This window comes from Saimiri boliviensis, chromosome 2 (assembly GCF_048565385.1).
Source record: "Saimiri boliviensis isolate mSaiBol1 chromosome 2, mSaiBol1.pri, whole genome shotgun sequence".
Lineage (NCBI taxonomy): Eukaryota > Metazoa > Chordata > Mammalia > Primates > Cebidae > Saimiri > Saimiri boliviensis.
The window spans coordinates 94821769-94965947 of NC_133450.1; the positions used below are offsets into that span (position 1 = coordinate 94821769).

The window sequence follows — 144179 nt, forward strand, 5'->3', positions numbered from 1 at the left end:
GCTCTTCTTGGTGTCTTCTGTTCCTAGGTGGGATCATAGAACTGGTTGAGCCAGATTACTCACTACAGGCTCAACCCTGTGGTACTTCAGAACACAGGGTCTGCAAAATAGCTCAAGCACTGATCTTACGTTTTACAACTGATATCCCTAGGAACAATTTGAGAGGTTCCGGAATCATGCAGCCTTGGCTGCGGTGACTCCTAAACCATAATTTCTAATCTTGTAGTGGCTAGTTTGTTAGTCCTACAAAGGCAAACTGGTCCCTAGGCAAGAAGGGAGGTTCGTTTCACGAAAGGGCTGTTACCATCTTTGTTTCAAAGTTAAACTATAAACTAAATTCTCCCCAAAGTTAGCCTATGCCCAGGAATAAACAAGGACAGCTTGGAGGTTAGAAGCAAGATGGAGTTGGTTAAATCAGACAGACCTCTTTCACTGTCATAATTTTCTCATTGTTAGAATTTTCAAAAGGCAGTTTCATTTGCATGAGGGTACACCCTGTGTGGATTGTATCCTTGCAGAGTGTAGTTTTAGCTGTGTTGGGGAGCCAGTTAGATTAAAGATGTCACTGCTGAGCACTAGGGAGTTTTCACAGATAATTCTCTTCTACTTGAGATCTGCTTCCAAGCTATGTGAAAGTTCTCTGCTGAGGTTGCTGCCGTCTTAATTATAGGGAAGAAAGAATGCCTTGGTGGCATCCAAATGCCACCATGCAAAGCATACAAAGTAGAAAAGGAGGGTGTATGTGTGACTTCCAAAGTCACTGTTACTTACAAAGTTAAATATAGATTCTCTTACTCTGGAATTTAAGGCGCTTCATATTTCTGCCCATTTCTTATCTGCACTGGACAGTTGTCTTAGTCCATTTTGTGCTGCTATAACAGGATACCTGACACCTAGTAACGTGTAAAGAACAGAAATGTATTTTTGACAGTTAGGGGGACTGGAAAGTCGAAGATCAAGGTACTGGCATCTGGCAAGGGCCTTCTGGGTGTATTCTCACAAGAAAGGGGCGAACCCCCTCTTGAAAGTCCTTTCTCTGGTGGTGTCAGTCCAGTCATGAGGGCTTTTCCCATAAGGCTCCATCTGCCAACACTGTTGCACGGGGGATTAACTTTCCAAACACATGAATTTTGGAGAATATCTTCAGACCGTAGCAACAGCTAAGGCTAAATGTGCCCACAACGCTTTGTTAGGTGGAAATGCCCCTTCACGTGGCTGTACTTTCCTGTTCTAAGCCCCCTCCCCATCCACAGTACACACAGGACTCTCGGTATTTTCAGCCCCAGCTAGCTGAACCCAAGGGCAGCCAACCTCTATGATGTTGCCAGACTGGAATCCAATAACAAGTTAGGCCAATCACTTTCTTGAGGGAGGCAGACAGCAGTGTGAGCTGACTGACCTTGAAAGAATGCCATTAGATGGAGAAGAGGGAAAGAAGATGCCAGCTGGGATAGTGTAGAATGAAGAAGGCCTGGCCGGATGTGGTGGCCTATAATCCCAGCACTTTGGGAAGCCCAAGCAGGAGGATTGCTTAAGCTCAGGAGTTCAAGACCAGCCTGGCCAATATGGCAAAACCCCGTCTCTACTAAAAATACAAAAAATTAGCCAGGCATGTGGCACATGCCTGTAATCCCAGCTACTTGGGTGGCTGAGGCAGGGGAGTCACTTAAACCTGGGAGGTAAAGGCTGCAGTAAGCCAAGACTGTACCATTGTACTCCAGCCTGGGTGACAGAGTAAGACCCTGTCAAAAAATATAATAAAAAAATAAGCAGCATGCAAAGAGTGGCTGGATTATGTTAAAGATGGAGCCCCAAATTGAGGAGCCCCACTCACGCCTTTTAGGTTTCTAGAGCCTCCCTTGATCCAAGGCCACTCTTCGTTGTCCCTTTTTCTGAGGCCTGGTTGGTCAGCTTCTTCTAGGTTCCTCTGCATGTCTGTCCCTACCAGAAACCCTCCGTTACTTGTTAACCTGGGGATGTCTGTTTACTTGCGTACAAAAGCAACTAACTTAGATGCTACGTCCGGTTTCATCTGCCACGGTTCCCTACATTTACACTAACTCCGGCCTAACCAAATGTGATGGTTAAGTTTAGATGGCGTCTGAGTGGAGCAGCAGAGGAAGATCCACCCTCGGTGAGGGCAGGCACCTTCCAATCTGCTGGTGGCCTGCAGAGAACAAAAACAGAAAAGGCGAATATGCCAATCTGTCCGGTAGAACTGGGATGCACTCTTCTCTCCCGTCCTTGGACAATAATTCCAAGTTCCCTGGACTTTGGACTCTTAAGACGTATATACCAGTGGCTCCCCGGGTTCTCAGGCCTTCATCCTCAGACTGAGAGTTACTCTCAGTTACACCATCGGCTTCCAAGGTTCTGAGGCCTTCAGACTTGGCTGGAGCCACACTATCAGCATCCCAGGGTCACCAAGTTGTAGAAAGTCTGTATTGGGACTTCTCAGCCTCCATAATTGTGTGAGCCAATTCACCTAATAAATGCTTCCTATCTATCTTATCTGTCTGTCTGTCTGTCTCTCTGTCTGTCTATCAATCATCTATCTATCCTGTTGGTTTTGTCTCTCTGGAGAACCCTAATACATCCTTTCATACAAACATGTCCTGAGCCTCATCTTCCTCCACCAAGAGAAACACTTTTCTCCCAAGCTGCTGCTGCTGCCTGCCAAAATCCCCAGCCTTCAAAAATCACCCCAAATGCCATTTAAACCATGAAGTCTGTCGTTGAACTAAATATAGTACCTTCTTTTAAAAAGCAACAACAAAAAGAAAACTTTTAAACAACAAATATCATTAGAGAAAAATTGGAAAATGCAAATAAGCAAAAATGAGACAATAATTGTATCAACCAGAGAACTCCATTGTGGTGAACCCCACCCCACATTTCCCTTCTGGGCTACCATAGCAGAGGTTCTCCCTGAGGGCTCCACCCCTGCAGCAAATGTCTGCCTGGACATCCAGCCATTTCCATATATCCTCTGAAATCTAGGCTGAGTTTCCCAAACCTCATATCTTGACTTCTGCACACCTGTAGGCTCAACACCACATGGAAGCTGCCAAGGCTTGGGGCTTACACCCTTTGAGGCAATATTCTGAGCTATACATTGACCCATTTTAGCCACAGCTAGGATTCAGGGCACCAAGTTCTGAGACTGCACAAAGCAGCAAGGCCCTGGGCCCAATCCACAAAACCATTTTTGCCTCCTAGGACTCTGGGCCTATGATGAGATGGATTGCCATGAAGACCTCTGACATGCCCTGAAGATTTTTCCCCATTGTCCTGGCAATTAACATTTGGCTCCTCATTACTTATGCAAATTTTTGTAGCTGGCTTGAATTTCTCCCCAGAAGATGAGATTTTTATTTTCTATCACATCTTCAGGCTGCAAATTTTCCAAACGTCTATGCTCTGCTTCCCTTTTAAACATAAATTCCAATTTCAGATCATTTCTCTGAAGTTCAAAGTTTCACAGATATCTAAGTCAGGGGCAAAATCCCACCAGTTTGTTTGCTAAAGCATAGCAAGATTGACCTTTGCTCCAGCTCCTAATGAATTCCTCATCTCCATCTGAGACCACCTCAGCCTGGACTTCATTGTCCATATTATCATCAGCATTTTGGTCAAAACCATTCAAGTCTCTAGGAAGTTCCAAGCTTTCCCCTATCTTCCTGTTTTCTCTGAGCCCTCCAAACTATTCCAACCTTTGCCTGTAATTCATTCCAAAATCACTTCCACATTTTCAGGTATCTGTATAGCAATATTCCACTCTCTGTGGTACCAATTTACTCATATTAGTCTGTTTTATTAAACTGCCCTAGACTGGGTAATTTATAGAGGAAAGAGGTTTAACTGACTCACAGTTCCATAAGGCTGGGGAGGCCTCAGGAAATTTACAATTACTGCAGAAGGCAAAGGGGAAGCAAAACACCTTCTTCACAGGCAGCAGGAGAGAGAAAAGCCAGTGAGGGAGGAAGCGTCACATTTTAATAAACCATCAGATCTTGCAAGAACTCCCCCTCTATTACGAAAACAGCATGAGGGAAACCACTCCCATGATCTGGTCACCTCTCACCAGGTCTCTCCCTCAATACCTGGGGATTATAATTTATGATGAGATTTGGGTGGGGACACAAAGCCTAAATATATTACCATTCAGAAAATTTGTTAAGAGTACTACTTAGATATTAACTTCATTGTATCATGTTTGGGTTACAGATGGGACAATAAAACCACATTTATTGAAAATTGAAAAGGAGAGGCAAGTCAAATTTTAGTTATTTGAGTTTGATTTATGAACATATTACAGAAAACGGTTGAAGTCTATAAATGATGCATTCTTTTGAATAAAATTAATGTTCAATTGTATAAAAACCTTGGACTTTCTTTGAACATTTGCTCCAGGGTAATAGCAATTTTATCACTTATTTAAACATTATTTGTGTACTTAAAAAATAAATACTTGATAACCTCAGAGTGCTCTCTAGATAAACTCTGGATTGAGATCAAATTATAGTCAAATATCGCTTAACAATAGGGATACATTCTGAGAAATGTGTTATTAGGCAATTCCATTGTGTTAACAACATAGATTGTTATTCAGCTTATTCAAACCTAGAAGATATAGCCTACTGCACACCTAGGTTATAGTGTATAGCTTATTGCTCCTAAGCTATTAACCTGGATGGCCTGTTACTGTCCTGAATACTGTAGGTAATGGTAATATTGTGGTGTTTTCATATTTAAACAAAACAGAAAAAGTACAGCAAAAATACAGTATAAAAGTAAAAAGATGGTACACTTGTACAGGGTACTCACCATGAATGGGGCTTGAAGGACTGGAAGTTGCTTTGGATGAGTCAGTGAGTGGGTGGTGAGTGACTATGAAGTCCTAGGACATATCTATACATTACTGTAGAGTTTATAAGTATTATATGCTTCAGCTACACTAAATTTATTAAGACTTTTTTCTTCAATAATAAATTAACCTTAGCTTATTGTAACTTTTTTACTTTACAGACTTTTAATTTTTTTTAAAAAGTTTTGACTCTTGTAATAACAGCTGAAAATACAAAAACACAAAACATTGTACAGCTATACAAAAATATTTCTTTTCTTTATATTCTTGGTCAATAAGCTAGCTTTCTTTCTTTCTTTCTTTCTTTCTTTCTTTCTTTCTTTCTTTCTTTCTTTCTTTCTTTCTCTTTTGCTCTTTCTTTCTCTCTCTGTGTCTCCCTCCCTCCCTCCTTCCTTTCTTTTCTTTTGAGACAGATTCTCACTCTGTTGCCAAGGCTAGAGTGCAATGGTGCAATCATGGCTCACTGCAGCATGATCCTTCTTCCTCAGCCTCCTGAGTAGCTGGGACCAGAGGTGTGGCCACCATGCCTAGCTAATTTTTAATGTTTTGTAGAGATGAGGTCTTGCCCTGTTGCTCAGGCTGGTCTCAAACTCCTAGGCTCAAGTGATCCTCCTGTCTCCATCTCCGAAAGTCCTGCGATTAGACTTGAGCCCCTGCACCAGTTTTTTTCATTTTTCTATTAAAAACATTTTTTTTAACCTTAAAAACTTTTTGTTAAAAATGAAGACACAAACACACACATTAACCTAGGCCTACACAGAGTCAGGATCATCAATATCAGTGTCTTCTAACTCCACATCTTCTCCAATAGAAGGTGTTCAGGAGCAATAACATGTACTGAACTGTCATCTCCTACGATAACACAACCTTCTTCTAGAATACACCCTGAAGGACCTGCCTGAGGCTTTTACAGTTAATTATTTTTATAAGTATAAGGAGTACATTCTAAAATAACAGTAAAACATATAGTATAGTAAATATATAAACCAGTAATACCGTCGTTTGTTATCAAGTCTTATGTACTGTACGTCATTGTGTGTGCTACACTTTTATACAACCGGCAGCACAGCAGATTTGTTTTCTTCAGCATCACCACAAACATATGAGTAATGGGTAGTGCTATGACACCTATGAGGTCATGAGCTGAAAGGAATATATCAGTCCCATTATAATCTTATGAGACCGCAACTATATATTTGGTCTGTCATTAACTGAAATGTCATTATGCAGTGCATAACTGTCTCTGCATACTTTCTTTCCTTACAAAAATTATTAAAAATATTTTTTGGAGCTGGGTACAAGTGGCTCACACCTGTAATCCGAGTGCTTTGGGAAGCTGAGCTGGGAGGGTGACGTGAGCACAGGAGTTCAAGTTCAAGGAGGCAGCCAGCTATGTTCATACCACTACACTCCAGCTTGGTTGACGGAGGGAGAGCAAACCCCTGTCTGTTATGAAAAAAAAAAGGATTAAAAAATGTTTTTAAATTATGAAACATATGGTAAATATAGAAACATAAAAATAGGGGAAACTTCTCATTGCACCCTTTAATCACTGTTATCAATTTAACATATATTAATTCCCTTTCTATCTTTTTCCATGTATTTAAAAAAGACATTATATATGGTATGTATCTAATTTCATATCATGAGTAATATAATATAAACATTCTGCATTAAAAATATATGTGTAGTTAGTCTCAGTATTTTTGAGTGTATGTATCATGATTTACTTAATAATTCCCTTATTTGATATTTTGATGGTTCAAACTATTGCTAGAGATATTTTGGTATGTTATTTTTTTAATATATAAAAAACATGTATTTTCTATGCTTAGGATTATTTTGAAGATGCTTTTTTTTTTTTTTTTTGAGACGGAGTTTCGCTCTTGTTACCCAGGCTGGAGTGCAATGGCGCGATCTCGGCTCACCGCAACCTCCGCCTCCTGGGTTCAAGCAATTCTCCTGCCTCAGCCTCCTGAGTAGCTGGGATTACAGGCAAGCGCCACCATGCCCAGCTAATTTTTTGTATTTTTAGTAGAAACGGGGTTTCACCATGTCGACCAGGATGGTCTCGATCTCTCGACCTCGTGATCCACCCGCCTCGGCCTCCCAAAGTGCTGGGATTACAGGCTTGAGCCACCACGCCCGGCCGAAGATGCTTATTATATTGAAGTAGACTCCCTGCTACTAGGGACAAGGGAGGCTTGCCAACATTAAATATTTTCATTTATTTAAAGTGTTGAGGTACTAGACTCCCAAAGTCAAGTTCTGTGATGTTTCAGGGTCTAAAGAGGTTGGTCTAAATTGACATGAACAGGAGATGTAAGTGGCAACCAGACAGTGACAACAAACTTATTTGCAACGGTCTGAATGTTTGTGTCCCTTCCCAAATTCTTATGTTGAAATCCCCTTAAGTGATGGTATTTGGAGGTGGCACCTTTGGAAAGTGATTAGGTCATCAGGTGGTGCCCTTGTGACTGGGGTTAGTGTTCTTATGAAATAGGTTCAAGGGAGTTCATTTGCCCCTTCTACCAGTGAGGACACAGCTAGAAGGCTTTATTTATAAATCAGAAATTGGGCTCTCACCATTGCTGAATCTGCCAGCTCCTTGATATTGGACCTCCCAGCCTCTAGAACTATGAAATATACAGCAGCTTGAACAGACTAAGGCAAGATTGAACCTTTGACTATTATTCTCAATGGCTTCCCACTTTTTTCTTTTTGAGACAGGTCTCACTCTGTCACCCAGACTGGAGTACAGTGGCACAATCTCTGCTCACTACAACTTCGACTTCTTGGGCTCAAGCTATCCTCCCACCTCAGCCTCCTGAATAGCTGGGACCACAGGCATGCATGCACCACTATGCCTGGGTAACTTCTGTATTTTTATTAGAGATGGGGTTTTCACCATGTTGCCCAGGCTGATCTTGAAGCCCTGGGCTCAAGCGATCCACTTGCCTTCGCCTTCCAAAGTGCAGGGACTATAGGTGTGAGCCACCATGGCTGGCCCCAGTCTTTTTTAGGAAGGCAAGCACGTGCCTGTTGGGGAAGTGGCTGCTTCTGCTTAAATGTTGTTTTGATCTACTCACAACTTCCATTATTTACGGTTTCAACTTAGTCTGGAACTGTGAGTACTCCTGGGCTCTGTTGGCTGATTTCTCTTTGAGTGTCTCTACACCTGTGGCCTTGCTCTCAGTTACAGAGTGTCCTTGTATGTCTCACATTCAAACTCCCTGAGAAACAAAGGATCTGCATGTTCTGCTCAGGGGTGTTGTATGGCAGATGTATCTGCTGAGGCAGAGCATCACGGAGGTGACCCCTACCACTGCTGCTGTGTCCTTGCTCTGGGCAGCTGATGGCTTGATTGGCAGGCCCTGATGCAGCCTGGGTCCAATCAGCTGTCACAGGATGGTTGCATGGTCAGTTTTCCTCATAAGACACTATGAGTTTTGCAAGCCTTCATAACTTAATGAACCCTTCAAGTTAGTGAATGTCTGAACATGACTTTGGATTTCTTTCTGGGTGTGGATAAATGTCTTTTTCCTAAATATACAGTTTTTCACTTCGGCTCTGAATCTCACCTCTTCCCCCTCCCCTCTTTTTTTTCTGAAATGGAGTTTCACTCTTGTTGCCCAGGCAGGAGTGCAATGGCATGATCTCAGCTCACTGCAAACTCCACCTCCTCGGTTCAAGCGATTCTCCTGCTTCAGCCTCCCAAGTAGCTGGGATTACAGGCTCTTGCCACCATGCCCAGCTAACTTTTTGCATTTTTAGTAGAGATGTGTTTCATGATGTTGGATAGGCTGGTCTCGAACTCCTGACCACAAGTGATCCACCCACTTTGGTCTCCCAAAGTGCTGGGATTACAGGTGTGAGCCATCGTGCCTGGCCAACCTTCTCTCTTTTCATCTTTGCTTTTGCAGTGAAGTTTTCTTTCATCAAACATATTGAGTCTGTTGTCTTCTTGGCAGGGATTACTGTCACTTTTGTTTATCTGAGCTGAACACCTTTACACCTCATTGAATCCTTAAAATAACTTTTATGAGGTAGGTGTTTTTATCTTCCACATTTTTCAGATAATGAAACAGACTTTGAGAGGCAGAGTTAGTTCTCAAGGTCACTCCAGAGTGAGCAGGAGTGGAGCAGTGATTCTTGACTCCAGTGCTGCCCTTTTCCCCCTTGGCGATACTTTCTCGCAGCTGGTTTCAATGTCGATGTTTAGTTCTTCTTCCGTAAGGAACTGGTGGTGATAACCTATGTGGCTAGGGGAACAGTTTAAGTGGTAACTTGATTCTCTATTTGCAGCTCCTGGGCATCTTCTAGAAGGTCCTACATGGTAGTCTCATTTCCCACTTACTAGGTTGGAATTCAGACGCCTTTATTATTCAGAGTTTTTAGGTTTTGATTATGTATGAGTTCAAAGTTAAAATTCAGAGTCTCTACGGATCAGTGTTTCCAAAACGCTTGGCATCGATCTTAGGTGCTCTGCAAGCTGCTGGCTGCCAGCTTAATTTAAGCCCATGCCATGGTTTGAATGTGTCCCCTCCAAAATTCATGTTGAAACTTAATCCCCATAGCGGTGGTATTAGGAGCTGGGGCCTTTGGGAAGTGATTAACTTCTAAGGGCTCTGCCTTTATGAATGGATTCACGTTTTATAAAAGGGCTGGAGGGAACTAGCTTGGGCTCTTTTTGCCCTTCCTTTGTTTCCGTCAGGTGAGGACACAGTGTTCCTTCTCTTCAGAGGATGCAGCATAAGGCGCCACCTTGGAAGCAGACAGCAGCCCTCACCAGGCACCAATCCTGCTGGTGCCTGGATCTTGGACTTACCAGCTTTGAGAATTGTGAGAAATACCTTTCTGTTGTTTATAAATTATTCAGTGTAGCGGCACAAATGGACTGAGACAGCCCAGAAATTGCTGCATGATGCTGTAAACTTGAGTTTGCTAAGGTGGGTCTAGGTTCCTATGTGGGTTCAACACTCTCTGAGTTCTATGGCCCCTGAAAGCTGCCCCTGGGCCTGAGATAATGTTGTTACCATAAAGATGTGCCTCTGGAATGAGGGACGACACATACTAGTCACTTAGAGGCTCTCAGGTTCTGGGTCATTGGCATACCAGAGTCTTTTAAAAGGCTGTTTGCAAAGGCTGTAATCCCTCCCTAGCTCCTCTACTTCTGGGTATATCCTTATGGTAAACCTCTGTAGAATGATGAAACCCGGGTATGACTCTGTTCCTTGCTACCCCAGTGAGCCTGATTAACCCACTCACAGATCAGATGGTAAAAATCTTCAATAAAGGAAATTAGAGAGCAGTATGTCCCATAGAATCATTCTGTTTCTTTCAAGGATTTCAAAACTTCTTTCATTCAACATAGGACATTCAGTTTGCAACTTCAGGAAATCAAATGTCCAAAACTACCAAAAATAAGATTGAGTACTCCCTGGTACTTAAAAGGTGGCTGAATCATTTCTTGAACTAATTATTGGTGTTTTCCTCTTGTGTTCCTCTCTCCCTCCACACTTTGACAGTGATCAATCCCTTCGGGCTTCCTTGCCTTGAGAATGTTTACAGGAAGTACTGAAAGAAAATGCCATCTGATCAACAGCTCTTCCTGCCCCTTGTGAAAGCCCTTGTTTCACTGAAGAGAATTTCCTAGGTGTCTCAGAGCAGGAGGGTGGTGAGCAAAGGCTTTTGGGGGTCCAGGAGAGAGGAGAGAGTAGCTAATTTCCTAAACTGGCAAGGGATCAGAGAGAGACATCTGTGAGTCCTGCAGGCAGTAGGGACCTGTGCCCTCTTCTGCAGGCTGCGGGGAGGCAGGGGCATCATAGGGAGGACAACCCTGCGGTGTCTGGAGGTACCAGAATTCCCAACCTTGGCACAGACTCTAATATTTGCCTGTTCTGCTACAGTGGTCACATACATTTCCAGGACTCTAGTATGACTTTCAGAAGGGAGGCTGCCAATAATGCCGGAGACAGATTTTTTTACTAATCCACTGGAAAGGGAATTGGAGTTGTAATAAAGTTACTTAAACATAACAAAGAATATAGGCCGGGCACAGTGGCTCACACCTGTAATCCCAGCACTTTGGGAGACTGAGGTGGATGGATCGCAAGGTCAGGAGATCAAGACCATCCTGGCTAACACAGTGAAACCCCGTCTCTACTAAAAATACAAAAAAAATTTAGCTGGGTGTGGTGGCACGCACCTGTAGTTCCAGCTACTTGGAGGCTGAGGCAGGAGAATTGCTGGAACCAGGAAGGCAGAGGTTGCAGTGAGCTGAGACTGCACCACTGCACTCCAGCCTGGGCAACAGAACAGGACTCCATCTCAAAAAAAAAAAAACAAAAAAAAAAAAACAAAAGGCCGGGCGTGGTGGCTCAAGCCTGAAATCCCAGCACTTTGGGAGGCTGAGGCGGGTGGATCACGAGGTCAAGAGATCGAGACCATCCTGGTCAACATGGTGAAACCCCATCTCTACTAAAAATACAAAAAAATTAGCTGGGCATGGTGGCACGTGCCTGTAATCCCAGCTACTCAGGAGGCTGAGGTAAGAGAATTGCCTGAACCCAGGAGGTGTAGGTTGCGGTGAGCCGAGATCATGCTATTGCACTCCAGCCTGGGTAACAAGAGCGAAACTCCGTCTCAAAGAAAAAAAAAGAAGAATATAGCACCTTCATGCCACAACCCCCAGCAGTTTCACTCCTTCGTATCTGCCCAAAAGAAAATATATATTCGGAAAAAATATATAAGAATGTATGTTATAGTTGTCCATAATAGCTCCAGATAAAAAATAGCCCAGATGTCTATAAATAGAATACAGAAACAAATTGTGATGTAATCATGCAGTGGAATGGTACAAAACAATGAAAAAAGAAACCTTATGAAAACATGAGTGAATCTCAGAAATGTGCTGAATGAAAGAAGCCAGACAAGAGTACCCACTATATAATGTCAATGATATGATGCTCTAGAAAAGGCCAATCTAGTTTATAATGCCAGAAAGCAGGTGAGTGTTTGCCTTGGGTTGCGGGTTAGGAAGCACCATGGTAGAAATTTTTTGGGTATTGTAAATGTTGAACATTTTGATTGTGGGTGGCTGAGTGTTTAATTTTCCATACACTTATTGACTGTGCTCTTAAAATGGGTAAATTTTATTTTCTGTAAATTATACATTAATAAAGTTGATTTTTTAAAAAAGTAAATGAACTGCTGATACATGCAGCAATATGGATGAGTATTGAAGAGAAAACCCCCAAAGATTTTGCTGAGCCAAAACAAGCCAGACACAAAGAATACATATTACATGATTTCATTTAGTGAAGCTGAAGGACCCATAAAACTCATCTATGGTGCTAGGAAGCAGAATGGTTATTGCCTAGGGGTGGGTAATGAGGGAACATTGTGGGGTGATGGAAATGTTCTCTCTCTTCAGGAGGAAGGTTACATAGGTGTATATGTGTATTGAAACTCCTTGAATTGTACACTTAAGATCTGTGCATTTCACCGTCTTTATGTGGCTTTAGGAAAGACACAAAAAATAAGAATAGGCCTGGCATGGCGGCTGACACCTGTAATCCCAGCACTTTGGGAGGCCGAGGCAGGCAGATCACCTGAGGTTAGGAGTTCGAGACCAGCCTGGCCAACAGGGGGAAACCCTTTCTCTACTAAAAATACAAAAAAAAAATTAGTTGGGCATGGTGGTACATGCTTGTAATCCCAGTTACTCAGGAGGCTGAAGCAGGAGAATCGCTTGAACCCAGGAGGCGGAAGTTGCAGTGAGCTGAGATCACAGCACTGACTCCAGCCTGGGGGACAGAGTGGGACTCAAAAAAAAAAAGAAAAAAAAAAAGAAAAAAAAAAAATCAGCCAGGCATGGTGGCGGGCACCTGTAATCCCAGCTACTCAGGAGGCTGAAGCAGGAAAATCACTTGAACCCGGGAAGTGGTGGTTGCAGTGAGCAGAGGTCATGCCACTGCACTCCAGCCTGGGGGACAGGGTGAGACTCTGTCTCAATAAATAAATTAATTAATTAAATAAAAATAAATAAACAAAAATGAAATTAGCTGGGAACAGTGGTGGGCACCCAGCTACTCAGGAGGTTGAGGCAGGAAAATTGCTCAAATCTGGGAGGCAGAGGTTGCAGGAAGCTGAGATCATGCCCCCGCACTCCAGCCTGGCCAGTGCCTCCAAAAAAAAAAAAAAAGAACAATGAGACTTTTTTTGCACATATGAGATTGTTGACTATGTCATTTCTGTACATGAATTCCCTTCATCATGGTTGTGTAACAGGCACTCCCAAGTGCAAAGGGCAGAGTGCATGACACAGCCACCAATATTGAGAAACCACATCCTGCTGGACAGCCTGAAGCTCTCTACTGAATGCTGCCTTAACCCAAGGTTTTGGAAATGTACATAGTGAGCAGAAAAAAACATGAGCACTTTGTCAGCTCTGCCACATACAGAAAACAACAGAATCACACATTGCTCTGGAGGGGCAGAGCTACTTTTTCTCAGAACTTGGACTTGGGAAAGGCTTGTCTTCTGAGGCCTTGAACAAACTCTGAGCTCTGCCAACAAGAAAGAAATGGGGGTGGGGTTTGGGGGCAACCAATACTTTCTGTTATGCATCCCACTTTCCCCAGCTTTGTAACTATTCTTTTCAAGTCTAACGTCTTGAGTCACATGCCTAGATCCATAGCCCACTCACGACCGCTGCTAATTACCAGGTGAAATTGCTTCTTCCCCAAATCAGCAAATCTTCCCCAAATCTTCTGGAAGATTGGGGACTGCTGGCCTACAGTCTTCTGGGCCCAGGGTTCTTTCCTCTTGGAAATGCCTCATTATTCAAGGCAAGGGCCCAGATCCCCCAAAAGCGTAGTGGATTGGATACGGCATTTGTAACCGGGATGAGATGTTCTCCTATTATTCTCCGTTTGTGGGAGTCTTCACGTTAGTTGGTTGAGGGTAAATTCACACCAGTGCAGAGCATTCCGTTTATATTACCACCATGTCTCTCATCCTACGCCCTCACTTGCTCTGCCCTCGGCGCTGGAGGAGTGCTGGGCAGAGTGCCAAGCCTCACTCCCACCTGGATGATCAGTGGTGAAGTATGGCCTGCTGTCAATTGGCAGAGAAGCTGAGCTGAACTGCCAAGCAACTCCCTGGAGTTTGGCATGGTGGTGCTTGTTCCCGTGGAGCCTTGCAAGTTTCCTGAGGTCACGTTCTTCTAGCTGCTCAGCGCCTCCCCTTCCCCCTTCCTCAGTACTGGCTTTACCTAGTTGGGGCTGGGAAATTTCTCAGGTGTGTGTCTGATTTTTGTCTGTGTTTTTCTTAGACTAGATGCTTTGTATTTACCAGCTTTGTTTTCCAGGGCTCCAAGCAGCTGACTTGCATCTAGCTCTCCAGGTTGGAGGCACGGTTAGTGGGGGCAGTGATGGTAAATTGATGGAAAGAATTTGAACAAAGGAATTTGAGGGAAGGAGCGGGAAAAAGAGAAAGATAGAGAACAAGCATATAAATCAATCCTTCTTTGAAATATTATCCAGCCCCATTCATACATACAAGTCAAAGCAGGAACCTAATTCAGTCTTTACTGCAAAAGTACTCCCAGGGGCTAAAAGAACTGATGCAAATTCCAAAGAATACGAGGAACTGTTTGAACACAGAGGATATAGATTTCTCACTGTTCATAATGGTTCTCCAAAATGTCAAGTAAACTCATTATTTTCCTCACTAACTACCTAGGGTTTGGTTGATCAAATTAGCCCTTTATCCTCATTAAAAAGGGTGTATTCTCTAACAGATTGTAGCTGCTTAATGCTGTCTAAAGTACTGCTGTTCAATACGACTTTCTGTGTTGGAAGTATCCTATATCTATGCTGTCTAATACAGTAGCCACATGAGGTTATTGAGTACTGGAAATATGAGCACTGCAAATATGGCTAGGGTAGCTGAGAAACTGAATTTTTAATTTTATTTAAGTTAATTTTTTATTTTTTAATTAAAAAATATTTTTGGAGACAAGGTCTCACTCTGCCACCCAGGATGGGGTGCAGTGGCGCAGTCATGGCTCACTGCAGCCTCCAACCCCAGAGCCTCAAGCGATCCTCCAGCCTTGGCTTCCTAAAGTGTTGGAATTGCAGACGTGAGCTACTCTGCCCAGCTTAACCTAATTTAAATCTAAATAGTCACATGACCAGTAGCTTCTGTATTAGATAGCACAAGTCTGAAGTTTACCTGTGTGCTCTTGTAATATGTGAAGGGGGGTTCATCCCACCGCAGCTTAAAGGACTGTGAATCAGTCAGGGCTTCACCTGGCATAGAAAAGGTGCTCAATAAACCTTTGATGAAATACCTAAAATGCTAACCTTGAAGAAAGTTGGTGGGGGAACCTGGTTTTTATGTAACTGCAGTAGTGAGGGTTGAGGCAAGCAAAATTCCTCTTACAAACTTCCTCTTCCTCCTCATGTGAAATAGGGGTAGCCCCTCCTAATTAAGGGTGGGTCCCCAGGAGACAGTTTCATTCTATGAGATAAGGTGCTAGCCTCGTCACCAGAGAAGGAAAATATACATTTTAAGTGAAGCTGGAGAAAAGGTTGTTGCCAAAATGTAGGATTTCTTGGTATCTGGTGATGAAACATCATTTCCCAAGTTGTAGATGGGATTCATTTAGAAAAAGGAGGCTGGTTCTCATGGTTTGGCTTGAGTAGTTCCCTGCAAACTGTCTTTTCTCTGAGCCCAGAAAGCCGCATCTGCCTTTCATTAGATTGTGAGTTCTCCTACGGGAATATTGCTCAGTGCCGTGTCCTGCCATGCCCCTGTGGCCTGAAGTAATGAATTAAATCATATTTGCTTCCTTCCTTTCTTTCACCAGGGTATCCAGTTAATCAAGTTTGGCTGAGCTTGTCCCCCCAAATACTATCAAACATGTTCACCCCTTTCCTTCCCAGTTTCCACTGCTCTAGTTCAGATCCATAGCAACTTTTGCTTGGATCATTGCTGTCGGCCCCGTTTCCAATCGAGCACTCCTCTAATCAGGGTCATTATGCACGGTTGGGCAGTTTGTGTACTGCACATAGGTGCCTGGGCAAGGAGGTTAGTGGGCTGAAGTGTAGTCTGTATTCCTATACTCTGGTGTGGGCCTCTGTCCATCTGGCGAAAGTAACTTTGCAAACAATTTTATTGGATTTTATTGATTTTATTTTATTTTTTAAAAAGAAATAGAGATGAGGTCTCATTACTTTGCCCAGGCTGGTCTCAAACTCCTAAGTTCAAGTGATCCTCCTGTCTTGGCCTCCAAAAGTGTTAGGATTACAGGCGTGAGCCACTGTGGCTGGCCAAAAGTAACTTTATAATTTGTACATAGGTGCAATCCTGGTGGCACAGGCCTGTATTGTCCAACACACTAGCCACATTTTACTTAATTAAAACGATGTGAAATGTAAAGTTTAGTTTTTCAGTCATGCTAGAAAATTTACAAGTGCTCAACAAGGCCAAATGTGCCTAGTGGCTACTGTACCAAGCAATATAGGTATAGAAAATTTTCACCATCACAGAAAGTTCTATTGCACAGCACTGGACAGACCCTGCTTCTAAACCATTCTACACAATTTGCTAGGTGAATGATCCTTGATGCAAATCTAAACATGGTCTTCTTTTGCTCAAAAGCCTTCAATGATTTTCACTTCCATCAGCAGCAATCAGTTAACAGTTTTTTTTTTCTTTCAAAAATGGTTGTAATGGAAAGTTAATAGATTTTGAATCAATTTTGTGGGTTACAACCAGCATTATAAACAAAAAAATTGCAAAAGAGAGTAGAAGGAAAAGTACTTACAGATCGTTAGTACAATTTTGTGAAATGTTTGTTTTGGTTATACATATATTTCTTTGTCTCTATATCTAGATTTCCACCTCTTCATAACTTGATGTCTGTATGATATTCCGCGGCGATGCAATGAAAAAAATCTTTCTAGCTTCGTGTGGTGAGCAAAAAAATGGGAAAAATTTGGGCTCATGGGTTTTGAAGTCTGAGCTCCGTAAAGCAGCATGTAAGGTCCCTTGTGATCGGATCCCTCGCTAATTCCTCTCTAACTCTTGCCACCGTCTTGCACTTACATTGCATTAATAAAGAACTGCTGCTGGTTTCGCCTGAGACACATAGCTTTATTTTTCCTTTCTTTTTTTCCATCTCTGTGCTTTTGCTCATTCTGAACCGTTTCCTTGGACTGCCAGTTCTATCTTCTTTTTGCCTGGAGAACTTCTGCTCATCATCTAAGGCCAACTTAGGAAACACAGCAGGAATTCTGCCTAAATGCTTCACAGCGGGCTGGCTGTCCTTCTTCGACCTTTCAGAACATCCCACGAACATCCGTTTACGGGGTTATAATACCGTAATTATTAATTTAGGTGTTCATTTCCGGCATTATACTAAGTTCTTTCAATGCAAGTACTATCTGTTCATATTTGTATCTGAAGCAAGAAGCGCGGTGCCTGGAACAAATTAGGCACTCATTCAATAAATATTTGTTGAAAGAATAAACGCGAGAAGGAAGGAAAAATAAATCAATCAACTGTGCGGATCATGTCAGTGCAACGCAGGCTCCGGTCATCAGAGGGCGCCAGCGCGGCTGGGCTGGTGCGCAGGCGCACTGGGGGGGAGGGGGCCGGGCGCCGCGGCGGCGGCGGCGGAGGCGGCGGTCGTGGCTGCGGCCGGGGGAAGTGAATGGTTTTACCCAGAGGGCCCTGCGCCGCCTTTCTCCGTTGGCACCGGCGCCGCTCCCCGCTCCTCCTCCCCGGCCATGGCGTTCACATTCGCGGCCTTCTGCTACATGCTGGCGCTGCTGCTCACCGCCGCGCTCATCTTCTTCGCCATTTGGCACGTGAGTAGCCGGGGCTAGGGGAAGGAGGGCGAGGCGGCGGCGCAGCCTCTTTTTGCCCCGGGCCTGCGGTTGAGTCGCCACGGTTCCCGGGGTCTGCGTGCCGGGGGTGCGGCCGGGGCGGTGCGGACAGCGCGGCAAGGGGTCTGCGCGCCCTCTGTCCGCGGCCTGGAGGCCGCGGGTGCTGGAGGAGCCGTGGCGCGCGGTCGCCGGGTGGATGCGCCCGTGGTGTCTCGGCGCAGGCCGCGCGCACCGCTACTCCTCCCCGGCTGGGTGGGGCGGTCGCGGTCCAGGCGGGCCCTTGCGGTTCCGCGCTGCGCTCGCACCGACCTCGGCCGACCCGCGGCCCCGCATCCTCAGGGAGGATGCCACTGGCGAGGTGGTACGGGCGTAGTGTAAATGAAGTTTTCAGAATTTTTATTAATACCGACTGCCTTTCTTTTAGGGTTTCCCCAGGACTCTGGCCAAAATGTAACCTACTTAGGGTGAATTTCCAACTCTACTTTCCAGCATTTGTTGTATGTGCTTCAAATAAAATCACTTGCTTTTCTTTTTCCAGATTGTTGTTTCCTGGTGAACTTTGATGCAAGTTGGATTGATTACTTTGGTGATTGCATGTTCGTGTTTCCCCCTCAAATCATACTTTGACCGCTGGAGTTTCAACCCGCAGCCTTCCAAGCCACCCCTATAGTCAGGATTGCTTGATTTAGTAGAGGGAGTTTTCATTTGATTTTGAGATGCTCAGAAACCTTAAGCTTTTCTAGAGCAGTATTTATTTCTGTTACATACATCATCACTATTGCAGGGTGGAAGCGCAGTCTTACTGGTTCCTGTAAGGAAAAAGTAGTAAGTTCCCTGAGACATAGTTCCACAGAGATTTTTCAGAATTTCTGTTGATCGAGCACAAAATTGAAAGCCTTGGGAGCCCTCTGGGAATCAACATTCATTAAAAATTTATCTCATACTTGCTTCTGTTTTCCCCATATTCCGGTACCTTCTGGAATGTTGCTTTTGATTTGAATGAGCCTGTTCACTCTGATGTAGATTTTAAGTTAGGTTTCATCATGTCCATAACAAGGATTTCTATGAAACGTACGGAGGGGCAGAATGATTAAATAGCAGCGTCTTGTGCAAACAGGTCTCTAGAGTGCAAGGGTATCACAAATCCATTTCTTTTTGCTAAGCAGTGTGATTGCAATTATTTTACGACTGGACTGCTTATTGTAGTCAGGAATGCTTATGTAGGCTATTAACTGTCAGAAATAACTGCTAACTCAGAATGCTTGTCAGTTGGAACCAATAATTTGAAGAGCATCTTCAGCTCTGCTTTGGTGAAAGAACAATACGTAACATAATTTGGGATACAGACTAGCTCAGCCTTAGTAAACCTCTGATGAAAATGTGTAATTCCGTTTCATCTGCAGACGTAGCTTTATGTCCCTCTCTGCTTCATGGGTGTTCCTTTTTTTCTGGGATGAGGGATTCTTAGAGCTGTGAGGTAGCCTTTTTCACATTTTTATGTTTTGAACCAGGTTGTGTTTGGCTTAAGGAATATCTGAACTGCACTTTCAAAAAATGGGCAATTTAATTTCAGCTTTGAAACGAATGCTTGTTGGGGCAAAGTAGATAATTTTAAGTCGTGTTATAGAATTAAAAAAAATTTATACCACAGATTTGTGGAGAGCTTTTAGGCTTAAGGATTTCTTCGTTCAGAGAATTAGTATCCTCTTGAAAACAATTCTAAATAGATAGTTTTGATTTTTCTATTATCCATAAAACCTTATGTTTATTTTCTTAGGTAGTATCCTAGTCCATTTGTGTTGCTATAAAGGAATATGGAAGGCTGAGCAATTTACAAAGAAAAGGGGTTTATTTGCCTCAGGATTCTGTTGGCATTTGGTGAAAGCCACAGGTTGCTTCCACTCATGGGCCAGGAGCAGTGTGTAGAGATCTCACAGTGAGAGGAAGCAAAGGAAAAAGAGTGGGAGGTGCCAGGTGCTGTTTAACAACTAGTTATCTTGGGTACTAATAGCAGGAGAGCTTACTTACTCCCTCTAAGATGACATCAAGTCATTCAGGAGGGATCTGCCCACTAGACCCAAACACCTCCCATTAGATCCCTCCTCCAACATTGGGGATCAGATTTCAACCTGAGATTTGGAGGAGTTAAAAACCGAAGTGTAGCAGGTAGTTGATGTATCTTTCAGAAGATTCATTTTACAGTTTTAAAATTACATTCCCAAAATCTTATTTACATTAATCACTGTATTAGAGAACGTTTTTTATGCTGATGATTATATTTGTCAGTTTAGTCCTAATTCACATCATTGATGCTCTGTGTAGAATAGAGTTGGGAACATAGATTGTTTGAAAAATTGTAAGTTCAGAAGTCATTCTTTAAAGATGTGCATTAAATTGGTAGCTTAAATTGTGTACTTGGCATCTTTAAGGACTTATATGTTTTATTGTTGTTACATTTCTGTGGGAAATTTTGTGGGTGTCTTTGCTCAGCCACATAGCTGCAAAAATATCTGAAAACCGTTAGTTTAGGAATCTGCTCAGAAGAGGTTCTCAAACCCTAGCCTTTAGCACTCAAACAGAAGCCCATTCAACAACATATTTAAAGATTTGTGGCCGAGCACGGTGGCTCATGCTTGTAATCTCAGCACTTTGGGAGGCCAAAGCAGGTGGATTGCCCGAGCTCAGGAGTTTAACAGCCTGGGCAACGTGGTAAAATCCTATCTCTGCAGGAAATACAAAAATTAGCCAGGCATTGTGGCATGCACCTGTAGTCCCAGCTACTCCGGAGGCTGAGGCAGGAGAATCACTTGAGCCGAGGAGGCGGAGGTTGCATTGAGCTGAGATTGTGCCACTGCATTTCAGCCTGGGTGACAATGAGATCCTGTCTCAAAAAAAAAAATCCCTTGAAGTCACCTGAAGAAAATGTCCAATTAAATGTCAGTATTAAAAATGTGTTTTGTATTCTATTAAGTTAGATCTTGTTACAGACAAGTACTTACGATTATGATCCTTATCTTGAACTTGATTACTAAAATGCATTGGGGATATACCGTGGCTGATGTCAGGTAGCTGACTAATAATGTCGATAAGTAATCAGAAATTAGTATTTTCTAATTACATATTTATATTTTTAACATTTGTCTTAAGTGTCATTAGCCAAGGAAAATCCCTCTTGGTGAGTTCTGCACGTTTTTAATCCCTAGTGCTGTTTTTTCACCCCCCCTTCCATGTAATAAATGTTTATTGAGCACTTAATGTGTGCCAAGCACTATTTTATATTTTAGGCCCTGGGACATAATAGTAAATACAACAGTCTTGGTTCTTTCAGATACTACATTTTAATGTTTAATTATTTTCCTTCTATTGCTCTTTGGTTGGAGTTTTTATTAAGGCAGGTTGGTGAATTTTATAAAACTCTAGAAATTAAAAGAAAACTTACCTTTTTTGAAACTAAGAATTTTAATAGGGAAATAAGCAGTCATGTTGAAAGATGGAAATGTGTAACTTTACTGATTACTGATAATATTGGTCAACACCATTTCACAAATAAGGATACTATTCCTAACTCATTAGGGGAAGGGTAGCTTAGGTTGTGTGTCCCTGGGGTGAGCAGTGTTAGCAACTAAAATGACTCCTCCGTCAACTTGCTCCCTTTGTCTTTCTTTGGCACCTGAATTGATGCCACAAAGTGGTGCATAGTCCCTATTTTGACTCGGCACGTACATTCTAGTGACCCTTGAGGTTGAAGTCACATTCTCCCAGAGTGTGGACAAAAGCATCCTTAGAAACCTATGTGTTTGGGCACAAATGGGAACAAATTGAAGAGTTTGAGTCCATCTCTAGTGTCCCACTGAACACTGTGCCAAGGGAGGAGGAGCATGCACAAAGAAATAAAAATGGTCCTTCTCCCTGAGAGTGTAGAGGGGCAGACAGACCTGTATTTAAATACCACACTCCAGTATGAGAAGAGCCATATCGATGGCATTCTAGAGTCCTGTGCTATGTGGAGATGCAGACAAGGATGCAATTCTTCTGCCCAAAGGAGTTAGGAAAACCTACAGAAAGCAGTTGGCGTAGGAAGGCTTTTTTTTTTTTTTTTTTTTTTTTTTTTTTTAAGGGTAAAGAGGAATTTGGATAAACAGTTGAAATGATTTTTCTACTTGGAAGATTTTATCAAGCAGAAATAAGTTAAAATAACTTGAGCAGAGGCATTGAAGATGTTGGAAATTGAAAGTATTTATTCCAGTGATACCAGATCATTTTAGTGATACTGAGATAGGAGTGTTTTTATTTCTTTAAGTCGGATTCTGGCTCTTCTTTTTGTCATATATGAGTTTGCTATGAATTGGTACTTGTGATGTTGGTGTACTTTTGTTCTTGTTTTATTAACTTTAATAATTATTTGAAGATAGGGCAGGTTTGCTTCTCCTTTTTATTAAAGTGAGTGGTCCTAACTGTTTTAATTTTGTTTTAGATTATAGCATTTGATGAGCTGAAGACTGATTACAAGAATCCTATAGACCAGTGTAATACCCTGAATCCCGTAAGTTATAATATAGGATTTATCTTTAGATTTAAAAAGTATATTTGTTTTTAACTTGATGTAATTTGAAAATGGCCAATATTCTCAGTAGCATGATGTATTTGAAGTAGCATGATACTTTTTGAAGTGGGTAGAGTTTAAAAAATCTTCTTTTTCCTGTCGTGCTTGACTATTCTGACTATTATTAATCTGCTGGTGATCTTGTCAGCTGTCATACTAACATTCTTCCAATCTGCTTTTTACATTGTCGGCCAAAGACAGTTGAAAAGGTCAAAAAGATTAAAAGAGTCAAAATTGCGTTAAAGGTGTGTACTGCTTTTTAGTTTAATGTTTTAACGCTCTATTCATTTCATGGGGAGGGTTAGGCATTTGTATTTGTAATGTTTTGTTCAGTGTGCTCGTTCATATGCCTGTTGAGGTTTATGATTTCACGAAATGTCATATTTTATGCAAATATATGCTTGCTGGCCCAGTCAAGTAGGGAAAGCTGTTAAATGCGTATGCATTTTTTTTATGTTATAGCCATAGGCACTTCTCTATGAAATTATTTGGTGTAGTACTTGAAAGTTGGTTAACATAAAATGACCAGTGGATGATGAGACTATTCTCGAGTTGTGACTTATTGTGAGGTAGTATGTGAGTGAAATCATTAGTATGGACTTATCTGCCATATCTAGTTTTATCTTTGGTGTGTATATTCTGGAATACATAAGTCATGCTTTCAGCTGATGTTTATTCAGAGCCGGTTAGGTGGATAGTTCTGTTCTCGGTGCTCTGGGATTTTGCAGTAATGCCATTCTTTGGACTTAGGATCCCATAATTTTGTAGATAAGAATTTGTTTACAAATGTCTATGTAGTTATTTCTAGTGTGTATCTGTTTTATATTTCTAAAACAGGCCTGAACTACACTAAGTTCTGAGCCATCATGAATTTAGTGATAATGTGGCTCCATTGTGCTTAGGGGTTTTGAAAAAACATAGTGTATGTATTTTTAAGTTTTGAGGTGGAGGTCTTGCTATATTGCCTAGGCTCGTATCAAACTCCTGGGTCAAATGATCCTCCTGCATCAACCTGCTGGGTGGCTGGGATTACAGGTGTACACCAGGGTACCCAGCTTGTTTTTTATATTTTTGACTACATTTAGGAAGATTCTCCTTTATCCCATGTATTTGATTTTGCCTGATTGGTCGGGAACTGAAACGTTGTTTATAAGAAAGCAGTGGGTATGTCTTCAAGAAATAAACTACAGTAATTCAGCTTTAAAAACTACTTAATGAAGGGGAGAGTTTCTGTAGATTTTAGTTGTCTAGCATACTAGTGTACTAGCACTAGTGTGCTAGAGGGATTTTATTTGGAAAAGCATCTACAAAGTTAGTTTGCTACTTTATTATTGTTTCCCAGATAAACATGGATGGTGGAAGAGATTTCTAGTTGGAACTCTTAGAGTAAGAGTTGATGTAGGTTCAGTTAAAAGTATTAACTTATTAGTTGTTTCTTTGCTCTTATGAAACAAGACATGAGATGAATTTGCCTTCTGTTGGAAAGGAGTGTTAATTGTAAAACATCTTAACCTAAGTAGTTGAAGTTGTTACCAAAAAATGAAGAAACTGAAATTTCCCCTTTTGATAGCTGTTTATTAATAGTATTCTATGCTGTTTGTATTTTCATCACTTCAAATAACCAAATGATAATGAAGGTAAAAATATCTGAAATCAGATGAGGATTTTCCTGGGTGCTAGGCTCTGTGCTAAGCACTTTGCCTAAATTTTTTCGTTTAATTCTCATGAGAATCCTGAGGTAGGTATATTTTATCTTATGAATAGGAGAGTAAACTAAAGCTTTGCCTGGTTAAAGCACTTTGCCGAAGGTCATACAGCTAAGATAGAGTCAGAATTTGAACTCAAGACAGCTTAATTTTTGAAGCTCAAGCTCTCGTATTTCCCTAATGTATGGCAAATTTAAGAGGGACTGGTTTCATTTTAACATGGAATGTGTGATTTCTGGCTTTCCTTAATGGAAGGATATTCTCACTGAGAAAAGACATGTGCTTGGACATCCTAATGCTGCAGTAGGTTGAAGGACGTTTTTATAGCAGCACAGGTTGCGTTTGGATAGGGTGCCGATAATTGGCTGAAGAGCAGTGCATCTGACAGTTTTCCCTATTTAAATTTGTTTTGACAGTTCTGCCAAAGTATGGGGGAAGACAAATAACACTATTTTTTAAATTGTGATCTTTAACAAGAGAATATTATGTTTTGCATGTTTAAATACTATCATTTCAGTCATATTTGCATGAGGTATTTTTTTCTGGATACTAGTTTCTATTTGAACTTTGGTTCCTAAGTGCAATAATGTTTGTGTCACTTAAAGTTTCATCATTAAAGAATGCTTGGAGAGGGTTGGTTTTTAAAGAGAGATTCGTAGTAAATGTTTCTGGACTCCTTTTGAGGAGAAGGGAGGGAATGACATGACAGTTGTTTCATATTAGAACTGGTAGAGTTGTAGATTATCTTTATTAACACTTTTGTTAAAGTATATTAAGAGCGGGGTGGGGGGTTATGCTTTCAAAATTATTCTTTCCATATTTCAGTCTGTAAGTGTAGAATGAAACTTTGTTAGGTTATCAGTTGGCTTTATAGGGCCGAAATAGGCTTGTTATATTTTAAAGACACTTCTGTAATTTAAGTTACTGTTATAAAAGCAACTCTAGTGGAACTCTTAAAACGTGTGTTTTTCTTGGTTGGTTCTGTTTATAGTCATTGAGTTTCAGAGTCCTATGACCATTTTCTTGTTTAGAGAACTTTGATCTTAAATAGATGCCAGCTTAAATGTTAGTTACAAGTTTGTATACATGTGCACAGTTTATCTTTTGTTATTACATTGCTTAAGTTGTAGAAAATATTTGATTAGTGGTACAGATCAATTGTTTACCTAGATTTCATTTAAAATACTATTCATTAAAAAGTCCCCTCTACAGCTTTAAATTGGAAAGAGTAGTTTGGGAGTATGAGAAAATGGGCTTCAGTAGGTAGTATGATTATATTTTATCTACAGCCATAGTTTCCCCTCAGGAGTGATCTGATGATAATAATTACTCATATGATTTCCATTTGGTATGAAGTAAACATTTGAGAAACTGGCTTTGTAGCTGTGACTTAATAGGAAACTCTTTGGCTGAAACTTGCAATGAGAGGTTTTGGTATTTTTATTTAACAGAGTCATCAGGCTGAAATCTGTAGGATGAGAAAGATAAATTAAAATAAAGCATTGACTCCTGTTCATTTTATTAAAAACATGTTACATGAATTAATTTTTCTTCACTTAATATTACCTGCTACCTACTTTGTTTTTGGGTTCTGAGTTTCTACTGGTCTTCTGTTGTGTCTGTAGCATTTTGTTGGCAGGCAGGCTTAAAGAAACGGAAAGGCCATCTAAGAATGAGAACTTGGGAACCTGGAAAATCCTAATTTCATGGTTAAGAACTCGGTCTTTTCCCTCCTACATTGCAGAAAGCAAATCTTTTACATTCGTGCACATCAGTGTTCTTCCCCCACTGTGCTGAGATTATTGGCTGATTGGCTTTCCATAAAAAATGACTTCTGTGGGAATGTGATGTGGTTTGCTAAATATTGTGTATGAAGCATTTCTGGTTTCTTAAAAACACTAATGTGTAAAATTCTAAAGGGGAGTTTTGTTTCTGTGAAATTTTTAATATGTTGCATGTGATCAGATAACTCATTTTTGTGCTTCTATCATTGTTAAATGGTGAAAAGAAAAAGTATTCTAGTTGGCTGGCAAATTGTTTAACAATCTGGTTAGTAACTTTGTGTAATTTGATCTATTACTCTTAAGAATTTGAGCTTTAAATTTTAAGTCATAATACCTTACTGTGTTAGTGCAAGCCATATGCTCTGGTCAGTTTGCTTGTAATCCTACTTTTGGTAAAAAATTAAACATGGAAATAAAACTCAGTAGCATCTTTTATTTTGGAGTCCAAGAAAATAGTGATTTTTCATTATGGAAGCTTGGTTGCCACCTGCTTTCCAGATTAGCGGTTGACTCAATGACAACGCATTTTGATAACTGGCTTGTGTTTTCCTTCCAGCTTGTACTCCCAGAGTACCTCATCCATGCCTTCTTCTGTGTCATGTTTCTTTGTGCAGCAGAGTGGCTTACACTGGGTCTCAATATGCCCCTCTTGGCATATCATATTTGGAGGTAATATTTAGATATACTTTTAATATTTTTTTAAATTAAAACTTAAATATACTGTGGTTGATATGGTTATCTTACATGCTAGTCACCTACATAAAAATTGAAGATTAAATTGGGCACTGTGGCTCTCGCCTGTGATCCCAGCACTTTGGGAGGCCGAGGCGGGCAGATCACGAGGTCAGAAGATCGAGATCATCCTGGCCAACATGGTGAAACCCTGTCTCTACTAAAAATACAAAAATTAGATGGGTATGGTAGTGCATGCCTGTATTCTCAGCTACTCGAGAGGCTGAGGCAGGAGAATCACTTGAACTAGGGAGTTGGAGGTTGCCGTGAGCCAAGATCGCACCACTGCACTCCATTCTGGTGACAGAGCGAGACTCTGTCTCAAAAAAAAAAAAAAAAGAAAAAGAAAAAAAATTGAAGATTAGCTGACATTTATTTTTTAAATAATCAAGTAGATGAACAAAAACTGTTTAATAGCTCTTACAGAACTTTATTTATTTGTTTTTTTGGGACGGAGTTTCGCCCTGTCACCCAAGCTGAAGTAGTGGCGTGTTCTTGGCTCACTGCAACCTCGCCTCCTGGGTTCAAGCGATTCTCCTCCCTCGGGTGCTGAGTGGCTGGGATTACAGATGTGCGCCACCCCACCTGGCTAATTCTTGTATTTTTCATAGAGACGGGGTTTCACTGTGTTGGTCAGGCTGGTCTCAGGCTCCTGACCTCATGATCCGCCTGTCTTGGCCTCCCAAAATGCTGGGATTACAGGTGTGAGTCACTGCACCCAGCCAAGCTTACTTTATTTTATTTTATTTTATTTTTTTTGAGACGGTGTTTCGCTGTTGTTACCCAGGCTGGAGTGCAATGGCACAATCTCGGCTCACCGCAACCTCTGCCTCCTAGGTTCAAGCAATTCTCCTGCCTCAGCCTCCCAAGTAGCTGGGACTACAGGCGTGCACCACTCATGCCCGGCTAATTTTTGTATTTTTAGTAGAGGCGGGGTTTCACCTTGCCGACCAAGATGGTCTCGATCTTTTGACCTCGTGATCCACCCGCCTCGGCCTCCCAGAGTGCTGGGATTATAGGCGTGAGCCACCGCGCCCGGCCGCTTACTTTATTTTTAAAGGATTTTTTAAAAAAAGTGAGGTGTAACTTAAGGTGTTGTGCACAAGTCTGAAGTATATAGCTCAGTGAATTTCTACGCATATATACGCACCTGTTAAACCACCACCCAGATCAAGATACACAACTGTTGTAGCCTCTAGAGCATTCACTTGTGCCCCATCCAGTGAGTTACCCTCCACACTTCCCAAGGCCACTGACCTCTATCAACTTAGATTAGCTTTGCTTGTCCTTGAACTTCAGATAAGTCAAAATGTACGATGTGTGTCTAATTTATTTGTGTTGATAACTAAATAAATTTGGTTACTTGTAAAAGATAATCACATTTCATAACTTCCATAGTTAAATCTGCCGTATATAGAGTTAGAAGTTTTTGTTTTAAATAGGCATGTCAAAACCTTCTTGCCCTTGATTTTAGAAGATACATACTGAATAAATATTTACGAATAAAGTGGTATCATGTCTACAATGGCCTCTGAAATGATTCAGAAAAAAATGTACTTGGCTGGGTGCAGTAGCTCATGCCTGTAATCCCAGCACTTTGGGAGGCTGAGGTGGGTGGATCATGAGGTCAGGAGTTCAAGACTAGTCTGGCCAAGATGGTGAAACCCTGTCTCTACTAAAGATATAAAAATTAGCTGGGCGTGGTGGCGGGTGCCTGTAATCCTAGCCACTCAGGAGGCTGAGGCAGAGAATTGCTTGAATCCTGGAAGCAGAGGTTGCGGTGAGCCGAGATCGCGCCACTGCACTCCAGCTTGGGTGACAGAGCGAGACTCCATTTCAAAAAAAAAAAAAAAAAGTACCGAGGGCCAGGTGCAATGGGTCATGCCTGTAATCCCAGCACTTTGAGCGGCTGAGGCAGGTGAATCACTTGAGCCCAGTAGTTGGAGAACAGACAGGGCAACATGGCAAAACTCCCCTGTCTACCAAAAATACAGAAAAATTAGCCAGGCATGGTGGCATGTGCCTGTAGTCCCCGCTAGTTGGGAGGCTGAGGCAGAAGGATTGCTTGAGCCCAGGAGCCTGAGGTTGTGGTGAGCTGAGACTGTGCCACTATATTCCAGCCTGGGTGACAGGATAAGACCCTGTCTCAAAAAAAAAAAAAAAAAGTACTCAGAATGAGAAACAGAAGGTTAAAGCAAATGTAGTAAAAATGGATATTTGGAATATCTGGGTGAAAGGTTCTTACATCTTTTCTGTGTCTAAAATTATGTCAAGATAAGTAAAAACAAAACATCTATTTTTACAGTTCTTCCTGTTTTTCTTGGATTTCTCAAAAGGCAGAGACTAGATGAAACCTGTTTGGCTGTCTCATTCTGCTCATTTAGGGGCTCTACTTTTAACATTAAGATGATAAAAGGAAAGCATTTTGCCCATAAGTAAAATAATGCTTCCTTGTATGGACCACTTCTAGTGATAGATGTTTCAGAAGAAGGACCCTCTGTCTCATCTGAATGTTTGCTGCCCTTTCTGAATGCCTAATAGACTGTGTTTATTCCAGGTATATGAGTAGACCAGTGATGAGTGGACCAGGACTCTATGATCCTACAACCATCATGAATGCAGATATTCTAGCATATTGTCAGAAGGAAGGATGGTGTAAATTAGCTTTTTATCTTCTAGCATTTTTTTACTACCTATACGGGTAAGTTTAAAAGGTAAAATGAAATATGATTTCACTTTGCTTTTTTAAAAGTTTGCAGGCATTATGGTTTGAACACCTTAAAATCTACTCAGAGAATAACTTAGTGTCTTAAGTGTGCATGGTGCACACCAGCAAATTCACACACATTGAATGTGGCCCACACTGGTGCTTGTCAAGGCAGTAAGCCAGCTTGCCATCAGAGGCAGAAGGTTTGGTCAGGGATGCTGCTTCCTAAGTTTTCAGACACGTTGACTCTGTAAAGGATGGTTCTCATTCTGCATGGAAGAGTGATGGCATTGAAGGATAGGGCTGTGTGAGTTGTAGAATTTTCTGCTTGTCTTCAGTATCTCTCCAGAGATTGTTTCTTTTTGTCCTTATCATTCTTCGTAAGTGGTGTGCTCTGCCCTTTATTTTCTGATTTGCTTAATGTGAGTCAGATGAATGAAAGTAATAGCTCTACCTTACAGGGTGGTGCATTTTCTGATTTTTTTCCTTTTTGTTCCTTTTCTTTTTTGAGATGGAGTCTCACTCTGTCGCCCGGGCCAGAGTTCAGGGGCGCGATCTTAGCTCACTGCAACCTCTGCCCCCCGGGTTCAAGTGATTCTCCTGCCTCAGCCTCCTGAGTAGCTGGGACTACAGGCATGTACCACCACGCCTGGCTAATATTTGTATGTTTAGTAGAGATAGGGTTTTACCATGTTGGCCAGGCTGATCTTGATCTCCCGACCTCAGGTGATCTGTCTGCCCTAGCCTCCCAAAGTACTGGGATTACAGGCATGAGCCACTGCGCCTGTCCTGATTTTTTTTTCCTTTCATACTCTGATGGACTCATCGTCGTTTCTCTAGGTTGGGTTTTCTCAACTTCGGCACTGTTGACAATTCTGGACTGTGTGGGAATTTCCTTGGGAAGCTGTCCTGTATATCATAGGATGTTTGGCAGCGTCCCTGGCCTTTACCCACTGATGCCATTAGTACCCTTCTGCCCTCCTCATGACAATTAAAAATGTCTCTCGACATTGCTAGATGTCCTGAGAGGCAAGATTGCCCTGGTTGAGAATCACTGCCTATAGGTGTGTTGTAGGTGCAGTGAAATGACTGCTTATTAAAACTAGAAAAGGACGCTGTTAAGTGTGGAATTACAGATTTCTTTAAGCTATATGAATATACTTTTACCCATTATTTACATATTCTAGAAAATACCTTCTCATTTTTATTGATACATACTCAACTACAGAGGGCTTTCCTCCCTGATTTCAAAATATTTCAAAAAAACCTGTAAACTTTAAAAAAACAGCAGCTTCCATTCCCTCTCTTTTTCATGACTTGAAAACTTGCTAGCCTAGGCTTTTATTCATATTCATATTTCTCTTTATACATAAGTTTCCATCATAGAAAAGGATGAATGGTTAGACGGAAATTTAGGAAAAAGCTACTTTTATGCTTTTAGAGGCTATTACTGTGAAAATGAGTATCCTTTAGAGCAGGCGTCCCCAAACTTTTTACACAGGGGGCCAGTTCACTGTCCCTCAGACCGTTGGAGGGCCGCCACATACTGTGCTCCTCTCACTGACCACCAATGAAAGAGGTGCCCCTTCCTGAAGTGCGGCGGGGGGCCCCGGATAAATGGCCTCAGGGGGCCGCATGCGGCCCGCGGGCCGTAGTTTGGGGTCGCCTGCTTTAGAGCATATGCAGATATTACTCATCTATGAAACAAAGAAATGCTCTGAAAAGTGAAATTCCATGTGTCATTTTAATTTCCTGTTAATTTTCATTTTGTAAGTCCATAGTAAATGTCTGGAACAGGGCTGGCATATTAATAGGCATGTCAAATGTATTTGTTGAATGAAAGAAATGAAATGAATGATTGAATAAATGATAAAATTGGAGATGTGCAGTTGTGGGAAGATGTTCACTAGGATATGGTAGCACCAAGACATTTGTTCTGTTTTAAAGTTGTCTATCAAGTTTGTTCAACTCCTTGCTTTGTATTTCTGTTTAGAGATTCATCCTTTTTGAACCATGCCCCAGTACCTTTCCCATATCATATCATTCTGTGTAGAATGGCCCTTGGCAGTTCTTAAGCCTAAATCAAATGGTTACTGCTTTTTATTTTGCTGTTCCCTGCCCCCTTCCTTTTTTAACCGCTTCCTAAAAGTTAAGCTCTAAGCTCTTGCTTAGAGCCTATGTCTAATGGGAAAAATCCTGGATTGATCATTCCCTTCTATATAATGGGGTTACATGTGGCACCCACCTTCTAGGACTGCATGGAGGATTAAGCAAGGTAATGTGGATAAAAGACCTAACAGGACCTGTTGTGAAGTGAGCCCTGCAGAGATGCTCACTCCTATTATTAGACGCGACTCCAGAGCAGTGTGGTGTTTGGATAGCTTCTCTAAGCTCTGATCCCCCATTAAGCTTTCGGCTGTGCTGTTCTACTTGCTAAAATTGGAAAGGAAGTAGGGGACAACTACAGCACATGCACTGAGCCAAGTCCTGTGTTAGGCAAAAGTCCATAAATGCAAATGAAAATCACTGTGAACTTGTCATTAGTCTTTTCATTTTCTGTGATACTAGTTCGCTATAGAAAGCATATTTTCTCATGCTCTGAGTTTCTTTTATAATTAGGAATATTAAAATTAACAGCTTTTTCCTTCTTTTCAGCATGATCTATGTTTTGGTGAGCTCTTAGAACAACACACAGAAGAATTGGTCCAGTTAAGTGCATGCAAAAAGCCACCACATGAAGGGATTCTATCCAGCAAGATCCTGTTTCCAAGAGTAGCCTGTGGAATCTGATCAGTTACTTTAAAAATGACTCCTTATTTTTTAAATGTTTCCACATTTTTTGCTTGTGGAAAGACTGTTTTCATATGTTATACTTGGATAAAGAATTTAAATGGAATTACATATAAATTAATATAAAATGATTACCTCTGGTATTGACAGGTTTGAACTTGCACTTCTTAAGGAACAGCCATAATCCTCAGAATGATGCGTTAATTACTGACTGTCCTAGTACATTGGAAGTTTTTGTTTATAGGAACTCGTAGGGCTCATTTTGGTTTCATTGAAACAGTATCTAATTGTAAATTAGTTGTAGATACCAGGTGCTTCTGATGAACTGAAAATGTATATCTGACTAGTGGGAAAATTCTTGGGTTTTCTCATCTGTCATGTAGATGATTATATACGGATACATTTACAAAAATAAAAAGCGGGGTTTTTCCCTTTGACTTGATACTATCCCTGTATATTGCATGAATGAGAGATTTCCCATATTTCCATCACAGTAATAAATATACTTGCTTTAATTCTTAAGCATAAGTAAACATGATATAAAATATATATGCTGAATTACTTGTGAAGAATGCATTTAAAGCTATTTTAAATGTGTTTTTATTTGTAAGACATTACTTATTAAGAAATTGGTTATTATGCTTACTGTTCTAATCTGGTGGTAAAGGTATTCTTAAGAATTTGCAGGTACTTTAGATTTTCAAAACTGAATGAGAGAGAAAATTGTATAACCATCCTGCTGTTCCTTTAGTGCAATACAATAAAACTCTGAAATTAAGACTCACTTTCAGTGCATTGTTTGAGATTACAAATAGTATTTCTTAAACTTGCTTAATTCATAATAAGCTGTCATTTTTTAAAAAAGTGGAGACAATTTTTAAATGCCGAGCCCATTAACGTCTTTTGTCATTTGACAAGATTCATAAATGTGGATGGCATAGCGTCATCATTTTTCTTACCAATTAAGAAAAATTACGGTGGCACTTAAAATATTTTACTTTTATTATTCCTTTTTGGAACAGTCGGTTTTAAGGTAAAATGGCTTGTAAATTTGAGTTTTTGCTGCTGCTTGTAAGGCAGGGAAATTATGGCTTGCATGTTTTCTTAAGCATAAATAAATCTTGTGCTTTATTTGGGATGAGGAACTTAAGGCAGCTGAAAATAGTGTAAGTGGTTCAGAAGTTTCTTGAGAGGAGGCGAAAGAAAGAGAACCAGTATATAGAAATTTCACATAATGATCAAGGAAGTTTATGGATGTGTTTGTGGAAATCTTACTCTAATAACTTGTTGGATTAGATGCTGTTTTATTCTCAACTAGTGAAAAAAATGCCTTATTTCAGTACTTTCCTGTGGTTGGGAAAGAGAGAGAGTAGCTGTTAACTTCTTGTTAATGGGGATGAGTATGTTGAGGAAGAGATGTAGAACCAGAAGAGTGAGGAGACTCGAACCGTTCCATAATAAGGAAATCTTTAAAGACTTGTGTTTTACACTCTGGCGAACTCCTAGAGGGATCTGGCTCCTCATCAGTTCATGCAAAAAAATTATTTATTGAGCAATTGCTGGGCTCTGAAGATTCATGCTTTGAGCACAAGCAGTCATTCAGTTTCCAGTCAACCTAATTACGTCAGCATCCATTTATTTTTCTTTCTTGTTCACAAGGACTTTTAATCATGAGAGACCTGGCCAAATCTTCTATAATCCCTGTTACTCAAGTAACAGCTCCAGGAAACCCTGAGGCTGTTACTTGAGTATTCCTGTCAAAATATTTTCATGAACCTGCCTCTCTTAACAAACACTACTTTCCTTCATAAGTGTTAACAAATATCCTTTTAATAATCTATTCCAGAATAGTCTCCAGGAGTAAGTTTGCTGGTTGGAATTTGTGGAAGCCACTTTGTCAAGTTTCCCAAATTAGGTATGTAGTCCTCAGCTGATTGCTTGAAGATGATTGACAGTGAAGTTCACCCATCTCTGTGGTAGGCTGTTAGGCACGTAAGTGATTAGAAGACTGAGTACCTGCTCTCCTAATATCTACCCACTTGTACCATGTCAGTGTTTTATGAATTAGATCGCTTACCAAGAGAAAGCAGAAACAAAATACTTGAATCCGACAATATTGGACAGGCTCTTTTTATTGCTCTAGATTTATTTTCCACATTAATCTCTTCGGGGTGGCCCTAGCCTATTATTCCTGCAGGTTCAGCTGAGGCATAGTTAGCCAGCTTGGGTTTATAATCCAGTTTGTGTTAAACATTCCCTGTGCATCAACAGCTGTTCATTTAGGTACTCCTTTTTTTTTTTTTTTTTTTATTTTTCCTCTTACAGTTACTTTTGGTATTATGTGCTTATCTTTAAAAGCTTTCCAAAAAATTAGCCAGACATGGTGGTAGGTCCTTATAGTCCCAGCTATTTGGGAGGCTGAGGCAGGAGAATCGCTTGAACCCGGGAGCCAGAGGTTCCAGTGAGCTGAGATTGCACCACTGCACTCCATCCTGGGTGATAGAGCGAGACCCTGTCTCCAAAGAAAAAAAAAAAAAAAAAAAAAAAAAAAGCTTTCTATCTCTCGGAAACTGTTGTTTTCCCCATTTATGTCTATTTTATTGTATCTAGTGAAACACTGTGGATACATCTATACCAACAACTTTTTGTTGCTATGGATACTACAAATTCTCCTGAATTAAAACTCTAATATAATAAATGAACTCTGTTCAGCATTTACTGAGTAATACTACTATATCATGGCAATATGGCCCTTTAATGCTAAGGAGGTATATGGTAGAAACTATTTGAACACTCATCTAAATGTTATTAATGATACTTGGCAGTTTTCTCGATGCTTAATGATATTCCTCACTTCCCATTCCAGGGGAGGGGAGCGTTTGGTCCCAGGCTGTGGACAAACTGCTAATTTGTTTGAAATGTGAATTATTTTTCATGGGAAAGGGAAGTGATAGGAAATGACCAAGACCATCTACTTTTTACTTGTATATGGATTGAATATTAATAGTAGTTTCCAAGCCTCATTGATTGTACCATGAATCGACAAGACTTGCCAGTCAAGTTCATGTACCCAGATAATGGTCCTTGACATGGAAACAAAGTATACAGCAGTTTACAGCATATGTCTCTCTTCAAGCCAGTTCAGTGTTTTCACCTTGATGATCACTCCTGCTAGCAGTTCTTATAAATTTCTTCTCTTCTCCCCAAATCATTGTATTTTGAAAATATGTCAAATATTTACATAGAAAGGAAATAAAGTTGTGCTTTGAAACCAGCAAAGTACTTTCCTTTGTGCAACACCTCTCTTTTCCTTCAGTGTTTATGAATGGAGAGTTCATGGAATATTATTGCCATGGTGCAAATAATGACTTCTGTTTGTCACTTGTACCTTGTGGGGGTGAGTTTACACTTTAGGTGTGGTTATATCCTAGCAGTATATCAAGCCCACTCAAATAATGACCTATATTTAAAAGAATATGTCTAGTTTACTTACTTATGTCATTTAACATCCGTAAGTGTGCATCTCCCAATCAGTTGTATGATTGTAAATCAGAAATTTTGATGGCAAAAGTATTCTAAAACATTCTGTAGGTCAAAGAAAAATATTGATACTTCGTCTAGCATTGCTCATAAAAGTACTCATGTTCATCATTTTTGGAAACTATTAATCATGCTAGCCTTAAAATCATGTTACGCTCCTTTGCTCAAACCAGTCATTGATCTGCAGTATGACCAGCAGCTAGTAAGCCTGTGGTACCACCAGTATAGCTTAGAGGATGGTTCTGAATTAATGCCTAAGAATGATGTGAAAAGTAAAACAGTGGTTCTGTTGCTAAATATGTCAACTAGCTGACTTTTAACAACTTACTTTGAACTTCAGAGTTCTAAAGCTAAATGTCTAAAAAAAGTAACTGCAGCTTGTTCTGCTGATTTTGAAAATAGTATTAACCATGTAAGATACTTGGGTTGGAGTGAGGGTCTTATCCTGCATTAATTTTGTTAATGCACATTGTAGAAGATGTAGAGAACATCCTGACATTCATAAGAACTGCATCTCATAATTTTATTGTGTAGTGCTTTTTCTAAATATTTACATTTCTTTGGTTACCATGTTCATATATTCTGGAGAAGTAAAATTTCTTGAGTGATTACTAGGCAGACCCTAAAACTACTAAGAGAAACATTAAATGTAGTTAGCTCATGGTTTATTAAAATCTAAGCTAAGTGCTGTACCCACTGTCCACAGAAAATGCCCTTAAGTAGCCCTACCTTACTTCTTAGAGCTTATTTTGCTTTTATATTTAATAAAAACTGTCTTAAATGTTTCCTTGTGTAGTTTATGCATAATGGTTGAGTCTGTGTTAATTCAATTTCAAATGCCACTAGTTTGTGTATGACCTGGACTCTAGATTCTCTCTTTGTTCCCTTCCCTCATTGTTTTGTGGATATCACACAGGTTAGGTAGGTAAACTTCTTCTCCCTGGAATGTTGGAATGATTTTTTTTTTTTTTTGAGATGGAGTTTCGCTCTTCCTACCCAGTCTGGAGTGCAATGGCGCGATCTCGGCTCACCACAACCTCCGCCTCCTGGGTTCAGGCAATTCTCCTGCCTCAGCCTCCTGAGTAGCTGGGATTACAGGCACGTGCCACCACGCCCAGCTAATTTTTTTGTATTTTTTAGTAGAGATGGGGTTTCACCGTGTTGACCAGGATGGTCTCGATCTCCCGACCTCGCGATCCACCCGCCTCAGCCTCCCAAAGTGCTGGGATTACAGGCTTGAGCCACCGCGCCCGGCTTGGAATGATTTTTTAACTTAACTTTTAACTTAACTGGACAATTATATTTTAGTAGTGACATCTCATGTTTCTTTGTTATGGAATAATTGATGTTTTCCCTTAGCATTAAAGTAGTTTAGTCAAGCATTTAAAAAATTAAAAAAATTTTTTTTTTGAGACGGTCTCACTGTCGTCCAGGCTGGAGTGCAGTGGTGGTATCATCGTCCACTGAAGCCTTTGCCTCCTTAGGCTCAGGCGATCCTCCCACCTCAGCCTTCCAAGTAGCTGGGACCACAGACGCAAACCAACACACCCGGGTTAATTTTTGCATTTTTAGTAGAAGCAGGGTTTTGTTACATTGCCCAGGCTGGTCTCGAACTCCTTGAAGTCAAGCAATTTACCTGCCTCAGCCTCCCATAATGCTGGGATTACAGGTTTGAGCCACTGCACCTGGCCTACTCAAGCATTTTCAATGTAGAGGCTTAAATAGCACTTGCTGTGAAAATTGAGAGATGCATATACTTTGAAAATTCAGTTGATTATTAAAGTATTTGATTAATCCATGCCACTATTTTCTCTCCATTTTCCTAAGTATTCAGGAATAAGCTATGTATTTAAGTTGAGAGAAGGATAATATGTATGCTTCTCAACTTACAATGGAGTCGTCTCCGGGTAAACCCATTTTAAGTTGAAAATGTAAGTCACAAATGCATTTAATGCACCTAACCTACCAAGCATCATAGCTTAGCCAACCTTAGACGTACTCATAACATTTATATCACAGTAATCTAACATAAAGCCTATTTTGTAATAAAGTGTTGAATATCTCAAGAAACATTGAATACTATATTGAAAGTGAAAAACAGAATGGTCGTATGAATACTTGGAACTACAGTTTCTATCAAATACATACTTCGTCCATACCATGGTAAAGCTGAAGAATCCTAAGTTGAACCATTGTAGGTTGGGGGCTATCTGTAAAAGATTTGCTAATGTAAATTTTAATGACTGTCTAAAGTTTAATAGAAATTGTGATTTTAAAGTTGTATATGGTTATAATACCAAAATCACAAAGAAGGCCAATCTATTATTTGTGTGTACTTTAAAAAAATGCCTTTCTTGCTATAACGTTTGGCATTTATTATATGAGAAAAGAAATCCCTAGGTTACTTGTGGGATATGTGATCCTCCTACCTTCCTTAATATTCTCATAAAATGTTAAGTTCTAGAAGCAGTGTATGTAGAAAAGTACAGTCAGCCCTCTGTATCTGTGGGTTCCAAATCCACTGACTCAACTGCAGATTAAAAATATTTGAAAAATAAAAAATACAAATAAAATCGATACAGTGTAATAACTACACTTCATTTACATTGCATTAGATATTATAAGTAGAGATGATTTAAAGTATACAAATACTACACCATTTTATATCAGAGACATGAGCATCCATGGATTTTGCTGTCGGGGTGGGGTAGGGGCTCCTGTAATGAATCCTGAGGATACCGAGGGATGACGGTATTAACATTGATCTTATATTACAGTCCATACTAGTGCTCTGAAGTTCCCGAACAGTGCTGGTAATTGTTTTGCAGTATTTTGTGTTGAAATTCAAGCAGTTCGTCAGCAGCATGAAGAGTACTGTGAGACAAAGTAAGACTTTTAGTCATTATATGATTTATTTTATTTTATTTTTTTTAGAGAAAGAAAAAAAGAATAAGAAGAAAAATAATAAGAGGAAGAAAGAGAAAGAGGAAGAGGGAGAGAGAATGGGGGTATTGCTTTATTGCCCGGGCTAGAATGCAGTCTAAATATGGGTATGCCTATAATTGTCCTTAATAATGGAGACATGAAAGAAAATGAGGGAAGAGAATAACAAATAAGGAGCCAACCAAGATTTTGTTTAAACTTCTAAGTTGATATGATGTGGTACTGATAAGAGTGTATATTTTGTGTATTTAAAGTGGAGAGTTCTATAAATGTTAATTACATTTACTTGTTCCAGATCTGAGTTCAAGTCCTGGATATCCTTGTTAAGTTTCTGTCTCATTGATCTGTCTAATATTAATGTTGAAGTCTCCCACTACTATTGTGTGGGAGTCTAAGTCTCTTTATTAGTCTTGTATGTCTGGGTATTCCTGTATTGGGTGCGTATATATTTAGGATCTTTAGCTCTTCTTGTTGCATTGATCCTTTTATCATTATATAATGTCCTTCTTTGCTTCTTTTGATCTTTGTTGCTTTAATGACTGTTTTATCAGAGGCAAAAATTGTAACTTCTGCTTTTTATTTATTTATTTTAGCTCTCTGGTTGGTTGGTAAATCTTTCTCCATCCCTTGTTTTGAGTCTTTGTGTATCCTTGAATATGAGATGGGTCTGGATGCAGCATACTGATGGGTTTTAGTTTTTTATCCAAATTGCCTGTCTGTCTTTGGATTGGGGGATTTAGTCAATTTAAATTTAGAATTAATAATGATATATGTGAGTTTAATACTGCCGTTTAATTTTAGCTGGCTATTTTGCCCATTAGTTGATGTGAATTCTTCATTATATTGATGCTCTTTACTTTTTGGTATTTTTTAGAAAGGCTGATACTGTTTGTTCCTTTCTATGTGTAGTGGTTCTTTCAGAAGCTCTTGTAAAGCAGGCCTGGTGGTGATGAAATCTCTTGAGTGCTTGCTTGTTCACAAAAAACTTTATTTTTCCTTCACTTATGAAGCTTAGTTTGGCTGGATGTGAAATTCTTGGTTGAAAGTTCTTTAAGGATGTTGAATATTGGTCCCCACTCTCTTCTGGCTTATAGGGTTTCTGCTGAGAGATCTGCTGTAAGTCTGATAGGCTTCCCTTTGTGAGTAACCTGACCTTTCTCTCTGGCTGCCCTTAGTATTTTCTCCTTCATTTCAACCCTGGTGAATCTTGACGATTATATGCCTTGGAGTTGCTCTTCTTGAGGAATATCTTTGTGGTGTTCTTTATATTACCTGGAGTTGAATATTATCCTGCCTTACTAGGTTAGGAAAATTTTCCTGAATAATATCCTGAAGCATATTTTCCAGCTTGGATTCATTCTCTTCGTCACATTCAGGTACACCTATCAAGCGTAGATGAGGTCTTTTCACATAGTCCCATATTTCTTGGAGACTTTGCTCGTTCCTTTTTATCCTTTTTTCTCTAAATTTGTCTTCTTGTTTTATTTCATTGAGTTGGTCTTCGACCTCTGATATCCTTTCTTCTGCTTGATCAATTCGGCTGTTAAAACTTGTGCATACTTCACGTAGTTGTATTGTTTTTCAGCTCCATCAGTTCACTTATATTCCTCTCTAAATTGTGTATTCTTGTTAACATTTCGTCAAACCTTTTTTCAAAGTTCTTAGTTTCTTTGCATTGGGTTAGAACAAGTTCTTTTAATTCACAGAAGTTTCTTATTATCCACATTTTGAAGCCTGCTTCTGTAATTGGAACACACTCGTTCTCCATCAAGCCTTGTTTTGTTGCTGATGAGAAACTGTGATCTCCTGCTGAGGGAGAGGCATTCTGATCTTGGGTATTCTCAGCCTTTTTTGGCTGTTTTCTTCCCTTCGTTGTAGATTTATCCATCTGTGGTCTTTATAATTACTGTCTTTGTAATTGGGTTTCTGAGTGGACGTCCAACTTACTGATTCTCAGCGCCGAAATCTGAGCCACCCACTGCGCGGACTAAATCAGCAGCGATAAGATTGATGGTGCTTTTCTGACTCTGCACCAAGAACCCACGCTCTGAGGCGCCGGCAAAACCATGGGAATCTCTTGGTGCGTGAGCAACAAGAATTCACGTGGAGGTGTGGCGTCCTCTCGTTCCTTGCGCTTTCCCTGGGAGCTACAATCCCGAGCTGCTCGTGATCAGCCATCTTGGATCTCTCTCCCTTTTTTTTTTTTTTTTTTTTTTTTAAGACCAGTCTCTGTTGCCCAGGCTGGAGTGCAGTGGTGTGATCTCTGCTCACTGCGACCTCTGCCTTTGCCTCCTGGGTTCAAGCGATTTTCCTGCTTCAGCTTCCCAAGTATCTGGGATTACAGGTGTGCACTACCATGCTCAACTAATTTTTGTATATTTAGTAGAGATGGGGTTTCATCATGTTGGCCAGGCTGGTCTCAAACTCCTGACCTCAAGCGATTCTCTGACCTTGGTCTCCCAGAATGCTGGGATTACAGGTGTGAGCCACCACACCCGGCCAGTCATTAAATAATTATTTAAAAATGAAATTTTGATGTGGCAAAACTGTCTTTTGAAGTGCCTATGAGTCTGCAACCTGGTGGTCATAGCCAAATGCCCATTGGTTCACACTTGTAATTACCAGTAGCCAAAAGTGCCATGGGACTACTGTAAGCCCTACTGAAACCACTGATTGATTGACTGTTAAAACAAGTGTGTCTGTTTGACACATTGTGTGATCCTTGTCTACAGCCCAAATGACTGTTTTGGGTAACTCAAAGTTGAATTTAAAGATGAAAAAAATTAGGTTTGATAGCATAGGGGAAAGTGAAGGAGTAAGAGAGTTGGAAATTGTTAATCTGTAGCTAAGTACTTTATGAAATAAATGTGAAAGGATTAAGCTCATTCCGTGTAGTTCTAGGGTGGAAAAAAAAAGCGGAGCAGCTGTCTGAACCAGTGAATTCCTCATCTCTGAAAATGTTCCAGCAGATAGTGGATACACACCCTTGGGGCTGATCCAGCACTGGGAGGGGTGATTAGAAGACACAGGATCCTTTTCAGTTCTGCAGATCTATGAAGTAAAAAGCGGAAGCAGTTTTGGGAGGAATAGACGGGGAGGGGGACATTATTTAAAAGTAAGTTTGGGCACTCATACCAATTGTCATACTTACTCCTTTGTCATATGCTACCCAGTAGTTACAAACAGTAAAAGGAAGTACAAGTGCAGTACTAAATATTAAAAAGATGTAGTCAAATATTTTTCCATATGCTTGTTTTCAGCATTACCTCCAGGTAAAATATCCCAGAGCAACCAGTTCAAAAAGGCAAATTTCATACCAATTTTCCTATCGTTCTGCTATAAGAAATGAAAGAGACACAATGAGTTTTTGTCAATAAAAGCTTTAGGAATATCTGCACATGTACATTTACATTCAAGTTGATGACACTAGCAGTTTCATTTCAATACAAATTATGCTAGAGAACTGACATTTCAGACATGGTCATATATGTGCTATTTGGAAATTCTTCATCTTGATACCGATCTTGATCGTGAATCTCTTGATGATAGATATGCAGCTAATTTGTCCCGAAACTCATGAAGATAATTGTATTGCTGAAAAAAGTAAAGATACATTGGAATACACTGTAGAAAACTAGTTATCAGTGTGGGCACAACACTAGCAGGTATCAGGAATAAAAAAAATACTTGCTAAGCACAATTCTACATCTTTTTGGGTAAGGAAGCATTTGCAGCATGGGGGAGTTTTATCTTTTAGTAAAGTCATATAGTAGTGTGAAAAACTGTTGCTCTAAAAGTCTCGAAAAATCAGAAGGTGAAATAAAATACAGATGGATGTGTTGTAAGTCTAAAATCCTTTCTCTCTTTACTTACAGGACCAAATAAAATTTAAAAAGCACATAATGGCATTATATTTGCTGATGGTTTTCCCCCCTGCTAAGTAAGAAGGACAGAGCACTTTCTGTAGCAAGTAACTGGTATATTTAAGAGAATCCATTACTTCATTTATAGAAGCCCTAGTCATCTGCTTTTTGTGATGACATAATCCACTAGGAATACTTTTCATAGACAGTATTTTTTTTTAAAACAAACTGTATCACTAATCTCAGCAGATAAGTAAAATAAAAGCCTTGAATAATTTATCTGGAGTTTTAATCGCTTCCCAGAAGATAGTCTTACTCTGTCAGTCATTTCATTTCATACTTTTATTAAGAAGTGGAAACTGCATTGGTAACATTAGCAAGCCTGTTTGCCACAGAATGCTGACGTGATAAACTGATAGTCTGTAGTAATGTGGGCTTAATTATCTGCAATATTAAAGATATGAAACATGCATATTCATATTTACATCTGACCATGGCCATGCATTTTGTTTTCAAGAGAAGAGAGATGAACATTTTGGATTTGAAGCTTTATTTATTTATTGAAACAGGTTCTTGCTCTGTTGCCCAGGCTGGAGTGCAGTGGTATGATCTTGACTCATTGCAACCTCTGCCTTTCGGGTTCACGTGATTCTTGTGCCTCAGCCTCCCAAGTAGCTGGGACTACTACAGGCGCATGCAACTACCCCTGGCTAATTTTTTAATTTGTAGCAGGGATGAGGTTTCGCTATGTTGGCCAGGGTTGTCTTGAACTCCTGCCCTTCAGCGATCCACCCAGCTCAGCCTTCCAAAGTGCTGGGATACAGGCATGATCCACCGTGCCTGGCCGCATCATTTGATTTTAACTCTAGGGGAGTTCTCTGTTTCAGACCTGTACAGTGGAGTGGATCCTGCATGGATTGTCTTGTGAATGATCTTATTTAAGCCCCAAGAATCAGGTTGCTTGGTGAATTTATCAGTAATTATAGTAATTCACTGTTAATAACACTGGATTAGACCTCTAACCCTGGGAAGATGGGCTCTCAATTCTAGGGAGCTGCCTGATAGCCAGGATTCTTCAGTGCCCACTCCTCTGATAAGTGGACTAATGCTGAGAGGGCATTCTTCCAAAAGGAAGGTGCATTAGCTTTACAGACCTACAAAATAAAGTGGAATCTGCAAAATCTTTTCAGTAACATGATTAATGCTGTATCCTTGGCATTGCTAGTGGAGTGTTTTGAAGTGTTAGGGGAACGTACACGTGGAAGATGTCCCCAGTTATCCAAGCAAAGGATAATTAGCATTGCTTTCCTTTATTTGTATTATAGTCATTCATCTATCTTTAGTAAATGTTTTGGTGACATAATAGGATCTTCCTTAGATTTTTTTTTTTTTTTTTTTTTTTTTTTAGCCAAGAATCTACTCAAGACCTATCAAGTTTATATTAATAATAACTGTCTCATTGTTCTAGGTGAGAGGATCCATTCCCAAAACTGACTGGTGCAAAAACTGAGCAGTAAGTAGATCCTGGAAAAGTAAACCAGGAAGTTCAGTGTATTCATTATCTTGTTTGAAATCCTGCGTGCCATTTTAGACTACCTGGATTATATTTACATTTAAATTTTTAAAAACTAAAAGCATAAGCAAGTGGTATTCGCATAACAGAGTGCTTTGGATTTTCATTTCACTGCCCTTTTGGTTACATATGAATCCATATTTGTAACAGCTACCCCAACCACAACCAAGCAAGCACTGCCCACCTCCTCACCTTGATGGTCTGTATCGCCCCAGATCCTCTTAGGTCGCGCAGGCTGTCTATGGCTTGCTCCGGTGATACTGTGTCAGACAGGTACAGTAGGAGACAAGCGGCCACTAATGGAACATGACAGAAAAATAATGTCATTAAATAATTATTGACAGGGTAGAGCATTTTCTATTTAATAAGACTTCTGTTGACACAGAGACTGGTGTAATTTTTCCAAATGAATTAAAAGCCTGAGACTTTTAATGTGTGTTTTTGACAGTTAAATTATGATCTTAAATGACCGTATGGTTGAATGAAAGTTTAACACTGGCTTCATTCTTTCATCCATTTTAAGTGTTCATCCATTCAGTGATTTTTAGTATATTCACAGATACGTGCAACCATCACCACAGTCAGTTTTAAAGTATTTCCTCACCTCAGAAAAAAGTGTACCCTTTTACTATCATCCTCTGCTCCCATCAGCCCCTACCCTGGGCAACCACTATCTACTTGTCTCTGTAGGTCTGCCTATTGTGAGCAATCACATCAATGGAAACATACAATATATTTGTGTGTGTGTCTGATTTCTCTTAGCATAATGTGTTCAGGTTCATACATACTGTAGCATATGTCTGTATTTAATTCCTTTTTATGATCAAATGATATTCCATTGTGTGGATATGCCACATTGTGTATATCCATTTGCCAACTGATGGACATTTAGGCTCTTTCCGTTGTTTGGCTATTATGATTAATGCTGCTATAAACATTTGTATACAAGTTTTTGGGTATATACTTTGGAGTGAAATTGCTGGGTTATATGTTAATGTTTACCTGTTTGAGGAACTACTGCTAGACTATTTTCCAAAGCAGCTGCACCATTTTACATTCCCACCAACAGTGTATGAGGGTTCGAATTTCTCTACATCATTGCCAATACTTGTTATTTTTCATTTTTTAAAATAATACCCTTCCTAATGGGTATCAAGTGGTATGCATTGTGGTTCTGATGTGTGAGCATCTTTTCATGTGCTTATTGACTGTGTGTGTATCTTGCCTGGAGAAAGGTTTATTTGGATCCTTTGCCATTTTTAAAATTATGTTGTTTGTCTTTGTTTATTATTATTATATTGAGAGAGAGGATCTCACTTTGTCATTTAGGCTGAAGTGTAGTGGCGTAAACTCGGTTCACTGGTGCCTTGACTTCTTGGGCCCAAGTAGTCCTCCAGCCTCAAACCCCCAGGGAGCTGGGGCTACAGGCATGCACCACTATACCTGGCTAATTTTTGTATTTCTTGTAGATTCGGGGTTTCACCATGTTTCACCATGTTACCCACGCTGGTCTCAAACTCCTGAGCTCAGTTGATCTGCTGCCTTGGCCTCCCAAAGTACTGAGATTACATGCATGAGTCACCACGCCCAGCCTATCTTTTTATTACTGAGTTGTAAGAGTTCTTTTTATATTCTGGATACAAAGCCTTTATCAAATATTTAGAGATTGCAAATTTTTTTCCCATTCTATGGCTTGTCTTGTCATTTTGATAGTATTCTTTGAAACACAAAAGCTTTCTATTTTGATGCCATCCATTACTAAAAAAAACAACTATTACTCCAGTATGGCATTTCATAAGCTTTTTTTTTTGTTTTTCCTAGTATGTTTTTAAAAAATTTTAAATTAACATATAGTAACTAACTTTTGTATTCATAAGTAGTTACCCATGGAAACTATTTGGAGGTACTGTATTATAACACCGACACAGGAGGAACATCAGAAAATGTTAAAAAATAAGAAAGCAGGTGTTAAGACTTGTAAATGATGTTTTGCCAGAATCCTCCAGAACAATGCTGAAAATAGCTCCCACTCCCACTCAAGCTTTCCAGGGAACACCATGCTTAGGGCCTTAAGTAATCCTTTGAGTCTTAGCAAACTTATATTGTGGTTGGTTCCATTTTAAAACAAAATGATCATACGGTCCAGAAACAGAAGTTTGCTGATTTTGAAGTTAAAAAATAATAGAAATAGATTTCTTACCAAGACAAGATCTCCCAAGTCCTCCATAACAGCTGAAAGGGAAATACAGTTTTGAAGTTTGTACATTTGATTCCATCCCCAGTTACAACTAAAGACTCACTCTTTCTGCCTTCTATTTATAACTCTAATGCCTAGCACAGTGCCTTGTGCACACAGCTTAATAAATCTTCTATTTGATGAATTCCTACTCATCTTTTAAAACCTCAAATTTCATTTCCTAAAATGCCTTTGCGCTCCTACAGAAAGGATCATTCTTCTGTGTGCTGCCTTTCCTGTCTTACTGCACTTAAATGGTAGTGTTACTTAGTTAGAAGCTCCTCGAAAGTGGGAGCTATGCCTCCTTCGGTAGTTGCAGTGTGTGGCACACAGTAGATGTAATTGGTTGAATTATGTTCCCCCAAAAGACATGCTGAAGTCCTTATCCTATAGCTGTGAGTGGGACCTTATTCAGAATTAGAGTCTTTGCAGGCATATTCAAGTTCAGAAGAATTAGAGTGGGCCCTCATCCCAGATGACTAGTGTCCTTACAAGAGGAGAACACCATGCAAAGACACAGACACGCAAGGAATGGTGTGATGACAGAAGCATAGTAGAGGGATTTGGTTGCAAGCCAAGGCCTGCCAAAGATTGATGGCCACCACCCGAACTAGGAAGAGGAATGGAAGGACTCTACTCAGGCTCAGAGGCGTGGCTCTGCTCTCACCTTAATTTCAGACTTACACGCTCTAAAAATGGAAAATAAGAAATTTCTGTTGTTTTCAGCTACCCAGTTTGTGGTACTTTTTGTTAAAATAGCCCAAGGAAACTACAAAATACAGTAGGCAAGCAGTGATCACTGATTTTATAAGGGGCGGAAAATGCCCAGGCAGAACCAGTGAGACGGCACTGGCATACAACAGGACAGTGAAAAAGTATACCCTGTGCTGAAGGATCAGCTCTATAGCTGTCTCGCAATGTGGGTCTCAAAGATGGCAGGACGGAGAGAAAGTAAACTAGTCGCTGTAGGACACCTTTAAAAGCTTTGGGACAATGAAAAATTCCAGTTGTCAGATGCTTTATTTTATGGGAGACTGAAACATTCAGCATATGCAAAGTTACCCATCCACTGTCTATCCTGTTTGTACTCCGCACAAGCATCAGAGCATTTGGGTTGCTAGAACCTGCTAGAGTCGAATTTGTTGAGTTTCACTTCACTAAACTGAGCTAGTTTGATTTCTGGAAACTTTTCAGCAGAGGCTGCTTTCATAAATTTATTTGGAAAAAAAAATCTCGAAAAGGTTCGAAAAATAGGGCCCTATACTGGAAAATATTTTTCCCGAGCTACATCTAACTATCTAATACTATTTTACCTATAGGTAAAAATAGAAACTTTGGCATCAACAACTGGATCTATTTGAAATTTAGCTTTTATAAGTAGTACCGGATGAGCGACTATGCTTTTCCATAGAGGAAGATGGGAAACAATAGCATGTAGAATGACTCAAGTTTTTTACTGCATATTCTGCAAACTATATTTCTCTGTATGTTAAAATTCAGTTTGACCACAAACAGGTATGTGTCCCCAAAGACCCTCGTACTAGTTGGTTTGCCTTCAAAACTGGCACTGTTGGCATGAGGCCTCTGGGCTATAAGTTTAAGGAGAGAAGTTGGCTGGGCTTGTCTTGTCACTAGGTGCCCTGAGACTTCATGGCTACTTGATACGATTTCTATACTTCTGACTCAAACAATGCCCTTAGGGACCTTGGGGCTTTTGAGGTCGCAAACTATTTAATACCCTACCTTGTTCCAGAAAGGATTAAGCAGGTTATTAGAATATGAAATGTACATTACGCACAGCAAAGGCCAGTTTCCTCACCATGGCTGGCTCTCTGTCGCTTTGCGTGTTTTACTCTGGTGGAGCATCTATTGTTTATTATCCACATTCGCCCCTTTGAACCTTTGCCATGCTGCTATCTGCTGCCCACAGCCACTCTCGCTGGCCTTCCTTCAAGCTGCTTTTCTTTCCTCCTCATTTTTTCCCTCTTCCTTAACCCATTTTATTTTGTTGTAAACTTCCACACCAGCAACTTGTGTTTTTATAGCCACTGACACACAATGAGAGGCCCTCTTTCAATTTGGTAGCAGAGTCATCAGATGTGATTTTCAAGTCACATTTTTAAGATTGTTCATTGCTTAGAGATAAGTTTTTTGGTAGCTAATTTGGAAAAAATGGACTTTATTCTTTTTTTTTTTTTTTTTTTTTTTTTTTTTGAGATGGGGTCTCACTGTCACCCAGGCTGGAGTGCAGTATTGTCATCTTGGCTCACTGCTACCTCTGCTTCCCAGGCTCAAGCAATTCCACCTCAGCCTCCTGTGTAGCTGGGACTACAGGTGTGTACCACCACACCTGATGTGTTCTTTTTTTTTTTTTTTTTTTTTGTTTTTTTTGCAGAGATGGGGTTTTGCCATGTTGCCCAGGCTGGTCTCAAACTCTTGAGCTCAAGAGATCCTCCCGCCACAGCCTCCCAAAGAGCTGGGATTACAGGCGCGAGCCACTGCACCTGGCCAAAAAATTGATTTTCTTGCTCTTGAAAACAACTAAGCAATTGAAAAGCTAATAAGTGAGGTGGTGGTGGTGAGGAGGGGAAAGGAGGGTCCCAAAATTGCAACTAAAGGTCTAAGACAAAAGGAAAGGAAAAGAAAAGCTTGCAACCTTGTTCTAATAATTTCCAAATCTACTCATTCATTGTCCCTCCTCTGGAAAAGTAGTAACAGCACATATTTGATGATTTACTCAGATATTGTGCTAGTGCTTTTCTAGTGCATCATTACCTTTTAATCCTTACAACAAACTATGAAGCAGGTAATAACTGAATAGGGCTACAATAATTCCAGAAATCATTTTGACTGAGACATTTCTCATGTAGTGTATGGAGAAAAGGAGAACGTACTGTATTAAGGTTTTTCGGTTATTTTTAAGGCAGATTGCAAGCTCCTCCATTATTTCACAGCAGCAGGCTATGTCAGGAGTCCCTCCATCTGCGATTGGATGATGATGGGTGATAATTCCACACTGCTGGTAGAGATCCAGAAGGTTTGGAACTCTATATTTTGACAGTTCCCCTCTGGTGCAGAAAACAAATATGTCTTGTATACCACAGCTCTTTAGTTCTTCTGCCAATAGACCAGGATACACAGAGACACACACATAGAAAACATCACACATTTAAATACCAGCAAGAGGGAGAATACGAAGTTAAGTTTCTTAAGCCAAAGTAGTACCAAATGACAATCTATAAATCTGAAGTGCTTATTGATACATCTGAATCAAAAGGCGACTAGAATTAAGCCTGATTTTACAAGTCAAAATGCCTCTTACTGAATTTCAAGATAAGTCAATTGCTGTTCTTGCAAAAATTTTTTTTGCAATAAATACTGGTTTAAAATCACTCTTAAAACACTTAATATTGAGTAGCAAACATGGTTGACTTTGTGAGAAAAAGAAAAAAAGTGCCATTAATTAAGGAATGATAGATCTATGTTCAGTTAAGGAATGACAGCACTTTTTTTTTTTTTTCCCACAAAATCAACCATGTCTGCTACTTTATCACTTAACTGTTCGCTTGACTCTGAGTATTGTACATAAAATCTCCAGCAGGGCCCTGGCACTAGAGTGCTAGCATCTCCCTCATATCTGCACTGTAACACATCCTTGTGTATTTAATTTTATTGACTAGGTCTCCAGAAAATAAAACATTAACTGTATTAAACTTATGTGAACTAGCTATTTTCATTATAATGATATGAATACTGTAGGCATTCTATACACTGGAACTTATTTATGGCAATATTCACTATAGAGCATTTGGTTTAAAATAAATAATTCTGGCTGATCTAAGTGCCCCCAACCCCAGCCCTCTCCCTGCCCCTTAAATCCAAGGACATTTAGCCATTTAAGTACAAAGTATTTTCTCATGAACTAGTCCCTGAGATATGCACTACTGTACATCTATTTGCCTCTTGTACACATTTGGTAATTTTTATTATCCAGCAATTTTCCAACTTTCTGAAAAATGGCTGAAGAGGTATCTCAGGAACTGCTGCAGGGAGATTCTAGGTCTCCCATCAAATATTTTGACCTGTTTTATGTACTAGATTCCGTTTCAGATTTCATTGCAGAAAAAAAAGTTTTTAGAAAAAAACTGGAAACCACTTTTATAGAAAATGCTAAATGAATATGGCAGTCAAAATGTACAAGACTGACTGAGCTAATGATTTAAATTACACATATTTTGCTTATGACCTAAATGTTCTCCAAATGTAAATTTCCTAGCATGGTGGGTGTATCTAAAGCAAAAAGTTTTTATAAATACTACAAGGGTTAACTATCTATTAGGGTCTTTCTTTGGTAGGTAAGGAATATAAATATTTTTTGAGACAGTGTCTTGCTCGGCCACCCAGGTTGGAGTGCAGGAATGCAATCTCATCTCAGCTCATTGCACTCCAGCCTGGGCGACAGAGCACGACTTGTGATCCAGGCACCATCTCAGCTCACTGCAGCTTTGATTTCCTGGGCTCAAGTGATGTTCCCACCTCAGCCTCCCATGTTGCTGGGACTGTAGACGCATGCCATAATGCCCGGCTAATTTTTGTATTTTTTGCAGAGACAGGGTTTTGCCTTATTGCCCAGGCTGGTCTTGAACTGAGCTCAAGCAATCTACCCGCCTCGACCTACCAAAATGCTGGGATTACAGGTGTGAGCCACCGCACCTGGCCAGGAATAAAGTTTTAATTAGCAAACTGATGTTCTAGAATAACCAGGAAAAGGTTTTAAGGTTCAAAAATTCTATACTGGTCAGAATCAAGCAATATATGCATTTTAATTTGCTGTACTTTAAGGACATTGGTAGAACTAGTAGATTTTAGACATTCCAGGCCAATCAAAATAAAATCTTTTGAAAAATCCACATTTGTGGGCTGAGCGTGGTAGCTCATGCCTGTAATCTAACACTTTGGGAGGCCGAGGTTGGGAGGTCTGGAGTTCAAGACCAGTCTGACCAACATGGAGAAACCCCATTTCTACTAAAAATACAAAATCCCAGCTACTGTAATCCCAGCTACTTGGGAGTTTGAGGCAGGACAATTGCTTGAACCTGGGAGGCAAAGATTGTGGTGAGCTGAGATGGTGCCATTGCACTCCATCCTGGGCAACAAGATCAAAACTCTGTCTCAAAAAAAAAAAAAAGAAAAGAAAATCCACATGTGTTAGTATCATGCAATATGTAAATTCTAAATTGGAGCAGATTATGAGGATTATTAGACTTGTGGCTATACTGGTATGAACATCCTTGAGCATGCAACAACCAGTTCCCACTCTGTCTTTTCCATCTAGATGCTGGCTCTCAACATTTTCCATCTAGGATTCACAATTTCACTGTTTGCTTGGATTTCCCAGCTCACACTTAATTTCTACTACCACAGTCAAGTCTGCAAGGAACAGCAAAGACCTGGGCAGAGCAATATGTCAGTTTTCTATTTATATACTTTTCCCCCACCAACTTCTACCTCAAATGCAGTTTATATGTGTAATATAACTACAACAATCAGTGAAAAGCAACTCCATGTGTAGGTAAATGCTGAGTCCTCTGTGCCCTTTCACAAATACCTCTTTACATATTAGAATAAGTCTACAGTTTGAAACTTCACAAAATATTAAAAATTTATTCTTTTTTTTTTTTTTTTTTTTTTTGAGGCGGAGTTTCGCTCTTGTTACCCAGGCTGGAGTGCAATGGCACGATCTTGGCTCACCGCAACCTCCGCCTCCTGGGCTCAGGCAATTCTCCTGCCTCAGCCTCCTGAGTAGCTGGGATTACAGGCACGTGCCACCATGCCCAGCTAATTTTTTGTATTTTTAGTAGAGACGGGGTTTCACCATGTTGACCAGGATGGTCTCGATCTCTTGACCTCGTGATCCACCCGCCTCGGCCTCCCAAAGTGCTGGGATTACAGGCTTGAGCCACCGCGCCCGGCTTTAAAAATTTATTCTTATATTAAAAATAAACTATAGTTTGTTCCTTTTGACAGAGAGATTTTCAATGTTATTTAAAAATACCCATTAGGCCTGGAATCCTAGAACTTTGGGAGGCTGAGGTGGGCAGATCACGAGGTCAGGAGTTCGAAACCAGCCTGACCAACATGGGGAAACCCTGTCTCTACTGAAAATACAAGAATTAGCTGGTGTGATGGCATGTGCCTGTAATCCCAGCTAGGAGGCTGAAGCAGGAGAATCATTTGAACCCGGTAGGCGGAGGTTGCAGTGAGCTGAGATTGCGCCATTACACTCCAGCCTGGGCAACAGAGTTAGATTCTGTATCAAACAACAACAACAACAACAAAAACCCAAAAAATCCTATTAGTGTGGTTGTGTGATATTACACCTACCTGTGTCTTTTTCAACATTTCTTCTAACATCTTTAAATTTACAACCTATAAGTAATAATAAAGCAAGAAAACAGGTCAGCTTTTGGTCATATATAACAGGTATGTTTAAACACTTACATAGATAGCTACTTTATAAAGTCATTCCACATGATCATTGGTATGTTTCAGTTCTATTTTGAATGTGAATGTCAATTTCTTCTATTTCTAGGAATATAATTACAGGGTTCGTCCTCATCAAGGATTCTGTGTTCTGTGTCTCTTCTGTAACAAGTACCTAGTTATAGTCCTCAGCCTCATTTGTACCCCAGGCCTTAAGCTTTATTAAGATGGGAAAAGCAGAACTGAAGAACTGTGACTGCAGATCTGGAAGGGATGAAAGGTAGATCTATGTTTCTTTATCTAGAGTCCACCATGAGGGCTTCCCAAAGTGTGTTCCTCAGTGCTGACCGTCTGTGAAATTTCCTTATTGCTCACTACAGAGAATGATATATAGGTGGTAAGATGCTTGTTCTAAATACATTGTTGGCATGGATATGATGAAAAGGGAACACTTTTACACTGCCGGTGGGAATGTAAACTAGTACAACCACTATGGAAAACAATGTGGAGATGCCTTAAAGAACTAAAAGCAGATCTACATTTGACCAACAATCCTGCTACTTAGGTATAAACCCAGAGGAAAAGAAATCATTATATGAAAAAATACTTGCATACACTTATATCTAGCAGCATAATTTGCAATTGCCATAATATGGAACCAGCCCAAATGCTCATCAGTCAATAGCAGATAAAGAAAATGTGAGATTCCCAGGCAAGATGGCCAAATAGGAATAGCTCTGGTCTGCAGTTCCCAGCGAGACCAGTGCAGAAGATGAGTGAGTGGCACCTGGAACACCAGCAAGACAGAACCTTTCACTCCCCTGGAAAGGGGGCTGAAGTCAGGGAGCCAAGTGGTCTTGCTCAGTGGATCCCACCGTCAATGGAGCCCAACAAGCTAAGATCCACTGGCTTGAAATTCTCTCTGCCAGCAGAGCAGTCTGAAGTCAACCTGGGACACTCAAGCTTGGTGCGGGGAGGGGTGTCTGCCATTACTAAGGCTTGAGTAAGCGGTTTTCCCCTCACAGAGTGTAAACAAAGCCACCCGGAAGTTCGAACCGGCTGCGGAACCCATCACAGCACTGCAAAGCCGCTGAAGCCAGCCTGCCTCTCTAAATTCTTCCTCTCTGGGCAGTGCAACTCTGAAAGAAAGGCAGCAGCTCCAGCCAAGGGCTTATATATAAAACTCCCACCTCGCTGGGACAGAGCTTATGGGGGAAGGGGTGGCTGTGGGCGCAGCTTCCACAGACTTAAACATTCCTGCCTGCCAGCTCTGAGAACAATAGATCACGCAGCACAGTGTTCAAGCACTCCTAAAGGACAGACTGCCTTCTCGGGTGGGTCCCTGATGCCCATGCCTCCTGACAGTGAGACACCTCCAGCAGGGGTCAACAGACACCTCATACGGGAGAGCTCTGGCTAGCATCTGGCAGGTGCCCCTCTGGGATGAAGCTTCCAGAGGAAGGAGCAGGCAGCAATCATTGCTGTTCTGCAGCCTTCGCTGGTGATACCAGGCAAACAATGTCTGCAGTGGACTTCCAGCAAACTCCAACAGACCTGAAGAAGAGGGGCCTAACTGTTAGAAGGAAAACTAACAAACAGAAAGCAACAAGCATCAACATCAACAAAAAGGACACCTACACAAAAACCCCACTGAAAGTCACCAACATCAAAGACCAAAGGTAGATAAATCCACGAAGATGAGGAAAAACCAGCACGAAAAGGCTTAAAATTCCAAAAGCCAGAATGTTTCTTCTCCTCCAAAGGATCACAAGCCCTCACCAGCATGGGAACAAAACTGGACAGAGAATGAGTCTGACAAATTGGCAGAAGTAGGCTTAAGAAGGTGGTGGTGGGGGGTAATAATAAACTCCTCTGAACTAAAGGTGCATGTTCTAACTCAATGCAAGGATGCTAAGAACCTTGATAAAAGGTTACAGAAAGTGCTAACTAGAATAACCAGTTTAGAGAAGAATATAAATGACCTGATGGAGCTGAAAAACACAGCACAAGAACTTTGTGAAGCATATACAAGTATCAATAGCAGAATCAATTCAAGTAGGAGAAAGGACATTAGAGATTGAAGAACAGCTTAATAAAATAAAGTGTGAAGATGAGATTAGAGAATAAAGAATGAGAAAGAATAAACAAAGCCTCCAAGAAATATGGGACTATGTGAAAAGACCAAACCTACGTTTGATTGGTATACCTGAAAGTGACAGGGAGAATGGACGCAAGTTGAAAAACATTCTTTAAGATATTATCCAGCGGAACTTCCCCAAACTAGCAAGACAGGCCAACATTCAAATTCAGGATATATAGAGAACATCACAAAGTTTCTCCTTGAGAAGAACAACCCCAAGACACATAATTGTCAGATTCATCAGGGTGGACATGAAAGAAAAAATATTAAGGGCAGCCAGAGAGAAAGGTTGGGTTACCCACAAAGGGAAGCCCATCAGACAAACAGTGAATCTCTCTGCAGAAACCCTACAAGCCAGAAGAGAGTGGGAGCCAATATTCAACATCCTTAAAGAAAAGAATTTTCAACCCAGAATTTCATATCCAGTCAAACTAGACTTCATAAGCAAAGGAGAAATAAAATCCTTTACAGACAAGCAAATACTGAGGGATTTTGTCACCACTAGGCCTGCCTTACAAGAGCTCCTGAAGGAAGTACTAAATATGGAAAGGAAAAACCAGTACCAGCCTCTGCAAAAACATAACAAAATGTAAAGACCATCTACACTATGAAGAAACTGCATAACTAATGGGCAAAACAACCAGCTAGCATCATAATGGTAGGATCAAATACACATATAACAATAATAACCTTAAATGTAAATGGGCTAAATTCCCCAGTTAAAGGACACAGACTGGCAAATTAGATAGAGTCAAGAACTATCGGTGCTGTATTCAGTAGACCCATCTCATGTGCAAAGACACACATAGGCTCAAAATAAAGGGATGGAGTAATATTTACCAAGCAAATGGAAAGCAGAAAACAGCAAGGGTTGCAATCCTAGTCTCTGATAAAACAGATTTTAAATCAACAAAGATCAAAAGAGACAAAGAAGGGCATTACATAATGGTAAAGGGATCAATGCAACAAGAGTGCTGACTATCCTAAATATAAGTGTACCCAATAGAGGAGCACCCAGATTCATAACACAAGCTCTTAGAGACCTACAAAGAGACTTAGACTCCCACACAATAATAGTGGGAGACTTTGACGCCCCACTGTCATTATTCAGCAGATCAACAAAACAGAAAATTAACAAGGATATTCAGGACTTGAACTCAGATCTGGACCAAGTGGACCTAATAGACATCTACATAACTCTCCACCCTAAATCAACAGAATATACTTTCTTCTTAGCACCACATCATACTTATTCTAAAACTGACCACATAATTGGAAGTAAAACACTCCTCAGCAAATTCAGATAGGAAGGGAGGAAGTCTCTGTCTCTGTTTGCAGATGACATGATTGTATATTTATAAAACCCCATTTTCATGATATTGATTCTTCATATCCATGAACATGGAATGTTTTCCCATTTGTTTGTGTCCTCTCTTATTTCCTTGAGCAGTGGTTTCTACTTCTTGAAGAAGTCCTTCATATCTCTTATAAGTTATATTCCTAGATATTTTATTCTCTTTGTAGCAATTGTGAATGAGAGTTCACTCATGATTTGTCTCTCTATCATTAGTGTATAGGAATGCTTGTGATTTTTGCACATTGATTTTGTATACTGAGACTTTGCTGAAGTTGCTTATCAGCTTAAGACACTTTTCTGCTTTCTCATGTGGGCATTTAGTGCCATAAATTTCCCTGTAAGCACTGCTTTAGCTGTGTTCCAGAGATTCTGGTCTGCTGTGTCTTTGTTCTCATTGGTTTCAAAGAACTTATTTATTTCTGCCTTAATTTTGTTATTTACCCAGTAGTCATTCAGGAGTAGGTTGCTCAGTTTCAATGTAGTTGTGCAGTTTTGAGTGAGTTTCTTAATCCTGAGTTCTAATTTGACTGCACTGTGGTTTGAGAGACTGATTGTCATACTGCCCAAAGTAATTTATAGATTCAATGTATTTCAATCAAGCTACCATTGATTTTCTTCATAGAATTAGAAAAAACTACTTTAAATTTCATATAGTCCCAAAAAAGAGCCCAGATAGCCAAGACAATCCTAAGCAAAAATAACAAAGCTGGAGGCATCATGCTACCTGACTTGAAACTATACTGCAAGGCTAGAATAACCAAAATGCATGGTACTGGTACCAAAACAGATATAAAGACCAATGGAACAAAACAGAGGCCTCAGAAATAATGTCACACATTTCTGAGCCTTTGATCTTTGAAAAACTGACAAAAGCAAGCAATGGAGAAAGGATTCCCTATTTAATAAATGATGTTGGGAAAACTGGCTAGCCATATGCAGAAAACTGAAACTGGACCCCTTCTTTATATATTACACAAAAATTAACTCAAGATGGATTAAAGACTTAAATGTAAGGCCTAAAATCATAAAAATCTTAGAAGAAAACCTAAGCAATACCATTCAGGACCTAGGCATGGACAAAGACTTCATGGCTAAAACACCAAAAGCAAAGGCAACAAAAGCCAAAATTGACAAATGGGATCTAATTAAACTAAAAAGCTTCTGCATAGCATAAGAAACTATCATTAGAGTGAACAGGCAGTCTACAGAATGGGAGAACATTTTTGTAATCTATCCGTCTGACAAAAGGGCTAATATCCAGAATCTACAAAGAACTTAAACAAATTTACAAGAAAAAAAACATACAACCCCAATATGAACAGACACTTTTCAAAAGAAGACATCTATACTGCCAATAAACTTATGAAAAAAAGCTCATCTGGTAATTAGAGAAATGCAAATCAAAACCACAATGAGATACCATCTCATGCCAGTTAGAATGGCAATCATTAAAGTCAGGAAACAACAAATGCTGGAGAGGATGTGGAGAAATAGGAACACTTTTGCACTGTTGGTGGCAGTGTGTAAATTAGTTCAACCGTTGTGGAAGACAGTGTGGCGATTCCTCAAGGATCTAGAACCAGAAATACCATTTGACCCAACAATCCCATTACTGTGTCTATATCCAAAGCATTATAAATCATTTTACCATAAAGACACATGCACATGTATGTTTACTGCAGCAGTGTTCACAATAGCAAAGACTTGAAACCAACCCAAATGCCCATCAGTGATAGCCTGAATAAAGAAAATGAGGCACATATATGCCATAGAATACTATGCAGCCATAAAAAGAATTAGTTCTTGTCCTTTGCAAGAACATGGATGAAGCTGGAAACCATCATTCTCAGTAAATCAGCACAGGAACAGAAAACCATACACCACATGTTCTCACTCATAAGTGGGAGTTGAACAATGAGAACATATGGGCACAGGGAGGGAAATATCACACACTGGGGCTGTCGGGGGGTAGGGGGCAAGAGGAGGGGTAGCAATAGGAGAAATACCTAATGTAGATGACAGGTTGATGGGTGTAGAAAACCACCATGGCATATGTATACCTACATAACAAACCTGCATGTTCTGCACATGTATCCCAGAACTTAAAAGTATAACAAAAAATAAACAGCAACAAAAAGAAAATATTTTATATATATATATAAATATTTTATATATATATATATTTTATATATATATTTTATATATTTATAAATATTTATAAAATATTTTATATATATATATATATATATATATATCATACCATGTAATACTACTCAGCCATGAAAAGGAACAAAATAATGGCATTCATAGCAACCTGGATGGAACTGGAGACTGTTATTCTAAGTGAAGTAACTTAGGAATGGAAAACCAAACATTGTATGTTGTCACTCATAATTGGGAGCTAAGTTTGGAGGACACCAAGGCATAAGAATGATACATTGGACTTTGGGGACTTGGGGGAATGGGAGGGAGGGGGATGAGGATAAAAGACTACACATTGGGTACAGTGTACACTGCTCAGGTAATGGGTGCACCAGAATCTCAGAAATCACCACTAAAGAACATATCTATGTCATGAAAAACCACCTTTTCCCCCAAAAGCGATTGTAATAAAAAATAAATTAGAAAAAATATATATGTATTGATAGGAAGTGCATGACCGTGTTACCTACCTGGAAGAGCACATAAACCAAGAAACTGAGAGCAATTCACTCGTGACAAAGGTAGCCTGAAAAGAAGAAAAATGTATCAAGTTTAGTTAAGTTTTTTTAAAAAAATGTTATAAATGGGAATTCAGTTTAATCAATACTGTTGCTTGCCACCGAATAAGGGTGTGTTAAAGTTTTACAGTAGTCACAAAATAAGAATTCATAGTTAAATATCAATATGTTGGTCTCAAAAAGGCATAGAAAGACTGAAAGTTTTAAAACAGGGACTCATTTAAAAAAATAACATTATCAATGTTTTTATTGAACTCATGAACTCCAATAACATTAAGATGTAACACAGTGAATAATGTAACACAGTGAAAGGGATACACAATTCACTTGTTTAAGGGTATTCCAAGGATGTAGTTTCCAGTAATACAGTTTTATCAAGATTAGAGTTTAGATCACTAAAGGAAGTTAAAAGATTATTTATTTAAGTCTTAAAAATGACAAGTTAGTCTGGATGTAGTGGCTCACGCCTATAATCTCAGCACGTAGAGAGGCCGAAGCAGGCGGATTGTTTGAGCCCTGGAGTTTGAGACCAGCCTGGACAACATGGTGAAACCCTATCTCTACTAAAATAAAAAAAAAAAACCAAGTTAATTTAAATTTACCTTAAAGATAATAATGCCTAGATTGCCAACAGGTAGAATACAGTATACTTACGTTATCCTGTGGTATATTACCAGAGGTAATTTGTATTAGTAATCTTAGGAAAATAAATAAAAAATGACTATCTACAATTTTCTTCCCAGCATTTATACTACATTAGTGTTTTAAGATGTTTTGGTAGAGCTTCCTTAAAAGATATAATTTCATATAATGAAAACCACAGCCTACTCATTCGTTGTTGTAATGGTTTTTGATTAAAAAGAAATAATGTCAAGAAATCGTATTCTCAGTTTACAGTACTCAGGGACAGAGGATCACCTTGTCTGCATGTCAGAAGATGATTTAGAGGAAAACGGGAGGCATCATATAAATGCCACCTGACTTTGAAAAGTAGATGAATTTTGATGTTTAATTGGGGATTTTAAGTGGAAATGAAAGGTCATGCTATTTGATGGCAGGACAAAAGACCTTTAGGACACTTTTTCTCTTCTGGCAGTAGGGATCGTGCTTTCTTAAGGAGAGAGACGATTACATTTGCAGTGATGAGAGAAAGCATTTGATTGCTCATTGTAGAGAATCTGGTATAACCATAAGTTACTTGCCAAGTTAATCTTGATTTTACATAGAAACTTTTTGTTATTGCATTGATGTGGCTTTTTATCTTAAACAGAGTCTGTTGATAGATGCATTACTGTGACATTACTTCTGTTACCTAGGATTTGACTTAATGAGAAATGACTAAACATTTCATCTCATATTTGGTATACTTTTTTTTTTGTCATAAAAGAATGAGATTTTGGTACTAAATGAGAGATTATTTCATCCTACCTCTACTTCTTACTTACTTGCTTCTACTAAGTTTTTCTCAATGTATAAAGAAGGAACAACAAAAAAAAAAGAGTCTTATTCTGTATCATAGATAATAAATGAATCATGGAGTTAGAATCATCCTAACTGGCTCTAAAGATTACAATTATATAATCAGCAGGGGATTCACTTAATATTTTCAACATGTGAACTATATTCTACTAAGATTATGATGTAACTAAATTTACATTTATGATATCAATTATGATTTTAGCTCATCATTGATCAGAAATGCTAACATACCATGATATTTGAATTGGAGTCTGTTCATCTTCAATAGGCTCTTCGTCTGATGAGTCAAACTCACTTGCTTGTATTGAACTAGGCTTCAAAACAAATGTTATGTTAAATAACTGTAAAGAATATTTTTGTAGTTTTAAGATAGCTAATCCTTGCTTAAACACACACTGAATTCGTATTTGCAATGCATTCAGCCATCAACCCAGAATATCCATATGATCAGCAATATTAATAATAAATGACTGATAATTATTTTCCTATTAATAATTATAGTACTACATAGTGGAAAGAGAGTTGGATTGGGAACCAAGAAATCTGGCTTCTGGTTTTGGTTCTGCCACTTACTGTATACTCTCTGACAAGCCAGTTTATTCTGAATCTGTTTTCCTCAACTATAAAGTGAGGAGATTTATTCATTCACAAATATTTCTTGGCTACCTTCATTTGCCAAGCTCTGGAGACGCAAAAGACCTGTAAGATAAATAGCATACCTTCAGTATGGCTGGAGAGACAGATGTGTGCATAGATTACAGAAGAAAGGTATTATGTAAGTGCTGAAATGGAAGCAGAACTACACACTGTAGGGCAGAGAAGAGAATGACCAATTATGGAGCTGGAGAAGACTTCACAGAAGAGATGCTTCAGCTGGGTTTTGAAGGAAGAGCAGAAGGTTTTTAAGAAGATAGGAAAGGCAGGGTGCAGTGGCTTACGCCTGTAATCTCAGCACTCTGGGAGGCAGAGGCGGGCGGATCACCTGAGGTCAGGAGTTTGAGACCAGCCTGGCAAACATGGCAAAACCTGGCTCTACCAAAAATCCAAAAATTAACCGGGCATGGTGGCACACACCTGTAATCTCAGCTACTTAGGACGCTGAGGCAGGAGCATCACTTGAACCTGGTAGAGGTTGCAGTGAGCCAAGAACACACCACTGCACTCCAGGCTGGACGACAGAACACGACTCCATCTCAAAAGATAGGAAAGAAATTAAGACAAGGCAAAAGGGGAAAGCGCTTGTGTACTGAGGAACTGTGATGTCAAAATACAGATGGAGTAGGGGAGATGAAGCTAGAGAAGTAGTTTTACCCACCCTTTTTCTCAAAAAATAATCAATACCTCTCCTAGTAGTTTGGTGCGGGTGGTGTACACGAACTAATCTGCCCCCAGTTTTATGAATCATTAGACTAGAGAGATTGAGATAGAGTTTGTATGCTGATCTAAGCAGTTGGAACTTAATCATGCAGCATTTTGACAGGAAGGCTTCTACACTCCCTGCTGAAATTTTAAAGGATCAAAAGAAAAAGAAAAACGAAACGGAACAAAACCCATACCCTTTTCTCACTCCCTAGTTGGAACCAATTGAAAGATAAGACATTGGAGAAGCAAATGGAGTTTTATTATTGTGTATTAAATGGAGTGTGCAGCTTAAACCTGTGGCCAAGTGGGCTTGTCCCTTGTTCACCCCAGAATTAAACAAACATATCCACCCAGTCACAGGAGGCCATGGACAGTCTGGGGCTCCTGTGTGCTACATAGTGGACCAGAAAGCACCTTCTGCAGGCAAGCAGGTAGATCCCAAGAGAGAAGGGAAGAAAAAGTTGAGATACCAGTGTTCAGTTCTTCCAAACTCGGCGATCAGATAACTCAATGGAGACAGATGGAGAAAGAGGCCAGGAGTGAAGGACGGCAGATGTCCCTCCACATAGCAACATAGGGATTAGCAACTATAACCACTTAATGCCCTTTCTAGTTCTGAAGCTATATTCTACAGCAGTCTTGGTACTGGAAGATCACAGGATGGCCAATTTAGGCTTTTTTTTTTTTTTTTTTTTTTGGCAGGGTCTCGCTCTGTTGCCCAGACTGGAGAGCAGTGGCGTTATCTCAGCTCACTTCAACCTCTGTCTCTGGGTTCAAGCTATTCTAGTGCCTCAGCCTCCGGAGTAGCTGGGACTACAGGTGCGCACCACCATGCTCGGCTAATTTTTGTATTTTTAATAGAGATGGGGTTTCACCGTGTTGGCCGGGCTGGTCTCCAACTCCTAGTCTCAAGTGATCCGCCCATCTTGGACTCCCATAGTGTTGGGATTACAGACGTGAGCCACCACGCCTGGCCCTAGGCTATGGATTTCTGTTGTTTTGACTGTATCTGAAGTATTATCATCAACTGCCCCCTAACGAAAGACTTCCAGTAGGTTGTCAACCCTGGTAGTAGGAAATACGGGTTAGGTGGGGGATCTTCAGCTCCTTGCCTGGATCTGCTTTTTCTTTTAAGCAGCTTTGATGATTCATATTTCAAATTTGTGTGACTCATTCACTATGCCTCTGCCACCCATGTTTATTAATCCTAACAGAGCTGGACGTTTCCACTTCCCCAAGCCCTGTAATTCTGAACGTCACAAGAAAAGGGCAGCATTGCCAGGTGGCCCTGGGGCATGGTGACAGCGGTGAAGTCGCCCACAAGCCGGGGCGTGGCATTCGTACTCATGGTTTCCCCAGTGGGCGCAGGGCAGCGCCCGGACACCCTTCGGGGCCGGGATATCGCGCCCACTCATCGCTGGCACTCAAGCTCCTCGGCTCGGTTTCCTCCGTACAACGGGGCTCGGTACTCTTTGGCTGGGCGGTTGGGAGGCTTATGAGACCCCGCAGGCGACAGGTGTCAGCCCACAGCAGGTGTACAGCGAATGTCCGTCTTTCCTTCGTCGGCCATCGACCCTGCTCCTTCGCAGCCATCTCTCGTGCCCGTGGGGGGCAGCGTCACCTCCCCGACCCACAGGACGGTTACGGACAGGGCTGCCAGGGCTGCCCTCCGGCTCAGGGCTGCCCTCCGGCTCAGGATCGGGTCCCCGGGAAAGCTTGCGTCCCTGCAGCCTCGCTCTTCCAAGCCCCGGCACGCCCAACTCACCGGCTTCATCGCTGGCCGCGCCACGTAGAGACCAGTGCCGCCTCCCTCCGCAGCGCCGGCGGCTCACCGGTGCCCCGCGCCGAACCCGCCCTTCCCCTTAGCTCACTGGTTCTTCCTTCTGTGATGTGGGCGCGGCGTCTCCAGCAACCAATCAGATCCGCTTCTGGTTTCTTACTCCGCCTTTGGGTGGCCGACGGCTCGTCCTCTAACCGCTGATTGGTTCCTAGACGACCTTTGAAAGACGCGCGGGAGGCGGGCCCTGTGAGGCGTTGATTGGCTGGAAGGGTGCCCACCTCCTCCCGCCAGTTGGGAGAGTGAAGGGGCGGAGTCGGGGCGAAAGCGTCAGAAGGCGGCCCTAGAGTTTGCGGGGACGCTAGAAAGCTGTGCTTTCTGATGGCAGGATGTCACCGTGGTCCATAGGGTTGGGAGTTTTTGTGTTTGTGACAGAGGTCGTAGTAGGTTGCCCAGGCTGGCCTCGAACTCTTGGCCTCAAGCAGTCCTCCTGCCTCAGCCTACCTTGTAGCGGCTAAGGTAGGGAGTTTTTGTTTCTTTAAGTTGTAAATTTTTTCTTATTTTTTAAGGGCTCGGGGAAGCACTGGATTGGATCGTCACATGACAAACACATCACATAGACTTTGTAATTATATATACACATACAAATACTAGGGAAAAAACTAAAAAATCTAGAGTATAAACATATTTTACATGCTTGACGTTTTATTTATCACTTCAGGAACTAGACAAGTGACAGTGTAGATCAATCTTCCTGTCCCCCAAATAGGAATTAAATTATATTGTGTGAAAGGGAGATTATAAGATGCCGGGTAAGATAGGTCTAAGGGCCAGTGTTCCTACATAATTAGCTGTAATCTTTGAAAAAAATTTTGAGTATGTCTCCCACTTCTCCAGTCCCCATTGAAGTAGCCATAGGAAAGGAAGTCACCTAGAGCAGATCTGAGAAAAAATATGCAGAAATTTCAGCTCCTGATTCGTGTTGGGAAAGCCAATGGGTATAGAGCTATTAGAAGAAATTACTTAGTAAAGAAGGTATCACAGTTTGACTTAGAGACTGTATTAGTCAGGATTGCCTGAGGAAAAAAAATGAATAGGATGTGTATACATGCATTTAGACACAGATTTATTTTAAGGAATTGGCTCCTGTGCTTGTGGAAACTTGATGAGTCCAAAATCGGATGGAGGGAGGTCAATGTACTGGAGACTCAGGAAAGGCTGTAATTCAAGTCCAAAGGCTGTTGTAGAACAAAGAAGAGACAATGTTGCGTGTCGTCTGAAGGCTGTCTACTGGCGGAATTACCCCTTGGTCAGGGCAGGGTCAGGCTTTTGTTCTATTCAGGCCTTCAACTGATTGGATGACACCCATCCATATTACTGTATAGAGGGCAATCTGCTTTACTCAGTGTCTCCCAATTTAATGTAAATCTCATCCAAAAACACTTTCACAGAAACATCCAGAATGGTGTTTGTTCAAATAACTGGGCACCATGGCCCAGCCAAGTTGGTGCATAAAATTAACCATCCTAGAGCTCCACAGAGATTTTCCATACTCAGGAAATCCTTTTAGATCTGTGCTGTTCAATATGGTGACCGTATTGGCTAATTAGCTCCGCAATCAAAGGCTAAATTAGAAAACTAAATTTTTGCGTGAACTCAAGGGCTACTTCGGAAATACCTGCCCTCTTTTAATATAGATCTGCTTCCTCAGACGAAGTCCTTAGGGTTCAGGAACAGACCACACCCATCACATATTTATAGCTATTGGTTTTTTTTTTTTTTTTTTTTTTTTTTTTTTTTTTTTTGAGACGGAGTTTCGCTCTTGTTACCCAGGCTGGAGTGCAATGGCACGATCTCGGCTCACCGCAACCTCCGCCTCCTGGGTTCAGGCAATTCTCTTGCCTCAGCCTCCTGAGTAGCTGGGATTACAGGCACGCGCCACCATGCCCAGCTAATTTTTTGTATTTTTAGTAGAGACGGGGTTTCACCATGTTGACCAGGATGGTCTCGATCTCTTGACCTCGTGATCTACCCGCCTCAGCCTCCCAAAGTGCTGGGATTACAGGCTTGAGCCACCGCGCCCGGCTTATAGCTATTGGTTTGATGTGTAAGTTTGCATTTCATATTAGAAATGGTCATGGTACTGTGTACAAGAGAATGTAGGTTGGTATGTATAGCTAGACGTAGAGTCCTGCCTTTGATCAAATAACTAGTTTTTAAGGTGCACCTATGTTTTTTTTTATGGTTAGGATTGTAGACTCTTTAAGCAGAGTGGCACAGTTTTAAATATATTTGCATATGTTTGAAAGTAAACCAGGCTGGCCCCGGGTGAAATTGTGAAATATGGTTGGCCCTTGGTGTTTTGGGCCCTCATTCCTCATCTTTGACCTTCCCCTCTCAAAGGCAAGAATCCATAAAGCTGGGCTGGTGTGTTGGAGGAAAAGGAATGGTGGAAGCATCTGCTATGCTTGCTTTGCTACGAAGCCACTGAGGGATGAACAGTTCCAGAAAGTGGTTGAGCTGTGGAGTGTGTGGGATGATGAAGCATACTCAGAGGGGTGCAGGTGAGTATGCTTAAAAACAAAGTAACCCTCAATGGAGATTGAGCTCTAGGGTGGGAACCAGGTTGTACCCTTGGAAAAGGAATCCTTGACCAGGAATGTTGAAAATGATAACAAAAGACCACAAAAAGCAACTAACATCCAACCTCACATTCAATAGAATAAGCTCATTTAACCGTAGGCATCTTTTGTGTTATTTCCAGGGGGACCATTTAAACCACAGGCTTATTTCCATCCTAATCTCAATATCTTGAGCTCAGGATTTTATTATCAGCTGACCCTTCCCTTCCACTCTCCTCTCTTTATCTGACTCCTGGATGTTGAGAATGCCCACTCTGCCCTATCACCTGTCAGCCTTGTCTCTGGCCATCTTCTGCTCTCTCCCTCAGCTCCATCCCTGACTCCAGCCTTTGAGGAGTGATGATGGTGCTCTTCCTTCCTGGCCTGGTCATTCACTGCCTCATGTCTCTGAGTTTCTGCTGTTTCAACTTTTGCAGACCCCAAACCTGGAATTGCCACTTTTTGCATTTTTTTTTTTTTTTTTTTAAGATGGGGTTTCACCATGATGGCCAGGCTGGTCTTGAACTCCTGACCTCAGGTGATCCACTCACCTAGGCCTCCCAAAGTGCTAGAATTACAGGCGTGAGCTACTGCGCCTGGCCACTTTTTGCATTTTAAGAACAGCTGGGCTGGTTGCGGTGGTTCACGCCTGAAATCCCAGCACTTTGGGAGGCCAAGGTGGGCGGATCACCTGAGGTTCAAGACCAGCCTGGCCAACATGGTGAAACCCTATCTCTACTAAAAATACAAAAAAATTAGCCAGGCATTGTGGTGGGTGCCTGTAATCCTTGCTACTTGGGAGGCTGACACCGGACAATCACTTGAAATCAGAAGGCAGAGGTTGCAGTGGCCAAGATGGTGCCACTACAGTCAGTCTGGGAAACAGAGCCAGACTCCATCTCCAAAGAAAAATAAAAAGAACAGGTGGATATACTTCTTTACATGCTGCTGGGATTGGGATGGAGGCAAGGGATGGAAAGGAGGAACGTAGATGGATAGTACAGTGGGCAAAGCACAAGAAGTGGCTGTTGGTACAGCAAATGAAATAAATTTCTTTTAATTGTGTGTGTAGAGGACTAAATTATGAAAGATGTGCCGGGTGTGGTGGCTCAAGCCTGTAATCCCAGCACTTTGGGAGGCCGAGGCGGGTGAATCACAAGGTCAAGAGATCGAGACCATCCTGGTCAGCATGGTGAAACCCCGTCTCTACTAAAAAAAATACAAAAAATTAGCTGGGCATGGTGGCATGTGCCTGTAATCCCAGCTACTCAGTAGGCTGAGGCAGGAGAATTGCCCAAACCCAGGAGGTGGGGGTTGCGGTGAGCCGAGATCATGCCATTGCACTCCAGCCTGGGTAACAAGAGTGAAACTCCGTCTCAAAAAAAAAAAAAAGATGTGATATTAATCTACATATGTTATTTATAGATACTAAAAGTACAGCAAAGAGAAAAAAAAGAACTTTAGTGTTGTTATTTTTAAACAAATTTAACTCATTGTTTTATTTTTACTTATTCATTCTATTATTATTATACTTTAAGTTCTGAGGTACATGTGCAGAACGTGCAGGTTTGTTACATGGGTATACATGTGCCATGGTGGTTTGCTGCATCCATCACCCTGTCGTCTACATTACATATTTTTCCTAATGCTATCCCTCCCCATCCCCCCGACCCCTGCAAGCCCTTCTCTAGCCTCCCATCCCCCGACAGGCTCCCGTGTGTGATGTTCCCCTCCCTGTTTCCATGTGTTCTCATTGTTCAACACCCACTTATGACTGAGAACCTGTGGTGTTTAGTTTTCTGTTCTTGTGTTAGTTTGCTCAGAATGATGGTTTCCAGTGTTATCCGTATCCCTGCAAAGGACATGAACTCATCTTTTTTTATGGCTGCATAGTATTTCATGGTGTATATGTGCCACATTTTCTTTATCCAGTCTATCATTGATGGGCATTTGGATTGGTTCCAAGTCTTTGCTATTGTGAACAGTACTGCAATAAACATATGTGTGCATGTGTCTTTATAACAGAAAGATTTATAATCCTTTGGGCATATACCTAGTAATGGGATTGCTGGGTCAAATGGAATTTCTGGTTCTAGATCCTTGAAGAATCACCACACTGTCTTCCACAATGGTTGAACTAATTTACACTCCCACCAACAGTGTAAAAGAGTTCCTATTTCTCCACATCCTCTCCAGCATCTGTTGTCTCCAGATTTTTTAATGATTGCCATTCTAACTGGCTTGAGATGGTTATCTCAATGTGGTTTTGATTTGCATTTCTCTAACGACCAGTGGTGATGAGCTTTTTTTTCATAAGTTTGTTGGCTACATAAATGTCTTCTTTTAAAAAATGTCTGTTCATATCCTTCATCCACTTTTTGATTTTTTTTTTCTTGTAAATTTGTTTAAGTTCTTTGTAGATTCTGGATATTAGCCCTTTGTCAGATGGGTAGATTGCAAAAATTTTTTCCCATTCTGTTGGTTACCAGTTCACTCTAATGATAGTTTCCTTTTGCTGTGCAGAAGCTCTTTAGTTTAATTAGATCCCATTTGTCTATTTTAGCTTTTTTGCCATTGGTTTTGGTGCTTTAGTCATGAAGTCCTTGCCCATACCTATGTCCTGAATAGTATGGGCTAGGTTTTCTTCTAGGGTTTTTATGGTGTGAGGTCTAATGTTTAAATCTTTAATCCATCTGGAGTTAATTTTTGTATAAGGTGTAAGGAAGGGATCCAGTTTCATCTTTCTGCTCATGTTAGCCAGTTTTCCAAACACCATTTTTAAAATAGAGAATCCTTTCCCATTGCTTGTTTTTGTTAGGTTTGTCAAAGATCAGATGGTTGTATTTATGTGGCATTCTTTCTGAGGCCTCTGTTCTGTTCCATTGGTCTATATATCTGTTTTGGTAGCAGTATCATGCTGTTTTGATTACTGTTGCCTTGTAATATAGTTTGAAGTCAGGTACATGATGCCTCCAGCTTTTTTTTTTTTTTTTTTTTTTTTTTGCTTAGGATTGTCTTAGCTATGTGGGAGCTTTTTGGCTCCATATGAAGTTTAAGGTGTTATTTTTCAATTCTGTGAAGAAAGTCAATGGTAGCTTGATGGGGATAGCATTGAATCTATAAATTACTTGGGCAGTATGGCCATTTTCCTGACATTGATTCTTCCTTTCCATGAGTATGGAATGTTTCCCCATTTGTTTGTGTCCTCTCTTATTTCCTTGAGCAGTGGTTTGTAGTTCTCCTTGAAGAGGTCCTTCACATCCCTTGTTAGTTGTATTCCTAGGTATTTTATTCTCTTTGTAGCAGTTGTGGATGGGAGTTCATTCATGATTTGGTTCTCTATTTGTCTGTTATGGGTGTATAGGAATGCTTGTGATTTTTGCACATTGATTTTGTATCCTGAGACTTTAAGTTGTTTATCTGTTTAAGGAGATTTTGGGCTGAGACGATGGGGTCTTCTAAATAAACAATCATGTTGTCTGCAAATAGAGACAATTTGACTTCCTCTTTTCCTAATTGAATACCCTTTATTTCTTCTCCTTGCCTGATTGCCCTGGCCAGAACATCCAATACTATGTTGAATAGGAGTGGTGAGAGACAGCATCCTTGTCTTGTGCCAGTTTTCAAAGGGAATGCTTCCAGTTTTTGCCTATTCAGTATGATACTGGCTGTGGGTTTGTAATAAATAGCTCTTATTTTGAGATACATTCTATTGATACCTAGTTTAACGAGAGTTTTTAGCATAAAGGGCTGTTTAATTAAGTTTATTAAAGGCCTTCTCTGCATCTATTGAGATAATTATGCGATTTTTGTCTTTGGTTCTGTCTATGTGATGGATTATGTTTAAAGATTTGCATATGTTGAACCGGCCTTGCATCCCGGGGATGAAGCCGACCTGATCATGATGGATAAACTTTTTAATGTGCTGTTGGATTCGGTTTGCCACTATTTTATTGAGAATTTTCATGTCATCGTTTATCATGGATGTTGGCCTGAAGTTTTCTTTTTCATTGTGCCTCTGCCAGGTTTTGGTGTCAGGATGATGTTGGTTTCATATAATGAGCTAGGGAGAAGTCCTTCTTTTTCTTTTGTTTGGAATGGCTTCAGAAGGAATGGTATCAGCTCCTCTTTGTACCTTTGGTAGAATTCAGCTGTGAATCTTTCTGGTCCTTGACTTTTTTTTGGTTGGTAGGCTAATAAATGCTGCCTCAATTTCAGACCGTGTTATTGGTCTATTCAGGAATTCAACTTCTTCCTGGTTTAGTCTTGGGAGGGTGTAAGTGTCCAGGAATTTATCCATTTCTTCTAGATTTACCGGTTTATTTGCTTAGAGGTGTTTGTAGTATTCTCGATTGGTAGTTTGTATTTCTGTGGGATTGGTGGTGATAGTCTCTTTTTGTATTTTATTGCATCTATTTGATTCTTCCCTCTTTTCTTCTTTCTTAGTCTGGCTAGTGGTCTATTTCGTTGATTTTTTTTTTTTTTTTAAACAGCTCCTGGATTAATTGATTTTTTTTTGAAGGTTTTTTTTTTTTTTTAATTGTCTCTATCTCCTTCAGTTCTGCTCTGATCTTAGTTATTTCTTGTCTTCTGCTAGCTTTTGAATTTGTTTGATCTTGCTCCTCTAGTTCTTTTAACCATAATGTTAGGGTGTCAGTTTTAGATCTTTCTTCATTTCTCTTGTGGGCATTTAGTGCTATGAATTTCCCTCTATGCATTGCTTTAAATGTGTCCCAGAGATTTGGGTATGTTGTGTCTTCATTCTCATTGGTTTCAAAGAACAGCTTTATTTCTGCCTTCATTTCATTAGTTATCCAGTAGTCATTCAGGAGCAGATTGTTCAGTTTCCATGTAGTTGTATGATTTTGAGTAAGTTTCTTAATCCTGAGTTCTAATTTGAATGCACTGTGGTCTGAGAGACTGTTATGATTTCTGTTCTTTTGCATTTGCTGAGGAGTCTTTTACTTCCAATTATGTGGTCAATTTTAGAATAAGTGTGATGTGGTGCTGATAAGAATGTATATTCTGTAGATTTAGGGTAGAGAGTTATGTAGCTGTCTATTAGGTTCACTTGGTCCAGATCTGAGTTCAAGTCTTGGATATCCTTGATAATTTTTTGTCTTGTTCATCTGTAGAATATTGACAGTGGGGTGTTGAAGATTCCCACTATTATTGCATAGGAGTCTAAGTGTCTTTGTAGGTCATTAAGAACTTGCTTTATGTATGTGGGTGCTCCTGCATTGGGTGCATATATATTTTGGATAGTTAGCTCTTCTTGTTGCATTGATCCCTTTACTATTATGTAATGCCCTTCTTTGTCTCTTTTGATCTTTGTTGGTTTAAAACCTGTTTTATCAGAGACTAGGATTATGACCCCTGCTTTTTTTTTGCTTTCCATTTGCTTGGTAAATATTACTCCATCCCTTCATTTTGAGCCTATGTGTATCTTAGCACATCAGATGGATCTCCTGAATGCAGCACACTGATGGGTCTTGACTCTTTATCCAATTTGCCAGTCTGTGTCTTTTAATTGGGGAATTTAGCCCATTTACATTTAAGGTTAATATTGTTATATGTGAATTTGATCCTGCCATTTTGATGCTAGCTGTTTGTTTTGCCCATTAGTTGATGCAGTTTCTTCATAGTGTCAATGGTCTTTACAATTTGGTATGTTTTTGCAGTGGCAGGTACTGGTTTTTCCTTTCCATATTTAGTGTTTCCTTCAGGAGCTCTTGTAAGGCAGGCCTGGTGGTGACAAAATCTCTCAGTATTTGCTTGTCTGTAAAGGATTTTATTTCTCCTTTGCTTATGAAGTTTAGTTTGACTGGCTATGAAATTCTGGGTTGAAAATTCTTTTCTTTAAGAATGTTGAATATTGGCCCCCACTCTCTTCTGGCTTGTAGGGTTTCTGCAGAGAGATCTTCTGTGAGTCTGATGGGCTTCTCTTTGTGGGTAACCTGACCTTTCTCTCTGGCTGCTCTTAGCATTTTTTCCTTCATTTCAACCCTGGTGAATATGAATGATTATGTGTCTTGGGGTTGCTTTTCTCAAGGAGTATCTTTGTGGTGTTCTCTGTATTTCCTGAATTTGAATGTTGGTCTGCTTTGCTAGTTTGGAGAAGTTTCACTGAGTAATATTCTGAGGAGTGTTTTCCAACTTGGCTTCATTCTCCCCATCACTTTCAGGTATGCCAATCAAATGTTGATTTGGTCTTTTCACATAATCCCGTATTTCTTGTAGTCTTTGTTCATTTTTTTTTTAACTCTTTTTTCTCTAACCTTGCCTTCTCACTTTATTTCATTGAGTTGATCTTCATTCTCATATCTTTTCTTCTGCTTGATCAATTCAGCTATTGACACTTGTGTATGCTTCACAAAGTTCTCGTGCTGTTTTCTTTAGCGCCATCAAGTTGTTTATGTTATTCTCTATGCTGGTTATTCTACTTAGCATTTCATCTAACCTTTTTTCAAGGTTCCTGGCTTTCTTGCATTGGGTTAGAACATGTTCCTTTAGTTTGGAGAAGTTTGTTATTACCCGCCTTCTGAAGCCTGCTTCTGTCAATTCATCAAACTTATTCTCCATCCAGTTTTGTTCCCTTGCTGGTGAGGGGTTGTGAACGCTTCGAGGAGAAGAGGCATTCTGGTTTTTGGAATTTTCAGCTTTTTTTTGCACTGGTTTCTTCCCAACTTCATGGATTTATCTACCTTTGGTCTTTGAGGTTGGTGACCTTTGGAGGGGGTCTCTGAGTGGACATTGTTTCAGTTGATGTTGAAACTATTTCTTTCTGTTTGTTAGTTTTCCTTGTAATAGGCCCCTGTGCCGCAGGTCTGCTGGAGTTTGCTGGAGGTCCACTCCAGACCCTGCTTGCCTTGGAATCACCAGTGGGGGCTGCAGGACAGCAAAGATTGCTCCCTGTTCCTTCCTCTGGTAGCTTTGTCCCAGAAGGGTACCTGCCAGATGCCAGCCAGAGTTCTCCTGTATAAGGTGTCTGTTAGTCCCTGCTGGGAGGTGTCTCCCAATCAGGATACATGGGGGTCAGGGAGCCACTTCAGGAGGCAGTCTGTCACTTATCAGAACTTGAGTGCTGTGCTAGGAGATCCTTTGCTCCCTTCATAACTGCTGGGCAGGGACATTTAAGTCTGCTGAAGCTGTACCCACAACTGCCCTTTTCCCCAGGTGGTTTGTCCCTGGAAGGTGGGGGCTTTATTTATAAGTTTCTGATGGGCTGCTGCCTTTTTTCAGAGATGCCCTGCCCAGCGAGGAAGGAGTCTAGTGACACAGTCTGCCTCCAGAGGCCTTGTTGAGCTACTGTGGGTTCCACCCAGTTGCTGTGTAAACTTTCTGGTGACTCTGTTTACACAGGTGAGGTTAAGACCATCTACCTGAGCCTTAGCAATGGTGGACACCCCACCCTCTACCAAGCTCAAGGGTCCCAGGTTGAGCTCACGCTGCTGGGCTGGCTGCAAGAATTTCAAGCCAGTGGATCCTGGCTTGCTGGTCTCCATGGGGGTGAGACCTGCTGAGCCAGATCACTTGGCTCCCTGACTTTGGCCCCCTTTTCAGGGGAATGAGCAATTCTGTCTTCCTGGTGTTCCAGGCACCACTGGGTTGTGAAAAAAAAAATGCTGCAGCTAGCTCAGTGTCTTCCCAAATGGCTGCCTCTTTTTGTGTTGGATCCCCGGGATGCTGTTGTTGTAGACACTGGAAGGAATCTCCTGGTCTGTAGGTTGTGAAGACTATAGCAAAAGCACAGTATCTAAGCCAGAGTGACAGAGTGCCGGGAAAAGTCCTGAATAACCTCCGTTGGCTAGGAGAGGGAGTTCTCCAGCCCCATGTGCTTCCTGGGTGAGGCAAAGCTGTACCCTGCTTCAGCTCACCCTCCTTGGGCTGCACCCATTGTCTAACTAGTCCCAATGAGGTGAACCTGGTACCCCAGTTGGAAATGTGGAGATCACCTGCCTTCTGCATTGCTCTCTCTGGGAGCTGTGCACTGGAGCTGTTCCTATTTGGCCATCTTACCAGAAATCAACTCACTGTTTTATTATACTTTATCCTTATTTTTTTTATAAACATGAGGTGAATTAAGAAAAAATAGAAGTGTTAACATATGATAGGACGCTAAGTATAAACATGTTACAATCAAAATAAAGATGCCAATCTTAAGCACATTCAAAGGAGCAAAGCTTTGTTTCAATTCGATGTTTAATGAACCTACCATGGGTCAACCACATGAGATTAATTGTGAAGGAAAAGAAATAGAAGATAAACATATACAAAATATCATTAATGACATGTGATTGAAAATTGTGACCAAAAATGAAGATGTAATTATAGGGATTTTATAGTATTTTAAGTTTTCTGGAATGGAGCCCCTATCATCCCATGAATATATATGTCTTTCACACATTTGAGGTTAGCACAAAAAAAAAAACTTTAAATTTTGTTTTGATTTTTTTTTTTTTTGAGACTGAGTTTCACTGTTTGTCACCCAGGCTGGAGTGCAATGGCACAATCTTGACTCACTGCAACCTCCTCCTCCTGGGTTCAAGCAATTCTCTTGCCTCAGCCTCCTGAGTAGCTGGGATTATAGGGCGCCTACCATGACAATAGGCTAATTTTTGTAATTTTTATTAGAGATGGGGTTTCACCATGTTAGCCAGGCTGGTCTTGAACTCCCAACCCCAGGTGATCCACCCACCTCAGCATCCCAAAGTGTTGGGATTACAGGCGTGAGCCACCACGCCTGGCTGTTTTGATTTCTTATAAAGTTGTTAATTATATAAACACTTAATTGCTTGTACCCTTTTGCCAGGTATGTCACTATCTCTGTATGTGTTATTTGGTTAATAGAAAACTATTAATATATGCTTATGCTTCTTTGTTCCTTGTTTGTCTATTCAAAATTTAAGAAATTAGGCGAGGTGCAATGGCTCACGTCTGTAATCCCAGCACTTTGGGAGGCAGAGACAAGAGGATAACTTGAGTCCAGGAGTTCAAGACAAGCCTGGGCAACAAATCAAGATCCTGTCTCTAAAAATAATTTAAAAAATTAGCTGGGGCCGGGCGCGGTGGCTCAAGCCTGTAATCCCAGCACTTTGGGAGGCCGAGGCGGGTGGATCACGAGGTCGAGAGATCGAGACCATCCCGGTCAACATAGTGAAACCCCGTCTGTACTAAAAATACAAAAAATTAGCTGGGCATAGTGGCACGTGCCTGTAATCCCAGCTACTCGGGAGGCTGAGGCAGGAGAATTGCCTGAACCCAGGAGGCGGAGGTTGCGGTGAGCCGAGATCGCGCCATTGCACTCCAGCCTGGGTAACAAGAGCGAAACTCTGTCTCAAAAAAAAAAAAAAAAAAAAAAAATTAGCTGGATATGGTGGCAGGTGCCTGTAGTCCTAGCTACTTGGGAGGCTGAGGTGGGAGGATCACTTCAGCCCAGGAGTCTGAGGCTACGGTTAGCTATGATTTCGCCACTGCATTCCAGCATGGGTGACAGCAAGACTCTGTCTCCAAAAGAATTAAAAAAATAAAAAATAAAGGATGTTGCCTTAGTGTGCCTGTGCTGTATAGTGCGGTTCTAACTGTAGGTACTAGGCGGAGAGGAAAACTAGAAGAGACTGAGCGATGCTAGCAAAATAAACAGCTGAGTTGAAAAGAGAGTGGAAGGTTAAGGAGGGCTGAAAAGAAGGAATAATAAATGAGGTGAAGGGGGGGTCCTCTGGGAACTGAGGACTGGGATGATACCTGTGGCATCTGGGTCAGCCGACGCCCCTCATTCTTTGTGTTCAGGGTGGGCCCAAAGAACCAAGAGGCAATTGCTGCCTCCTTGGGTGGTCAGAAAAGGTCATTAAAAGAAAAACTTATTTTGAACCACAGTCAGGAATGTGTAAAGTTCAAAAAGAAAGTATATACTTCTTGGTTAGCTGTTGCAATAAGAATCCACATTGGACATAGAATGGAGCTCAGTGGTCAGGAAGAGGTATTGAGAACTAAGTGGTCTTTAACAATAATTAGTAACAGCTGCCATTTTTAAAAAGACTTATTATGTGCCAAGCACTGTTTTAAGATCTTTGTCTGTATCGTTTCCTTTAATTTACTTAGTTTTCCAAAGAGGTGGTTCAAAAAGATGAAAGCAACTTGCTCAAAGTTAATGGCCCAGTCAGTAAGGGGTGGAGCTGGGAGCTAATGGAGGCAAGTTGACAGTAGAGGCTGACACTCTTAAGCACTATGCTGTACTGAATCCCTAGGAGAACTTGGGTCTGTATCTTTTCTATCTGTGCTCAATAGAAAGTCCTCAGAACTTTGTCATAGTGACTTTATTAGTCGGTTCTTTCACTTCTAATAAAGATATTCCTGAGACTGGGTACTTTAAAAAGAAAAGAGGTTTAATTAACTCACAGTTCAGCATGGCTGGGGAGGCCTCAGGAAACTTAGAATCATGGTGGAATGGGAAGCAAACACACCCTTCTTCACATGATGGCAGAATGGAGAAGTGCTGAGCAAAGGAGAGAAAAGCCGCTTATAAAACCATCAGATCTGGTGAGAACTCACTCACTATCATGAGAACAGCAGTGTAGGAGTAACCACCCCCATGATTCAATTATCTCCCATGATGCGTGGGGATTATGGGAGCTACAATTCAAGATGAGATTTGGGTGGGGACACAGCTAAACCATATCAGTAACTAAACATCAGACTAGTAAACTGCACGTATATTAGGTGATCTGCAGAAGTTAATTAAAGATAAAATGGGTCTCATGGTAGAGTTTTACAAAAATCAAATCAAGGAAACTAGGGTGCAGTATCAGGAAGGCATAACTAAATGTGAAAGAGATCATTAAATTGATAACTGTATTAATAAATCTGTTTCAAGAATATCCTCATAGGACAGGGGCTAGCTTAAAGTTCAGAAGAGAGAACCTCTAAAAAATAAAATGGCTGTGTTTTTTCTTTACTTTCCCTGGGAGAAGTATGGCAGAGTCTGGTTTTTTACTTAACCAGGTTCCTTCTCTTCTTGGACACATAGCTAGACTGCATTTCCCTTGCAGTTTGGTGTCCATGTGACTGAATTCTAGCTAGTGGATAGGAGGTGCTGTGAGCCTCTACTGGGCCTGGTTTATAGAGAACCTTGCACAGATGAGCCTTCTTGGTTTTAGCAATAGCTTAAGTCAGAGAAGCGGGTGATCTTGGAAGCCTAGAAGAAAATACCCTGCACATTAATTTTAAGATGTCATTGATTGTAAGATATAATCCAACTTCTGCAATGTTAAATGCTAAAAAAAAAAAAAAAAAGTGAATCTTACTCAAATATGTGAATGGGAATATGTTGATCACTGGAATGTACATCTCCATTGTAATCGATATATGAACATTTGATTTATATGTTGAGTTCTTGTTGGTTTAGTTAGAATGCCTTAGTCCTAAAGGGTTTGATCAATATGTGGTTTGATCAGTACCACTAGTATGTTAGCTCAGTTTTGTCTGCTTTGTTCTCTATTGTTTGCTTAGCACCTGAAAAACCTCTTGCACATGAACAAACGTTTATTGGAGGAATGAATACAAAGTCGGAGGCTGCCTGTGGCTCCATGAGGCCTTGCCTGACAAACTAGTCAGCTCTCCTCAGACTTAGCCATGGGTAGGCTTTCAGATGGTGGCAAGAAACTCAGTGAGTCAGACATTTTACCTTAATGGTTGACAGCATTGTTGGGGGATACAATCTTTTTTGTAAGAAACTTGAAGAAAAACTAAGTTCTGTCATATAGGTAACTAACAATTGTTGAAAAAAGATTAGAGAAAGGAGAAATCAACATAGAAGAGAAATACCTGGGATGGCTTTGCAGAATAACAATTTATTCAACACTGTCAATGTTTCAAGGGCTATTCTAATTTCTTTATATAGTTAGACAAATGGTGGTAGATAGAATTAATGACCCCAATCTTTGTCTCTCTTTGTTGCCACATCATTTGCCATGAGATGCAGTTCCTCCCACTAATAAAGTATATTTTCCAGACCTGTGACTTTAGATTTGGCTATGCAACTTGTTTTGGCCATTGAAATGTTAGTAATTATATACTTTGGGGTGTCCTCAAGACCACCCCACAGTTGAATGACTTGCTAGCAGGACTCACATGACTCAGTATACATTCATAGTCACAGCTATGATTTCTTATAGAGAAAGAACACCAAGCAAAATCAGCAAAGAGAAAGGTGCATGGGGCAAAGTCCAGAGGGAACCAGGTCCAGAGTTCTCTCCCCAGGAAGTCACACAGGACATGACTAACTTTCTTAGCAATGAATTGTGAAAACCCACATGAAGTTTTGTCATAGGGACATGTGTAGAAAAATTACCAATAGGATCCCATGCAGTAGGATGGAACCCACGTGCAGTTATCCCTGTTAGGAGGCCTGGGCTTAGCCGGTGAAAATTAACCCCATTAACCATAAAGGCCTATCTTAGAAAGCCAGACAGTTTCCTCCTTGAATTTCTGTATAAACCTTTTGTTTCTGGCCTGAGGGCATCAGTTCAGGTGCAGTACAACTCTGGGCAGTAAGCTGGAGCCTCCAGGGTCAGGGCAGTTCCATCATAGTCAAGATAAACCCCCAAGAAGTGTAGGGTGTACACGCTACCCCTTAAAACAGAATTTACAATTCTAGGGCATCCCAGGCAGGACATACCTGGGCCAGGCAGGATAGGTGAGCAGTGCAGTGCTGCAATGTAGCCTCCTACTCTAGGGTTCTTACTCCAGTCCCGATAAATTTGGTTCAGTCCTTGGCTTTAGGGAGACTTTCTGAGACAGTCAGTTCCAAACAGCTCTGCTTGTCAGCGACATGGATGGCTTCATTTATCTTATGTGTGTGAACATTTGTAGGTGTGCTGTATGGAGAGCAAGGGGCTAGGTCTGGCCAGCTGCGGGTGCCCTGGTCAGTGCTGGCCCCTTGTGGTCTTGGCTCAGGAGTCAGTTTGCATTCAAAGTGCCTACTCTGAGCTTGGAAAGGTGGCATGGGGAGTTTTCCCTCAACAAAAGGAGGTAGCTTCCAGAAACAGTTCTACATACAGAGGTCATTAATGCCTCTCCACCGCCACCCCATACATCCCATGTTTTGTTTTATCATCCTTGTTACAAAATCAGTATTTCCCATTTCATAATCATTGCTTTGTAGTTTTCCCTAGTCACTTTTTTTTTCATCTCATCACACCCTTTGTCTGAAAGGTTGTATGCAAGGGGACAAAAGCATTTTCAAAGAAAAACAGTTTTATACCACTCAACCAGAAAGGCACATCATGTTCAGGAATCAGTTAGGCAAGAATCCTGAAGTTTCAAAAAATTTCAAAATGATGTACAGTACCTCGCATCTCTTTTGTCCTGATCATTTATCTAGTGAGCAGCCTAGAAAGGATCAACCTCTTTCTGGAAACAGCTGCATTTAATAATCAAACTGCCTTCTATGTTGTGTGTACCAGGAGAAAGGTGAGGGAAGTAGAGTCAGGTTATCAATTCATTATAGTCAATAGCAGCAAATCCACAACACAACAGGTCAACAGATGTAAGACCCAGTGGGACCTGATAGTCTGATCTGTCCGGGTGATGGAGGGGTCACTGTGATCCTTCCATCACAGTCACCCAGGGTGTAGCTTTTGGCAGTAAACACAAGTTAGGGACACAGTCTGCAGATGCATTGAAACACAGAACTGAACAACTCAATTTCAGGTGGTCCCATCAGAGAGTAAACTCTCTTCCCTGAGCTGTATGTGACCCAAGTGGTCCAGCCAGCATCCATGATGTTTTCATAGCGTATGGCTGCATAGAGGAGTGTCTCAAACCTGCACTGGTCCTCAAGTTGAAGTCCTATTCTTCAAACCTATGCCTGTTTTCAGTTGAGCACAGCTTGTCTGGAAGCTGTAACAGCTCGTAATAGATAGCATCAGCATTTAGCTTTAAGTCTCAGGAATTAGGATCTTTGATTTCAAAAATTCAAAAAAAAAAAAAAAAAAAAAGCAGAGGCTTTGCTTTGGCAGCAGCAAAGGCAAACACTTGCAGGGGCAGACAGCTGTGTTCCAAGTCCAGGTGACAAGCAAGGCTTTTTAAAAAATCTTATGATAAATGTCAGTCCAAACTGACCTTCTTAAAATATGCACATCAGGCCAGAAATTCATCAGCCTTTCTAAGGGTCAGACATCTGATTTCAAAAGAGTTCATTAGCAAACTAAAAACTGGTCTTTAAAATTCTAAAAATGTATCTCTATCTGGAGATTGCTTCTCTTTTTCTCATGTTACCTCCTTTTTCCCTGAGGCTCTAATTGGCAAAAATAGTAAAAATCATCAGTTATGGAGACTAGCTCTGTTTTTACTACAGGCCTATTTCAGAGACATTGTAGATTCAAGTTTCAGATTGCCTCAATAAAGTGAGTTACCGAAATTTTTTAGTGTCCCAGTACATAGTTATATTTACACTGTACATACTGCTGTATATAGCATTATGCATGTGCAAATACATTACGTCTAAAAATGTCCACACCTTAATTTAAAAATACTTCATTGCTAAAAAATGCTAACAATCATCTGAGCCTTCAGGAAGTTGTCATCTTTTTGCTGGTGGAAGGTCTCGCCTTGATGTTGATGGCTGCTGACTGATCAGTTGAAGACTGGTTGCTGAAGTTTGGGGTGGCCCTGGTGATTTCTGAAAATAAGACGGCAGTGAAATTTGCCACCTAGATTGACTCTTCATTTTGTGAAAGTTTTCTCTGTAGCATGTGATGCTGTTTGATAGGAATTTGCCCATGGTAGAATTAAAAAATTGGAATCAGTCCTCTCAAACCCTGCTGCTGCTTTATCAATTGCTGATGTAATATTCTTATTCCTTTGTTGTCATTCTGACAGTGTTGACAGCATCTTCACCAGGAGCGGATTCCATCTAAAGAAGCATTTCTTTTGCTCATCCATAAGAAGCAACTCATCATTCATTCAAGTTTTATCATGAGATTTCAGCAATTTAGTCACATCTTTTTCTTCTAGTTCTCTTGGTATTTTTACCATGTCTGCAGTTACTTCCTCCTTTGAAGACTTGATCCCCTGGAAGTCATCCATGACGATTGAAATCAGCTTCTTCCCAACTCCTGTTAATGTTGATGTTTTGGCCTCCTTCCACAAATCACAAATGATCTTTATGCATTTAGAATGGTGAATCCTTTTTGGAGGTTTTCAACTTACTTTTCCCAGATTCTTCAGAGGAATTACTACCCATGACAGTTATAGCCTTACAAAATGTATTTCTTACATAATGAGACTTGAAAGTCAAAATTACTCCTTGATCCATCAGCTGCAAAATAGATGTCATGTCAGCAGAGATGAAAACAATGTTCATTTCCTTGCACATCTCCATCAGAGCTCTCGAGAGACCAGTTCATTGTCAATGAGCAGTAATATTTTGAAAGGAATCTTTTTCTGAACAGTAGGTCTCAATAGTAAGCTTAACATATTCAGTAAACCGAGCTGTAAAGAGATGTGCTGTCATCCAGGCTTTGTTGCTCCATTTATGGAGCACAGACAGAATCAATTTAGTGTAATTCTTAAGGGCCCTAAGATTTTTGGAATGGTCAAGGAGCACTGAGTTCAACTTAAAGTCACCAGCTGCATTAGCTTCTAATGAGAGAGTCTGTTCTTTGAAGCTTTGAAGCTGGATATTGACTTCTCTCTAGCCATGAGAACCCTAGATATCATCTTCTTCCATTAAAAGACTGCTTCATCTATACTAAAAATCTGTTGTTTGGTGTAGCCACCTTCATCAATGATCTTAGCTAGATCTTCTGAATAACTTGGTGTGGCTTTTCCTTCAGCACTTGCTGCTACACTTTGAAAGAAGTTTTGGGACACAGCTTCTTTCCTTAAACCTCATGAACCAACCTCTGCTAGCTTCCAGCTTTTCTTTTGCAGCTTCCTCACCTCTCTCAGCCTTCATAGAATTGAAGAGAGTTAGGCTGGGCATGGTAGCTCACGCCAATAATCCGAGCACTTTGGAAGGCTAAGCGGGGCAGATAGCTTGAGGTCAGGAGTTCGAGACCAGCCTGGCCAACATGGTGAAAACCCATCTCTACTAAAAATACAAAAATTACCCAGGTGTGGTGATGCATGCCTGTAATCCCAGCTACTTGGGTGGCTGAGGCAGGAGAATCTCTTGAACCCAGAAAGTGGAGGTTGCAGTGAGCTGAGATCACGCCACTGCACTCCAGCTTGAGCGACAGAGTGAAACTCTGTCTCAAAGAGAAAAAGCAAACAAACAACAACAACAGCAACAAAAAAGAACTGAAGAGCATTAGGGCCTTGTTCTGGATTCTGGATTAGGGTTTGGTTTAAGGGAATATTTTGGCTGGTTTGATCTTCAACCCAGGACACTCAAACTTTCTTCATATCAGCAATAAGTCTGTTTCACCTTTCTGTCATTCATGTGTTTACTGGAGCAGCACTTTTAATTTCCCTCAAGAACTTTTCTTTGCTTTAACAACTTGGCTAACTAGTACAAGAGACCTAGCTTTCAGTCTGCCTTGGTTTTTGACATGCCTTCCTTACTAAGCTTAATCATTTCTAGCTTTTGACTTAAAGTTAGAGATATATAACTGTTTCACTTGAATACTTAAAGAGGCCATTGTAGGATTATTAACTTGCCTAATTTCTTTTCTTTTTTTGAGATGGTGTCTCCCTCTGTCACCCAGGCTGGAATGCACTGGTGCAATCTTGGCTCACTGCAACCTCTTCCTCCCGTGTTCAAGCGATTCTACTGCCTTAGCCTCCTGAGATTACAGGCGCCTGCCACCATGCCTGGCTAATTTTTGTATTTTTAGTAGAGACAGTGTTTCACCATGTTGATCAGGCTGGTCTTGAACTCCTGACCTCAGGTGATCTGCCTGCCTCAGCTTCCCAAAGTGCTGGGATTACAGGCTTGAGCCCCTGCACCCAGCTTAATTGGCCTAATTTCAGTATTGTTGGGGATAGGGAAGCCTATGAAGAAGGAGGGAGGTGGGGGAATAGCTGGTCCATCGAGCAGTCAGAACATATACAACATTTATCAGTTACGTTTGCTGCCTTATACAGGGATAGTTTGTAATGCCACAAAAATAATTACAATAGTAACATAAGAGATCACTGACCACAGATCACTATAGTAATAATAAAAAAGTTTGAAATATTGTGGGAATTAGCAAAATATGACACAGAGATATGAAATTGGCACATGCTATTGAAAAATGACACTGATAGATTTGCTTGAGGCAGGGTTGCCACAAACCTTCAGTTTGTAAAAAACCTGCAATATCTGCAAAGTGCAACAAAGCAAAGTTCAATAAAATGAAGTATTCCTGTACTAACAGAGTTCACATTCTGATTCACTCACTGGTGGCAAAAAGTAAGAACCTTGTGTCTCATTAACACTCTTTCTTTGCAACTTTCCCTGATTGAAATGATCCCAGTAGTAATTATGAGATTATAAGCATGTAATATTTTCCATCAATTTTTATCATACTTGCAGATGCAATAGTCACAAAACAAGATATTTTTAAAAATTTATTTTTTTCTCATTGCAAATTTACTCAAATCTCTAGCAGTAAATTCAGCATTTATAGGGTTAATATTCCAGCCTGTCAGGGAAGATTCTTGCTAGAATGCAAGGGAATAGGAATGGTTACTGTGGCAGTGGCAGCAGCTAGGCTGAAGACTGGACAGAATGTCTTTTTCTTCCCCTGCCCTACTCCACTTTCTGGTTTATCGAAAGCTTTGTCTAGCCCTGGATTGATTTAATGGTTCCCTCTACTTACTTGGAGGAAAGAGCAATATGAACTTTTAAACTCTTAATTTAAAATGTTTAGAGACAGGGTCTCCTTCTGTCACCTAGGCTGGAGTACAGTGTCACAGTCATAGTTTACTGCAGCCTCCAACTCCTGGGCTCAAGGGAGCCTCCTGCCTCAGCCTTTCAGGGATCCAGGACTATAGACAAGCACCACCATGCCTGGCTAATTTTTTATTTATTTACTTTTTGTAAAGATGGGATCTCGTTATGTTGCTTAAGTTGGTTTTGAACTTCTGGCCTCAAGTGATCCTCCTACCTTGGCCTTCCAAAGTTGTAGGATTACGGGCATGAGATTCACTGCACCAAGCTCTTTTTAACATTTTTAACTCATCCAAAACTCACCTTTGGGTATTTTTGGTCCTTTTTCCTCCCAATTAGAGGAAAGAAAGAAAACCAAAGGTATCACTAGAGCTGTACTTTTTCCCCTTCTCACTTTAGCCAGAATAGCTGAAAATAGCCAGGTGATCCAGTGAGTGAATCTTCTTTCCTGGGGAGGGATCTATTATTTAAAAATTCCATAGGTAACTTTTAACTCACAACACTCAGCAGCTCAGCTGCTGTTTCATATCATGGGTAACTTTATAGCCATCCAGGCATTAAAGCTTTGTCACCTCCTGTCCCTTAATCCCTCCTTGAACCAAAGAATGCATTTGTCATATTTCATTGAGTCAGAGTTGGTCTAGAGAATCCTGCTTTTGACACAAAATATATGTCAGGGAGATCCCTAAGACCACTTCCATATTTGAGGATTCACTAGGATTGACAGGACTCAGTATGCAGTTGCACTCAGAGCTAGGAATTGTTAGAGTGAAAGGATACCAAGCAAATCAGCAAAAAGAAAGGGACAGGGGACAAAGTCTGGAGGAAACTAGGTTCAAGCATCCACATATACTCTCCCAGGGGAGTCACACAGGATGTGCTTAATTCTCCAAGCAATGGGTTGTGACAACACGTGTGAAACTGATACCAGTAGGAGACAGGGAAATACTGGATAGAAGAGGGCAGTTCCCTGGCAAAGGCCCCACCCTCAAGCCTGGATACCCACAGCCCTAAATGGGAACAAGCATTCCAATTTTTGTGCCCAAAAGTTTCCTTTTGGCCCTCCATGCCTCCCTGTCCTGTACCCATATATACCCCAAACCCCTGGCTCCAGAGGGAGACCAGGAGATGATCAGAGAGCAGAAGGATGACAGAATGGTGCATCAGAGAGAAGAGAAGGAACATCCAAATGCTGAGGAGTTTGACTGGGGATGGTGGGAGAGAGATCAGCTACTGGGTGGCCAGACTCCAGGGAAAGATCATCTTCCTGCTTCATCCCCCTTCAAGTTCTCCATCTTTCCCACTGAGAGCCACCTCCACCCACTCAGTAAAACCTCTGCTTTCACTGTCCTTCAAGTCCATGTGTGATCCAATTCTTCCAGAATGTGGGACAAGAGCTCAGGATATAAAAATCTGTTGCATTGGCTCTCTGTTCTTGCAAAAAGGCAGAGGGTCTACTGAGCTGATTAACACTTAAGCTGTCCACGGACAGCAAGGCTAAAAGAGCGCACTGTAACACACACCTTCTTGGGCTTCTGCACCTGTCTGCATGCTCTCCCTCCTGTAGGGGGTTTGAGCAGCGGTGGTGAGCTAACAGATGAGCCACACCCCTGTTGCCATCCTGCGAAGGGGGTCAGGGGACTCTCCTGTTTCAAAATGTTGTCTATCAGGGAAACTCATTAGAGACTTGGTGATCAGAGTTTCTAGTGGGGGCTGATCATGCAGGCATGTTTGCCTAGCATGTACGAAAATTTTTCAGACTCCTGGAAGGAAAGCAGATCTTCAGGATAAACATATTGTTTCCACAAAATGCTTAGGTATAGTGAACGTTTCTTATTTAATGTGAACTCTCCCCAAATTCAAGTTCCCAGATACCAGACAAGGGCAATCTTGCAAGCAGATTTTTCTAAGGACAGCAGTATCAGGCTTGCTATACTCTTTTCTGCACAGTATGATATGGCGAAAAGTTCAAAAAGTTTTTGGCCAATCAAGCTGGTCCTTGTTTCCCTCTTCTGTTATGATGAGAAACACACTCCTGGTGTAGCCCACTTCACTGAGGAGGAATATATGACATATAGGAAATAAAGCTAGGTCTCCAGAAGACCTCAGACAAAATCAACCAACAACCCTGAGCGGTCTCCATATGTGAGGAACTGAGCCGAGTTAGGCAGAGCTGTCCAGCTGAGTCCAGCTTAGGTAAGCTGACCCTCAGTCAATTCTTAGGTGACCCTTACATCTGTGAGAATAATCGTTTTAAGCCACTGCGTTTTGGGGTGGTTTGTGGCAGTACCTAAATGATACACGAATTTAACACTCCCAATAGCACTATTAGGTATAATTATTATTATTATTATCATTATTATTATTATTATTGAGACAGGTTCTTGCTCTGTCACCCTGGCTGGACTACAGTGGCATAATCTCAGGTCACTGCAACCTCTGCTTCCTGGGCTCAAGCAATCCTCCTGCCTTATTCTCCCAAGTACCTGGGACTACAGGCACATGCCACCACACCCAGCTAATGTTTGTATTTTTTTCCTTGCAGAGATGGGATTTTATCATTGTTGCCTAGGCTGATCTTGAACTCCCAGTCTCAAGCAGTCTGCCCACCTTGGCCTCCCAAAGTGCTGGGATTACAGGCATGAGCCACTGTGCCTGGCCAAGGTAAATATTATGAACTTCATTTTATAGATGAGGAAACTGAGAAAACCAAAGAGGGAAATTAAGGTCCCATTTTTCCATAGTCCCACAGCTTCTAAGTGGAAGGGCCAGGATCTGAAGGCAGAATTTCGGCTCCAGAGCCTGCATGCCTAACAATTGCTTTCCGCCGTCTTGGAGCTTCAGCTGGAACTGGGAGAATGGCAAAACCTCAGGTAAGAATAGGCACATCTTGTAAGGAAAAGCAGTTGGGAGGCCAGCAAGAGAGAAGAGAAATAATTGTGTTGGAGAATCATGGAGAATCATGCTAGAACCTTCCTCTCCTACCTTTATTTTGAATGTAATGTTGTGAAGGCAAGCTTTGAGATCTCAGGGGAAAAATGGAAAATAAATCTCAGAATCATGTTGAGAAAACCTCGATGATGATGATGATTAATAGAGACTGAGCATCTGCTAAGTGGTGGATACTGCTCAGCACTTGTAGTAATCATTGGTGCTGTCCAAAAATACCTTCAGTTTTTCTCCAGGGCCCACAGTAGACTTTCACTTTCTTGGTTTCTGGAAGTAGAGATGGCCAACTGATTGACTTTAGTCCAGAGTCAACAAACTACATCCTTCAGCCTGTAAGCTAAGATTGATTTCTACATTTTTATAGCATCGTAAAAAAAAATAAAATAAAATATGTGAAAGAGACCATATGTGGTTCACAAAGCTGAAACTTTTTACTATCTGGCCCTTTACATAGAAAGTTTGTTAATCCCTGCTGTAGTCAATACATTGGCAATGGAGGTGGCATGTGTCACATTCAGGTGGAAGCTTTTAAGAGCCAGTGTATATTTTCCACTTCATTTTTTCTTCTCTCCTGGTTGCAGAGAGAGGATCTCAGTCTGGAGTGAGGATGGCACGGGTGGAGCCTTTACCTGACTTGCCATGGACATGCAGTATGACAAAGGCATAACATTATTGTGATTTTAAATCACTGAGACTTTTCTTTTTATTACTGAGGAAAACCTAGACTATACTGACTTATATAGCGCTTTACAGACATTTAATCCACACAATTGCCTTATAAGATATTATACCTTCCTTTTGAACTGTATCTTGGATCAGATAATTTAAAGCACATGACTACCTCCATACTCCATATCATCATCATATCTCTCTTAGACTATTGTCACAGCTCCCGATGGCTTTTCTGATGGCATTCCTGCCTCTTATGGACTGTTTTTATTAGTCAGAGACATTCTTTAAGAATTATAATAGATTATTCCAGGATTTCCTTTGTGGCAATGACTGGCTAGGTGGTTTGGGCTGGTTTTCCCATGTAATACAACCAGGGAAGCTGGATAAAAATATTTAAAAAAACGTGTCAAGGCATCAGAGAGCTACCAAGGAAGTGACAAATTATAGGGCAAAGATTTGGGAGGGGAGAGGGATGGAGAGATGTGGGTCTGGCATTTGGGGCAATTTGCCCCTAATGGCTGGTTTTAATTCTGAAAGTGGAGCTGAAAATCTGGGAAGCTGAGTGGAGCTTTCTATGGACTTACAGTGCCAGTAGATAAAAAATTTGGGTTCGAGGCTTGTTGAAAAGGAGGGTCTTGATAAGCACCCAAGGCTTTCAAGTGGGACTCTAAAGGGCCATACCCTAGGAGTAAGAGTGAATGAAAGTAGACCAGTTTCCAGAGGATCTGATGCCAGCTCTGAATCATCTCAATTCCTATCTGCCTTAAGGTAGTCGGAAGTGGCTAAAACACCATAAATCAGCCTTGATTTATTATTTTGTTGGTAGTCTAGACCAGGGTTTCTGAACCTGAGCAGTACTGACATTCTGGACAAGGTAATTCTTTGCTGTGAGGGGCTGATCTGTGTATTGCAGGAGGTTTGTTAGCATCCCTGGCCTTTACCCACCAGATTCCAATAGAACCTTCTCAGTCATAACAATAAAAATGGCCATTGCCAAATGTCCCCAGGAGGGCAAAAGGCAGATTCACTTTATAATGTGCTATATCTCTAGCTGTTACCTTGTGAATACCACCAAAATGCTGAGGAAATGTTCTCTTAGTATGTGACAACTATTATCCGGTTCCACGGACTTTGCTCATGTCACTGATGAATGAATCCAATTCTTTGTTGTTTCACTTTTGTCTTGTTCATTAATGTGAATGAATGCACCAGTCAACATTCATGCTATGGCTACACTTGTCCATCACTTAAAAGCATACAAGAGTTTGGCAAAAATCAACAAAAACATTTTATGAGAATCAATTGGCTATATGAAATTTACCATAAGGAGTATTTGTACCTTTTATTATTACCTGTAAATTGATTTATTTGTTTCAAAGAACTTTTGGATTGTTGACCCTCTCTGTTGTGTGGTTGTTTGCTATTTCAGAAATTTCTGTTTTTTTAAAAAAAATATTTCATTTTTTCTTTTTGCTTAGCTTTAATTGTGTGTGTGTGTGTGTGTGTGTGTGTGTGTGTGTGTGTGTGTGACAGAGTCCTGCTCTGTCACCCAGATGGGAGTGCAGTGGTGCGATCTTGGTTCACTGTAAGCAGCCTTGACCTCCTAGGCTTGGGTGATCCTCTCACCTCAACCTCCTGAGTAGCTGGGACCACAGGCATACACCACTATACCGAGCTATTTTTGTATTTTTAGTAGAGATGGGATCTCGCCATGTAGCCCAGTCTGGTCTTAAACTCTTGAGCTCAAGCAATCTGCCCATCTCGGGCTCCCAAAGTGCTGGGATTATAGGCATCAGCCACCATACCCGGCTGGTTTTAATTTTTATTCTTTTACTTCTTGAGGCAGAGGTAATTATTACTGTGTAACAAGTTACCCGAAAACTTAGCAGTTAATAAAAACATAATCATTTGCTCATTTCCCTTTTTATCAGCCTTGTTCTATTTTCCTCCTTTCTTTTTCTTTTTCATTTTTTTGTTCTTTTCTTTCTTCTCTTTCTGTCTTCCTTCCTTCTCACCTTTCCTTCCTCTGCTTAATTGCTTAAAATATGGGATTGAAATAAATTAAAGATCAGAGCAGGGGTGGTAAACTAATGGCCAACAGACTGAATCTGGTCAGCACATCTTGGTAGCTTGTACAGTGTTCTAATCATTGGAAAAGTCTACATTAAAAAAAAAAAGGGTGAGGTGGCTGGGTTTGTGACTTCTACCTGTAGTCCCAGAGTGTTGGAAGGCTGATGCAGGAGGATTGCTTGAGGCCAGGAGTTCAAGGCCAACCCGAACAACAAAGCAAGACCCCATCTCTACAAAAAAAAAAAAAAAAAAAAAATTAGCCAGACATGATGGCATGCACCTGCAGTCGTAGCTTACTCAGGAGGTTGAAGTTGGAGGATCACTTGAGACCAAGAGTTTGAGGCTGCAGTGAGCTATAGTGACAATGCTCCAGCCTGGGTGACAGAGTTATACCCTGTCTCTCTTAAAAAAAAAAAAAAAAGCAGGGAGCATGGAGGGGCTAGTTTTCTCTTAAAAAAAAAAAAAAAATCAGCTGTGACAGCAAAGGCTCTGTTTTTCCACATGGAAACAATAAGCCAGAGCTACTTTCTTTAATTCTTTCTTTTTAATTCCTTGAAAGCCCATTAGACCTCTTTTAAGCCAAATTATTTGTCCATAAGCTTCATCACTCCCTATTGCTAATTACAATCTTACCTTGCTTAATTCTGTTCTCAGAGTCCCATAGGCATTGAAGCTTGAGGCTTCTGAAATAAAACTGTGTAATCTTTACTTTTCAAATTAACAAGGGGAGTTCCTTCTCTTCAAAAACATCCACCCTCCAACAAAACAACGGATATGAGAAAGTAAAACCAAAACTGAAGGCAACACATAATCAAGCAACCTCTCTTTTTACGTCGCATAGTCACATCTCTAGTTACTCTTATGAGTGGAGGTACAGGAAAGGAGGAAGGGATTGGTCTAATAAGCCATGTACTGGTTAGTTCTGGTAGTTCTCCACAGTGGGTGGCCAGTGCCCATGGGATTATTATGGAGCAGAGGGCTAACCACTTTCTGAATACCTCCTTACACATCTTCAGGCCAGATACAAATTGTATTAGTTAGGGTTCTCTAGATAACAGAATCAATAGCAGATACACACACATGCACACTATCTATCTATCAACGAATCTACTAACAGATCAAGACCACCAAATTCTGCAGGGTGGTCTGGAGATCTACAAGAGCTGGCACTGCATTTCAAGTCCAAAGGCCGTCTACTGCAGAATCCCCTCCTGCTTGGTCAGTCTTTTGTTCTGTTCACACCTTCAACTGATTAGATGAGGCCTAACCACATATGCAATCTGCTTTAATCAAAGTCCACTGATTTACCTGTAAATCTCATACAAAACACTCTCACAGAAGTATCTCGAATAATGTTTGACCAAATATCGGGACCCGATGGCCCAGCCAAGATAACATGTAAAATTGACCATCACATGCATGTTAAATTTTGATTCATCTATTCACTCAGTATTTTTTTTTTTTTGAGACAGAGTCTCACTCTGTCACCCAGGCCAGAATGTAGTGGCGCAATCTCGGCTCACAGCAACTTTCACCTCCCAGGTTCAAGAGAGTCTCCTGCCTCAGCCTCCTGAGTAGCTGGGATTATAGGTGCCTGCCACCATGCCCAGATAATTTTTGTATTTTTAGTAGAGACAGGATTTCACCATGTTGGCCAGGCTGGTCTCCAACTCCTGACCTCAGGTGATCTGCCCACCTCAGCCTCCGAAAGTTCTGGGATTAGAGGTGTGAGCCACACGCCTGTCTTCACTCAGTAAATATTATGAGCACCATCTATACCCCAGGTACCGTTCAAGGTGCTAGGAATAGTGTAGTGAATAAAATAGCCAAGATCGCTGCTTTTTGGGGGTTCACATGCTCTTGGGAGAGATAGTCAGGTAGTGATATGTGTTATGGAAAAAAATTAAAACAAGATGGGGTCTGAAGAGGATGTTACTCTAAATAGAAAAGGCAGAGAAGGCATCTCTGTGATGTCATTTGAGAAGCACCTGAATGAAGAGAGGGAGTGAGCCATGTGAATATTTAGGGGAAGAGTTTTCATTTTCAAGAGTAAGGAGGTGCAGAGCCTGGATGTGTCTGAGGAATGGCAAGGAGGCCAGTGTGGGAGGAGCTGACTGGGGGGAGGAAGACTGGAGGAGGAGGTGAAGCAGGACCTTGTGGGGTCTTAAGAGGTTCCTTTGTTGAAGGAGCCAACAAGAGGGTCCAGGTAAGTGAATTCACACCTCTGTGTTGACATAGGGGCAAGTCCTTTCTGGGTGGGCTTCAGGACGTTGGGTACTCCCTTACTCTCTAACACTCACCGTCTCCCCATTCTCCTAGGGTTGGCTCTGCAGATTTTCTTTTCATTCTTCAGTATCAGGTGTCTGCTATTTCCTCAGAACCTACTGTCTCTGCCACTCCATTCCCAGTGATGGAGGAAATCCCAGTCCCTTAGAGTGTGGTGCAAATTCTGCCACCTCTGGTGTCAGCAGGATATGAACAGGGTCTCAATCTGTTCTAGCTCCTGCTGACTCCGCAGAGAGCGGAGGACCAGCTCTGGTCCCATGGTAGGGAAGAGGTGGGGGGCGGGTGCTAAAGTAAATTAGGGGTGTTTCAGCTTCCATTTGTTCTATCTGCAGGTGGGATTTGCCCAGGTTTTCTCTTTAGCCCATGACAAACACAATTCACCTCTGTGATGTAGCTGTTGTTGTTGTTGTTTTCTGGCTAGTCCGGGAGCTGGCAAACCGTGGCTGATGAGCTCAAACCCACGGGCCTGTTTTCTTCAAGCTTCACATTCCTTTCTGCTGGAATTATCTATGGCTGCTTTTGTACCACAACAATAGTGATGAGTAGTTGCAACAGAGACCTTGTGGCTGAGAAGCCTGAAATATTTGCTCTCTGGCTCTTTACAGAAAAATTTTGCCTGCCCCAGTCTAGTCTCTGAGAGAGAGATGTATTTCTTCTAATAAAGTCTACTTGCAAAGCAGTAATTCTAGCCTTATGATGCAAAAGTGCTCTCTTCTGCTCAGCTTGGTCCCTTCATCATGGAGGGTCCCACATAAATAGACAAGGCCTCTGACTGAGCCATCTGGTTAGATGACATCATAGTCACCTGATTTGCCTCTAATCCCCAAGATTGTCTCCTGAGAGGAAGAGGGGAGGCTTAAATTCAGCCTGTCACACCTGTAGTCTTCAGTTAAATTTTCGATGTATGACTCATGGCTGTTAACAGAAATGTATGTGTTCAAACTAATGTGGAGGATTTTTCAAACTACCAGAGAGGAAAGTGTTAACACATGTTTGTAGACAAGTGAGTCTGTTGAGAAGTGCTCAAGGAGAAATTAAACATGATTGTTATCCATAGTTGTACTTGGATGTGTGTTTTACCACTAGATACATATTTTTAAAATATTTCAATATTAATGTGAATGGATTTGACATGTGTTCAGTAGAGAAGGCTGGAGTCTCAGAGTTGAATGTAATTTGGAGAAAACATACTTCCTCATTCTTGACTTACTGAGTTTAAGAATTCCTTGTGGCTGGGCGTGATGGCTCACGTCTGTAATCCCAGCACATTGGAAAGCTGAGGTGGGTGGATCATGAAGTTAAGAGATTGAGACAATCCTGGCCAACATGGTGAAATCCCATCTCTACTAAAAATACAAAAATTAACCAGGCATGGTGGTGCACATCTGTAATTCCAGCTACTCAGGAGGCTGAGGCAGGAGAATCACTTCAAACCGAGAGGTGGAGGTTGCAGCAAGCCAAGATCGCAACACTGCACTCCAGCCTGGCAACAGAGCGAGACTCCATTAAAAAAAAAATTCTTGCATGACACTGGGCATAGTTGTACACTCCTATAGTCCCAGCCACTTGGGAGGTGGTGTCAGGAAGATTTCTTGGATCTAGGAGTTTGAAGTGTCAGTGAGCTATGATGGCAACACTGCACTCCAGCCTGGGTGACAGAGTAAGACCCCATCTCTAAAAAAACACAATAATTTCTCTTGTGATGACCGTCAGATACAGTTCATGTGGTCTGTAGTAGACATATGTTGTTTCCCTGTTGCTTCTCCCTCTGGTGACTTGCCTCTCTTTTATTTCATGCTGTCTTGTTGGGCACATGGTTAGAACTCACTTGTAAATGTACCCTATTTGTCTGGTCATAGTTATGGGTCTAGGCAAGGCATGTGACCCAGGCTGCAGCAACCTTCCTTTTCTTGTGTGCTTTGGTGTTGGGTAGCCCCACATTGGGTGCCACTGTTGGGGTCACCACCTGCAGCGGTGTGTCCTGCAGACCCTGACTCAGTGACAGATGAATAAAGTACACTGACACACAGATTTTATGCTTTGACAGTTTGACTGAGTGACTGGCAGCTTACAGACTCCCTGGAGAGTGCTGTAAACAGTTGTGACTGCTGGCTCCACCACTCAGTGAGACTCACATTTATTTAGAAAAGTTTAATTGACAAAGGCTTTAGTCAACACCACTAGAGTAAAAGATTAAAGGACAGGTTCCTATGTCCAAAGCAAACTCCATTAGTGGGTAGTATTTCTGGCTGTCTTCCCCTCAAGAGGGCCATCTGGCTCAAAGTTTAGTTTTAAGACCACATGAGTAAATGAGTTATTTGGATAAACTCCCCGCCTAGCTATTTGCTTTTCTTATTCACTAAATGTAAAGGGAATTTAGGCTGCCTTCAGCTGAAACTTCTACTGAAACTATGAAAAAAGCCTTAGGCCTCCAAAAGGGTTTGAGACTATATTCTATACCTTTCTCTAATATTTTTTTCCTTAATATTTTTGCCACTACCCTGAGTGAACTACCACACTTTGGTGGCTGGCACTCTGACTTTCTTCTTTTCCTTTCTAAGTTTTCTGCTTTACCCCAAGATGATTCTGAGTTCTAATTTGCACTGGATAATTGGAGTAGATTGTAAATTTTATTTAAAATACTCCTTAAATTTGAAAAATTTGATTGTATTTTATAATAGGAATAAACTGTGTTGTCATAACAATATCACTTGTCTCATTTACTCTACTGTGATGTGGCTTACCACTCCCCATCAAGAGGTGGAGTCCAATACTCTCTTCTTAAATATGGGCTGGCCCTAGTGACCGGTTCACCAAGTAGAATGCAGCACAAGGGACAAATAATAGGATCGATCAATTTTCATACCTGTTAACCAACACCCAGATCAAGAAATGGAACATTTGCAGCACCCAGAGCCTCCTTTGTGTCTCCAGCCACTAGCCCCTGCCCAGGGTAACGTCTATTTTCTCTTCTGACACCATAACTTAATTTTGCTTGTTGGTGAATTCTATCTAAATGGAGTCTTTTGTGTCTGGCTTCTTTTGCTTCACTTTATGTTTGTGATATTCATTTATGTTGTTGTGTGTGGTTGTGCTTGTTTGTTCTCATGGCAGTATTCCATTCTATGAATATACCATAAATTATTCATCCAATATACTGTTGGGTCATTTCCAGTTTGGGGCTATTATGAATAGTGCTGCTATAAACATTCTTGTCTTTGGTAAACATATTGTATACATTGCTGTTGGGTATATAATAGGAGCGAAAGTACGTATGTTCATCTTCTAGTTGATACTGCCAAACAGTTTTCCAAAGAGATTATATGAATTCACATTCTCAATGGCACTGTGTTAGAATTCTAGCTCAACATCTTTGCTTGTGGTTTTCACTTTAGCTGTTTAGTGAGTGAGCTATTTTGTTTCAAAGCAACATTTAATTTCAAATTGTTGAAAGACTAACCAGTTGAATATTAGAATCAGTAGACACCATTCTTTAAGAGATTGCAAAAGCCCATAATTTTTAGGGCTTTTAAGAAAATGTTTCTATATTACGTGTCAACCACATGTAAATATTTTGCTGCATTATATTTTAAATGCATATATAATTGCAATGTGTATATTTTGGGAGTACATGCCTACTTTAGACCATACTGATATAAACTAAGTGTCTCCAAATTAAGAAGGTCCTATAATTTAGACATAACATCAGTGAGCACCTCATACTCTGATGAAAGAAACATTACCTAAGTTTTCCAAGCATCACAGATTGGGAATGAAATTAAAGTCACAGTTACTGTCCTTTACAAAATATTATTTTCTGTTTCTTTTTCTATCCACTATGTGAAACTGCAATCTCTCTCTCTACTCCTCAGAGTAGTTCAGTGAGTCCTCCAGGATGGCCCTCTGTATTCTCTGAGATATAAGAGCAAGGCACCCAACATCTTCTGGCTCTCCTTTGCTGGGGTAAAGTCTCGGGTCACTGCCCAAGCCCACTAATGTCCCACTCTACTGCAATGCCAGCTGTACTTTCTCTGATGCTGCTGATAATGCCGGCACAGGATTTTGCTAATCCTTGCATCTTCAAGGTCCTTTAGAAGTTTTAACAGAACAGATCTTTTTAGTTTCACCTGCTTTTAAGATCCATGGTCCCTGGATTAGAGGACACTGGGGCTGGCCACCACTGGGAGGCACCAAGACTCTTCCCTCCCCTCTGACCTTGTCTTGACGTCACTGAACTCAATTTGTGTGCTTTGACTTTCTCTTCCCTTTGGGTGAGTTACTTCCCAGGAGTCCTGTGGCCTCTCCTGTAAGCAATCCTAGCAATATTACTTCACCCTCTGCCAGCTGTGCCCAGGCCTGGGTGAGTCCTGAGAGCTTGGTCTCAAGCTGAGACTCATCGTTTGTCCTCATTGGCATGGGTTAGTCCTGGTTTATGACTGTTGTACTGGCATAATTATTAACAGCTCTCCCTTTCCTTCTTGAAAGCCTCCTGCTTTGAACGGTTAATTGTATATGGTTACCCTCTCTCAAGCCATCTTTAGGAAAATGTTACAGAAGTAAAACAGAATCAACAAAACTTTTAGAATAGTCGAGAAATACACTATGTAGAGAAGAATTTTCACCTCCAATGGCTGGAGTGAACATTGTAGTAATCTCCTAGCCTGTGAGTCCTGCCTTGCTTCTCAGCTCCTAGCTGGCAGCTACTTGGCTCCATCTACAGGCTCTGCTCTGCTCTGGCAGAAGACTATTTCTTCCTTTCTCAGAAGGAGCTTCTGTGATTGAAAGAGATCACAAGTAGGGGATTGAAGGAATTGGGGTGGGATGCTCTGAAACCCGGCCAGAGGTTAATCATTGTGGTGGGTCTTCCCCACACCCTTGTGCCTACTTTTCCTAACCTGGCCTCGGCTGTGTTCCGGAGACAGTTTCTATTTCATTTGTTTCCCAGTTCTGAATGGGCCCTAATGGTCTCTTGCCATTTCCTCCAATCCTCGGTCTGCCTTGGGCCTGGACTCTGACCTCAGTGACACAGGATCTGCCATCCACTGCAGCTCTCTTCACATAGCCTACCTTACCCTGTTGCCTCTCCCGCTTCCCCAAAGTGCAATTTGCTCTTTTTGGAAGCTGTGCTGTAACCACTCTTACTTGCATGTGGTATTTCCACCAGGAAGGCAAGGTACTCCAGCAGAAAGGGCAAGCGCTCTGAATTCAAAAGACCTGATTCAGGTCCTACGTTAGCAATTAGCCATGTATCCTTGGATGAATCACCTAGATACCTAACCTGAATAATAATCCCCTCATCTGTGGCAGGTAGAATGAAATTGCCACTTGAAAATGGATGAATTGACTTCTGAACTCAGAGAATTTCCTACTGAGGTTGTTTGGTATCAATCAGTTGCCTGGGGCTGGGTTAAACTTTGGAAAAGTCAGATTTTTGAACTTGAGGAACTAAGGCTGTTTTTCAAGGATGCTGAGAGAGTCAGCTTGGAACCAACTTGATTCCCACCTTAATTTTAGGGGAAAGTTCAGCCATCTTGATAAGCTGGGCTATTCACCCAGCCAATTGCTTCAAGCCCAGAGAGGTCTTGAATCAGTTAACTCTCATAGGAGAGTGTAACTGGCATCTTTTCCCCATCTCATCTTGTTGGTTTTGGGAGTGAGATGAGATTGGGCGGATAAGTTTGCCAGGAATGGAGAAGGGCCTGATACTCTTAAATCTCTGTCTTTCAGAAATACTTAGTTCATTTTATCTTATTTTATTTCTTATTTATTTATTTTTTGAGATAGGGTCTTGTTCTGTCATCCAGGCTAGAGTGCAGTGGCACAATCATGACTCACTGCAGCTTCAAGCTCCCAATCTCAAGTGATCCTCTCACCTCAGTCTTCCAAGTAGCTGGGACATGGGCATGTGCCACCATGCATGGCTAATTTTTTTTTTCTTGTAGAGACAGGGTTTCACCATGTTGCCCAGGCTGGTCTTGAACTTCTGGGCTCAGGCCATCTGCCCACCTTGGCCTCCCAAAGGCTTGCATTTACAGGCATGAGCAACTGCGCCCAGCACTTAGTTCTTTTTGAATATAATCTAAAGTAAGGAGAAAGAGCCTTATTTTCATCATTTCATACTGAAGTACGTTCAGAATGAGAGTTGAGAACCCGTATGTTATAAGCATCCATATTAATGACCAAAAATATAAAACAGAAATAGCAAGGCCATCCAGATAGTTCCGTTCTTCCTGGAATGGGCGATGGCAGCCGAGAAAAGCAGGATTTCAGTAAACATCTCCCTCTTGTGCAGAAAGCCCCAGTCTGGGATTCAAATCTGATTAAGTGAGTCAGGCTTACATTTATTACTGTATATTACACACATTTTTCAGCATTCAGAAGTGAGTGGTGTCTCTGTGGATTTGGCCAGTTCCTGGCAATTATGCACTTGGCTGCTAGTGCAAACCAGCATGCCAAATGCCTGGAATGATGATCCATGTCTGAGCAGCTTTCAGTCTGGGAAGGATGTTGTCCAACTACCACGTTCCTTCCCAAGGTGGCCAAATCCTGCTTACAGTTCTGTCCTTTAAATCTATGTATCCTGAAACTTGACCAGAAAGGATATGGCCACATCCCTTTGCCTGTTTCAGCTTCCGCAGCAAACACCTGGGGGAACTTGCATTGATTTTGCAGCGTCTGGAGGCTGCTTAGTTCAGAAGTATTTTCGTGCCTAGTGCCTTAATCAGAAAATTACATTCTGAACCTAATCTGTCAGGTGGATTATTAGAAAACACTAATTCTTTCAGAGACTAAGTCTGGAAGCCTGGTGAAATGCCAACTGAGTGATGGGATTCTTTTTCTGAAATGCCCTTCTGGCTTTATTTGCATAGGTATTAGCCAATCTGTCCAAATTGTAGCTGATTCACACTTGTTTGCACTTCAGCAAACAGCCCTGTATTAGAAAGAGAGTCTGTCTCTTTGCACGTGCTATACAGCAATGAGTGCTGATAAAACCAAAAACTTCCAATAAATTTAGCAAGGACTGTCTTGGTATACAACTAGCCCTCTGTCTCCACTGGTTCTGCATCCACAGAGTTAACCAATCATGGATTGAAAATATAGTATCTGTGGGATGCAGAAACCATACATACAGAGGGTCGACTTTTCTTATCATTGGGTTCTACAGTGCTGGCTATGGGACTTGAGCACTTTAGTATCTGCTGGGGGTGAGGGTGACGGAGGTGGGAGGGTGTCTTGGAACCAATCCCTTTCAGATGCCAATAGATGACTATATATGGAGAGGACTAAAATGTAGGCTCAATGAGGTGGGAATTTGGTCTGTTTACCATTTGTTGAATGAATAAGTAGGTGAATGAGCTTGTGAGGCTGAGGCAGAAGGATGGCTTAAGCACAGGAGTACAAGATAAGCCCAGGCAGCACAGCAAGAACCCTGTCTTAAAAATATAATAATGAAAAATAAATAAATAAGCAAATGGATAATTATAAACCTACCTTCTTCTTAATTACATAGTAAATGTCATCTTGTCCATTTCTTATTTACTTTTATATTTCTGATGTTCTTTTTATTCAATTTAGATAGAAGGCAGTTAAAAGCCTTTATGAAATAGGCAAATGGAAAGTGAAAACGCCTTGACTGGGGTCCTGTGCCCACTTGTCAGTCTTTTCACTTATCCCTCACTTCCTCCCATGAGCTTTGCTACTGTCTTCAAGAAGTAGCCCCAATCCCCTGCTTTCTCAGCTGGTGGCCTGACCTTCTGTCTGCCCCTAAGATTCTATGTGATCACGACAATACTCACGTGTTTTTTCCGCTAGTCCAAATGAGGCATCTCTTCTCTCATGGAAACCCCTTCTCTTCTGTGGAAACTTGCAGCATTAGTTACTCCTCTCTCCTCTGCTTTTTCTTCACTATTGGCTTTTTGGAGTCCACAGAAGAGCTCAAGCCTTTCCAATATTAAAACGAACAAACAAACAAAAATAACACAAAAGCACAAAACAAAACAAAACAACTGCCACACCCCCGAACCAAAAAAATCCCCCCAGCACCATATCGCTTTTACCTTCACAGACCAGTTTTTCAATAGAAAGATCCATATTCAGAGACTCTATTTTCTTACTTCTTTTTTATCCTTTGTAAAATTAAATAAGAAAAAGGATTTTATTTTCCAGAAGGAAAATACAAAATTAGAAAACCGTGTCTCTCCTTTAAGAATAGAAACAAATTTTTTCCCCATGCTAGCTAGATTTCTTAGGATAAGCATGTAAATCCCAAATCAGATAGCATTTTGTTTCAAAAGCAAAGTAGAAAAGCACAAGATTGGTATTTTATTGTAAGACTTGTTTATAATCTAAGAAGCACTGGATGCAATTCCACGTGATTCCATGTCCTAGCTCCTTTGATCAGATGGTCCTCTGATGTCCTGCAGGTCCTTTGCTGGGCTGTTTTCTAACTCCACAGGCTTGCCTTTAGTTGTCATATTGTTTCTGTGGTTTCAGCTGCTAGCCATCCAGTGACTTCCTAATCACCACCTCTGGCCATACTTTGTCTGTTCAGTTTCAGACTCATGTATACAAACAGCTCCATCCTAATGGTCCCTGGGCAGTAAAAATCAACGTGTACAAGACTGAACTTGGCATCTCTTTCTTAAACTTGCCTCTCTTCCACATCCCTGTAGCCCCACACCTGAGAGTCATCATAGCTCTTCCCTCCCCGTCACTGTCTGTATTTAATTGGTGACTGAGTATTATTGCCTTTTCAGCTTTTTAATACTTCCTGTTTTGGCCTCTTTCTCTCCATTCCCATGGTGATGACCCCAGTTCATACCTTATTATTTTTTATCCTTTGAGTTTTCCACCTACCTGCTTCCTCCTGTTCATACATGTCCCCAATGTTTTCTCCATGTGAATATTTTGATGATGTTGAAGGGATCACTTCAAAATGCATATCTGATCATCTCATTTCCCTGTTGAATACGCTTTACTAGCTCCTCAATGCCCAGAGGAAAAAGCTCACACCTTTAGCTTAGCATAAAAGATTAAAGTTTGTTACTTGTCCTCCCTTCCTCAACTATGCATCTTAGCTTTCATGGGATCTCAGACTCAAAGGTCTACAGTGGAGGGTACAGTGGTGACTAGGTAGGGCTCCTGTGAACTAGAGGGTTCATAATTCCATTGAAAAGGGTGAACTGGCTGGGCATGGTGGCTCATGCCTGTAATCCCAGCACTTTGAGAGGCCGAGGTGGGCAGGTCACGAGGTCAGGAGTTTGAGACCAGCCTGACCAACATGGTGAAACCCCGTCTCTACTAAAAATACAAAAATTAGCTGTGCGTGGTGGCATGTGCCTGTAATCCCAGGTACTCAAGAGGCTGAGGCAGGCGAATCACATGAACCTGGGAGATGGAGGTTGTGGTGAGCTGAGATCGCACCACTGTACTCCAACATGGGCAACAGAGGGAGACTCTGCTTAAAAAAACAAACAGCAAAAAAACAAAAACAAAACAACAACAACAACAAAAAGGGTGAACTGTTGCTACAGAGCAAATTTTCTCTCCAAAATTTATATGTTGAAATCCCAACTCTTGATTTCATGGCATTAGGAGTTAGGGGCTTTGGTAGGTGATTAGGTCATAAGGATGGAACCCTTATGAACCCTTATGAATGGAACCCTTCTTTTTGCCATTATAAAAGAGATCCTAGAGTTCCTTAGTCCCTTCCACCATGTGAGGCACAGTGAGAAGATGGCCCTTTGTGAACAAGGAAATGAGCCCCCACCAGACACTGAATCTGAATGCCTTGATCTTGGACTTCTCATCCTACAGAATTATGAGAAATAAATTGTTGTTGTTTAAGCTACAGTCTACAGTGTTTTGTTATAGCAGCCTGAATGAACAGCCACTCTTTGCCTCCAGCCAATTATTGGTGAGTGGGAATTTGGGCTTAGTGTGAGCAAACTAACAACTTCTTTTTTCATGAGAAGCTGGATTTTTACATCAAACTTTCTGTTTAATAAGTGTTAGAAACTAATTTTAAAACATTAAAAATAAAAAAAAAATGAGACAGAGTCTCACTGTGTTGCCCAGGCTGGAGTGCAGTGGCACAAGCATGGCTCACTGCAACCTCCTCCTCCTGGGTTCAAGCAATTCTTGTGCCTCAGCCTCCTGAGTAGCTGGGATTAGAGGCTCCTGCCACCATGCCTGGCTAATTTTTGTAGAGACGGGGTTTCACCATGTTGGCCAGGCTGGTCTTGAACTCCTGACTTCATGATCTGCCTGCCTCAGCCTCTCAAAGTGTTGGGATTACAGGCGTGAGCCACTGTACCCAGCCAATCATTGCATTTTTTTAGTGTTCATTATCAAAGTGAAAAAGAAAAACGTATAACCTGTATACCAGATTAAACATGTCTGTGAAAGATTGTGCAAGACTGATGCCCATATCTATAAGCTGTTGCTGAATTATGATTCTCAATCATGTGGAATTGCTTCTGGTACCATAAATATGTACTATGCCTCCTTACCTTTGTTTTTCCTGGCTTTCTCTGTTTGAAATGCTCTCTTTCATCCTCACACTCCTTCCATCCCACTCTTACTCTTATCTCAAATATACGGTAAGGATTTTGAAATGTATCTTTATTTGTCAAGACTCCTCACGTGGGAGGAAGGGTGGAGCAAGATGGTGAACTCTTCAGTGATTTTCACCCCATAGAAACATCAATTTGAACAACCACCTACACATGAAAATATTTTCACAAGAGTAAGGAAACCAGTTGAGGGATTACAGTACCTTGTTGTAGCACAATAATAAGAAAAAATGCATTGAAGTTGGTGGGAAGAACAGTTTTATATTATATATGTCATTCTTTCTCCAAGCCCAGGCAGCATAGTGCAGAGACAGATACCATTTGCTTGGGAGAAAGAGATGGAAGGGAGCACAGGACTTTGCGTGGAATGCAACACCAGGCCCATAACCATAAAACCCAGCACTGAGAAGGCCCCTCAGGCCCCCAGACTGCAGGCTGGTACCCAAGGATGAAGCCTTTAGATCCACCCCAGTCCCAAGCAAGACCACACAGCCCCAGGCTTCAGGCTTATGTGGAAGACTTGCTCTTTGGCCCACACCACTGCTGAGCAAACATCAGTGGCTCCATGCTTTGGTCAGCCTTCAGTGTCTGGTAGCCCTCAGTGCTCCTGGGTGTCTCATGTACCTCAGTACCATGCTTGTCACTGCAGGTCCTGGGCTTCTGGCTATGCCACACTGGCCATAGTAGGCACTAGAGTTCTGATGCACCCCAGTGCTGTTGCTGCTGCAGGGCTTTTCCAAACAAAGCCAGTCTCCGAAAGCTGGAATAAGTGCCTGTTTCTTCAAATACGCTGACATTGGTGTACAGCCACAAGGATCAAGAACAATTAGGAAAATGTGACATCACCAAACGAACACATTAACTGTTGTTAAAGAAATGAAGATGTATGAATAGCCTGACAAATAATTCAAAATAGCTGTTTCAATGAAGCTCTTTGAACTTCAAAACAATACAGAGAAACATTTCAATGAAATGAGGAAAATAATAGGTGACCAGAATGAGAAATGCAGTAGAGAGCATCAATAGCAGAACTGATTATGCAGAGGAAAGAATCTGTGAACTCAAAGACAGATTATTTGAAAATATACAATCAGAGGAGGAAAAAAGAATAAAAAAGAATGAAGAAAGCCTATTGAATTTATGGAACAGCATCAAAAGAGCAAATATTCAAGTAGTAGTTTAAGAAAGAGAAAAGAAAAATAAAGGAGCAGGAAGTCTATTTAAAGAGATAGTAGCAGAAAATTTTCCATACCAAAATGTGATATATATACATAATGAAGAAAGGTGCAAGTATCCTGATACAAGAAGGTCAATGCTCTCCAATCAGATTCAATCCAAATAAGGCTACCCCAAGACATTATAATACAACTATAAAAAACCAAAGACAGAAAATCCTCAGAGCAGCAAGAGATAAGAAGTAAATAACATATAAGAGAGTTTCAATATGTCTTGCAGCAGACTTCCTAGCAGAAACCTTAAAGGGCACTAGAGAGTGGAATGATATATTCAAAGTACTGAAGGAAAAGAATTGTCAACCAAGATTAATATACCCAGAAAACTGTTCTTCAGAAATTAAGCAGAAATAAAGACTTTTCCAGACAAATAATAGCTGAGGAAGTTCATCATTGCCAGATTTGTTATCCCTCCCAGACCTACCCCCGGCCCGCTGTCCCTCCCTTGCCCCCCACAACAGACCCCAGTATGTGATGCTCGCCTCCCTGTGTCCATGTATTCTCATTGTTCAACACCCGCCTATGAATGAGAACATGCGGTGTTTGATTTTCTGTTCTTGTGTCAGTTTGCTGAGAATGATGGTTTCCAGATTCATCCATGTCCCTACAAAGGACACCAACTCATCATTTTTTATGGCTGCATAGTATTCCATGGTATATATGTGCCACATTTTTCTTGTCCAGTCTATCATTGATGGACATTTGGGTTGGTTCCAGGTCTTTGCTGTTGTAAACAGTGCCACTATGAACATACATGTGCATTTGTCTTTATAATAGAATGATTTATAATCCTTTGGGTATATACCCAGTAATGGGATTGCTGGATCAAATGGAATTTCTATTTCTAGGTCCTTGAGGAAGTGCCACACTGTCTTCCACAATGGTTGAACTAGTTTACCGTCCCACCAACAGTGTAAAGGTGTTCCTATTTCTCCACATCCTCTCCAGCATCTGTTGTCTCCAGAATTTTTAATGATCACCATTCTAACTGGTTTGAGGTGGTATCTCAATGTGGTTTTGGTTTGCATTTCTCTAATGACCAGTGATGATGAGCATTTTTCATATGTTTGTTGGCTTCATATATGTCTTCTTTTGAAAAATATCTGTTCATATCCTTCTCCCAATTTTAGATTTTTTTTTCTTTTAAATGCATTTTAGTTCTTTGTAGATTCTGGATATTAGCCCTTTGTCAGATGCGTAGATTGCAAAAATTTTTTCCCATTCTGTTGGGTTGCCAGTTCACTTTAATGATTGTTTCTTTTGCTGTGAGAAGCTCCAGAGTTTAATTAGGTCCCATTTGTCTATTTTGACTTTTGTTGCTGATGCTTTTGGTGTTTTAGTCATGAAGTCCTTGCCTATGCCTATGTCCTGAATGGTTTTCCCTAGGTTTTCTTCTAGGGTTTTTATAGTGTTAGGTCTTACACTTAAATCTTTAATCTATCTGGAGTTAATTTTTGTATAAGGTGTAAGGAAGGGGTCCAGTTTCTGCTTTCTGCACACTGCTAGCCAGTTTACCCAACACTATTTATTAAACAGGGAATCCTTTTCCCATTGCTTGTTTTTGTCAGGTTTGTCAAAGATCAGATGGTTGTAGATGAGTGGCATTGCCTCTGAGGCCTCTGTTCTGTTCCATTGGTCTATATCTCTGTTTCGGTACCAGTATCATGCTGTTTTGATTACTGTAGCTTTGTAGTATAGTTTGAAATCAGCTAGTGTGATGCCTCCGGCTTTTTTCTTTTTTCTTAGGATTGTGTTGGCTATGCGGGCTCTCTTTTGGTTCCATATGAAGTTTAAGGTGGTTTTTTCCAGTTCTGTGAAGAAGGTCATTGGTAGCTTGATGGGGATAGTGTTGAATCTAGAAATTACTTTGGGCAGTATGGCCATTTTCATGACATTGATTTTTCTTAACCTTGAGCATGGAATGTTTCTCCATTTGTGTCCTCTCTTATTTCCTTGAGCAGTGGTTTGTAGTTCTCTTTGAAGAGGTCCTTTACGTCCTTTGTTAGTTGTATTCCTAGGTACTTTATTCTCTTTGTAGCAACTGTGAATGGGAGTTTGCTCATGATTTGGCTCTCTTTAGTTAGTCTGTTATTGGTGTATAGAAATGACTGTGATTTATGCACATTGGTTTTGTATCCTGAGACTTAGCTGAATTTGCTTATCAGTTTAAGGAGATTTTGGGCTGAGACAACAGGGTCTTCTAAATATACAATCATGTCATCTGCAAATAGAGACAATTTGACTTCCTCTTTTCCTAATTGAATACCCTTTATTTATTTTTCTCTTGTCTAATTGCTCTGGCTAGAACTTCCAATACTATATTGAAGAGGAGTGGTGAGAGAGGGCATCCTTGTCTAGTGCCAGATGTCAAAGGGAATGCTTCCAGTTTTTGCCCATTCAGTATGATATTGGCTGTACATCTGTCATAAATAGCTTTTATTATTTTGAAATATGTTCCTTCAATACCTAGTTTATTGAGAGTTTTTAGCATAAAAGGCTGTTGAATTTTGTTTAAGGCCTTCTCTGCATCTATTGAGATAATCATGTGGTTTTTGTCTTTGATTCTCCTTATGTGGTAGATTACATTTATAGACTTGCATATGTTGAGCCAGCCTTGCATCCCTGGAGTGAAGCCTACTTGATCGTGATGGATAAGCCTTTTGATGTGGTGTTGCAGTTGGTTTGCCAGTATTTTATTGAAGATTTTTGCATCTATGTTCATCATGGATATTGGCCTGAGTTTCTTTTTTGTTGAGTCTTTGCAGGGTTTTGGTATCAGGATGATGTTGGTCTCATAAAATGATTTGGGAAGGAGTCCCTCCTTTTGTATTGTTTGGAATAGTTTCAGAGGGAATGGTACCAGCTCCTCTTTGTACGTGTGGTAAAATTCAGCTGTGAAGCCAAATTCAGCTGTGGACCTGGACTTTTTTTGGTTGGTAGGCTATTAATTGCTGCCTTAACTTCAGCTGTTGTTATTGGTCTGTTCAAGGTTTCAACTTCTTCCTGGTTTAGGCTTGGGAAGGTGCAAGTGTCCAGGAATTTATCCATTTCTTCCAGGTTTACTGGTTTATGTGCATAGAGTTGTTTGTAGTAGTCTCTGATTGTAGTTTGTATTTCTGTGGAGTCAGTGGTGATATCCCCTTTATTGTTTTTTATTGCATCTATTTGATTCTTCTCCCTTTTCTTTTTTATTAATCTGGCTAGTGGTCTATTTTGTTGATATTTTCAAAAAACCAGCTCCTAGATTTATTGATTTTTTGAAGGATTTTTTTTGTGTCTCTATCTCCTTCACTTCTGCTCTGATCTTAGTTATTTCTTGTCTTCTGCTAGCTTTTGAGTTTTTTTTGGATCTTGCTCCTCCAGCTCTTTCCAGTTTGACAATAGGGTGTTGATTGTAGATCTTTCCTCACTTCTCTGGTGGGGATTTATTGTTATAAATTTCCCTTTAGACACTGCTTTAAATGCATCCCAGAGATTCTGGTATATTGCATCTTCGTTCTCATTGGTTTCAAAGAACATCTTTATTTCTGCCTTCATTTCATTGTTTATCCAGTCAACATTCAGGAGCCAGTTGTTCAGTTTTCATGAATTTGTGTGGTTCTGAGTTACTTTCTTAATTCTGAGTTCTAATCTGGTTGCACTGTGGTCTGAGAGGCTGTTATGATTTCTGTTCTTTTGCATTTCCTGAGGAGTGATTTGCTTCCAATTATGTGGTCAATTTTAGAGTAGGTGTTATGTCATGCTGAGAAGAATGTATATTCTGTGGATTTGAGGTGGAGATTTCTGTAGATGTCTATTAGGTTTGTTTGGTCCAGATCTGAATTCAAGTCCTGGATATGCTTGTTAAATTTCTGTCTCGTTGATCTGTCTAATATTGACAGTAGAGTGTTAAAGTCTCCCACTATTATTGTGTGGGAGTCTAAGTCTCTTTGTAGGTTATTAAGAACTTACTTTATGTACCTGGGTGCTCCTGTATTGGGTGTGTATATATTTAGGATTGTTAGTTCTTCTTGATGCATTGATCATTTTACCTTTATGTAATGCTCTTTCTCTTTTTTGATCTTTGTTGATTTAACTATTTTATCAGAGACTAGAATTGTGACTTCTGCTTTTTTTTGCTCTCCATTTGCTTGATAAATCTCCTCCATCCCTTTATTTTTAGCCTATGTGTGTCCTTGCACATGAGATGGGTTTCCTGAATACAGCACACCGACGGGTTTTGACTTTTTATCCAATTTGCCAGTCTGTGTCTTTTGATTGGGGCATTTAGTCCATTTACATTTAAGGTTAATATTGTTATGTGTGAATTTGATTCTGCCATTTTGATACTAGCTCGATGTTTTGTCTATTAGTTGACACATTTTCTTAATTGTGTCGATGGTCTTAGCATTTGGTACTTAGTTTTTGGAGTGGATGGTACTGGTTGTTCCTTTCCTTGTTTAGTGCTTCTTTCAGGAGCTCTTGTAAGGCAGGCCTGGTGGTGATGAAATCTCTCAGCAAGTGCTTGTCCAAAAAGATTTCCTTTCTCTTTCACTTATTAAGCTTAGTTTGGCTGGATATGAAATTCGAGGTTGAAAGTTCTTTTCTTTAAGGATGTTGAATATTGGCCCCCACTTTCTTCTGGCTTGTAGGGTTTCTGCAGAGAGATCTGCTGTGAGTCAGATGGGCTTCCCTTTGTGGGTAACCTGACCTTTCTCTCTGGCTTCCCTTTGCATTTTTTCCCTTCAATTCAATCCTGGTGAATCTGAATGATTATGTGCCTTGGGGTTGCTCTTCTTGAGGAATGTCTTTGTGGTGTTCTCTGTATTTCCTGGACTTGAATGTTGGGCTGCTTTGCTAGGTTGGGGGAGTTCTCCTGGATAATATCCTGAAGAGTGTTTTCTAGCTTGGATTCATTCTCTCCATCACATTCCGGTACACCTATCAAACATAGATTAGGTCATTTCACATAATCTCATACTTCTTGGAGGCTTTGTTCATTTCTTTTCACTCTTTTTTCTCTATTCTTGCCTTCTTGTTTTATTTCATTGAGCTGATCTTCAATCCCTGATATCCTTTCTTCTGTTTTGTCGATTCAGCTATTGAAACTTGTGCATGCTTCGTCAAGTTCTCATGCTGTGTTTTTCAGCTCATCAAGTCATTCATTCTTCTCTAAGTTATTTATTCTAGTTAGCATCTCATCTAATTTTTTTCTAGGTTCTTAGTTTCTTTGCATTGGGTTAGCACATGTTCTTTTAGCTCTGAGAAGTTTGTTATTACCCACCTTCTGAAGCCTGTTTATGTCAATTCATTCGATTCATTCTCCATCCATCTTTGATCCCTAGCTGGTGAGGAGTTGTGATCTTGGAGGAGGAAGGGCATTTTGGGTTTTGCTGTTTTCATCCTTTTTGCACTGGTTTCTTCCCATCTTGGTTGCTTTATCTACCTGTGGTCTTTGTAGTTTGTGACTTTCAGATGGGGTCTCTGAATGGATGTCCTTCTTGTTGATGTTGAAGTTATTTCTTTCTGCTTCTTTGTTTTCCTTCTAATAGTCAGGCCCCTTTACTGCAGGACCACTGGAGGTCTACTAGAGACCCCGCTCACCTGGGGATCACTGGTAGGGGCTGCAGAACAGCAAGGGTTGCCACCAGTTTCTTCCTCTGCTATCCTCGTCCCAGTGGGGTACCCACCAGATGTTGGCCTGAGCTCTCCTTTATGAGGTGTCTCTTTGGGTATATGGGAGTTGGATAGTTGCTTGAGAAGACAGTCTGTCCCTTATAGGAGCTCAAGTGTTGTGCTGGGAGCTCCCTTGTTCTCTGCAGAGTTGCTGGGCAAGTACCTTACATCTGCTGCAGCGGAACTCATAACCGCCTCTTTTCCCAGGTGCTCTGTCCTAGGAAGGTCAGCTTTATTTATAAGTTCCTGTTGTGCTGCTGCCTTTTTTCATAGATGCTCTGCCCCACATGGAGTACTATAGTCACAGTCTGCCAGCAGAGGCATTGCTGAACTGTCGTGGGCTCTGCCAAGCTGCTATGTGAACTGCCTCAATAGTGGCAGACTGCCTCTGTAGTGGGGGATGCCCTTCCCCACACTGAGCTGGACCATCCTGGGTCCAGCTGTGCTTGCTGTGAAACTCTCAATCCAGAGCATTTCAGATTACTTGTTTTGTGGGAGTGGTACCTGCCAAGCCAGATTGCCTGGCTCCCTGTCTCAGCCCCCTCCCTTTTAGTTGAATGGGTGGCTCTGTTTCTCAGGTGTTCCAGGGGCCTGTCGAAACAGCTGCCCTGACTTGTGTGAATTTTTGTGCACCAACCTAGCACTGGCTGAAACTGCCTTGCTGAAAACTTGTGGCACTTTTTGGCCCGGGAATCTCCTGGTCTGTGGGCAATGAAAACTTGTTTGGCAATGCAGTGAGCACTCACCCTCTGTGCTGTTCTTGCTGGGAACTGCACTCTGGAGCTGTTCCTATTCAGCCATCTTGGATTCTCCCCTGAATTTCCTCTTTTTTACCGTGAGGCCTTGCCTGACGGTAAAAGCCTGAACACTCAGTGTTACTCACCATCACTTTAAGGAAAGATTTTTGGTGTGAAATCTTTGAACACAAGTTTTTAATCTTCACTTTAAATTCTGAAGCCAAAAGTAATATTTGTGAAGAATACTTAAGGAGTTGAGACTTTTTTCCCCCCATGAGCCACAGAAAAGAAGAGAAAAAGTATAGGGTGGAGAGGAGAGGCAGATGTAAAGGATCTCTGAGAAAGCAGAACCTTCTGCTTCCCATGCTCATCCTGTAGAGCAGTGCTGGGGAGAGCAGTGTGCTGATGAGGGAGAAAAGGAAAAATTAGTTGGGCAGACAGCTAAATATGGGTGCTTGGTAAAACTCCTTCAAACAGAGAAATGACCTGAAAAATCAAAGCTACAAGCACAAATAGAGCAGCCTTGGGAAAACTCAGGCTGCAGCTGCACAGATAAGGAAGCAAGGCCCAACATGGCAGCCTTTGTTCTTGATGTAATCAGCAGGCTCCCAGAAAAAAGTTTCCTCCCCTTTTCAGGCATGTACAGTGGGTGGGGCTTACCTAAAACATACCCACAGTTGCACAAACAAGAGAAGTTGCGCTTTATACTTGCCTAAAGACATGCCCATAGCTGCACAGATAAGGAGAGTTACACAGACAGCTCCACGGATAAGGGAAGTTACACATACAGCTCCAGAGACGAGAGTTTCTCATAAAACCTTTTGGATTCAAATGTAAAAATGGCAATCCTTCTTTTGGGCCCTCTCTCCATGGTGGAGGGCTTTCTTCTTTCACTTATTAAACTTTCACTCCAACCTCACCCTTTGTGTCCACACTCCTTAATTTTCTTGGTTGTGAGACAAAGAACTCCAGGTGATACCTTACAAAGAGAGACTGCTACACTGTCTAAAAGCCAAGAGGTGACCAACTGTGTAACACTGGGATCCTGATATCCACATCGGCACATGAGGGCAGAGGGACTTGAGATGATGTCTAGGATGAGTTCTGGGACAGCATGCCAGGCTCTGGAGCTTCCCTCTCACACTGGTGGGATGCCCCACACAAGTAAAGATAAGGAGCGTAGGTAACAACACAATCAACAACCTACCTGGTTTCCTGCCCTTGGCAGAGCATAGTTACGTATCACTCAAGAAGGGCTTGCAAATTAGCCAAGAGGAAGTGTGAGAGCAGGTGGGCCTGAAAGACCTGCACTTTTGAGTGTGCACTTTGTGGCTGGAAACCAGATAGGAATTCAGTTCCCCTAGTACATGCTGGCTCTGGAGGGTCATCATATCTGAGGACCAAACTGAGCAGAACATCTCAGCAGATGCCAGTGTAAGGCAGATGATGGCCACAAGAGAGAAGATTCCTTCTCCAGGTGTCAGAGTGCTGCATAAGTCCCCAAGAGCTTAGAAATGAACTTGTAAAATGGAGGAGGAAGAGGAAATCCTGTACTGATTTTAAATTTGAAATGGCTAACATACCTGGAGCTAGCTAAGAGTGTAATTTCTGCCAGCAGTTGGAATTGGAGCTTGATAGAGATGCGGAGTGGCAGACCTACTAGCCTCTGTGTGCCTCAGTCGTTTCAGCTGGCAAAGAGGGAGGCGGTCATAGTACCTCCCTGCAAAGGTTACTATGAGGGTTAAATAAGCCAATGTGTGCACAGCATTTAGGATGGTGCCTGGCACACAGCAAGCATTCAGGAAATGTTTGCTGTCATTATCTACAAAATACATACCTACATGCCATGAGCGAACAAACTGAAAAACAAAAAGCCACAGGAAAGAAAAACATTGTTGGAAAAACTTAACTATGGTAGTTCTGTGACATTGTACAAGTGAACCAGGAAGTCAGACACTCTGCCCTTTGGAGCTTTCAATTTCAGACATATTCAAACTTCTGACACTCCCTAATATTGCCGATAAAGCTAAAGCTGAAATAAATGTTGACTGCATGCTAAGCATCAGCCAATTAAGATGACAAGACTGGCTGGTTATTTTAGGAAGGCTTTATGGAGTCTTTGCATCTGGAAAGTCACTTGGGATCTTTTATTTATTAATTTTTTTTTTGAGACATAGAATCCAGTGATGCAATCATAGCTCACTACAGCCTTGACCTCCCAGGCTCAAGTGATTCTCCCACCTCAGCCTCCTGAGTGGCTAGGACCACAGGCAAGAGCCACTACACCTGGCTAATTTTATTTAGTTTTCGTAGAGACAATATCTCATTAGATTGCCCAGGCTGATTTTGAACTCCTGGGCTCAAGTGATCCTCCTGCCTCAGCCAAATTGCTGGGATTACAGGCATGAGCCACTGTGCCTGTCTTTCACCTGGGATTTTACCTTCAACTTTGTGCCTTTATGGGCTTGACTCAGTGTGTAGTCTTCCTATAATCTGACTCTCTTTCCTTTCCATGTATATTACATGCAAAAATATTTTCTGTTCAGCCAACCTTTACAGCCATTTAAAAGATGCATTGGTCAATTTGATAATAGCATATCATTGTAAGTGTGTTATTGCTAGGACTTAGCAGCCAAAATATAACATATGATAGAGTGTTTCTTGTAGCCCCTTGCCCATCTTACATTGCCTATCGTAACATTTTAGGATTGTTAACCATATTACTTTTTCATGTTTCACAGTACTGCACTTATGATTAGTGTCTATCAGTGTTTGTTATCATACTGTCCTCTTGGCTTTCAGCCAGTTAATTATTTGTTGGATTGCTTGTCAGAGTACTGGCTGCCTTCCCCATTACATGCTGCTGCCCCTCCCACTGATCATCTTACTCTTCTGTTCTTTGCTACTTTCAGACACTATTTTGCACTCATTATGCAGGAGTTCAAACCTTAGTCCTGTGAAGAGAGCTGAGTGCCTAGTCTAATTTTTCAGCACCAAAACTAAATAAACAACAAAAAAACACATGAAGTCCATTTAAAAATACCCACACTGTGTGTCAGGGAACAGAGAAACCTTTTCTCTCATGCGAAGGCTTCTCCAGGAAACCACTGGGCCAGAGGCCCCCATGGTGTGCGCATGCTTGCTTTATAGGTGCTTACGTTAAGATGGTATTTCATTGGTTTTGGATGGTCCCTTCCACAGAGCTCAGATGCTATGCTTCTCTCTATTTTAATAGTGGGGGAAAAGGATTGGCTTTTCATTCATTCATTCGTAAGTCATTATAGTGAAGTACTTGGGAACCTTTCTGTTCTAGAGAGTTCTGGGCACAAACACGTTTTACAGTGTGCATATAATGCCAGGCTCATGTCCTTCTGTCCTCCAAGGGACAGGGATGAGCTGAGTTATTCACCAAACAGTGGGACTCTGGCAGTCTCTTTTAGCTCAGGCAGATGCCAGATAGAGGACCCAAAAGGAACCTTCCAAAGGTCACAGCGGGTTGCTCTCAGGAAAAGAGAATCAATAATTTATTTTTAAGCAATCTCTTAGAAAGCCTCTGTAAGGTAGTTCTGTTTCCTTGTAAGCTGCTTTGGAGCCACTCACCACTCTGGAACTGCAGTATAGGCTACAAACAGTCCGGCTTCATAAGAACATGCAAGTGAGGACCCATGAGGAGACATTCATGTGCTTTGCAAAGTGCTTCTCTCACTTTGCTTCCCAAACTGCTTTAATTGAGGCAAGAGAGCCAACACGAATGCCCCCCCCCCCCCCCCCCCCCCCCCGCGGCTTGCTCTGCCGTGGAGTTCAAGGATGCCGGCATGCCTGGGCCCTGAAAACACGCCGCAGTGCAGTTGGGCTGATGGGAAGTCCTGAACAGCTTGCTGAATTATTACTTCATTCTCGGCTGAAGCAGCAGGAGGCAAGATGATGAGTGAAGGAAAAAAAGCCATGGACTCCAGCGTGGGCTGAAGGAACCAAAACAAACACTGAGAAGACAGGCCAGTACTGAAATCTGTTTTAAGGATGGAGCGCGCAGGAATGTCTCACCATATTTTGTGTTAAGGAACAGACTTCATTTTTTAATGCCTGTGTTAATCAGTGGAAGCGGACCGGCAGGAAGGAATCCGTTTTCCCTCCTCTTCAACACCTCCCGTGGCTCGCAGAGACGTTTTCCCCCTTCCCCCTTCTTTGTACTGAAGGTGGCCTGGAAGTTTTAGAGGAGTGAGACGGATTCTGAACTCACATGCTCTTTCTTTTTCCTTCCAACTTTGCCTAATATTTGGGACAAGGAATCCACCATGGCGGGAGCAATAAGAGCATTTCACAAATGCTGATTTCCCATTCTTTAGGCAGCTCAGCCCTGCCTAACAGCTCTAATTTCCCGGACAAATAGCCCTCCCTCTCCTCCTCTCTAGCTGCTCACAGGCCTCTCTCTGGCTATTTTTTTAAAAAATCCCTTCCTTGGGGAATTTTCAAAAAGCTTCAGATTTTCATGGTTCCATTCATCTCCCCATTTTTTTTTGGGGGGGGGGGTCAAGGCCTTCCTCCTAAATAGCCATTGCTTTTTCAAGCATGCCCATACTATGGCTCAACTGTTGGTTGAGCTTCTCCTGGCCTTCTGCCACTGTCGCTGGACCTGTGGAGGCCAGTCCCTTGCCTCTTCGTTCTGTTATTTGAGGGCAAGATAACAAACTTCTATATGCTTGAAGTACTTTTCACTAACTTGATACCAAGTATTTTGATAATCACAAAGTGATCAAATACATGTTCTCTTTCTCCAGTTACACAATGAGATCAAATATTGATTAGCAGTGAGTGGATAGATGTATATTACACACACACACACACACACTCACACACACACACACTCACACACCCCCGACTCTTCTCGTTTTGGCCTATGGAGAATATTACTCCAAAGGGCAGACACATTGGTGTTGATATTTCAGTCATCCAAGAAAGCTGCCAATTTCACTTCCTTTTTTATATTTTCCTCCAGTTTTCAGGAAAGAGTTAGAGGAACTAGCTTATCATGGGTGGCATGAGCTGAAGGGATGGTGATTTTTTACTGTATTAATAAAAGCAGACCTTGTTCCAGGCTAATAGTAAGCTGCAATCTAGACTCATAACTGTAGAGGGCGCCCTTGCCTTAATAATGACAGCATTGGCATTGTCACTACAGGAAGCTGGGTGGTGAGAGGAGTATCCTTTTATTACTAAGTATTTTATGGGGAAAGAGATAAGGTGCTTTTTGGAATAGACAAGAAATCCCTACTGTTTCATATTACCTTTTATCACATGTTTTCTTAAGAATAAGCTCACCTTCTAATTTGTAGCCCCTGGTTACAGTTTTGTTAAAAGTGCAGAGGCCTCCAACCAATGAGAATCTCTTCAATGTCTCATACCTTGTGTCTGTCCTGCTACTTGGTAATTGGTGCGTTGCGTGCTGGGAACTGGGAGCAATCTTCCAAAAATGGCAAGTGGAGCTGGGCACTCCTTTGCAGAAAAGCCTTCAGTGGATTTCAATTTTGTTTAGCCTGAACTCTGCACTTCTTGCTATACCCTACCAAGGCCTTCTAGGATATCGTCTCTTGGTACCCTTCAACCTCTCTCTCTTCCTTCCCAGTGTCCGGGCCGAATCTGGGATGGCACATGGACCTTGCCAAGCGGGTCCACACTCTGCCATCTGAATTTGCTCTTCCGTCTGCACAGTGAGCTCTTAAGTGCATCTCCCAAAGGCTGGCTCCTTCCCATTCCTCAGTCCTCTGGTCATAGAAACCCCTTGGAGAGAATATTTTTTTGTCTACTTTGTCTAAAATAGGTCCATCACAGCCAGCTTTTTTTTTTTAATTAAACATTTGTGACATAATTCACATAAGATTTCACAAAACACCACATTCACCGTTTTAAAGTGTACAGTTCAGTGGTTCTCAGTATATTCACAATATTGTGCAGCCATCACCACTATCTAACTTCAGAACATTTCCATTGCCCCTGAAAGAAAGCCCATATATTGAAGAAGTTACGGCCCACCTCGAAATCCTCCCAGCGCCTGGCATCCACTCATCTACTGCCTGTCTCTGTGAATTTGCCTGTGCTGGCTATGACACAACCACCTCTTTTTAAATGGTAAAGCACCCTGTTTGTTTCCTTCCTGGCACGGATGTATTTGTTCATTTACTTGTTTATCATTTATTCTCACAATCCATGAATAAGTTGTAGAGTTTCTTCACAATTCAGTCTGCCCAGGCCTAAAGTGAGCCCAGCCTTTCACTGTAGGATCCAATCTATGCAGTGCTGCAACCACTTCTGGGGCTACTGTAGAAGAGACTCCTTCCTGAATCAACTTTGCCTAAGCATATCCTCCAAGAGCTCTTTCGGGCGCCATAGATTTTGAAGGATTTTCTGCTTTTTACTTGCAACCCACAGACTTCTAACTGATGTAATCACATTCTCCAGAGTACTGCATGCATTTCTAGAAGACTCTTTAAGGGCAGGCTCTTGCTGTAGCAATAAATAACAGTAACCTTTTCAGAGCATGGGCCATATGTCAGGTACAGGGATCTGTGCTTCACTTGCATTTTTTTCCACTTGGTTTTATTACAATCCTGTGAAACAGATATAATTATTACATCCCATTTTAAAGATGAGAGAATTGAGGTTAATGGAATTGGCACATTTTTACTCAGCTAGTTTGTGGCAGAGTGGGGACTGGAGTCTTGGCAGTTAACCTCCAGGGCTCATACTCTTAACCACTCTGCTCTTTTTTCAGCCTCTCAGACTTCAGTCCAGTGTTAGCATAAAGTGATAGTGTAATGTTTGGATGTGGCATATGAATATTATTGCTCCTGGTAAGATTGTTCACAATGACATCATAGACAAAGAAACGTTTCCTTAAGTTCCCAGCGTAGCAGCTGAACAGCAGTTTTTGTTATATGGGATTCTTTTCTGCCCTTTCATTTGGGAAGTGACCAGCAAGGTATCCCGGGAATGCCAGGGGGCTGTGTAAGCCTTTGCGCATGAATGAAAGGAAGAGGCATGAGGTGCAGTTCGTGCTTCCAGAGCAAGTGATCCTTGGAAGAACTTGGTTTCCTATAGGAGAGTTGACTCCCTGGAGAACTACATCTGAACAGCTTAGGCACATGTATTAGTCAGGGTTCTCTGGAGAAATAAAACTAAGACAAGATATGTGTTATATATGTATATAACATATATCATGTATATGTGTGTGTATATATATATATAAAGGGATTGATTTTTAAGGAATTGGCTTTTGTGATTACAAAAACTGAAAGTCCCATTATCTGCAGGGTACACCAGCAGGCTAGAGAACCTGGAAAGAGCCAGTGCTGCGGTTCAAGTCGGAAGGCTGTCTGCTGCAGGATTTACACTTGCTCAGGAAAGGTCAGTCTTTTGTTCCGTTCAGGCCTTCAACTGATTGAATGAGCCTCACACATATTATGCAGGGCACTCTGCTTTACTCAAACTCCACCCGTTTAATGTAAACCTCATCCAAAACCACTTTCACAGAAACATCCAGAATAATGTTTGACCACATATCTGGGCCCTGTGACCCAGCCAAGTTGATATAAACTTAACCATCATGGTGAAGTACACAGTGCTCATGTCCAGTTCACCTGGGATCTAGGTTACCCCCTACAAAGTGAGGGGGGCCTGGATCTCAGCTAAGGGATGTAAGGGATGACCAGTCGGCTCTCCAAGGGTGGTTCTGGTGGAGGAGGATGTGTCTCAGCCATCTTGAGTTTGCCCAGAGACCAAGCACTTGCCAGAGACCCATTTTTGGGTTGGTGGGTTGAAGAGCAGATGATCCCTGCATTTTCTTGTTGGGTGGATCTCAGCCATAGAAGGCCCACTTAGTGCTGGCTTGAGCTATCTCTAGATTGCATTCATCCATTCAACAGACATCTATTGAATGTTTATTACATGTCAGGCCTCTTCTAAGTAGCGGGGATACAGCAGTGAACAGACAAAAATCTCTGTCCTCAAAACATTTACATTCTGGGAGTGAGAAGAGACAGACATCTAAAGAAAATAGAGAAGTAAAGTAGTATATTGTAGACCAGATAATGATAAGTGCTACAGGGAAAAACAAAGGTGCGAGGGAAATGGGGAATGCTGTGGTCAGTAGTGGGCGGATGGGGTGCTGGTGGCTTGTACTGTGACTAGGGTGGTCAGGGAAGTTCTCCCTGTATAAAAGGGGCCTTTTGAGTGAAGAGCAGGTGATGAGGATAATGGGAGGAAGGGAACTCCGTGCAGAGGGCACAGCAAGTGCAAAGCCTCCGAGGAAGGACTGTGCCTGCTGTGTCTGGGGACCCCAGAGGCCAAAGGGCCTGGGGCAGAGCCAGGAGGAGGAGCCTGGGGGGAAGTGCAGTCAGAGAAGAGCAGGACAATAAGGCCAGAGGGCGTGGGGCCCCAGCACCACTGTGAGGGCCAGGCTTCTAATCTGAGAGATCTGGAAGCCACTGGAGGGGTTTGTGGGGAGGATAGACATGGTCTGGCTGCTCTGCTGGGAACAGGCAGTGGGGTGTGTGTGGGAGAATGGGAGGAAAGCCAGGCAGAAGCAGGGAGACTCTTGTTGGAATCCAGGGGAGGGATGGTGGTGCCAAGGACCAGCGTGGTGGGGAGAAGTGGCAGGGTTCTAGATCTACCTTGAAGTTCAGGCTGAAAGGATTTGCAGCCTAGAGTGAGGAGTGAGGACTCTGTGAAATGTGTATGTGTGCGTGTGTGTGTTTGTGTTTGTGTGTGTGTGTGTGTGTGTGTGTGTGTGTTGTTGAACAGGGTGAGGTTTAAAATTTACCTTCCCATCCAGCCCTCTCCTGCACAACCTCATATCAACCTCACATCAAGGTTGGAAGGGGACGGTCCTTAGACTTTAGGATTTCTGTCCTCAACACGAGTGTCTGAGAACTGCCTTTGGGGGCTGTTACAGGAGGTGAAACCAATTTGATCATAACGGGAGAGAAAACCCCTACATTGACCTAGGGTGGATTTACCTGCTCACCCATCTGTCCCAGTCCTTGGTGCCCTGCAGACATCTGCGACCCATTGGCCACTCAAAGGAAATGACCTCATGAGCATGCCTTTCAAGCCACACAGGGCGGGTTGGAGTGCGACATTTGGCCGGTCGCTCTGGTTTACACCAAATCCAACAACTGTGGCCTGCAGATCCTCAGTATAAATAGCTGGAAAAGCCTGACCTTGACAAGCTCATTTCTCATTCCTTTCTTGTTACAGGTAATAGAGCTGAAAATGTGGTTTTAATTATAGCACTAATGAAAACTGAAAATCCAGACAGACACTTGATGAACTCTGCTGCGCTTTATATTACATTTGTGCTAACTACAAAGTGCCCAGCTGGGTGTAACATGATCCCCTTTCCTCGAGCATCCGCCTGACTGAAGCTGTATAATTTGTGTACTTTGGCAGGAGGTCAGCTTAAAGGTTTTTTTTTTTTTTTAAGATTTTTTTTTTTTTTTTTTAAATCTTTAACGGTATTTGGGGGAAAGGAATAGGTTTATTACCTGGGCTGGGAGAACATTTCTCTGGGTTGCCTGACATGCTCCACCCCCATTCCAAACTTCTTGTAGAGCATCCATATAGTACCTTCAGGAGAAGCTCTGGGGCCAGAAGTGAGCTAAGACAGTGACTTTAACTTGGAGCCTTATAACTTTGTTGTTGGCTGGTGACCTTACCACGCAGTTCTCCTCTCACTGTTCCTGCCTGGAAGAAGGACATGTTCAGAATATCTGGAAGGGACAGCTATGGCAGCAGTGATACAGAGGCTGTGCCCCGCTGGCCTCACCTGCTGGCCCTCGTCTATAGCACAGCTCTCTCACCAGGCCACGGGCTCCTTACATGTAGAGGTGCTGCATAAAATACAGGACGCCTAGTTACTTTTGAATTTCAGGTAAACAATAAGTAACTGTTCATTTGAAATTCAAACGTAACTGGACATCCTATAGTTTTATATTTTGAATCTGGCAACCCAGGTCATAGACATTCTGTGGCTGGACAGGGTCTCCGAAGGGACTTAGGAAGAATTCCTGCCAAGACTTACAGACAATGTAAGGTTAACTCTGCTTTAGCTAACACAGACCTTCATCCACATCCCATCAGACTACCACAGCACTCTCTTACCATGCTCCTTAGGCCAGATGGAACACCCTGAATTCACTTCCATGGTTCTAGATAATTGGAATTCATGGCACGGCCAACCTCAAAAACAACAAAAGGTTCTGCAGAGACCCACTGGTGATCGCGGTGTCTTTACTGGCTGGGAGGGTGGCCAAGTTACATAATCCCTTTCTTGTTTTGTTTATAATCTGTTTGTTTTTATTTACATTTTTGAATGGGTAATCTATTCATATCACATATAGAGGTTTCAACACAACTTAAAAGTGTACAGTAAGAAGTCGCCCTTTCCCTTTTCTTTCTTTTTTTCTTTTGAGACAGAGTTTCACTCTGTTACCCAGGCTGGAGTGCAGTGGCATGATCGGCTCTCTGCAACCTCCGCCTCCCGGGTTCAAGTAATTCTCTGCCTCAGCCTCCTGAGTAACTGGGATTACTAGTGCCTGCCACCATGCCTGGCTAGTTTTCCTTTCTTTCTTTCTTTCTTTCTTTCTTTCTTTCTTTCTTTCTTTCTTTCTTTCTTTTTCTTTCTTTCTTTTCTTTCTTTTTTGTATTTTTAGTAGAGATGAGGGCTTCACCATCTTGTCCAGGCTGGTCTTGAACTCCTGATCTTGTGATCCACCTGCCTCGGTCTCCCAAAGTGCTGGGATTACAGGTGTGAGCCACCGTGCCGGGCCTCCCTTTCCCTTTTCTTGTTCAGCCATCCAGTTCCTTCCCCGTGGGCAACACATAGTTTTAGTTTCTTATTTTTCCTTCCAGAAATATTTATGCATAGATTCACAAATAAGTATATATCCTCCCTCTTTCCGATTCCTACACAGCTGTCTGCATATTGGACCCACTGTGCTTATTACATTAAAAGCATCTTCTTTTCTTCACCTCCTATATCTTGGAGATCTTCTCATACCGCAGCCTAAAAAACTTATTTTTTTTTTATGGTTGCATTATGTGGTTGTATCACTGTTTGTTTATTTATTTGAGATACGGTCTGGCTCTGTCGCCCAGGCTGGAATACAGTGGCATCATCTCAGCTCACTGCAGCCTCGACTTCCTAGGCTCAGGTAATCCTCCCACCTTGGCTTCCCAAGTAGCTGGGACTACAGGCATGTACCACCATGCCTGGCTAATTTTTGTATTTTTTGTAGAGACAAGGTTTCGCTAGATTGGCCAGGGTGATCTTGAACTCCTAGGCTCAAGCAATCTGCCCAACTCGGCCTCCCAAAGTGCTGGAATTAGAGGTGTGAGCCACTGTGCTCAGCCCCATCATTTATTTAATCAGCCTCCTTTTGATGAACATTTATGTGGATTCCAATTGTTTGCTGTTACACACAGCAATACAGTACATGCATCATTTGCATTTATGTGAATGTCTTAGGTTACATTTCTAGGTGTGGAACTGTTGGGCCAGAGCATATGCGTACATTTGTAGTTTGCCAAGTTGGTCTCTATGTTAGTTTCCCATTGCTGCTATAACAAATTACTACAAATGCAGTGGCTTTAAACAGCACAAAATTATTATCTTACAATTCTGGGGGTCTAAAGTCCTCAAACCAAGATGTGGCAGGGCTGTGTGCCTTCTGGAGGCTCTCGAGGAGAATCTGCTTCTTTGCCTTTTCCAGATTCTCGAAGCTGCCTGCATTCCTCGGCTTGCAAGCTCTTCCTCCATCTTCAAGGCCAGCAATATGGCATCTGCAAATCTCTCTTTCACTGGCCACTGCTTCTGATATTACATCTCTGCTGGCTCTGACACTCCTGTCTCACTTTTATAAAGAGTCTCACTTTTATAAAGAGCATTATGATATTGGTCTCACCTGAATAATCCAGGACACTTTCTCCATTCTAGATCCATAACTTTAATCACTTATACATGTTCCTTTTGCCATGTAAGGTAATATAGTCACAGCTTTCAGGGAGTTGCTAGCATGTGGACATCTTTGTGGGGTCATTATTCAGATGGCCGCACTTTCCGTATAATTGGTCCCAATTTAAACTCCCAACACAGCCCTACTCACAGAACATGCCTTCAAAATTTCTGAATCTTTACGAACCTGGGAGGTTAAACAAATGCTGTCTCCATGTAAATTTTGCATAGCATTTTTCCTAATATGGGGATGAGGGGGCCTATCCTATGTCTAAGAGTGATCTCTATTTTGTTTTCTTTTTGAATTGTCTATTCAAATAATTGCTTATTTGTGTTTCAGGTTGTCAGTTGGAAAATGATTACATATTAGTAATAGTAGATGGTATTTCTGAAAAACAGGTTGCACATTTTTTTTTTACAGTTGTTATTTGTTTTCACTTTGCTTGTAAAAGCTTTTTCAACATGTAAAAGGCTTTATTTTTTTATGTAGTTGAATTGATCAAATTTATCTATGGCTTCTGGGTTTTGTATCATAGTTACAAAGACCTTCTCCACCTCAAGGTAATAAAAGAAACACTTTTTTTTTTTTTTTAAGTTTAAGTAAATAGAAAACATACAGTCTTTTTAGAAGAGGTAGAAAATACAGGTCAACAACGAAAAAGAAAAGCCATGTAAAACATATATAGTATTCTGTGGTATATTTTATGTAAGAGGGGCCTACAACATTATATTCAGTTTGAATGTGAGGGCAAGGCCGTGGGTCACTGAAGCTGGCCCTCATTCAAGGGTAGTTGAGCCTGTTGTGAGAATCTCTTCCCAACATCATGTTCAGTACCATCAGTTTGGGAGTGGAAATTAATCCTATTGAGGGCATTTACACTAAATACATTGGCAGAAGCTACAAATCAGAGCATTTTCCCCTAGTGAACTAGTTGTTAAACATTGACCAGCACACCTCTAGGACTAGAGAACTTGTCTTAAAAGCTTTTTTAGTTAAAAAAAAAATCCAATAACTTGCTTTACTTAGGTTTTTTTTTTTTTTAATTTTGGTAACTGAGTGGCTGTTGGTGGGACTAATGGGGACTGTCTGTGTGTGGGTAGCTTTAGATCAGTGGTGCTTCTGTGCGTGAGTGTTTGCAAACACACAGATTTACTAAAATGTCACGTTCTGCATTAAGTCTGGTGACCTGCTTTTTTGTCTCTTTAATGGTATATTGTAGCTGTCTTTCTACCTCAATAAATATTTATCCGAATCATTATTTTAATGGTTGCATTTTATGCTACAAAATGATTTACTGCATTTTGATCAATCCCTTGTTGACACACTTATAAAACTTCTGTATGTCTCAGTCTCCCCCACCAGTTGGTAGATGAGGCTACTGAATTGTCAAGGATGTTGGGATTATCAGTGAGAAAACTTTCAAAGCATGCTTAGATATCCTCAGATGTGTGAGATCTTTCCAGTGTTGGCATCACTCTTCTAAGTACCCCCAACCAGGCAGGCCTTTTGGTGTAACTAGTTCAGACCCCTTAGAAACGTAAATTCTGGAGTTATCTATGTAGCAACAGCAGCTCAGGAAGATCTGAGCTAACTAATGCCTGCACTAAAGATGTGGAACTCAAAACACAGAAGCCCTGCCATGAAACAGACAGGAAGGTGACAGTTAAGCCATAGATAAAATGACGAGGACAAATTCCATCAACTCTCTGTGAAGTTTCAGACAGGCCAGCAGGAATGGAGGATTCAGGGCAGGGGATAATTAGAGAAGATATTTTTGGGCTAGAGACAAAGTGGAAATAACATTTCCTAAATAGCATGGACTAAAAAAGTGCAACACAATGATTCTTTCTCAGAATATCTTTTTTTTTTGGACAAATCTTGCTCTATCACCTGGGCTGGAGTGCAGTGGTGTGATCATAGCTCACTGCAGCCTCAAACTCTGGGGCTCCAGCAATCCTCCTGCCTCAGACTCCCAAGTCGCTGGGACTACAGGTGCATGACACCATGACTGGCTATTTATTATTATTATTTGCAGTGACAGGGTTTCTGTATGTTGTTTAGGCTGGTTTTGAACTGTGGCCTCAAGTGACTCGCCTTGGCCTCCCATAAGTGCTGGGATTATGGGTGTGAGCTGCTGTGCCTGGACTGAATATCTTTAATTCTGTGTTTTGGAGAATTTAAGAGAAATATGAGAAAGGAATGAGTAGACTTATTTTAGTGGGGAACAAATTGGACATTTATAAATTTCACAAACATCTTTGAACAACCACTTTGCCAGGCATCAGTTTGATTTTGTTATATACAGAACCACTGGCTACTGAGTGATGCTTTTGATGATTAAATACAGTATTACTCATTCAAAATTAGTGCACAGAGTTACGTGTGATGTTAGTTGAATAATGTAATTGAATGGGATTCCCATCTGCTAAAGGGAGGAAGGTGCTCTGAACATTTTCAACAAGTGCTAAGAAAGATTACTAATATGTAATTTTAAATTAGTGCCTACACTAAAGCTTTGAAAATACCCTTTTGGTGTTTCCTTGACCTTAAGGACAAACAGGCACTACCTAGGTGAAATAGTACAACCTACTCCGTGGTTTTGATTTCCTAAAACGTGTTGTTGCCACTGGAAGGCAGTATTGCTTAGCCACTGTGTGCATATAAGACATTGGGGAGGTCTAAAGATTTGTCTTGAATTTGCAAGGAATCCAATTGAGCCAAAGAAATGCTTTTCTATATGCCTCTTTTCGAAATCTGGCAAAGATCATGGGCTGCTCATGGATGCACCATCCTTGCTGGGTATTTCCTTTAAGCAGGAGTGTTGGCTTTAATTATGTGAAATCAGCCTCTATGTATTAAGCTGGTGAGCCTTGATTCCCTTTGGTTTCCACATTTCTCAATTGTAAAATGGGATCATCAGTCCTCGAAACCTAACAGCATAATGCAAACACAACACAACACAACACAACACAACACAACACAACACAACAAAACAACCAAACAATGGTGGGGTTTCCAGAGAGTCACATGAAAACTGACAAATTGATCAACGGATTATAGAGGTATTCTTTCAGAAATCTCACTTTGACTATTGACTCTCATTAGACAAAATTATTTCATGATTATCTTAGATTTTCTTTCCTGTCACCTACTGGACTCGGTAAAATTCTAGGTAAATAGTGGGTTCTCAAAGAAAACGAATTTAACAATTAAATAAATATTCTTCTTGCATTTTTTTTCTCCTTATAAACAAATCTTCAGGTAGGGTTTTGGTTTAGAAACACACTTCAGGATGTAAGTTAGGGAGCATTCTCTGTTGACTTTTTAATAGTATACAAATTCTGTTTAGACTGTTAATATAACCCTTATCTTTGTACAGTGCATTAAACATTTAAAGCCTTTGTATATCTTTTCTCATTGAATTTTCCGAACAGTTGGTGATTTTGGTAAAGGAGGAATCATGATTTCTATTTTGATGCTCAGGAAACAAGTTCACGTTGAGTGATGCTCCCAATGACAATTAATCAACTTCTGGTTCTAAATTGTGCGTTCCCTCTTCCTCGTATACGTTACGCTTGAACAAAGGCCCCTTCGTGACACAGGCTGTGGTGAGAAGGCTGGAATTATAGGCTTTTATTCACGGCATTTTTTTGTCTCATCTTTCTTCCTTCAGTTCGTAGACAAGCTTACCTCTTTTTGGTCTTGTCAATAAATGGTCATCATTTTTGATGGACTTATGGTGTCACAGCATCATTTTTCATGGACTTACGGTGAATAAGGGGCTCCCTACATTAAAAGCTTTTCTGCTTCTTAGGGGGCTTTATTCTAAAGAGTGTTTCTGCAGGGATGTCTTTTACCTGAAAGACTGTGGATCACTTTTCAAACGCAGAATTGTCTTATCTGAAATACATTTCTACCTGTGCTGAAAGACGTGGGCATAATCAGTGCCTTGATCATAGGAACAATCTTTATCAAAAGTACCTTAGATCCTGAAGAGCCTAAGGGTAAGAGAGAGAGAGAGGCCCTTTGCTGGTGTCAGAATGTGGTCAGGAGCTCAGCTCCCTTGTGGACCCGGCGCGATGGAAGGTTTCAGCAAACGCTTCGGAATCCCTCTAATCCCTTCCGTGTTTTCAGCATCAGGTAATTAACATATTTCTAGATGCAGGTTGCCTTAGTTCAATTGTTGTCTTTACGTCCTGCAGCATCTTAGTTTTAGTGTCGTTTTAAAAACTGAAAGCTGGAGTGTACTAGGTAGTGAATTCGTTAATGAGAATTCTTTTGTCTATTATACTGGCTATCAATGTGGATTGAAAGTTAAATTCACGCTCCTCACTGCCCTTCAGCAAAGTTCATGAATGAAGAACAGTCCCTCAGAAGCTGCTTAAAAAAATCAAAGTCAGACTTACTATTAATAGGAGTATTCAGACATAGTTGGTAAGACCCATAAGGTAGGATCCTTTATCCTTGAATAATCCAGCTCAAAGCAAGGAGTTTTGAAAAGACTAGATGAATCACAGCTGACATTCTTCTTTTTGTGTTAACATTGCACCATGCTACTGAAGTCTCTCACATTGTGCCTATGTCATTTAATAATGTATCACACACATATAACTTTTCATTTAAAATTTAAATTTTTCTCTTTTTTGAGCAGGGTCTCACTCTGTTGCCCAGACTGGAGTGCAGTGGCGCGATCACGGCTCAAGTGATCATCCCAGCTTAGCCTCCCAAGTAGCTGGGTTAACAGGCATGCACCATCACACTCAACTATATTTAAAAACATATATATATTGTAGAGACATGATCTCACATGTTTCCCAGGCTATTGTCAAACTTCTGGACTCAAGTGATCTCCCACCTTGGCCTCCTAAAGTGCTGGGATTACAGGCATGAGCTTCTGCACCTGGCCTTAAAAAATATTTTTAATGAAAGTTTTTACTGAAATAGTTTTAGATATACAAGTGGTTATAAGAAATAGTACAGAGATGTATTAGTTTGTTTTCATGCTGCTGATAGAAGCATACCCAAGACTGGGTAATTTATAAAGGAAAGAGGTTTAACTGACTTATGGCTCCACATGGCTGTGGAGGCCTCACAATCGTGGTGGAAGATGAGAGAAGAGCAAAAAGATGTCTTACATAGTGGCTGGCAAAGAGAGAATCTGTTCATGGAACTCCCTTTCATAAAACCATCAGATCTCATGAGATGTATTCACTATCACAAGAACAGCACAGGAAAGATCCACCCTCATGATTCAATTACTTCCCATCGGGTCCCTCCCATGATGTGTGGGAATTATGGAAACTACAATTAGAGATTTGGGTGGGGACACAGCCAAACCACATCAAGAGAGATACCATATACTCTTTGCCAGTTTCCCCTAATGGTAGCATTTTGCAAAAAGCTATAGTATAATGTTATAAACAGGATATTAACAATAATGCAATCCACCAATCTTGTTCAGATTTCCCCAGTTTTATTTGTACTCACCAGTGTGTGTGTGTGTGTGTGTGCACGTGCACGCATATGTGCATGCATATATGCACATCTGTTTAGTTTTGTCCAATCTTATTATGTGTGTTCATGCTCCACCACTACTATCTAGACCCTGAACAGTTCCATCACTGCAAGGATCCCTCATGGTGCTCTTCTATGGCCACACCCACCTCTATCCTGCCATGCCCCCATTCTTTCCTTAACCCTTGGCCACTACTAATCTGTCCTCCATTCCTAAAATTTTGTCATTTCACAAATGTTGTATAAATGAAATCATACACTATGTAATCTTTTAGGAGCAGCTTTGTTTTGGACTCAGCATAATTCCCTGGATCGTCATCCCATTTATTATGCATATCAATAATTTTCTCCTTTTTTATTGCTGAGTCATATTCCATGGTATTAATGTACCACAGTTTGTTTAATTATTTACCCACTGAGGGACATTTATGTTGTTTCCAGTTTTTGCCTATTATGAATAAAGCTGCTATGAGCATATATGTACAGGTTTAGCATGAACATAGTTTTCATATCTCTAAAATAAATACTCACCACATACAATGTTTTAAAGAGTAAAAGAAGGAGTAGAATTTTTATGCTACCTTCCAGAAGATATATTCTTCTAAAAGATGAGTAATTTCAGATTGTGTAGAAACTCCATACTTGTAAACACCATGACTATAATTTCCAGCTTGTCCTAGGTAAACAAAGTTTTTTTGCCTGAAAATAATTTGGATTTCAGTCAATTCATGATGTGGCTGTTTCATAGGGTGATGAAGTATTAGTAATTAAAAAAGCAAAAGGATGCACAAGGTGAGTTATCACCTCCTGCTTTTCCTTGCCACCGATAAACTCTCCCAGTTATATAACGTCTTTCTGTGGCTGTCATAATACATTGTGGTTACTGGTTTTCACGCCAGACTCCCAACCCTGGCGGTCTCTCAATTCCTTTATAGCAGGGATCCTGTCTTAATTATCTCAGTAATGCAGAGTAGATTTTTTAAAAAAAGTTTCTTGGGCCGAGCACGGTGGCTCACTCCTGAAATCCCAGCACTTTGGGAGGCCGAGGTGGGTGGATCACGAGGTCAAGAGATCGAGACCATCCTGGTCAACATGGTGAAACCCTGTCTCTACTAAAAATACAAAAAATTAGCTGGGCATGGTGGCACCTGCCTGTAATCCCAGCTCCTCAGGAGGCTGAGGCAGGAGTATTGCCTGAACCCAGGAGGCAGAGGTTGTGGTGAGCTGAGATCGCGCCATTGCACTCCAGCCTGGGTCACAAGAGTGAAACTCCATCTTAAAAAAAAAAAAAAAAAAAAAAAAAGTTTCTTAAAGAATGCATTCCCATTGTGCATAGGCTGTTTTATAAGTAATCTAATATATCTAATTTTCACTGAACTCATTCAATCAGGAATAGGAAAAATGTATCTTAATGTTTTCTAATTATGTTCTTATGATCTTATATATGAGAAGGAATTCCTGATTAAGACCATGCTTTGTAGAAAGTTGGAGAGTAGTTTAGTATATGTTAGGATGAAGGGAATTTACTAAGGACGGAAGTGATATGATCTATTACTTCATCTCAGAGGAACTAGATTAAAAATTCAGCTCTTCCCCATCTAAAAATTACTTTATCCAACAGTAAGCCCAAACCTGCATTTTGTAGTGTGATTAGTATACATGTGAATGTAAAGATTCTCTACATTTTGACAGTTGAAAGATATTTAATGTCATTTTAATTCAGGTTTATACAAGGGAGGATTTCAGCAACACTCTTTGGAGACCATAGCTCTCACAACAGAAAATGTATCAGAAATCTAGGTAATTTTATTTTTAGCAACAGCGGTTTGAGTTTGGTATTTGATTTTGAACTTCATGATGAATGTGGCATTCCTGGTTTACAACTGCAGCCTTTGTATATTACATTGCTTTGGTCCACAGTCAAGATGGTAAATCCCAGCATTCCTGGAGCCCACAGTTAGGCTTTATTCACAGAAATTAATTCAACTTTAAAACATCTATATGGTAAAGAAAATATTTACAAAGACTAGTGAAGTATGGATATAATTATATACCAATTTTTAAATTATAAATTTGAACTTCTTTTATAAATCTTTTATAGGAATTTTTAAAGGTAACAATATCCAATAATTGTCTCATGATCTCTCCTTTTCCGACATCTACTAGGGCGCTACACAGATATATAAAGCTGCCAAATGGCATTTGAAAGATTGCAAAAATTAGTGTTTGAATAATATGAAAATTCAATTATCTGAAGTAGTTCATACACTCTTATGTTATTTGATATGAAAGTTGTCTTTTCCTTTTAAATTTGACAAATTTTATATCGAAAAGTTTTTGGACATTTTCCTTCTGGGAAGACTAGAAAAAAATTAGAAACCCTTCCATTCTTGACATCTTTTCTATTATATTTTGGAGTGTTTACATTGGTAGGCTAATATGTGATATTATTTAAGAAGCAGCAGCAATTTATAGTTTGGCTGAAGTAAGTTCTTGTAATAATGACAGGCACAGTTCAGCACTAATCCATGGGGATCTATGCAACATGGCAAACAATACACTTTCCAAGACGTGTTTGAATTATGAATCAAGTGGTGCGCGGTCTCTAAGTTTTGTGCAGAATAGCTTTGGTGTGAGTTGATGGAGCATTTTGTACCTGGGATTCAAAACTTTTATGAAGGCCAATACCCTGAAACTCATTCAAGCAATAAATTCACTTGTCTTTGAGTTTACAAGGCAATAAACAGTGAAGGCCTTTGACCTTAACATTTACTGAATACATTTGCAGCAGTTGTGTTTATTGACAACTATTTATAGGGAAGCATTGGGTACTGAATTTCCTAAGGGTGGGGGGTTGGGGTGACCAATTTTGCAGGTTTTTTTTTTTTTTTTAAATAAAAATTCCGAATTTAATTTTCAGCTATTTTACAAGTTTTCAGTTTTGGAGTTAGGGTTTAATTCTAACTGTGTATAAATCATGCTTTGATTATTTCTTTCATTGTGATAAAAGCTTGATCAGGTTAGATATTTTTAAAGAAGACTCATAGGGAGAGGCTAACATTGGAATAAATGCTTGCCCATTAAATTCAACTCTACACTTTGAAAGTAGGACAGACGAGAATGGTAAAGAATTTAAAGTTTTTTTTCTCCCCCCCCCCATGGATTCATTGTATGTTGTGAAGTAAATCACTTCTCTTCCATACGAACATCCAGTTGTAAGGAATGATAATACGGTGCCTCCCAAAGATGTTGGAAGAGTTTATTAATCCCAAGCACATTGTGCATTTTGAGTTTCATGGATGAAGAACACAAAAGTAAAATCGGGATCTTTATTATTGAAATAATTACTGTCATGGAATGAGCAGCCTGCAGCTCTTTGCTCCTCCTGAAAGTTGAGAGGGATCACCATTGCTCCACATTGCAGATGGGAACCTAGGCGATGGTAATCATGAGTTTTGTTCTGGTTGGAGGGTGAGTCCGTGGTGACGGCTGAATTAGGAAAGATGTCACTGGGCATGAAGCAACAGTAATGGGAAGGACCACTTTTACTTGAGGAGATGGTTCCAAGCCAAGTTTTCACTGTAGACTCAAACCGCAGTTGCTTCCCACCATGAGGGAACCCCTTTTGGTGATGCTATTTGAACATGCTTGAAATAGGGAGAAATTCCGTGCTGATTTCGGTGGGGCTCCAGCCTTGGAGAACAAGATATGCTGATCATTATCTTAACATCTGGTGATGGTGGGAGTACCTGGGGGAGTAGTTAACAGAATCCATCCTTCTGGATTCCACAGTAACATTGACACCACTCTTAGTAGAGGAATTCTGCAAAAACTGCATTTGGCAGCCTTGTGTTTAGCTTAAAATACTTCAGCTCACAAAATTCTTCACAAGCTTTCTTAGCACAGAAGGAGCAAACTGCAAACGAAGTAAGCAAATGAAGTATGTGTTCTTTGGGTCGTGTTGTCCCTTTTTATTAGATATTATGTATCTGTGGACTCACCGTATTGAGTCCTGGTCTGTATTTTTGCTTAGTAATTTGTATCTGGGCCTGCTCACATGTCTGTTTCAACAGGTTGTGAATATAAAGGCTATTGCATTTGCCTGTTGAGGGGATAGCATCTGATCTTGTTGGTTTAGCTAGGTAAATCTGGTGTTATGGTGTTAGTGGCTAAGGTTCTAGTTAGCCCTGCCTAGAGAAAAAAAAGTGTTTCAATTGCATAGGATACTCTTTCACAAATATGGTCATTGCTCTGGGGGAGTGAAGGGAGGGTGTGGGTGACTCTGGACAATTCCCTGATTAAACTCAGCAAAGTTCAAGGTAGATACTGATGTTGGAAATCAGTTGGTGAGATTAATTGACAATAGCTGGAATCATGTACCTTCTAGAATTAAGAGTTTTGCATTATTCTTTTCATAATGATCAGACGCTTGTCATGTGGTCCTCCATAGTCGTATTCAGCATGACGTTTCAATATGGTCATCTCACATTGAAATTAATTTCATCTTAATTTAGCCAATTGCTGGCATGCTTTGGGCCTGTAATTGAAGCCAACACCCCACACAAGGTTATGGGGTTAGCTGGGCAAAGAAAGTGGCTGCTTTCTAAGGTTATCATGTGTAATGCCTTTTTCCAGTTCAAGAGCGTATCTTGTTTTAAACAACTTTTTGAAAGGCAGCCAAAGAAAAGGTTGGCTCCAATATGCCCCTACCCATCCTGTTTATGGGATACAGTGTTCCACTTCTTGGAAGAAGGTGATAAAGTGAAGCTGGCTTTTGGAGGTGCACTGGAAAACGTATTCATGTATTTAATTCCCACATATAAAAGGAAAGCCCAAAGGAAAAGACTAAAATAGAAAAACATTACAATTGGAAGATTGATTACTTTGTTATACTTAGTTACAGGTACCAAGGTAGGAGTGAAGTTCTAATCTTTGTTAGTGAAAAGAGTATGTTAGGAACACCTATCTAATGGAAGACTAATTGGCATTACTTAGGATGGATTGAAATTGGGGCAAGAAGATGAGAAATGGCATGGATTTGGAGGACTTTTATTTTCTTTCCTGTTCATTCTTATCAGACATAAAGGCAAACAATATTTTCTTGAAAGCCAGAATTGTTATTATGATTCAGCTGATCTCACATGTTAACTTTGGGACACTCACCTAGAAAAACGGGAAGCTTAACTTCCTGAAAAAACTAGGAATTCCCTGAAACAACTAGCAACTTCCCAGAAAGTGGTGGACTCAGCCTTGTGTCGAAAACAAACAAACAAATAAAAAATTCCACAGGCTGTGGAAACCTGTTTGTTAAGCAGGGAAGGGAAATGCCCTTGGCCAGACAGTCTAAACACAGGAATGTCAGACAGGAGATCAGATCCACAATTGGAAGGGGAGAAGAGGCTGATAAGACCTCGAAGAAAGCAGGTCAGTCACCAAAACTGGTTTCAGAGGTAAAGTGAGGAGGGCCAGGATGTTTATGATACCATCACATTGTGCTGTTAAATTCTGGCACATACTGCAGGAGCTGAGACTAAGAGGCACTATTTAAATAATGCAATATGTACAAACGTGAAACCTCTCCAAATTGTGCTTAGGTGTGACATGAAATATGTTATTTATTTGTTTATTTATTTATTTTTGAGATGGAGTTTTGCTCTGTTGCTAGGCTGGAGTGCAGTGGCATGATCTCGGCTCACTGCAACCTCCATCTCCTGAGTTCAAGTGATTCCTCTGCCTCAGCCTCCTGAGTAGCTGGGACTACAGGCACATGCCACCACGCCTGGCTAAATTTTTTTTTTTTTTTAATTTTAGTAGAAATGGGGTTTCGACATGGCCAGGATGGTCTCCATCTCCTGACCTCAATATCCACCTGCCTCAGTCTCCCAAAGTGCTGGAATTATAGGCGTGAGCCACTGCGTCGGGCTGAAATACATTAAATTTAATGTGAAGCAAACTTCCTGGGAAGTAGCTGTCCTCATTCTCAACAGGGCATCTTCTGTAGTCAGTGCCCTGTTGAGCAGCATGTTAGTGTATAACCAGGGTTAGAGATCATCTGTATTTTGTTTTAGCTGTTTTTTTTTTGTTTTGTTTTTTGTTTTTTTTTTTTTTTTGTCAGGGTCTCACTCTGTCACCCAGGCTGGAGTGCAGTGGTGTAATCATGGCTCACTGAAGTCTTTACCTACTGGGCCCATGTAATCTTCCCACCTCAACCTCCCAAGTAGCTGGGGGCACAGGCCCCACCACTCTAATTTTTAAATTTTTCTGTAGAGACAGAGTGTTACCATGTTCTTGAACTCCTGGGCTCAAAAGATCCACCTGCCTTGGCCTTCCAAAGTGCTGGGATGACAGGTGTGAGCCACTGCACTCGGCCAATAATCCGTGTTTTGAACTCTGGATCTATGAAGCTTATTTCCATATGTTAACAGAGAGATTATTTTTGTGCAATGGGGATTTTATATGGCATTACTTACCCTTCCACCAATTGTAGGCTTACTTCATTTAGCCTCAAGACAAGACATTTTCATGCTTCTCTTTCTACTTTAGTTTTCTTGGAAGTGTAACCTTTCTGGAGAAGATGGCAACTGTGAACATTTCCTGTGCAGTTGTGAGTTTCTAGGATTTCAATTTATGGTCCCAATTCCTACCGTGAAACACTGGAACTTGTGGTCATAAAGATAAGCGATGAAAAGAGTCTCAAAATGTACCCCAGGTAACCGTGTGAGTGAGCCTCATTGGGGATGCTGTGTAGGTAGCTGTATGAGTGACCCTCCTTAGGGATGCTGTGCCGTTAGCCGTGTCAATGAGCCTTGTTAGGGACGCTGTGCCGGTAGCCGTGTGAGTGAGCCTTGTTAGGGATACTATGTAGCTGCACATTTTTGAACTCTTGCTTCATCACTTCCCATTCTGTCTTTGGAGGGCAGAGATATGCAAAACCACATGCTGGGGATTCACAGGAAGCTAAACTGTATTCCAAGGTGTTCTGAAGCTTGTTTTCAGCCAGTGTAAATGTGGTGTTCTTGACAGGGGAAGTGTTCAGGTGTCCACATGTGGAAGCCGAACATTGCTGCTGAGTGGGAATTGTCAGTAAGTGGAAATCAGAAGCGAAATACCTTAGCCTTCCTTCTTGTTCAACATTAATCTCAGGACTATGTTTATAGGCTGATTCCAGATGTGCCTGACTCCAAGGCTGAGTTTTCAGAGGTGACAGGTGGTGTTTACCTCCGCATAAAAAAGGTCAAATTGTGTCATAGATCGAAGGGCAAATGTCTGACTATCCCATGGGAGAGCCTGATAGATGGTTTGGTTGCAATTTGGCCCAGAAGCTGGAGAGAGTGCTTACCCGCTGCAGTAGGGAAAATATGTCATTCTCCATGGCTGCGGTAGAGGGCGCAGCTTGAAAGGAAAGTGCTACTTAGAGGACGCGAATGAAATAGGAGCTTTTAACTTGATGTCTGCCGGGGTCATTCCCCTTGGTGCACCACTCTAAGCTGCTGGCTGACTCTTGGTGTTATTATTCTGCAGCCACGGTATTCGGTGAGCTCTGCTTTTAGGAACACTTAATTAGTTTGACCTGCCCCACTGCTTCTTACATGAGGGGAAGCATTCCAGGGATAGAGCTTGAGACCAGTGCCTCTCCAACCTGAGAAATGCACAGACCTCTTTTAAAGGGACAACGTTGTCTTTGTGCATTCTGCTATTGACTAACATCCTTTTCTTTATTATACTATATATGCAATAAAGTTTGGATATACATTCCTTATGCTTACAAAACCAGTACTATTCAAAATAATAATATTCATCAAATAGACTGGATGATGTCATTTTGCTAAAGCCCAAATCACTAATAGTAGAAGCACAAATTTGAGACTGAGCCCTATATTTAATTTGTATTAAATTAAAGGATTTAACTTTAATGATGCTAGTTCAGAAAATTTCTGTACCTGCAAGTAAGTTATGAGAAAAAGATGAATAACTGCCAGGCTTTGTGTACTAGTTTAGAAATGTCAGATTTCATATTAAAGCCAAGTTATGCTGGAAGTCAATTTTTTAAATGTCAGTTTGAATGAGGCATCAGTTAATGATGGAAAGGTGTCTTCCCATCCCTTCTCCCTACACTAGAAGGTACAATTAGCATTGAAGTGCATTCCAATCTGCATCAAATGAGTATTTTATTCAATGCTTATTAGAATTGGGGCTAGAAATATTTTTTTTGCTTATTTCCGATCAAACTTTGCACATAGTGATGTGCAAATGTGGGGCCACCCAACACATTAGCTCCCACTCTAAGCAGAATACACATTGTTGTAGCAAAAGTTCTTTTGCACACTCTATGCCGACGTTTCTGAGTCTTCCTTCACCAGTGTGTTTAAATGTGAGGTACCTTGAAATTGCCACATGTGGAGCACTTGCCAAGGGAAGGCAGAAGGAGACACCAGGCATGGCCATTCCAGACCTGGGCTCAATTGTATGACACTAGCAAGATGATTCAGAATCTGCTTATTTTACACATATGAGATTGTCATGGGGAAAAAAAAAAGTTCTCATGGAGCATGGTAGCCAAAAGGTGGAAATGACTCACTCATGTTCATCAATGGATGGATAAGCAAACTGTGGTGTATACACACACACACACACACACACACACACACACATTCACACACACACAGTCTTGAATATAATTTAGTCTTAAAAAGGAAGGCGATCCTCACACATTACAACATAGATGATCTTTGAAAACTTCAGTGAAATAAGTCAGTCACAAAAAGACAAACAATGTGTGATTCTACCTATAGAAGTTACCTAGGGATAGTCAAAATCATAGAGACAGAAAGTAGGATGGTGGTTTCCCAGGGCTGAGTGGTAGGGGTATGACAGTTAGTGTTTATGGACAGAGTTTCAGCTGAGGGAGATGAGAAAGTTCTGGAGACATATGGTAATGATGGTTGCACAACAATTTGCATGTACTTAAATGTCGCTGAATTACATTTAAAATTGGTTACAATAGTACATTTTACGTTGTATATTTTACTATAATAAAAAATGGTAACAGCAATTTCAGATTTCCAGGAATACTTCGGTCTGAGAAACTGCTTTGACCGTGCGTGTCTCAGCATGGGCCAGGGCACCAGGACCAGGCCACTGTGCTTGGTGAGATGAGGAAAAAACAGATCAGTGCCCTAGCTTCTCCTAAAGCTAAGGTTTATTCTGGGTTTATGTTTATGTTGATCCTTTCCTGGGGAGTGGAGGCTTAAAATCTTCTTCCTTTTGTGAAATGAAGAGAGCAGCAGTGGATTTTTTAAAATGTATCTATTTGACAAAATAAGTAGATGGGAACTCCCTGTTGCTACCCTCAATTAAAAGCTTATTTTTAAAACCTGATTAGTGAAACCCAGAAGTATGGGAACTGCTGCTTTTTAAAACTGGCATGTGGTCCTGTTATTTCTTCCCATTTTGATGGCTACACTTATTCAAGGTGCATTGAACAAGAGAAAAATTATAGCTTAGCATTCTAGAGCCAGATTCCACCATCTCCCTCAGCGGCCTTTGCAAAACATAAGGAACTACACAGATGTAAGCTGTTGCTAACTCTCTTTCAGTATTTATTGAACACCTATGGCAGGCCCAGGGAACAAAGATGAATAAGGTTTGGTCCCTGCCCTGGAGGAGCCCATGGCTCGGCAGGGGAGGCAGTCACATCAACAACCAACTCCAACATAATGTGATAAATTCTGTCATAAAGAGATGGACAAAGTGCTATGGGAGCATGAAGGTGGGGGTAGTAAAACCGAAACTTTATCCCAATGTTTTACAACTTTTATAGTAAGGAAATATATTGTCTAAGACTTGAAGTCAAACCCTTTTGGCTGAGACGTGGCCCATTTCCCCTCATTTTGACCTCAGATTAGAAAATGATCTTCGCAGCAGGATATGGGCAGGAGTGGATTGGGAGTTCAGGGTTAGGATCTGTGGCAGGCAGCAAGTTTGAGGGACATGGCATTTATCAAACCTTGACTAGTTCAGAGGGAAGAGTTAGAAGCTCATGAGCTGGGTGAATCAGGCAAGACCCAGGGTGGCCTAGATTCCAGAGGACAGAGAAAGGCAGGAGGGCTACATGCCAAGCCCCTACAAAGACTCCAAGTGGCACAAGGGCAGGAGGGCAGCCAGTATTAAGAACTGAGTTGATCACTGAAATGAAGGGGATAACGCATAGGAAAAAGAAAAAAGGCAATGTTTATTGAAGGTATAGTGTGCTGTAGGCACTGTGCTGTCATCCATTCTTTCATTTAATCTTCACGGCAATGCTGGGTGTATTAATACTTGTCTTATCCCCATTTTGCAGGTGAGATGACTGAGACTTAGCGAGGTTACTAACTTGTCCCAAATAAGTTAAGTAGCATGTGCTAAAGGTAGAGCCAGGGCTTGACCTCAGGACTGCAGGACCCCAAAACTCATCTCCTCCAATCCAGCCTCTCATACCAGTCCCGACACAATCCCAGCTTCCAGAGGAGTGTCTCCACCTGGATATTCCACCCCAGAGCTCAGGTTTAATGTGTGAACGTGAAAATCATGACAATCATGTCTCTTCTGTTCACTTCAGTTAGCAACCACACTTCTCTTTTGTTAGACTTAGGACCTCAGCTTGTTCATTTCTCTTCTCCTTTTTGCTTGCCACATCCAGAAGGTTACCTAGCTGTGTTGGCATCCAACCCAAACTTTCCATTCCCACTGCCATGGCAGCAGTTCAGCCCCATGCTGCCTCCCACCTGCTAATTTGTCCCATGGCTACTAGTCTCCACTGTCTCCAGTGGATAAGGACTCTGCTGCCAGATAAAGCTTCTTTTAAAGCTCAGCTCTGATTACATCATTCTCCACTCAGTTCAATATAATCTGAATAATAACAATGACTTTCTTCCTGTGGACTCAAAAGAATGTTTGGACTCCTTAGTTTGTCATCCAGGGTCTTTAACAGTAATCTTCTGCCTAACTTTCCAGGGATAAATTGCATTAAATTCCCCCTCCTGTTCTTTTATTCTAAGCAAACTCTCCTTGAGCATACTTTGTGACATCTATGACTTTATTCATGTGGTACTGATTGCTTGAAATGTGTTCTCCATCACCTCTACCTGCTGACATCCTAAACAGTTGTTTAAGATCAGTTTCAAGCACCACTTCTTCCCTGAAGCCTTCCCACTTTACCCTTGTTGGAAGTGACTTCTCTTTCCTTAGGATGCCAGTGGCACTTTGTACCAGGTAAGGCAATGGTCCCGTGCTGCCCTACACCTCCATATATACTTGCCTTAACTACCCCATTAGACTATGACTTCCTGAAGACAGGGATTTTGTCTTACTCGTATTTAGGTTCTCCGTAGGCCCCCACTTGGAGAATTCAAACATGTATTCATTGAAGGCATGAATGGAGTTGGAAGAGATTGGTAGATGAAAGAATGGGGGAGCGGAAAGAAAGCTATAGTCCAGCAGCCTCATCACATACTCTAGATGCCCCTAGAATTCCGCCAGAAGAGATAACTCCAACTTCTTTATTACTAGGATTTTGTTTCAGGCTCTGCGATGCTGCTGTCATGTCACACTGCTTTCTCTTTCTCAGCAAACCGTTGTCTTTTTATTCTACTTTACCGGAAACGATCCCATCTTTTACGATGACATCAACCTCTTTCATCACTCCAGAAACTCATTTACACTTATTTCAGGGATTTGGACTTTATTTATTTATTTAGAGACAAAGTCTTGCTCTGTCGCCAGACTGGAGTACAGTGGCACCATCTTGGCTCACTGCAACTTCTGCCTCTGCCTCCCAGGTTCAAGCGATTCTCCTGCCTCAGCCTCCTGAGTAGCTGGGACTACAGGCACGCGCCACCACGCCCAGCTAATTTTTGTATTTTTTTTTTTTTTTTTTTTAGTAGAGACAGGGTTTTACCACGTTGACCAGGATGACCTCATGATCCACCTGCCTCGGCCTCCCAAAGTGCTGGGATTGCAGGCCTGAGCCACTGCACCCGGTGGACTTTATATTATAAAAATATCCTTACAGCTTTCTCTTATTTACATGTGGGGAATTTAAATTTGTGAGTATTTGTCCTTGTCCCGTATTCCTTAGTTATCTTTTTACCAAGAGCAGGGCCTCTGTGTTTCACAACTTCGGGGACATTCTTTGCATTGTAGCCTCTGTATACGTGCTGTCTGGAGTTGAGCAGTGCTCAGCCTGCTTAACCATATGTAGCAGCCCTGACTGTGGGCCCATGAAAATCAGGTGCACATTTGGCTGATTTGTTTTCTTTATAAATTTTATTTTTCCATAAGCTGTTGGGGTACAGTTGGTATTTAGTTACATGAGTAAGCTCTTTAGAGGAGATTTGTGAAACGTGGTGCCCCCATCACCCAAGCAGTATACACTGCACTGTATTTGTTGTCTTTTATCCCTCACACCCTTCCCACTCTTCCCCACAAGTCCACAAAGTCCATTGTATAATTTTTAGGCCTTTGTGTCCTCATATCTTAGTTCCCACATATCAGTAAGAACCTACGATTTGGTAGGTTTGGTTTTCCATTCCTGAGTTACTTCACTTACACGAATAGTCTCTAGTCTCATCCAGGTCGTTGCAAATGCTGTTAATTCATTCCTTTTAATGGCTGAGTAGTATTACATTATATGTATATACCAGAGTTTCTTTATCCACTTGTCAACTGATGGGCATTTGTGTTTGTTCCACAATTTTTCTTTTCTTTTCATTTAATAGATATTTTATTGCGTTTTAGGTTTTGGGGAGTTTTTCTTTTCTTTTTAAAGGTAATTGTGGGCTCATTTGGACCTGGGTATCTCCAGAAGGGTCAGATTGGAAGCCAACTGCATGCTGGTTTCTTCACCACTCACAGAGTTTCAGGAAACCAGGCTCCTCTTTGGACATCTCACCCTTGTCCGGTCAGTTACTCCACATGCAGAGACTCCACAGACTGCGGATATGAGAACTAGAAGCCCCAGAAACCACTCGCATATACTGTATTTCACCTTTGGGTATTCAGATTGGCACTGAGAGAAGAAAATCGTTGGACTCCAACAGCATTGCCAATCGTGAGAAGTTAGTTGTGGCCTTTTGTGTCAAAATTACGTGCCTGTGTAAGCCCTGGATACAATGGTGATGGGTCCTGTGTAAACAGAAAGACAAATAACACTTTATATTAGTCTGCTACCTATGCCTGTCAAGTTACCCAACTGCCAATTCATCAGCTGACTTCTCCATGAATAAATGTAGCAGGCAGTATAATTAGATGTTTCCCCTTCAAGCATTGGGACTGCTTACCCTATGTGGGATGCCCAGCTTTCTGAATGCCATGACAACTAGTGATGGGGCTTTCCCTGCAGGGGAGTCATGGTGTGCAATTTTCTTGGAATTCAATGTGAGTTTGAAAAGAAAAATGACCCAGAGGAGGACAAGCAAGAAGAGACAGCCCATTAGCAGCTGAACCATATGACAGAGTAAAAAGCAACTTCAGAGCTGTCAGCGCAACAGCTGAGGGAGCATGCCAAGAAGCCAGATGCTGCTGCTGAAAGACCATTTTCCACAAAGCTTGGGCCTGTGATGTTCATCTCAGCCTCATGTGTGGCCCTGGATGCGGGGCTTTATTGCTGGATAAAATAACAAAGGCAGGCAGTGGGGGAAATTGTGTGCAGGCCTAAGGGCTGACTTAGAAAGTAAAGGAAGAGACAGCAAGAGGTGGGAATCTTGTTCATCACAAATCTACCCATGTTATTAGAAACAGGAACTCTGAATGCACTCCCTCTGAAAACAATTTATTTGGAATACTACCTAACAAGGGACATATTTTAATTTGAAGCTAGATATTAGGTTGTTGAGATTGCACTGCTAGAGTCTCCTATGGAACTTCCTGGCTTCCTTTCTGTGGTTCCAGGGATATACATACATGTGAAATCTTCTGATGTTGATCGTCATCCCAGATAAGTGGAATTTGTTCTTATTTTACAGATGAATGAACCAAAAAGAATCTTACTGACTTAAAGGAATGCTAAGTGGTTTGCTTAAAGTTATTTCATTTGACATCTCTAGGAATAGAACTTCCTGAGTGCTGAAGCCTTTTTCTCAGCATGTACTGTTAGCCACTTACCACCAGCCTGCATTTTCTGTGGCTCTTCTCCTCTCCTTGTCTAATTACACAGATTCACCTGTTTTCATCACCTGCACTCTCCCCTCTACCCTACTCCCCTAGACTAACAATATAAGAAATTAATATATATATTTTTTTCATACCCAAAGGACTACTGGAGGAATCATGTCTTGACTTCTTAAAAGAGAAAGTATTTTTTTTTAAAGCTTATTTACTGGAGGGCATTTCTGGAAATAGGCTGAATAGATACTTTAAAAAATCCTTAGGGATGAGGAAATGATACATTGTGCATCAGGTAAATAGAGCAGTCAGAAGAGAAACTGTAGAGAACAAGTTTCATGCATTTCGTGAAGATATTGCAGGGTAAGTGTATTTTGCCTTCATGTTAGGGGAGCTGAGTTAGTCATTTCTAGATGTCCGCTCTTGGTTTTTATTCCCCTGACTGAAGGAGAGCAGATCTGGGATAATGTCACATATTGGGCACTCTAAGAATCAGACACCTTGTAGCCAGCATGGAGTGCGGTTCTGCTTCGGACAGTGAGCTCAGGAGGATGAGCAGGGGAAGGGCTTAATCACAAGGGCGTGGTTGTGGTTAAGGGAAGCAGCAATTGTGGAAAGCCTGCAGGAGTGAGAGAGCAGCTACTGAGCGCTGAGAGCTATAGCTACAGCTGGAGTTGAGGATCTGTGGCCTTGGAAAGAATTTGTCCATTCCATTGAGACCCAGGAGGAGAGAAGCTAGGGGAATAAATATCTTGACCTCACTCTCCTCTTGCCCTCTGGTCTCCTGCTGATGCCTCCCATTGGCTGAACTTGGCTGGAAGCCAGAGGGCAAAGGGGTCCAAGTCTGAGTTCATGCAGGGCAGCCTTCCTGGGTATGAAACAGGGAAGAGAAAGGTGAGAGTGGATCTGGAGGGGTAAATGGGAGAAACTTGGCATAGCTGATGCATGATTTACATGAACAGTTAATGATTCCAGCTCTGTCATATTGGCTATTTGGGTGCTATTCATATCTGCTTGAGTGTGGCTTGCTTTTGCACAAATAAGGAATCTTTAGGCCTAAAAAAAAAAAACACACACACACACACACACAAAAAAAAACCAAAAAAACAGACTGGCTTAATATAAATCTAACTGGAAGATGTGGCTCAGAATGTGGCTAGATTGATCACCATGGTTTTTTCATATATTCAAAGTTACTTGGCAAATATATTTTTTTACAATGAGATTAGAGAGACACTTATTTACTATGTAAAAAATCACCTTGGCCCATGGACAAGACCTGGAAGGAAAATGATGAGATTAAAAGCAAGTTCATGGTTCATGGTGGGAATGGGGAAAATTTCTCTTTTCTAATTTCCTTTGTTGCCATTTTAATATAGTTTTAAAATATATTTTAATATAGTTTAAAAGTAAAAATAAGCCACTAGTCCCCTAGATGAGTTTGTTTAGGTTTCTGGACAATTATACTGGCTATACCAAGTATCTTAGGTAAGAAAGATTTTAAACATCAATATTTCTTGCCTGAGTCTTGGAAACTTAAACTAGAATCCATGTGAGGCTCATTTTAATAGAGCCCTCTAGGTTTTTAAGCATTTTTTCCCCCATAATTACTTCTGTTTTCTTTATAAGCAGTTTTATGGGGAGTGGAGGGGAGGTGTTTTCCTTTACCCCTTCGAGTATCTTCATGCCCAGTTCCCAGGTCATTGTGGATGCACAGAATGAGACCCAGTCTCTTACATGGCTTCATTAAAATAGGACATTCTATGCCCTGAGCCCTGTCTTTTCTTCTGGGAGGCACAGGGAGAAAGGTTGCGATTACTGGACGTGGGGCAGGGAGCCAGTGCTTTTTTTACAGGTTATTGCAAAGAGCAAGAGCTTCCCCACACTTACCTCTTCCCTGATGAGGAGGCTGCTCAGTGTCACGAATATTGATCAGCGTACAGAGGCCAAATGTCAGACACTGTTTCTAGCACATAACCCTGAGAAGCAGAGACAGGCGGCTTTCCTACTCCTCTTTCTAACCACAACTGCAAACCTGACTCCAATATCTGTGGACTGTCATGAAAATGTACCCTGAGAAAAATGTTTTAGTTGAAAAGTATTGTTTCTGATCTCATAGACTGTGACCAGTTGACAAGTTATCTGAGCTGAATTGGTTCAACGGCCTGGCTTCCAGATGTGAACCTGGAGTTTGGTTTTTATTCTTCTCCCACCACCATCTGCCCAACAAAGGCCAATATATATATATATTTCCCCCAGAAGAAAGAAGTAGCTGGCTGTTTC

General features: G+C 41.1%; 2 protein-coding genes and 1 long non-coding RNA gene across 5 annotated transcripts; 2 read left to right on the forward strand and 1 right to left on the reverse strand.

The window, feature by feature from the left end:
• The first annotated feature begins 17526 nt into the window (after window positions 1–17526).
• On the forward strand, window positions 17527–32872 carry CNIH1 (cornichon family member 1). Of its 2 annotated transcripts, XM_039468816.2 has the most exons (5): window positions 17527–17748; window positions 22241–22309; window positions 26416–26528; window positions 29149–29292; window positions 31954–32872. In XM_039468816.2, exons 1-5 carry the CDS (start codon window positions 17668–17670, stop codon window positions 31979–31981), a joined length of 435 nt encoding a protein of 144 aa, XP_039324750.1. In that variant the 5' UTR covers window positions 17527–17667; the 3' UTR covers window positions 31982–32872. The 2 variants fall into 2 exon arrangements, 1 of the variants encoding a protein (XP_039324750.1); XR_012516315.1 differs by lacking the exons at window positions 17527–17748; window positions 22241–22309; window positions 29149–29292; window positions 31954–32872 and adding an exon at window positions 22316–22614 and having other exon boundaries at window positions 26416–26457.
• Window positions 32873–38244: 5372 nt separating this feature from the next.
• CDKN3 (cyclin dependent kinase inhibitor 3) lies at window positions 38245–63648 on the reverse strand. 2 transcript variants are annotated; one of them, XM_003930515.4, is made up of 8 exons: window positions 63550–63648; window positions 60654–60736; window positions 58896–58951; window positions 52628–52672; window positions 49138–49360; window positions 46208–46239; window positions 44200–44303; window positions 38245–42165 (listed from the first exon to the last, which is right to left on the reverse strand). In XM_003930515.4, exons 1-8 carry the CDS (start codon window positions 63556–63558, stop codon window positions 42079–42081), a joined length of 639 nt encoding a protein of 212 aa, XP_003930564.1. In that variant the 5' UTR covers window positions 63559–63648; the 3' UTR covers window positions 38245–42078. The 2 variants fall into 2 exon arrangements, with proteins under 2 accessions (XP_003930564.1, XP_074250027.1); XM_074393926.1 differs by having other exon boundaries at window positions 38245–43958.
• A 134-nt stretch (window positions 63649–63782) lies between these two features.
• Window positions 63783–87359, forward strand: LOC141583620 (uncharacterized). Its single transcript, XR_012516316.1, has 4 exons — window positions 63783–64080; window positions 65965–66125; window positions 86606–86724; window positions 86805–87359. It is a non-coding gene; the product is annotated as an uncharacterized LOC141583620 (long non-coding RNA).
• The last annotated feature ends 56820 nt before the right edge of the window (window positions 87360–144179 follow it).

Bases quoted from the DNA above. Each gene is read 5' to 3' on its own strand.
- CDKN3 (XM_003930515.4), bottom strand. The intron at 49,361-52,627 runs GTAGGTGTAATA...GTCTATTGGCAG, and splicing joins AAATGTTGAAAAAGACACAG to AAGAACTAAAGAGCTGTGGT. The intron at 42,166-44,199 runs GTGAGGAGGTGG...TACTTTTTTCAG, and splicing joins GGGCGATACAGACCATCAAG to CAATACAATTATCTTCATGA.
- CNIH1 (XM_039468816.2), top strand. From the start codon at position 17,668: ATGGCGTTCACATTCGCGGCCTTCTGCTACATGCTGGCGCTGCTGCTC. The intron at 22,310-26,415 runs GTAAGTTATAAT...TTTTCCTTCCAG, and splicing joins AGTGTAATACCCTGAATCCC to CTTGTACTCCCAGAGTACCT. The intron at 26,529-29,148 runs GTAATATTTAGA...TGTTTATTCCAG, and splicing joins TTGGCATATCATATTTGGAG to GTATATGAGTAGACCAGTGA.